Raw genomic sequence first — 140609 nt, 5'->3', positions numbered from 1 at the left:
ATCTTGGTCTTTAAAGTAAAGAAATACTAAGATATAGTGCATATAGCTCGGCATCAGCGTCATCATTTGATTCCACGCCCCTTGCGGCTATCACCTGAGGATGTGACACCACCCCAGCTAATTGCACAGCTTGAGGCAATGGGAATATAATAAGTGAACGTCAAAATATCATCCGTCTCTCTGGTTTTTGTCAACGGAAAGGACCCTTTGTGTACCAAAGATGGCAGTAATTTGATTTCGAATTTAGATGATAGAGACTCCAGTGTTATAACACGATTTATCAAAAATGGTGAAGCATCCTAATGCCGCGAAAATATATCCGTAGTTAAGCCAAGGCGACTTCGCAGAAAAGCGAGATGATGCAACACATTCCCCCCGTACGCCCGCCACTTATCTATGGATCCCACGAGCTTACCGGATGTTTTCAATTTATATACCTCATACTTTCTCCCTCGGGTTGGTAGTGCGCTGATGATGTGTCCAGATAGACCGCTTCATGTTTCTACAACTGCTTCGACTACAGACTTTACAGCTCTGACCCATAAAAGAGAAGCTTGCTTTGATTTACACACACAATTCATCAACGCCCGGCGGCCAAGCCGAAAGGGCAACTATCACTGATCTATCAATACATGTCCTATTGAATACCATGTCTCCTTGGAGCCCATATATGGTCAGTATATGTTATCTCAGCTGTCAATATCGTAGCGGGTCCTCGTGGGTTAGTAATTTTGTTAGTAGACTGGCTTGAAGGCGCTTCTTCAAGTGTTCAACATCCTATCCTCGGCAGTTGAAGCGCGTCTACCGTCTCTGGCACAAGGTGGTTGGTGTGGGTTGGTTCGGGGGAAGGGTGTCATTGTGTTGGTCGACATGGTTAAGCGGCGTCAAGTCGGCCGGCAACGGTAGGCCGACCAAGTTGGCCAGCAGTGGTATGAAGCAGCCGTCCGCAACCAGGCGCGAGTATTAAAGGTCTCCAGGATTGCCTCCCCATTAGTTGCTACACATGCGAGCCCGCGTCAGATATCGTCAGCCTCCAGACGACGCCTCGCGGGATCAAATAAGACTCGACGGTGCCCCTGTCAACTAGCTCCGAGCCGGTGCAGCCAATCAATCCCTTTGTCACTGCCGCAATGCTGCGAACGAACAGTGTCCCATGGCACGTTTCGCCGGCTCGACCAGCTATTCTGTCGTCGGTCACTAATATCCGGGCTGGTGTCCAAGACTTGACGCTCCAGAATCTCAGCTTGAGTGAAGAGGTCGACGACGTCCACTGTGTGTTTTGTCTGACCGAGGATGAAGATCATGCAAACGAGTGCGTGATCTTGCGTTGCAATCAGTACCGAGCGCTCGCCCATCTAGCCTGCGCGGAAGAGTAGTTGGAAAAGCGACGGCCAGACTTTGGCACATCATGCTGCGTTTGGTAAGTATGGATGATCTCGGTTCTGCAATATCGGGATGCTGATGAATATAGTCGAAATGAAGGAACTCTAGACGCCTTGATTTGCCCACTCCGAGTCGCCTCGTCGGATGCCGAGACATTTCGTCCACACGGCAAGCGAATCGTCTCCCGATAGAGAACTTATCACGGCCAGGAATTCACCACCAAACGATCCTCGTCAAAGTCAGCCGCGTCCGTAGTCAGCTAGAAGAGTGCGATCCCAAGGGGCATCAGTCGAGCAGAGTGAGGAACATAGCCCCCGTCGCTCAGCCAGAATAGCAGGAGCTCATCTGCCGCGGGACTCTTCTATCTCTATATCACTTCGCCTGTCGGCACCACTGAATTCCACCGAGCATAATTGATCACATTTTACAGCGGAGGTGTGGCAGAAATGGACTTGAGATTAGAGAAGCGACTGTCAATCACTCACCCGTGATGCTATGTGACCAGACAGTCGGCATTGGGATCAGCATCTCAGAGCATAGCCGTGATGTAGAGAACAAGTAGTGAGATAGAGAGTTTGGAGCAAGCTTAGCATCTAAACAAATGAAACCCTGATCAGTAAAACTCCACAGAGCACTACGCAACCGTTTCTTCTTTGTAAGTGCTAGATGTCATTGCACCTAGCCAAAAGCTATTGCTAGTGTCGCTTGAATTCAAAATGTGTCTAAGCATGAAACCGAGTCCCGGTAGTTAAAAGTGCTGGTAGCATCGTACCTAACGGCGGTGACCAAAGAAAATGTTGTGATATGTGGCTGATGCAGATCAGGAACCAAGCCGAACCATCGGAATTAATCCCGAGGTGTCTATACGAAGAATCAAGTTGATTTCCAATCAACTTGATCTTCTCGTTGTATATATAGCCTCATGTTTCCCTCTGAATAAATACAACAATTCATACCTATGAACTACAACACATTCGACTAAAATGCACGAGCGCAAGGATCACAGCTCTTTGCTGTCTCTTCGTCCCTGGTCCACCAGAACAGGTGAGTCCTGAGATGTCTCTCCGATCTACAAGCTAATGAACGACAGTGACCCTTGAGGATTAAGCATCCCAGTCAGTGCTCCGCGCAAAGCCATGGCTTACACACTATTCCTGGCCCCGTCGCTCCAAACTACGCAGCATACCGTAGGTGAGGTATATGAACCAAACGAGCGGCCAAATAAAGGTGCGAATATCCGATTGCGTGCTTCGCTGTATAGAAGCTTGAGAGGTCCATTCTTCCTGATAATGTGAGTGATTTATCGCCCCCGCTGCTGCGCTATATCAGTTATTTGCGCCAATTCATGTGCCCCAGAACACGAATACCATTACTAGATTCATGCCATTGTATATAGGAGCAGCCCGTCGCCACCCGTGAAACATCCTTGTGGGAAGTCCTTTTATCGTCGGATCCAGATAAGGCCAAGGCGTCACTACGACGCGTGCTCCATCGCGTCTTCCGCCCTCGACCTCACCGCCTTCACACTGAACGGCGGAGTGTATGAACCTATGGCCGTCCGCATCGCGAGGTCCTAACCCCATGACGACTGTACAATTTCCTATCGCAGGTGGTTCGTCACGCGCCTTTGGCTCTCAGAAGTTGCCCGGTGCACCCAGCGCGGCTTCTTCGAAGTGATAGCCGGAGAGTGCGACGAACTGGAGACAACATCATGTCAACATGGCATGGATGGTGACTGCATTGATGAAGACAATTGTAAGTGATCTCGTCGGTAAGATATGACCACGAAGCTAATTGATCGTCTCGTCTCAAGCGAACATTCTGCGAACATTATGAACAGGTAAGTCATAACAACTCGTCCAAGTGGTAAGCCTAGCTGACTCGGATCGTACAACAGGAGGTCCCTCAAATTCACTCATACTCGAGTAGAATGTGAAGCGAACAAGTCATGTGGAAGTGATAGACAGCATGCGATCGCATCGGTATAGGGGACCCGAGCAGACAAGATCATCGATGATGAGTCAATGTAAGGTTCAGATCGTCTCGGCCCTTCTCTCAGTCGACTCCGTGCATCAGTCATGTGCTGATGTGTCTGCCCGATACGAAGTCCAAGGCACAACGGGCTTATACCACAGTGTGTCTTGGCGTTCGAACACTGTGAAAGAATAGCCTCCTCGTGGATCGAATTCCTGGCGTCCAATGGGCGATCCTCATTGTTCTCGGTTGGCATCTCGCGTCCTTTTCAGTCCTGGAACTCCAAACGACCCGAGGAATGCTGGTGGTTTTGTCTTGCTTCATGGCAGGTGAGCCATACAGTCATTCTCGAAATTGCCTTGACCAGTACACACTGAGATTATCTTTCTCGGCCCCACCGCCAAGACCTGAGCGCGGATCAATCCATTGAGCAGCTCATATTCAATTGAGGGACGCAGTTAAATGCGCCTTGTATGGTACTGTATCTTCCGACGTAATATTACACATGCCCTCCTGAGAATTCGGTGGAATTCTATGGACCCTAACTGGTGGGTTTCTGCAAATCGTATGGACCGCTTGACGCCTGCTAACTTGATCTGCTCGGTGAGGTTGGTTTTCCTTCTCCGCCTGTGCGGCACATGCCAGTCATCATTTCTGAGAGCTGTCTCTGTCTATCATGACGAATGATAAACTGATTTCCGAAAGAAGTAACTGGCTATTACGTCGGGTAGAGTGGTGCTGAATTTAAGACTTGCCGCCTATTTATCTCTGAGGTCAGGAATAGAGTTAAACAATGCCAGGGAGGACAGCGCGAGCGCGAGAGATATTGAATTAAGATCATCATTTAAAGAAGCAAGTAGCAGTATTCCTCGTCTCCTTCCCTAGCCCCGCCCGCTGGTACATCTGCTCCGCCTGCTCCAGCTTACCTTGGTCCCGATACAGAACCCCGAGATTGTTGACAGTCTCGAGGGTCGACGTATGGTCCGGTCCAAGCGCTTTCTCCTTCCCAGCTAGTGCCCGCTGGTACATCTGCTCCCCCTGCTCCAGCTTACCTTGGTCCCGATACAGAACCCCGAGATTGTTGACAGTCTCGAAGGTCGACGTGTGGTCCGGTCCGAGCGCTTTCTCCCTCCCAGCTAGTGCCCGCTGGTACATCTGCTCCGCCTGCTCCAGCTTACCTTGGTCCCGATACAGAACCCCGAGATTGTTGACAGTCTCGAAGGTCGACGTGTGGTCCGGTCCGAGCGCTTTCTCCCTCCCAGCTAGTGCCCGCTGGTACATCTGCTCCGCCTGGTCCAGCTTACCTTGGTCCCGATATAGAATTCCAAGACAGGTGACAGTATCGAGGGTCGACGTGTGGTCCGGTCCAAGCGCTTTCTCGTACCCAGCTAGCGCCCGCTGGTATATCTGCTCCGCCTGGTCCAGCTTATCTTGGTCCCGATATAGAATCCCGAGGCTATGGACAGTGTCGAGGGTCGACGTGTGGTCCGGTCCGAGCGCTTTCTCCTTCCCAGCTAGCGCCTGCTGGTACATCTGCTCCGCCTGGTCCAGCTTGTCTTGGTCCCGATATAGAATCCCAAGATTATGGACAGTGTCGAGGGTCGACGTGTGGTCTGGTCCGAGTGCTTTCTCCTTCCCAGCTAGCGCCCGCTGGTACATCTGCTCCGCAGCAAGAAGAAGTACTTGGTTTCGAAGTAGCTTTGCAATCAGTGAAGCTTGGTCGAGTCGATGAGGCGTAAGATTAAATATAACGTCGTTCGTGCACAAGCGCTCTTGTACTAGTCGCGTGGCATGAGCAGCCAAGCGGGAGTAAGAGAGGTTTGCAAAGTCATCCGCGTTGTCATCTTTTACAGACGCAGAAATGCAGTCAAAAACATACCAGTAATGATTTGCATCAATGTCCTTGTTAAGTACTGCTAAAGTCCAGTCGTGCACGCAGTTATGCATGCTCCATGACCCAGACGTCTGTTGAGTATCCAGGAAATAGAATTCGGCCAGGATTCCCATCACTCCATTGAAATTCACATCATCTGTGATCACTTCATGAAGCCACTCAGGAGAACTATCGGTGAGTCCGGCATGAAAAAGCTCGTACCAAAAACTCTGGTTATCGAAGTAGGCCAGTAGCTTCAGTATTTTCGCCGCGTCCGGATCTTCCTTTTCTAGGCGAGCGTATGATATATCCCAGGTCGTGTAGAGTGTACGCTCCTCATACTCGTTGAGCTTGGTAGGCCGGCGGGGATCAATGTTCCAGCGTTTCTCGTACTGGTGAAGGTAACGTTCGAAAGTAAAGCCTTTTCTTCGCTGAAGATACGTCCCGGCCGTGGCTAAAGCGAGAGGAAGACCCGCAAGTCGCTTTGCGAGGTGCTTCGCATGAGGATCTAACGGTAGCGATTAGAAGATCCCAAATATATTTAGATATAGCATACCTGACTGAATGTTCTCTCGTTCTGATCGGGTCTGTAGGATTGCTAGGCTATCCTCAATATTCTGCAACGGCTTTATGTTAAGAGTGCTGCCAGCAACGAGATCTGGCCGTCGAGTAGTGACCACAATAGCTCCATGAGAAGCAGGAGGGTAAAAGTCGTTAATCCGAAACTGGTCGGGGTCGTCGTAGTTATCAAAGACTAACAACCATCCAGTATTATTTGGGGTAGATAGCCATTGGTGTACACGTCTCACGATCTCTTTGTCCTCTAGCACCCCGGGCTCCTGGACGTCGAAGATAAGGCTGGCTATCGATCGGAAACTGTCTTTCAATGCAGCCTCAGATACTGCATTAAGCCAGAATACTGAGCTATAAGATTCACGACCGGACTGTGCGTAGGCGATCGCAAGCTGAGTCTTGCCAATACCACCCATACCACCGAGGACTAGGCGCCGTTGCCTTTGAGCCTTGTGATCATGGTGTAGAATTCTTGAGATCTCATCAAGCTCGTAGCCACGACCGACGAAGAGTTCAGAGGCGATGTAAGGCGCTTGACCGAGATAGACGCCAACGGGTCTGCGAAAGCTAAAGTCTTCTTTCGACCTGAGGGTGACTATCCATAATAATGAGCCTGAAATCCGTAGTAGTTTCGAGTGGCAATATGGGGTTAAAAGAGGAAACCGAGACTTTGAAGGGATATTGGCATTCTTGTGTTGGAACTAAGAAATAGTAGTAAAGGATGATTTGGTGAGATGTAAGAAATCATTAAAGTAGAAACATCGTTGACTCCGTTCGCACTAGATCGCGCAAACTCTGCTTTGGGTATAGTGCTATTGATAAGATGTGCTTGATGGCACCTGCTCCTTACCGGACTGGATATACTGAGTTCCAACATGAGCATTGTTGTTGATTTGCTGACCAATGCCGCTATTCACGTTGTTGGTCTGGGGCCCTCCACTGCTGTTGAATGTCAAGGCTGAATGCTCCTCCCTGGTGGTCGGGCTTTTAACAGATTTCATCTCTTGTCTCTCACCATAGTCGGCTAGAGTGTCACGTGCTATCGGGGCACTCTGAACTTGATCGACTGGAACGACCAAGAGAAGCTCCTTCGTATAGGCCGCCGCTACGGTTGCCGCATATCCTTGCCACTCTTTATTCTTGTGGGAGTCGGCGTAGTCACAGATTCCTCGAATGATTAGACATGGAAAGTCATTCATGAGTCCAGCCGCTTCCATCTCCACACAATACAACCCTAGGTCCTGAGCCAGTTGATCTCGGCGCAAGCTATCTTTCACCACTTGATTTGCAGACCCGATGAGTCCGTAGTGGATAACTGGTTCTTGGTGCTCTCGTGGGGGTCGTATAAACTATTTAGATGGATCGCAATCGATGCACGTATCGTATGCGACATGATCATATTCTGCTTGGATAGACAGTCCTCTTGCGTCGGTCGTGTGAATTTGGTAGCTTTGTGGGGCGCCATTTTTGCTTGCAGGTTGGAAACAAATTCGACGATCCGACTATCTTCCGTGAGGTGATGTGCTTGGAGAGTCGCGAGAGCGGTCAACAGAACTTTAGGAGGTCGATTAAGCATTCCGGTTCGCTTGAAGTGGTCGCCGCTTAACGCTTTACCTAGATCGTACTGGATAACGCCTCCAGAAGTTTCCGTCGGCTGGCTCACTACAACATCCCCGAGTCGAATGTCTGCATGGCTGCTTGGTACTCCACCGCCGATACCAACCATAAACCCGAAGCGGATGGCGTGAAAACTAGACAGCAACTGCACCCCAACTGTTGCAGCTGATGTAGTGCCATATGCGCCAAGCGGTAAGCTAGCAATAATGATATTGTGCTCCCCGATGCTTCCAAAAATGTATGAATTCTGGTCCATCGGCAGGTGAGGCAAAGGGGGGTGTATTTTGTCCAACATCAGCTTCGCAGCCGCCGTCTCCATCGGCAAGGCACATATCCATCCGACCGTATAATCGTCGTGGGATCGGGTCCTGGCAGCCATAGTGGACTCGCTCTGCTAAAGATCGGATTGTGCCTTGTGATTTTTGACTTGTCAATTTGTGTGTCCCATAGGAGAAGAATAATATTGTAAAGCGGAGGTCGTGGGAATGATGACGGGAGCTTGTCAGGAGAAGGCGGGGTTGGGCTGAGGCGACATACCCGCGTTGTTACCTGAGCGCACGCACCCTTGTCATTATAATCATTAACTTCGGGGAATTCATACTTTCATCCCTGTAAGAATTATTTAGAAAAAAATCAGGAGGAGGCGTGGCTTCCGTCCGCCCACATGAGGCACGGTCCTGCTAGTATTAAATTTCAAGAATGGGTCATCTCAGGCCGGCTCGGTCCGCTCCCACCGTCGACCAATCCGCCTATACAGTATCAATGTGAAGGGAAGGGGGCGGGCAGATCATCAAAGAACCAGGCCTAGTCGGGATTCTCATAAAACCGGTGTATTATTACCTCGCTAGATACCGTATCATACCAGGTGCATTTTACGGTGGCCCTCAACAAGTATGGCCAGGGCAATCACTGATCCACGCCAAGGCCTTGGCGGTGGGGCCAGAAGAGAGAGTGTGAGTGTGTATCGGTCAAGGCGATTTCGAGAACAACTATACCTTCGCAGACAGCCAGATTGTTAGTCCAAGTCTGTGTGCAAGGAGAAGGTGAGGCAAAGGCCCCGTCATATCGAGCCCACAGATTAACATTGCCATATCAGCTACGAACTGAGAGAGGAGACGGTCTGGTCCCGAGTCACAGCCGAGCCAACCAAAGAGCCACGAGCTACGAATCACCGACCGATACTGTTCTATCTGATCCTACTCCGCGTTGCTGAGCCGTACGACATATTCGAGCGGGTGGAAACGAACGAGCGAAAACGAACCAATCGAACATACACGACGCTGCATCAAGGGCACTGTCACAAAAGTTGTGGTGTCTTTGGACATATGTTAGGTAGATTTGATGCCTACGCACGCTTTTTTCTATCCAAGCCCGAGCAACATGTGCAAAGGCCATCTACCTTGAATATCACCGCAGCGGCAGGTCAGTCAAGCCGAGGGCGTGTATCATTTTCTCACTAAAATCGTCTTCTAACATATCGCGCGCAAGCAGCTCTTGACAGGCAATGGCCGAGTTCTCTGCGTCCCCTATGTCGACTATCCTTGAGCATCAATTATTTGTTAGACACAACGCGCTCTGGACGACATATGGCACATCACTGTTCGGACAGATTCACTGTGAAGGTGGGTTTGATGTCTGTAAAAACACCACCCAGAGCCATCCGGCTGTGGTACCTCTTTGACCATCTGAAACTCTACTTCTAATCAGCGCTTATATGATTGCTTTCGGGGGAATGGGTTAGGTGTATGCGTGCTGCAATTCCAAGTCAACCAAAGTACCACTTGCGTGGATATATTCTCATGAAGGCCCGTCGTAAATGTTGGCGGAGTCGTCTTTACCAGATCTGCTTAGGATGGCGCTTACTAATCCCAATCGGCTTCAACAGTGTGCTCTCAGCAGCAGAGCATGCTTGATCGCATAAACTTAGGTATTACGCCCCAAAAAGTAATGACCATCGCTTTGAGTGCAGTGGTGGATGCTGATACATGGGAGATGGGCAGGCGATATAAATCGTAGTTGCTGACGGGATTATTCACAAGGTTGCGACGGCTCCTAGTTAGAGAAGGAGCCGATCAGATATTCTCAAGCCAAAGAAGCCTAAATTGGTTGTCTTTATTGCGAATCCACTTTGACTATCGCGACCGTTCTGGATATAGGCATTCTATAGTAGAATAGGGTTGAGTGACTTCAATCGCCGATTGAAGCAATAGCTTTGATTAGGCAAGGAACAGCCTATCGCTAAGTTGAGACAACAAATTGTATTTCGAGTGCTTCTCATCAAATGCTTCTACACCTGGTAGGCCTGACCTTGAGTGTATTGCCTGTTTTAGCTGAACCGAAGGAAATCCGGTGTTTGCATTCACCAGGTCAATTAAATTGGAGACTGTATGCGAACTTCACCGAGTGACCACCAGGGAACAAGAAATAACGCAGAATTGAAACAACAATGAAACTGATATCTCTGTCATGTGGGTGAGATGGCAAGAAAGAGCTCGCGCGAAGGCCGTGAGACGTTGACCACTCAACTTCACCGCCCGGCCGTGTACCACATCAACACCCTCGTCAACGATTAATGTTCATCAACGTTCATTAACGACCATCAACGATCATCAACATTCACCAATGTTCATCAACGATCATCGACGTTCATCAACGTTAATCAACGCTCATCAACACATCCGCGACGTACCCAAACACTCAAGTCTCTATTCGCTCTGCGCTCTGATCGCAGATGGATTTTATTGCGACGGATGAACTAGCATACCGCAAACTATCAAGGCAGGAGGGTGAGGAATACGGCACTCGATAGCGAAGAAGATTCAGTCGTGAATTTACGATTCTGGTGATTGATAGGCATCTATCTAGCGCTCACTCTATCTCTCCAAAGATGATACTTCGGAATACGAAGAAGATGAAGATGTTGTACAGGTCTTTGCTTCTTCGAATGCCCTTGGGCTACTCGAATACTAGTCCCCAGCACCACGGAGAGGTGCCTGCACATCGCTGGGGAGCGATGACAAGTCCTTGGCGAGCCAAGCCTTGCCATGACTGAGCACATTTTTACAGTCACAGGGCTCATTGGCTGTGAGGGAGCGCAAGTCTTACATCGCTGGGCTCGTGGCAGCGACAGCCGTGGTCATGGAAGCTCTCAAGCCCGTAGGCACGAGAGGGGCACCATGACACATCGGAGTGTGAGGACCGAAGTCCTGATTCTTTTGGGCTGGGAATCTGGCCCCTTTTATATTTTTTCGGCTACCTCTCGACCAAGGAACCAGTTGCGCAGTTGGTAGCGAGAATCACTGTCTCGTTATTGTCGTTGAAGACATTTGAACAACGTTGAAATGGTGTTAGGAGACTTGTGGCCTACAGACTCAAGTTTCAACCTGGATTCATTGCTTTCAAAACCTGCGTTGAGTATGGTGAACCACTTCATCAACTGTTGAAAAGACAGTGATACCGCAAGGATATGATTCTCACATATCATTGAATTTGCAATTAAATCGCTCAACGCGGTGGCAGACTACTCTGCCCGTTTTGACCATGGCCACTAGCCACGGTCACCGTCTCTTTCATGAGGGTTGAAGTGCTTCAACAGATGCCGCAATAATGGGTTGGAGATTTTGTGGCAGACAGTCACATTCGATTGTACCCGTGGTTGGCCATAAGACGTGCCTCCCATTGATCCCTCTACAATCCTCTTTGCCTAGCCTCGCGCTAACGGTACTTTTCTGTGTTGCTCGCAACCAACTGATCTTGCCTCTACTAATACTTCTCCTACCTGTCGGTACAGACACTATGAACATACTCCCAAATCCAGGGTATTGGTTGTATTCTTTGACGGAGAATCAAAAAGTGTAGACCTTGTTGGAAGCTCAGAATAGGAACCCGAGCCTAGTTTCCAGGACAACGAAGTGAGTTATTTCAGCTACCATGGCTCATGAGATGGTTCCTCGTCGATCGTCGCCCACCTCGCGATATTGCAACGCTACTGTCACATTGATGAGACCCTGGACACAAATAGCACCCAACGGACCAATCAAACACCATGCGCGAATGTAGACAGACGCAGGTACGGTTCCGCGATGCAGATCCCAGCGACGACCCACCGGACAGTAGATCAAGGAGGCTCTATTTGTGGCCCGGGGAAGAAATTGGAAGGATTTGCAAAGTTCCAGACGCAATCCACAAGCCTAGACTTGACGGGCGGTCAGCGTGCGGATGGACCAGGCCTTTGTTGCTTAGGAGGTCGGTTGGGGCAGGTGAGGTATTTAGAATATCACACATACTTTTGGCAACAGAGATCCGATCCGCGGTTTAGTTGCCCTCGCAAGAGAGTGATTGGTCCTCCGTCGCGTGGGAAGCTGCTGCTTTCTCTACCTGGTCTAACGCGTTCCAGAAGCAATGCATATTTTCCTGCATCAACCTTTCCCTTAATCAGTATCCTCTCTTCGAACCGGACACTTCCTCTCCCTATCTGCTCCGATTCGATCGCCAGTCTGCCAACTCTAGCAGATAGCTTTAAAAAATTAAATACCAATTTTGGCTAGACCACACGGGGTTACATGAATGGAGTAGCCGGGGTTTGCACTAAAAGCCGAGAAACCGATTGAGTGCCGGATATGCCAGGAGTCGGCGTAGTGAACCGACCCACAAAGTTTATTTCATGCACCCGGCGTAATCGTTGCCATGACTCTGGCGATCCAGAATATTTCCGAATCCAGTTGTTACAGAATACTAAATTTCAACAGCGCGAGATCTTGGACAGTGCGGCCCAACTATCTCTGAATTCTCTTAGCACTGCAGGGACAGATTTAATCAACACGAATCCAAAGAGTAAGTGGACCAGAAGCCTGAAGTTGGATAAGCTTTCGATTAAGTTCAAGCTTGAATCCTTAATGACAACCGCATTCTCTCACCGAGCGAGCGTTTCCATGGTTCAGCGAAACTCAGTTATCGAAATGATTGGGGTTCCGCTACTGATCGGCGGTCCCGCTCATGATTCCACGATCTTTGTGAAAGTAACTTTTTCCCATGACTTGGGTCGAAGCTGCCAGTCTTGGCCCTGACTCGGAAAACCTTTGTTTCTCGTCAAACATGACTAGGGCGTGTATCGAAGATGAATCGTTTGCCTCGGCTTCTACTCTATAGATCACTCTGCTTTCGATCCACCTTTCCAATCAAACGCATTCAGACCCCTAAAATCTAACCAGGCATATTCCCTAAACTGACAAGAATCCAGACACTTCAGAAATTTCCAGGCAGCCCCCTTGCTACCATGTCCTGATCTTGTTACGAGGACACTCATCCCGGTTCCGTAGGTCTTTATATACAGTCCGTACGTAGGATTTCGCAGGCCGCATGAGACCCCGATAAAATGCTCCTAAATTAGAGAGACAAGTATGAAGAATGTGAACTGTAGGCGGGCCTGTTCTGAGGGAACCCACAACAGTGCTCCATTTCACAACCTTTGACATTTGGGACTCCCTCGATGTTGTTGTGAGTCCAACAAAGGGTGGTTGATCATTTCTACAGCTATTTACAACACTTTTGTCACTTTTGTTCCTGGGATCGTACTTTCTTAGGAAACGTTTTCTTTTTCTTATTGGAAAGGTCAAAGGGATTATCAGTACGTTTGATCGCCCTTAACTTATTGTTACTGAAGCCATCTACATCTGCACCGGAGGTGTAAGGGTCTCACGTATACACAGAGGTGGATAGTGTCTCGAGATGAATAATTGATATTAAGAAGAACTATAGTTGACTCTAGATACAAGACGTAGCGCGAGGAAGCAAAAGGAACAGGCTTCCTCGCGTTCAGGGGAACCCATATGCACCATGTGGGTCCCGCAGATCCTATCTCCAGTTAGCCTGTATGCTTCATGTATATCCCTGACAGAATCGCACATAGATTACAGGAGTTAACAAAGCTGTAAACAGGAACGTGACTTTTGGCTTCCGAGGTGGCGAAAAGGGGTTAGAAGCTACGTCGGGTTTCCGGGGGGCTGCATGGCTCCTAAAGGCGGCATATGTGCTCCAAGAAGCCGTAACAAAGCTTTTAATTCTGGAACCTTTTATTCGGAGCATAGCGGACACGCAGATGGGCAAGAGCAGACGGTATTCCTGTTGGCGTATCTATATATGGCCTGAACCACCGGGGTCTTACCGAGCATTTGGGAGCATTGGCCTTGATTGAAGTGAAGGAACAGCTACTGGCATGGCCCATTTAACCATTGGGGTATTTTTTAAGACACTGTCTCTTGTCCGCTCTCTTTTAATCCCTTAATGACGAGGCCCACCTTGAAAAGTGCTTTTGTTTAAAGGCGAAGAAAGTGAGGGGCTGTGACTCATCTCTCGAGTCGGTCGTATGGAGCTAGGCTGACCACAGATGAAAGAATGATGATGGTAAGCTCCCCCCGTTTTGTGAAAACCATAGTAATAGAACCGCCGAATATGATAGCTTTTTGTGGACATCTTTGCAAGTATGTGCGCAGGGAATTTGCTTTCTTGGGCGATTAAAACAGACTTCCCATTTTCAGACCAGCGCATTACTTGCCAATTGTTTGGATCATTCAAGCATTCTTGAACATGTTAGTTCATAAAGTGATCACATTGATGTCCAAGTACATGCTTCACTTACTCGCTCAAATTTTGAATGAAGTCAGACGTGTGTAATCTGGACTCTGGCCTTGCGTCGCTCACAGGCCATAAATCATAACTTTGAGGAGAATCCCCCACAATGGCATCTTCTGACACAGTGTGGGTTGATGTGGTGAGTGTGGCTTGTAATCGTTGTGTGTTGGTGTGGTGACAGGCCGGGCGGTCAACGTTTCACTGATGTAGTGGAGGTTTTCTTGTCATTTCACCCACACGAGAGACCAAACGTGGGTTTGAGTTGGGTAATACGTTTTGAGGATGTCTGACAGTTACAAAAAGATATATATTTTCAAGTATAGAACTCAGGTGCGCGAAAAGAGAGCAATAACGTTCAAAATAGGGGGAATTTGGCGCAACGAATCACTTGCTGGCGTCTATCCAACGCATCCATATTCAGTCAGCCTGAAGGCTTAGACATTCGTGGCTGAAGATGCTTTCTTTCCTTGGTTCTGGGAGCTTGGCATTGTTGGCTTGGGGCTAGACCGCCCAGCAACGAGTCATTTTTGTAGGACATAATTTGATTAGCCAGGGAAGCTTATTCTCCAGGCCTGATCTCGCTGCGTGGCTCAAGTGAAGAAATTGATACGACTGGGGAAATTTCATAATCTGTTTTATTAGCAAGAAAGTGACCGAGGTGCAAACTGCTCTATTCGTAAAGTGACCATTCGCTGGCTTAAGTGCCGCAGTTTGTCTACGGCAAAAATAGATATGCCCGAAGGTTGGTAGAGTTAGTGGCTCAATCGTCCGGTTAGATAACCGCTTTGCTTGTTGGTAGGCCATTGTCGTGGGATTTAGGCATCCGTGGCTCGATACGGTTATCGCATCATCCATCAAATCTGCAGTGGCGGAATCAGGTGACGAGGGGCTTGACATAATTTATAAGTTCTCCACTTTAAGTTCCCTAATCACTTATTCTATTTTTTTGACTTGCACTTGTCCTCGGCGTCGAATTATGCCCTACGATAGTTGACACACAATGACCATTGAAGCGCCCCAATCCACATTAAATACCATCAATTTTGTTACACAATGTCTATGTATTCCCATCATTACCGTCTTTGTGGCGCTGCGGTTCGCAGTTCGCATTTATTTTAACCAATTTGTCCTGGTTGAAGATGGTATGTCGCAACCTGAACACCCGGAATCTCCACCGTGTTTACTTACCATTTTTCAGCTTTCTGTCTACTCGCATGGGCAAGTTCTCCGTCTTCTTGCTTAATACGTCCACTAACACCCCGCAGGCTCTGTTTATGGCATATTGTGGTATTGCAATTGTCCGTGAGTAATAATTCTTCTCCACTGTAATTCGACGCTGAAGTATAGGAAGTGGGCAATTATGGCGCAGGCTATCACTATACCGTAGTGTCGCCCGATCTTCAGGTTTCTTTTCGAAAAGTGAATAGTATTATCCCCTATAAGATTATTCATGCTAATTGGACCAGTGGTGTTATATTGCGACCGTCGTCTACTGTCCTATGATTCTCTTCGTGAAATACGCTCTACTTTCCATCCTGATCCGAATCTTTTCCCCTTACAGATCCAAGATTTTGTTTATCTATGCCCTTCTTGGCTGCCTTACCATCTACTATATCGTCGCCGAAATTGTCAAGATCCGCATGTGTGATCCCATTCCCTCGTACTGGACGGTCGACCCCAGTGGAAGTTGTCTCGATCAACGCGCCGCTCTTATCGCCGACTCAGTCATTAGTGTGGTCACTGATGGCATCATCCTCGTGTTACCACTTCCGTTGACCTGGTCGCTTCAGATGTCTCGGAACAAGAAGTTGCGCGTGGTCGGCATCTTGTCGGCAGGTGGCCTAGCAACAGCCTTCAGTATCTACAGACTGGTTTTAGTTCTAAGAGACGGGAGCTCTATGAACATGACGGTAGTGTTTACTTGTGTCATCCTTTCAGGGTAGAGTTCGCCCTCATCCTATGACCTTATATTTAGAAAGCCATCTTTTTAACAATTAAGCAGAAATGCCGAAGGCGGCATGGGTCTTATCTGCGCCTGTCTGCCCACCCTCAATATCCTTATAAGTAGACTGTGCAAAGCAGGCTACAGTTATGGTTCGAAGAAACATTATACGCATGATTCGTCCATGCAACTCAGCAAAATGAAAGGCAATGACAGCAGAAATATTTCGACCAACAAATCAAGGAGCTCAAAATCCGAGTTCGTTCCTGCTTCCGACCAAAGCCATCTGATTTCATACGCAGACATAGCCAACATTGGATCTTCAAACGACGGATACATCCATAAGACGATTGATGTATCGCAATATGTGGAGATTATTGATAGGCCTGAGAAAACATATCGCCCGGTTTAAGATGATCTAATTTATTCTGCTAGACCTGGGGAGTTGTCGATTCCACCTCTTGCAAGGGTACTACCGTGATATCAGCAAAGGTGTGATGACCATGAAACACCAGAAAGAAGAAGAGGTGGACATTGTGTTATTACAAAAAGTATCGCCCAGCTCTTCCACGTGCCAGGCAGTTCTGGTGCCCTGGTGGGCGTCTTTGGGTTGTTTGTTGGTGAAAGATGAGACGACACAGTGGGCTATTTCACTCACATTAACGAGCTGCTTCTATACATCCGCAAGATCACATTATCTCAACAGATCGGCTTGAGGAAGTTATAAGCCCTTGCACTAATATATGGTTGGCTTCTGGTGGTACAAGTTCACGAAGATGAAGTCCAGTCTGACGCAGAAAATGGCAAATTTTCGTTCTACGGGGTTCATAGGATGGGAAATGTCAACTCAGCGACTTTTTCCACTCCATCGGATACTAGGTTGGAAAAGGAATGATGCTTTGGGAAATTTACAAAAATCGCTACCACTGAGTGGATTTTATTTCGTCTACGTATCGAGTTTCTGGAAACGCTCAAGGAATCTCCTCTGCTTATCGTGTATGCGTCATGTATAACCTGTCACTCCTGAGGCTAGTGTTAATATTACCAATCCGATAGACCCATCAACGGTGTCATGTCTCGTAATCGTGAAAGTGGACTGTACTTCCTTGGAGATACCGAGATAGCTCTAGAAAACATGCCCGATTTCTTGGCAGCAAAGAAGCTCCTGGAACGTATTCAGAGTTCATTAAAAAGAAGAATGTGTACTTCGCGCCACGCGTCGGAATGAACCTGATCAGCGTGCCGAAGCTGTTACGAGACGGCTACTCGGTGGTGGCGCACCTGCAGAACGTCTTTGTGCAACGCCGAGGACGGACCGTGGGAACCGCCTGCCATGCGGAGGAGGATCTGTTGATCCTACGGTGCCATGTGAGCCAAAGATCCCGAGAGCGAGTCCAACTGGCGAGGGCGCCGGCGACCCATGGCCATGCAGATTCCCTGGAACCGCAGGCGGTGGTCATGGACGTCGACGACCCTCAGGAGTCAAGTGACGCAGAATGCGCAACGTCAACCTCTGAACTCGGTGGTGAAGCTGTGATACTCGAAGAAGATGCGTGCAAAGGAGTGGACCAGGCCTCCGAAGCGTTGTGGCACGCTCGGATGGGACATCTGAACCGGGGCGACTTGAGGGTGGTTCTCCGGCAGACCGGCACTCCGTACCGACCGCTGACGCAGGCGCAGCTGCTGGCAACGCCGCAGTGCCCGGCGTGCATGTCGGGTAAGCAGCATCAGAAGAGGAACTCCCGTGCAAGACGGCCACGTCTGCATTCAACGAGAATTTTCGAAATGATCCATTCGGACATCATGGAAATGCCAGTTGCCAAAGATGGTTCTAGGTACGTGATCACCTTTACTGACGATTATTCTCGCGGCTCGTGGGCATATGCCATGAGATGGAAACACGAAGCGCTGCAGAAGTTCCGACAATTCGAGGCATGGGTGTACCGACAGTTTGGCGCTCAGATAAAAACATTTCTCACCGACAACGGGAGAGAATACTTGCCCATCGGAACACACCTCGAGTCCCAGGGAGTCGAATTTGACACTTCGCCACCATACTGCAAAGGGCAGAATGGACTGGCCGAACGACCAAATCGCACTATCCGGGAGCGGATCAGCACGCTCCTGTCCGAAGCGAAACTTCCTCCTTCCTGGTGGACCGAGCTCCTGGACACGGTGGTATATCTGAAGCTGCGCGCGCCAGCATCAATACTACAGAAGAACACACCGTATTAAGTCCTTTACGGGAAGCCGCCATCGCTGTTGCACTTGCGACGGATCGGATCCCGCGAGTGCGGGGCTCGCTGTGGACCATCATTTATCTATCGAGTCACTACTACCAATCTCGAAAAGTGATCGTCCGTCGGATTCCTCCTCGGTCTGATCCTCCCACCGCTTGTCTGCTCTCAGTACTAGCGATAAACCTCAATATGGTAGTTCAGCCAGAACTGAAAACCAACCTAGCAGACGCAGTCAATCAAAAAGCGGGCAGGAGACGGAGCACACTTTTCAAAAAAGCCTCTGATAGTATAGCTTGGAATGCGATGCCGACATACATCCCGTTCTTCGCATGGATAAATCCGGGAAGATCTTCATTCTGAGCTCAAACTCAAAAGATTGGCCTCTTTCTCAAAATCAATTTGTAAGTTGCCCTGTTTATCCATTCCGTCGCCAGCAATTTATTAACTAGGTTCCAAGAGGTCTTGTCATCCTACACCAATTCGAAAGTCTCTAGATGACCCAGAGTCCAAGCCGTGAGACTCTATCATGTTGTCAACAAGTGTAACCCTCAATTTGATAATCGCAAGATGTGGAGAAGCTGGCCATTTTGCACGGTAGAAGGAGAAGAGGCCAGTGATAGCTCATACATCCACAGTCAGACACAAAGATGTCACACAGCCCCGATGAAGCTCATAGCGAATCTTCGTCATACAATCGAAAACATATCTATTACGTCACATTACTTACGATACACACTAGTAAGATATTATCAGAACAAGCTAAAAGTGTATAGGCTAGTATGCATTCGGGGCGAATGAGATCAAGCGGAACCAATTCAGGATGAAAATATTGATCGATTGAAGAGAATAAACATGCAATCCAGGGTAGGTTGAAATACCCCACTCTGAATAACTTCGCCAGACCAGGCAGATATATATAAGCCAGTATCCAACTAAAATACCTCTAGTTCAAATGTTGCCAAGATTATCTTTCATTCATTTGCGTATGCGAACCTCCACGCGCAGCAAACAATGTACTAGCTGCGCCTCATTTAGCCCAGAAAGTCTTGGTTTAACGTCGAACAATCTTGTGGCAAAGCCATACGCGATCCCAGTGTCATTAGAAAATATATTGAGAATATTGAGTAGTGTTAAAGCCAGTAATGTTCGCTTTCGACATGGCATTGCAAGATTTGGGACGAAAGCGTTCTCGGCGATATGTACATCATCATGGAACCATGATATAAATAGGATATTCAATAGGACACGGCAAAGCTTCTGAAGTGGGGCCGACCCTTAACAGACCGTTGTTCGGGCCTAACTCTATTTTTATCTGGCATAAAGCCAATCTCCATCTTGGAACGACAGATCGTCTCATTCCACCAATCGATAGTAGCGAGAGATCTACTTTGTGATCGATGTTAAAGTGAGTGAAACGAGTCCCAATTTTTAAACGCTTTCGTAAAGTTGATGTCATGACTACCACTGTGATTGGCCAGAATGCAACACAAATTGGACTAGAGTAAGTATTTGGTATATGAAGTATGCTGCTCGGATACTGGCTTCTGTGCGAAGTATCCATGCCAAGAACCTGGATCATTCCCGCAGTTGGCTTTCCCGTCAATGAATGACAATTTGGGACGGCCTAGACACCATGTTTTTGTCGGAAGCAGCAGCAGCAGTGACCCTTACTTTTTATCTTGATTCTTGGTTCTAGTATCGAGTAGCTAAGGTCTCATGGCCAGAGATATTCCTAAGCCACAGGTTTTGCCACTAGACCTTGTATAAGGCGAGTGAAGATTCATGACATTTGCGAATACGGCAGCAGACTCATTTCTCTGCTATCTTGAAATATCCATCTCGGTTACTTTCTATCTTTTTATCTACTTCCACCTTCTATTGTTAATTTATTTTCAATATGAAGTCACCATTTTATATTATTGCTGTGCTTCTTCCCCTAGCTACGGAGTTAGCCCTTGCAACGCCGGTTGCGGACCCGAATTCCGATTCCCTCGAGGAGAGAAACAAAGGTAATGACAAGGGCTACAAAAATCATCATGAATACGATGACCACCATGGATACGGTGACCAGAACGTTTGTGAGGTCAAATACCCTTACCCATACTACAAGTATCCTTGCAACTCAAGCCCCACCAACGGCACGTCTATCCTGGGTGCTACTTTCACCTCCTTTTGCAAGTATCAGTGAGTTTGATGTATCAGTCGATTTCTGTTAAGCTTACTGACAAAATCTATAGAAATGGCGATTCTGGAATCTGGTACAGTGCGCCAAGAGGCTGGGTTAAGGAAGGAGATAAGCCTCGAAGGTGCGGTATGTAATTTCCTGTTGGGATTTGAAAATCAAGGAAATAGACTAATTGATATATTAGCGGGCGCATCAAACCCATGCCCTGTGTGAGTTCACATTTGCGAGCTTCGCTCGTAAAGAGGGATAGCGAGGGAATCTCGTTGGCGATTATGAAAAAGTTTATGTTGACTACTATGCTTGCTTTCTTCTCACCTGTCGTTTCTTTTCTTCTCACTTGTTCTTTCTTTCTTCACTCTTGTTGCTTGTACTTCACCAATCATAAGGAAAAATATCAGAAAATCCTGATTACTTCAGGGGAAACGAAGTCCAACCAACCGATTAATTTAAAACGCCCGTTAGATGAATTCCTACTCGTGGGCAAATTCTCCTAGGGTATTCATAGCCCAAGAATACGGGTTCCGGGGAAAACCCGTCCTTAAGGAGCATATGGCCCTAGGGTGGGAAAAGTTAGCCTGCACAGCCACCCCTTCCTATGCCTTTAAGACACCTGTAATGACGTGAATGCTAAATGCCAAGTAGTGCCGGGAAATGCCCTAACTTGTCGTGCTTCTAGCACAACCGCTCAACGCCCAAGAAACGGCACTTAGAAGCGTCAATAGTTCCTCCCGAGGTCAAGTTGAGCCTTGCCTCGGTTTCTCTCTCGCTTTCGTTCTCGGTCCCGGTCTTGCTGTCCCCCTCTAGAGGGCAGGGCCACCAAGAAACAAACGTAGTTCTCCACTATTATTCTGCCAGTAATTTATTATTCATCACTGTATTGAATTGTTTTAATACTGTGTAGCCCGTCCATCTCTCTCAATCACTTCTTGCACCCGCCGCGGCATTGAACATACTAGGTTTTCTAGAATACTAGCCGGTGATACATCCCATCCTTCTTGTATAGTACATGCAAGATCATGATTTCGAGTATCAGAGGGGCATCGCTCCGATACATATTCTTTCAGCCAGTTCCAGAGGTTCTCCTGCGGATTCAGGTCTGGCGAGATAGGTGGATGATCGGTTTTAATAATATCCAAACCATCTAGTTCCTCTGTAGTTTCATAGGACCAATGGCAAGGGGCCCCATCTTGCATAAGAAGAGTATCAATCTGATGATTATCCCATAGCTCCATATTGAATTGATCAATCATTGGTACAATATGCTCAATAAAGGTACTCGATTTAAGAGTCCCCCAATTATTATCCCAGATAACAAGAGGACCTTTTTTATCGCCGGCAAAGCATGCCCAAATCATGATTCCTTTCCGCTGGCTTGATTGTCCAACAACCGCAGTTTCGTGATATCTTTCATCTTTAAATCGTAAGACATTAGGCATTCGATGCCATCCGGATCGGAATAAAGCCTCATCGCTAAAGATAACCCTTCTCCAATCATCTACCGACCAATTTTGACGGGCCCGGGCCCATATAAGACGTTTCGACCGGTGGGAAGTAAGGATCGGAGGCTTCTGTGTAGTAGGGTGTGAAGTCATCCCACGAGCTTTAAGAGATAGGCGAGGTGTCTCCCCGCATATACCAAGGTCTAAAATACCACAGATATTATGATAGTTTAGACAGCGATGCTCAAGAGATTGCTGAATCCATAGGATTACTTCGTCAAGGCGCTCAGGGGTAAGCTTTGGAAGTCGGCCTGTCTTCTTCTTCTGTGGTGTCGTTTGTATAGTATTACTACACGTATATTGAGCTTGCCGTATACTGCAATCTAAACGGGATGCAATATAGGGATATGTATAGCCTTCATCTCGAAAGACATGACAATGTAGGCGTTGATCGCGGGTAAGCTCTGTACGTCGAACCATGGTTGAAGAGGGAAGAATGGGGTTTCGTAACGTATAGTAATAATAGGGGGCGGTGGATAATTTAATTGATAGGCGGTGAAAAAGAACTACGTTTGTTTCTTGGTGGCCCTGTACCTTGCCTCCCTGCAGTCTCGCTTTCGCTCTCGCTCTCTACCCCAGACTTGGCCATCATTGCTGCAGCTAAAAGTCCGAGAACCTGATAAAGTTCTTCGCCATGCTAAGCTACGCCATTATATATCCCTTTAGGCATGACCAGCCTGGGTATAGTTCTCTAGCCACTCCGGCTTGATCCACTGGTCCATGTAGATGATATCGCGTGGAGGCCGGGTCTTCCTCTCTTCTCCGTCGGAGTTATTGTTGACATCCATCTGAGTCTCCCGTTAACACTTTCTCTCTCAATCTGGTATTCCATACATATCCCACGAACTGCGCACGCCAATGAACGGAATGTTCTTGGCGTTGACGATGTTGATGAGGACCGAGTTGAATGAGGAGCAGCGGGGATACGCGTCCATTCTGGAGGACTCAATCTCCATTCTACTGCAGGTTATCAACGATGTCCTCGATTACTCCAAATTGTCGTCTGGGTCTTTCTCGTTGAATGCCGACGTGCTCAACGTTCCCAATGTGATCAATGCCGTTGTGCGTAATTGCCAGCCCGCATTGAAGGCTGGGGTTGAGCTGAAGAGCACCGTCAGTCCAGGGTTCCCTCCCGAGGTGAAAGGAGACCCCTTGCGATTCCGCCAAGTCTTACAAAACCTGGTTGGTAACGCAGTCAAGTTCACCGAGAGGGGACGCGTTCAGATTGATGCCAAACACACCGTCGACGAGAATGATCCTGATATGTACATGATTACCACGAAAGTGTTAGACTCTGGTATCGGAGTCTCCGATACAGCCGTGAACACTCTGTTCACTCCCTTCACAAGATTTGCTGATACAGCCACAAAAGTATATCAGGGAACTGGCCTCGGTCTCTCAATTTGCAAGAGCCTTGCCGAACTCATGGACGGAGCGGTTGGATTCCACGCCAACCCGGTTGGACCGGGCAGTGCGTTTTGGATGACAGCCAAAATGGCAGGCATCTCACCAGTCGCCCAGGTGAAGCAGAGGCCCCCACTCGTCAAGGCACCACCACTTGATTATTGCGCAGCTCTCAAGAAAATTGCATCACAAAAGCACATACTCCTGTTGGAAGACAACAAAGTCAACCAAACCATCATGATCAAGCTCCTCAGCACACTCGGGTTCGAGTGCGTTGACGCAGCCTGGGATGGGTGCGTTACGAACCAAGCTTTGTAAGACTAAGTCCGTCTGGTAAAGCTGAGACCCCTTACCTACAGCATGGTCCTAATGGACATCAACATGCCCGTCATGGACGGCCTCACAGCCACAGAGCAAATTCGAAAGATGAAGCATGATGTGCCCATCATTGCATTAACAGGCAATGCTTTGAAGGGGGATGCGGAGACTTACGTGGCTGTGGGAATGAACGATTACATTGCCAAGCCAATTCACCGTCAGCAGCTGGTGGATATGTTGTGGAAGTGGTGTGGATCCCGAGAGACTGCTTTTTCTCGGGATTAGGGGATTACTCCCCCCCCCCCCCCCCCCGGCCCTAACTATCACATCAAACTTTACCTCCTTCGACCGCCCCTCGGGCGTGGCATGCCACTTGAACAGCGAACTTGGGGTCATGCCGCATGAAAGCACTCTATGGCCACCATCCCAAATCCAGATCCCGCCACACGGTTTGCCGTGTCCCTCCTTTCCAAATTGCATTCAGCAATGTGGACATAGCTCCTCCAGTGCACAATGTTGCACAAAGCGGCCTCACCGTCTCTTTGAGCTTTGAACAAACGTCCACTCAACAGACCGGGCTCTCCATTTTGAGTTCTGGAAATTACCCGAGTCACTAAATTTTTGGCCCACGCTACCCAGGTGCACGCATATGATATCAATATCAAAATTTGTCATTCGCCACAAAGTCCACTGATTACATTCACAAACAGCTCAGATTGTCTCCAGAATGCGACAGTCGGCAAGGATTGAGTCTCCAGCCTCTGTCGGCTTTGAGATAACGAATATCGACCCACGCTTGCTGGAGCCCCAAACTATCAACACGAACACCGAGCAGACAAGACATTTGCTCGCTTCGCATTCGACTCGAGTGACGGGAATATGAGGGGCTTCCTGTTGTACGATCCAAGTCAACAAGGCTTGGACCACTTGGACGAGTTGTTATGACTTACCTGTTCATAGAGTTTGCAGCATGTTCGCTTGAGACAAGACGATCAATTAGCTTCGTGGCCCTATCTTACCGACGAGATCACTTACAATTGTCTTCATCAATGCAGTCACCATTCATGCCATGTTGGCATGATGTTGTACCCAGTTCGTCGCAACCTCCGGCTGCCGCTTCGATGAAGCCGCGCTGGGTGCACCGGGCAAATTCTGAGATGCCAAAGGCGCTTGACGAGCCTACCTGTGACAGGAAATTGTACAGTCGTAATGGGATAAGACCTCGCGATGTGGACGGCCAGAGATGGTGTGAAGGCGGTGAGGTCGAGGGCGGAAGACGCGATGGAGCACGCGTCGTAGTACCAGCTTGGTCTTATCTCCGATCCGGCGATAGGACTCCCCACAAGTATGTTTAACGGGTGGCAATGGGCTGCTCCTCTGTACAATGGCATGAAAATCAGTATTGGTGTTCGCGTTTTGGACCACAAACATTTGCACAAATAACTGATATAACGCAGCAGAGGGCGCGATAAATCACTCACAATATCCGGAAGAATGGACGTCTCAAGCTTCCATGCAGCGAAGCTCGCAATCGGATGTCCGTATCTGTTATTGGCCCACTCCTTTGTTATATATACTTCACCTATGGTATGCTGCGTGGTTTGAAGCGGAGCCAGAAATAGTGTGTAAGCCATGTCTTTATGTAGAGCACAAACGGGGGCGCTGTAGCCCCGGTGCCACTCTTGCACGAATCGTGCGATGTCAACGGTTCACTGACATTCATTAGCTTGTAGATCGGCGAGATAATCCATGACTCACATGTTATGATGGCCAAGACTAGGGACGAAGAGACGGCAAAGAGCTATGGTCCTTGCGCTCGTGCATTTTAGTCAAATGTCCTCGGTTCTATTGAAATCGCATCGTCTTCCGGATCAGTAGAATTCAGACAGGTCAGGCTAAGATTAACATACCTGCGACGGGGATATTCGCGCTTTCTCTTGGGAATACACACAGAAGCTGTACAGTAGATCAGCTCAGTCGACTGCTGTGGCGGAGGCATCTTCGCATAGACACATTGACCAGCTAATCCAAAACTCGTATCTTTAATCGGCTGGTGTGAATGGCAGTGCATCTGGTGGGAATCATACCTGTATCTCTCACAGGCACTGTCTAGCTTGCTAATCCACGATGTATTCTATAAATGTCAGTACAGTGGGAATTTCAGTACTAGATCAATGGGGAAGAACTTATCAAGTGGCTCAGACACAAGCCCGCTCGATTTTGCAGAGTCAAGTGAATAAAATGTAGAGCAAATTGCCGGGGGTAGAGGACGTATTTATAGGCTTCTCGGCTCCTTCTGTTGCGTAAGTGCTCTGCTTATTAGAACGCGTTGAGGGACAACTCTCTTAATTGAGGCCTGTTGAAACCCCGTCTTCTTTTTACCGCAACTGTTTGCAGCGACATCTTTTGCCTTTGGGTGCTCAGCGAGAGAGACGAGCAATAGTGGTGTTGAAGAACAGGATGCTGAGTTGGTCAAGAAATGTTGGCTGACTGTTGAATCCTTCATGGCTCTCTAAAATTGAGGCACTGAGTGCTATTCAATCCGCAATGACAGGCTCATATTTCTTGTTCTGATACCTCATCTGTGAGCGATTCCACGTTGATTCACCGAAAAGCGCCTTCAATTTTATCCCTAGAAATCGTGGAATTTTTTCCTACCCTCGCTTTAGTGCTGTGTTGGTTGTGTTGAGCTGTGGATCTGTCCGTCCCAACTGCGGAAAGCGAGGTCACGGTCGGTCAACCCGTTGAAGCTTGGCCATAGTTGTCAACACTCAATTTCGAACTTGTGATCATGAACATAGATACATTGAACTTTTATTTTTCTAACTTTCTCTTCTGAACTTTTTTTACTTTACTGTAAGTTCTACAATGTTCCACTTGTCGGATTTCTGAGACTTTCAACGAAAGGGGACAAGGTGTCCGAGTGAAATATATATCTCAATGAGCGTTCATATCTGACCCTCAACGTTGTGAGACTTGATCATTTTATTCGACCGACTTGTTGATCACTATCCTTTGATAAAGTTTTGCACACGAAGGTGGCCATGCACTGGGTTTTACAACCACGACTACGGTGAATTGAAGCAGTCAAATTCTGACTAGAGTTGTTTTACTTTTCAGCGGGCAGTTGCCTGATCTTGATTTTCTCCTGTGGAAATAATGGATGCACAGAACAGCTCGACAGACCAGGAAATTGGAGATCAGCAGCACAGTGTATTGCCAATCCTTAGCGAGAAAGATGGATTACAGGAAAGTTCTGACCATGTCCCATTGGTAAAGTGAAACTATTCCGCTTCAAATGCTTTTGCTGACTATTGCAGCCCTCCCCTTCGCAACAAGAGAAGCAGATAGAAGACACACCCTGGCGACCGAGCCCTTTCAACCTATTCTGAAGGTGCTAGCAGACCTCGAGCGCGACGATCCCAAGTTCGCCTTTCCAGCAGCTCGACTTGTTGGATTCTATCGACGCCTATGGGAGTCATGCGTGTCCAAACACATCGATGACCAGAAGCTAGAGCAGAACAACCTTGTTTTGAAGGAAGCTGGTGCGCACCTGAGAAAAGAGAGGGACCGTCTTCAGCCTCACCACGACAAGCAGCTATCCCGGCTGCGCTTTTTTGAGCAGGCACTGATACCATCTTGGGAACGACTGACTAGCGTACTTGATGACTGAAACCACCCTTCAAGTCTCAATCTGGCAGGGTTACCGGACAATGCAAGAGGAAGGTGAGGAAGGTGAAGGACTGTCCCTCAGAGATGACGTGCCCTATTTTATCAGCATAAAAGACTACAGGTGACTGTGCAAATCAAGGAGAATTACCGCTTGGAAGCATCTTCTAACCTTTAATGAGAATGTACAAAAATACGGCATGGAATAGCCTCCACATCAATTTTTACTCACTGTAAAGTGTTGGCGAACAATGCCGCATTTTCTGGACAAGTCTCACTTGTAATCACCCAATATATTATGCACAATAAGCTCCGGATTCAGGGAAAGTGTCGTCGGTAGCGAACCTAGCGAAGAAAGTGTCAGGTGACTGGAATGTGTTGGAGGTTCCATACGAGGCCACAGGGACAGTCGGAAGCTAGTGCCTATTGCACCAAAATCATACCGGGAGATCGTGTCTAGCAACCGTCCGCGTACCCGACAGAGATTCCCCAGGGCCGTTTCAGCCCGGGGCAGGAAGAACAGATGCTCTCCTATACTCTCGCCAGATTTTCGGTCAAATCGCACAAGTCGAAACTCTATCCAGTGCACTTCTTTAGGGAAAGCGAACGCTGACACGTAGAGGAACATGTCGCTAGCCTGAGTAGACATGGACAGAGGATCTGGACCCGTCCACTTGAAGGCCGACAGCTTGTCGTAAGTGTGGTGGAAAAGGCATTCGATCAAGGAAGACCCTGAAGTCTCATATCCTGCAGGCTCACTCTCATTCGAGAGAATCTGCCGAGGATAATAGGAGTCGGTGGCGAGACAGGGAGGTGGTGTCGGTATGCCAGAGCACTCTTGCCAGAAGGCGTGAAGGTCAAGATCAAAGTCACAGTCTACCAATTTTAGCACAACACAACCATTGAAACAACGGGTACAGACCATTCTTGTTCGATTCGTGCATTTTTGTTCAAGACTCGCTGTCGGAGGCTGGTGGTAAATTACAGAAGTGTAGGAAATAGCGATTTGACGAGGGTTGGGAGGGAGAGAATGCCGCAGGCTGAGTAGGAATTTTATTTATCTTGACAACGCAAGTTCATGGCAAATTAGGAGGACTTGATGGCCAGATGCTAACTTCTCGAAAATCAAGCGTCGGATGTATCAGCATCCGTGAAACGTTGACACCCCGTCACCAAGGCCAACGGACCTTCACCGGCGGTTGTATGGGCCTCTAAGCACAATGACAACCCTCTTAATGACGATTGATGTTCTGGAGTACTTTGAAGGGAATGCGAAAACTCCCACCCCCCTCTACTTCTACAGATTTATCCCGTTCCTCAACGAATACCAGAACATGGCGCGATCAAATGTTATGCGGTTAGGTTAAGCAACCAATAAATTCATCAGACCAGCAAACTGGGAACAAGAAAGCATTTCAAGACCCAACCAGCATCATACAAAATTCCTGCAATGAACAAACGAATACGGATATGATGAGATACGCATACCGATATGATGAGATGGAAAACTGAAGCATCACAGGCCAGCTCAAACCCCACATGAAATTAGCCAACACAAGCCGTATAAATCAAAAGGACTTGTCAATAAAAGAAAACATCATTATCACAATCCCCTCATCTTACTTACTTTTTTCCCCTAATCCTAGACTATCGAACAACTTGTCAAGTCCCAATCCACCAAGAAGGCCATTCAACAAACCACCCAGCCCGAGACCACCGAGCAGGTTTCCGACCAAACCCAGAACACCGCTCAGCAGCAAGCCCACGGCGGCAATGATTTGAAAGAGTGGCTCAGAGAGGAGGGCCCAGAGCGGATTCAGCTTTTTCTTGGCGTGAGGCATGTCAGCTATGCGTTTGTGGCCGTTATCGATCGTCTTGGTCACTGTCTCGGCCAGCTCCTTGAGTAGGTCGGCGAGCTGGTACTCCTCCGGGGTAGCATCACGCGAGGAGGCGCGCGCCTTGGCGGTGGCCGCGATGCGGCCATCGGGGTCGAGGGCGCGGATGGAGCCGTTGCATTCTTGGAGGATGCGGCCGCCTTCTTCCAGAAGGGGTTTGACGGCTTGGACGAGCTTCTCTTCGTCGAGCTCCTCCTTGGGTGTGCGCTCGGCCTTTTCGATTTGCTGTAGAAATGTTATTACTAGGAAATGGAAAACTGAAATATAAGGGAAGGAACTTGAACTCGCCTCAGTGATCTGTTGGCAAACAGGCTTGACTCGGTCGAGGGTCTGGCTGAGGATGTAGATCATCTTCTCAGCTATCTGGCGGTCTTGCTCGGCCTTAGCCTGAGCCTCTAACTCTTCCGAGGTGAGACCCTCTTCTTCAGGCTCAGGCTCCGGAATATTCTCCAGTAAGGTACACTCGCCAATGTTGTTGTCATCGTTGTCAACGACATAGCCGTTGTCGTTGACGGTCTTGCCAACCAGCGTTGCCAGGTTACCGGAAGTCAGCTTGCCAATAAGGTTGCCATCGGGATCGCGCACCTCACCCTCCTTGGTGATCTTTCGGCCAGACATAGGGCTGACATCGCGCTGCTTCTCTTCCGGCTCCCAGCGTTCGGCCTTACCGATGGTATTTCCATTCTTATCAACGACATCGCCATCCTCATCGACCTTACGGCCGAAAAGATACTTCGCATCGCCTTCGATGAGGCGGCCGATGATCCGGCCTGCGTCCACAACCACGCCGTCCTTGCCGACCTCGGCTTTGTCAAAGCCGTAGAACTGTCCCTCCTTCTCTTCCTGCTCCGCGCCGGGTATCAGCCCCGCCCGGCCAACCACCTTGCCGTTGTCACCCCAGATTTGACCCTGGCCGTCGACCTTACAGCCAGCGAGGCGTTTGTCGCCTTCAATGACCCGCCCAAAGACAGCACCCGTGGCTGGGTCCACGATATTGCCCTGCTTGTTCACAACTTTGTCCTTAAGAATGGACAGGTCTTCTTCGGCGGGGTTTTCTTCCTCGGGCGGCTCGTAAGGCTCACCACGGCCCTTGACATTGCCATATTTGTCTGTTATCTCGCCATCTTCGTCGACCGCGTGGCCACGCAATTTTTTGGCATCCCCTTCGATGAGTTGACCTACGATAGAGCCGTTCTCGTCCTCGATAAACCCGTCCTTAGTAACGACCAGGCTCTCGAAGCCGGCGAACGGGCCATCGGGAATACCTTCGCGCTCGTCCTCAGGAATAAGCTCGGCGCGACCGACTATATTTTTGCCTTCGTAAATCTCGCCGCTCTCGAATATCTTTTTTCCCGTCAGCTCCTTAGGGTTGCCCTCAATAATACGACCGATCGGAAAGCCCTCCGGCCCGATCACATACCCGGCCTTGTTGCAGCTCAGCCCATCCATACTGGAAAGGTCAATAGGCTCTACCTCCGGCGCTTCAGGTTCCTCCCAGCGTTCCACACGCGCGATGACGTTGCCATATCGGTCGAGTACTTCACCGTCCTTGTCCACTGCTCGGTTGACCAGCTTCTTCGCGTCGCCTTCAATGAGCCGCCCGACCCTTGTCTGGTTCTCGTCTTCGACCCATCCGTCCTGGCCTACGACCAGGCCATCTAGGCCCGCAAATGGCCCTCCCTCTTCATCATCATAGACGGGTATTGGCTGGGCCTTGCCGATCACATTGCCGCGGTTATCCCAAAACTGGCCCATGGCGTCAAGTTCGGCGCCAAGCTTCGAGAGCTTCTTAGGATCACCTTCAATTATTTCTCCAACAGGCTTGCCGGTAGCTTCATCCATGATGTAGCCGCGCTTATTGCACTTCAAACCCTCGAGAGACTCGATCGACGGGATCATTTTATTATTCTCCTTGGTGGCGTCGTGAACAGTCTCTTCGGCGCTCTTCTGTTGCTGTTGCTGCTGCTCCTCCACGGGGATCAGCTCCGTGCGGCCTATGGCGTCGCCTTCATCATCGACGATCTCTCCCTCATCATTGACAGTATATCCGACGAGATCCTCCGGATCTCCCTCGACGATCTTGCCCACCGCCAGGCCAGAAGAATTCTTAATCATGCCACTCTCGGAGACAGGCAGCCCATCAAGTTCCCCCAGGGTGGTTACCACGTCCTTGGCCTGGTCCAGCTTCGACTGTTCCTCCCCGGGAAACTCCATAGTTTGATCAACCGTCTCATCCAATATATCAACGCGGCCGATCAAATCGCCATGCTCGTTGAAAATCTCGCCATTGTCCCCGACAGTCTGGCCAACCAAGTCCTCCGAGTCTCCCTCCACCACCTTCCCCATTGGGTTGCCGTTCTGATCGCAGATTTGGCCACCCTTGGCGACCTGGAGACCCTTAAGCGTAGAAAAATCAGGCGACACGGTGCTTGAGTGAGTGTTCTCGCCCTTCCGCGCTACGTTCTTCGCTTGACCCGATTGGCTCCGAACCTTATCGGACCGCTCGGACGCGGCGCGCCCGAGTGGGGCCGCGGAGCCAGAAGCTTGAGAGACATCGTCCTCGGGTGGGGAGATAGGACGGCGCTGCTCGGGTGCACCAGGCGACTTCTTTGTAGACTTTGGGGACGGGGTTGCAGGCACGGCTGTTTCTTCCCTGTCATCCGAGACGGGCTCGGATTGTTTGGTTTGGAGCTTGCGCGGACCGGTTTTTTTCTTGGAACTGAGGCTCATTTCGACCCGACGTGAGGGGGGGATTTGCTTTTCACCGTTTATATTTTGGGTGTACTCAGTATTTATTTTCCACAAAAATAGGCAGATGAGAATTGAGCTTTTGGGATATTTGGTAGTAAAGAATTCCAAGTGGTTATTTTGGCATTGATATTTATGATGTGGTGCTGTGATAAATCTTTTTTGCAATAGAAAGGTCCATTGTCTTGCATCATAGTGACACCAAACAATTGTCACCGTATGCTGTCCATGTTCCATGACAAGCGTCAACGGTCTAATGTAGCCAAAATCTACTTTATCACGGCCTGGTTTGGATCCAACACGCCGAACCAAGCAGGCTATCCGGCCCATTGAAGTCGAGACTTTGTATAACCAAGGGCTCTATATTTCGTTTTGAATTGAACGTCTTGGAATTAATACAATGACGAATTTGGTGAATATTCTAGCCAAACTTAAGCAAACTAGCGGCATGTCATCGACCTGCAGAGCCCCAGTGACGTCGGCGGCAACGCCAACCAATCTGACACTACCATCACTCCCCGGTGCAGCCATTCATTGGGAGTTTGCTCTTCGTTCACCTAAATCCTCAAATGAAATTTGAAAGGGCAGAAAAATCTTAATATTGCGTGACCGGGTCGTTTCGATTACAGAATGTATGGTCATGGTCGCCAACTCTCCGTAGCCTTCGGCCTACAGACTGGCTCCCTAGCGATGGGCAGACATATTTCAGTACTGTGCTGCTTCCGGAGGAATAGAATATCTACCCCCCGAGCCCTCGAAAAATAGTATGAGTAAAATAATGCACCCAGAAGCTCCCCAAGGTTCTGATGGAACAGCATCCCATCTTTGAAGACAGCTGGTAAATGCTATACATTACACGAAGCCTTGAATGAACGCGACCCAAAGAATGACTTCACACAGCATTGATTTGCCTTCAGTTTCAGCAGGCCATGGTTGCCTTATCATCCTTGCTCTTTTGACCGAAGCCGTAACTCGCTGTTCTGCCGCGTTATCGCTATTTAGGGTTCCAGAAGATATCTATCGGCTTGCAACTGGAACAGCAAAATGCTTTTGCTCAAGTTCCATGTTTAGATTGGCATTCTACCCTTGGCAAAGATCAGTTCGCGTCACGTTTTCAAAGGCGTTGTGCTTGGAAAATGCAGAAGCAGGCTTACAAGACAAATCTATCTGAGTGGGCTCTCGGTGTGCAAATACTTATTCTTTTGTCAAGGTTAAGGTCGAAAAAGGGCAAGTCTTTGCAACAAGTATATTCCATGTACTGCCAAAACCAGATCATATAGAATCATCAGATTATTGTCCAAACTTTTCCATCAGCCGTCCTCGCTACAGTATCTCGTCTGACAAGTGGTACCAAACACACATCCATCGACATGCACTCAACACAGAACCGGATCTCCCAGTTGAACCCTATGACTAGGCCACTTTGAACATCGGACGGTCGAGCGTTTCTCTTCCCTTTTGTCCACAGATATGTCTGCCTATTGCAATATACTTTTTTATCTGCCCCTCAACTAATCTAAAATGAAATATTCCAACCCCTGTTCATGGATCAGCGCCTTGTCGACCCCCAATTCCTCCAGCAGCGTCGCAATGTTCTCTAGCACAATCGTTTCGTGTCGCACAATGTACCTCTTTCCCTTGAATTGGTAGCTGTGTCGGGCCCCGTGTTCAAACAAACATCGTACCAATGGTACATATCCCCGCTGATGGGCCATATGCAAAGGTGCAATTCTTTTTGCAACGGTATTTGGGTTGGCACCCCATTTCAAAAGTAGCATTGCGATGTCTATCTCTCCATTTTCGATGGCTCGCTGCAGTGGAGTCTGTGAGATCTCAAGGCCACCATTTCCATTGGGATCCACACCGTGTTCCAGCAATAATTGAACCATTTTCAATCTTATCCAGGAGGGACAGTCGTGAAGTGCGATGAATAGCGGTGTTTTATGCCACGGAGAGGGCCATTTCGCGAGAGAAGACCCTTCGCGACGTAGAAGCCACCGCAACACATCTAACATCCCGCTCCTGATGGCCTCATTAAAACAATAAAACCAAAGCCACTGCACCTCCAGTCTCGATTTATCCAGGTATTTCTCCAACACTTCAACCATCTCCACTTTGCCTATTCGCAAAACTCATTGCACGGCCCTATACAATTCCGTGGAGATGTCACACCCAGCTTCGTGTAGCAGCGTAATCCACGCCTCTAGCCGGTCCTGATCCCCACACCTTGCAGCTACAGCTAACCCACACGAGTTATCGTGAGACCACCAAAAGCAACTCTGGTAATATGAAGGACAATGAGCCTTTACCAGCGTCCGGATGATCTCTCGCGTGCCCTCTTTATATGCCAGATCCACCGGCACCATACCAAGACTACGACTCCAACCCCCAACCCAAACATCTTGATCAAGTAACGCCTGCAGCTCCACATGATCCCCCCGGAGGATTGCGCTAGAGGCAAGCCCCATGGTAAGCGTCTTTTCTGAGGACTCGATCCGCCTACCGGAGTCGTCAGTGATATGACCAACATGTGCTCGATAGCGATGGGGGCTAAATAAAGTCTTGGGATCCTCGCGACTCCGCATCACAGCGTCGATCATTTTCTCAATGAGGATATGCTGGTTTTCATCGCTCATTAGTGAGACATGTGGTAGATCCAGGATGTCTCGAATCAACTCTGAGAAGAAACACGGTCGTTCCTTATGTTCTTCTATCAATTGCCAGATATATTTCCGCCTATAAGGAAACGTAGGCCACAACGTGTAAAGAGCTGTCTTATTTTCTAAATAGGCGCTCGGTGGCCACAGGGCTTCATTGAAGAAGCCTAAACAAAATTAGTATGCATGTCCTGTTGCAGTACATGAATCAAACAGAAGCCTACTATTGACGAGTCTAAACTGCAGAATGTCTCGATAGGACAGGACATCGACCGCTTCTTGTAGGATGAGCTGGATAATCTCGAGAGGGACTCGCATTGTTAAAGCAAAGTAGCTTATATCGCTATAATCCGGAGCAAGTTGTTTGTTCACCGATGTCAAAGATAATCTTAACCAAATGTGGGCGCAGAACAAAGAGTGGCAGAGAGAGGGGGAGGAAAAGCAACGAAGACGGGTCTTCTATGTTGGCGACATTGAAGGGAGGTTACGTGAAGGCGTATTGGGGCGCTAAACCGAAAATGGCAAAACTAACCAGATATAGTAATTCACAGGTCCGCCGTTTACACGTCAAATATGCACAGTGTGGTTGCCTTTCTGACCCACCAGCTCCAGAATCCTCCTCATCCGCATTGCAGTTGATGTAGCTATTTGGCACAGCGGTGAGAAGTTAGGAGCCTGCTTTTCAGTCTACCTATTACCCAACGAGAACTATTGGAAACCAGTCACGAAGTATGCACGATCTTGCATATGCATGCATGATTCTTCAACCCCGCACTCTAGTCGAACCTTAGAGGCTAGGAAATAATGATATGGATATAGACAATGGTGGAAAGAATCTGATGGCTTATTGCTTAATCTAACGGATTAAGCTCAATATCACCAACGTATTTATGAGATTATAGGGATATGAGCGCAATAGACAGTAGACTTTTTCTAGTATTTGAGTCTTTGTTTTTAGGAAACGGAGTATTGAGATCTACATTGAGTGTCGTAAGAGGATCAACATCATGCAGACTTGTGGCTAGCTGAGAAGCGAACAGTGGGCTGCGGTGTGTGTGTAACTTGCCTTTCCATTTCCTTTCGCCAAATGTGTAGATCTACTCCTGCTAAAAAAAACTTGTAAATATACACATACAAGATCCCATAAAGAGCTTTGTGGAGCAAATTGACCAGTACTCCGCCATCGGATATCCAAGCTACTTAAACTATCACCCCCGCCAGAATTTTCCCTGGTATTCGACAGATTTCTTCCATAAAGTCAAGCATTCCAAATAAGTGTCGATGGATAACAGCCTCAACTTAGCCACGATGATGGGTGACAGCATTGCGACTCCGGAGAACGCCACCAACGCGGAGGGAGCCACCAAGTCAGAGAAGAAAGGTAGTAAACTATTGACAAACTACACCACCTTAGCCCTTCTCTGATAACGGTTCGGCTGACATATAAAATAGCTCATCTGACCATCCTACAGTATGACAAGCTGTCAAAGACTTCTACTCCTAAATCAACCGTCCCTCTCCCGGCCGAGTACAAAACTTCGGCTTTGCAGCATCTACGATGGTACCTGATTAAAAATGGTCACCTACCAAAGGAGTAGTATGTCCACACCAAGTTGCGGATCAAACTATCTACGCACTTAACTAAATCCGTCTAGTGTTAACAATGCCTTTTGCAAAGACAACGGCGCTGTTGTTACCGACGACACCACGTTTGATATTTACACAAAGATGAACGGTGATTCGGGTGGCGAGAAAGAAGGCTTAGTGTGTTGTTCATATGACTCTTACTCGGGTGCTCTTGCTCATACAGCTTAGGAGGAGTTCAGTCTATACTACAAGATAGTGAAGACTATGTCAGGTATGGACGAGACAACAAAGGAGTTTCTGGCCCAAAAGTTGGATCTCAGCCTGGTATGGATCACAATGCCCAAGATATTACGCCAGTTAGACTGAGACCCGAATAGAGAGATCCGATGCCATTCTTGAACTCAAACCTCACGAAGTTGGAGTCGAAGTTTAAGTCGGACGACTGGAAGGCCGCTACGAGTTCAGCCTCATATACGTAAGTTTCCAATATGGTCATTGTCGCGAGAGAATTGGCCTAACTCAGTTTAGTCACGTGGCGGATATGGATGAGCGACAATGGGGTGTCGTGATGCGAAATAACGACTTGCTCAGTGGCAAGTTCTTTGCAGGAGGAAATACCAATGACAAACTAGCGGTACCCACAAGTATTAGTCGAGCTCGACACACTGGTATGTCACATCAGGACACTATGGCGTCACACCGAGATGGAAGGGTTACAGCCAAGCTAATTAAAAAAACCCTTGATTAATTAGCGTTTGCCCTTAAGGAAAGGGAAATTCCCGAGTATAACGTCACTTTCCAGGTGTCGGCAAAACTCCCACAAGGACTCGACAAACCCGAGGTGAGCATATTCATAACGATACACTCATTAATCAATCACTGGTCTCCAGCTAACCATCTCTAGGTCAAGTTTCGCATTCCCCGCTATCAGATCTGTGACCGCTCGAAAGTTGAGGTTTTCGAAACACAAAGTTCAGTTTCTGCCTCAATGGCAGAGAATGCATTCAGCCAGACGACAGTGGAAGCATCTGCGTGAGTACAAGAACCTACCACTTATATTTCATTATATACAGCACTAACTTAGGTCCAGAGGGGGCGGCTTTGTTGGTGTGAGCGTGGGGGTGAAGGCCGGTGCTACCACGAGTGACTCGAGTAGTTATGCCCATTCATCAGTCAGAGATGAAAGCCTCATGCATATATCTTACATGGTAAATCTCTGTCGAAGAAAGATTATGATTGGCACAAAAACTAATTTTGCCCTCAAGTTTCCCCGAACCGACATTTTCCTGGAAGCCGAAGACCTCGAATTGACAGAGGAGTGTAAGACTGAGTTGGATAAACTGAAGGAAAATACAAGGACTAAAGAAGATGCCGACAATTTCTTCCGCAAGTTCGGTTCGTTGTCGTTGCATCGCTTTTTACTCCGCTGTAAACCCCGATTCACTAACCGACATTAAATCCCAGGTCATGTCTTTGTCCCTCATGTCCAGCTTGGTGGTCGACTTTACTCGGTTGAAAAAAGTGACAACATTGCTGGGGCCACTAGTAAAGAGAAGGCATCTGCGCTGAAGGCAGCCGCAAGTGCTTCCATATCTGGTTATGGATTCCAAGCCCAGGTCAGTGCCAGTCACGAAGAAACCAAAAATTCGAAGTCGGAATCAGCAAGCAGTAAGTCAACGCACTCGATTACATGGCATGCGGATGGTGGAGACACGCTGCTTTGCAACAAGTGAGTTTTCATCATACTGTCACAGCCAATTGGAAACCCACTAACCAACAAATTTTCCACAGCCCTCCTGCCTGGTGTCCCACGGTCCAATCATACTACAATTGGAGAGTGATGAATGTCAGTAAAATGTATTCCATTGCCACACCGCGAAGCAGACTCTAATGCTCAACAGCAAATCGGGATGATCGACATTGTTGAACTGATTGGTAGAATGAAGGACTACACGGACGCTCCCAAATGGTTTAAATGGGTCTACTATGCGGACGTCCAATTCAAGATCTGCCTGTGGGACTCCACGGGATCCAACCCGAAACCATATTTGTTAATGGATAAAAATGGTAGTGGCAGAGCTCTATCGCCCTGACGGATGCAGAAATTGAAGCTTACAAATTGCAGAACATCTCATAGAGTCTTCGGAGGGTGCCGGTGGGAATTACACCCGTCGCACCCACAGACATGCACTCAGAAAGTCCACGTCGGGTAAGGAGCACATCAAAGATGCTACCATTGAAATTAGTGCACTGAAGCATCTGTTGATATGGGAGGGTGAAAAAGGCCAAACAGCCCGCGTAAGCAGCAAATAATCTTCATTATGTGGTATGGGGAGATGATCGCTTACATCTGACTAGTTCAAGTACGGTGTTCATTACCCATTGCGATTTTTCGAGCGGGACTCCAAAAACCCCGATAACTCGAAATTTTGGGGCGTTCGGCGCACCACCGAAGAGGAGCTCTACCAAAAAGCAAATTTCCTCTATGCAGGACTTAACGAAGAGTCGAATGTCTTGGTGGTGTTCCGGAACGTGGAGGACAGCGATGCTGCAGAGCGGGCCGATCAAATCTACGACCATGCTATAGTCCGAATGGACTTCTATGACTCCCACACGAGACATGACTATGGGTGGTTACAGAACGATCCGCAGCTCGCCCAGATACAGGGGCACAAGAGTACCTACATCGAGCAGGAGCGGAAGTTCAAATTTCGCTATATTTGATTTGAAGTTTCCCCACCATTGTTCATGCAAAATCTTCATCAACTGAAGATCGGGGTGACTATGCATTCAAACGCAGGATACTTCATCAACTGAAGATGCCAGCTCTCGGGTAGTTTAATAGAATAATTTGTTGTCTGATATTTTTGAACTGCACTGATGTCGAAGTGGAAAGACATTTAAATCTAGAATTACTCATTGGATGCAATATCCATGGATTTACCTTATACAATGCAATTCTCCGTAGTACTCCAATAAGTGGAATAAGAATGTGGTTAGCGGCAGGGCCCACATTCCGGGGAGATAATGCGCTGATCCGTCGGAAGCAACCGAATCTAATCGATCATGACCGTGGTCTCCACCCATCATTTATTAGGCAATGGGTCTGAACGCTAGCAAGGTCTTTGACTACGCGAGATTCATGAAGAGATTTACAGTTTTCTTGGCGCTTCGTTCGTCCATGAATTTTCTTGCCACTTGGCGGATAATAGAATCCCAAACGACAGACTAGGATGTTGGCATGAACTATGGTATTTTTCTGGTCCACCCACAGATCGAAACTCAATTGAGCGGGCTATCCGCGGGTCATAAGATTTGGAATACTCTACCAAGAGTACGACGGCCAATCTATGCATCTCAAATTGATCCACCATTGGGACGTGAGGATCCAGTGGGCCAGCTAGCGGGTAGTCGCTAAAATGATCGCCAAGCGCTCAAACTCCCCGAAAAACCTTAATAGCATGTCTTATCGTATCAGTTTGCGACTATCAGCGGGGAGGCCAGGGAATTCATCTCGTTACAACGAATTTATAGTGACCTTTTTTGTACTGTTCCGCAGCCCTACGGTTATATACAGCTTCAAGTCAGAGTCTGTTCCGGTGAGATATGGTTGGTCGCGAAGCACAATGCGATGGTGATACCTCAGCTGACAAGGGCTGACAACAGGCTCTGAAATATATTCTTCAACCTCATCATATTTTGATCCAGATCACTGCTGCGACCGAAGGGTTCGCCTAGTTGCATTATCCTCTGTAGTATTGTTCTCCCCCTCTTTGGCCATCATCTCCATCGCTGTCTCCACAACCGCCAACCGACTGCGGATGTCCTTCAGGTCACTGCCAATAGTTGCAATCCAGCTGTTTTGATTATCCAATGACTTTTGCATGGACTTAGAAAAAATCAGCATTTGCTCTTTCTCTGGTGGGTCGCACGACAGACTTGGTTCGGACATCTAGTCTTAATGTTGTAAGCAAACGTACCACAAAATATTACTTCAGGAGGATTATGGCACTCACTCTGCGACACATTGGAAGGCGACCATGTTGCAGTCTCCAGAGAGATTAGCCTGTCGGGGTAGTTCCAGTTCCTCTTCAGGTCTGGGGTCCATACTCCGGTTTTGTTGAGAATCTTCCTGGCCTCCATCCGCTGAGTTGCCGTTGCGGTGGTTGCAAAATAAGTCGTTCTCCTGAAAATAGGTCTCTTCATCTGTGGTATTGGTATCTCCCGCCGCAGACATTGACGGACTCCGGATGTCCTCAGACTCGGAGGATGACAGTGATAGCGCGCGTTGCAATCGGCTCCGAAAGCTTTGTCGTTGATCAAGTTTTCGAATTCCACCCATAATTGTGAGCCACGCTGGGATAACGAGTGTCCCCAATTCTGGTCCAATATCAAAGGAGACGTCGCACAGCCTTTTATAGAGAGCTGGTTCGCCAAACCAGAGCTTGCGATCGGGATTTGCGAGGTCCATTATCTTCCATCCATACTTTCCGCACTTGTCGCTCAATTTGGAATACATTTTGACCAATCAGTGACGAAAGACATTCAACTCTAGGGTAAAGAACTTCGGAAGACAAAGTATTTGCCACCAAAGTCTGTTTGATGTTACATTATTCAATAGCCGGTGGGACTCGGTCTGAGAATTCATTGCTGTTTCCTTTCAACGTACAGTAATTAGACGAGTAAGGTTGGGCTGGTAAGACGGCTATATAAAGACCCATGGCACCGGGATGAGTGTCCTCGTAACAAGATCAGGAAACGGTAACAAGGAGGCTGCCTGGAAATTTCTGAAGTGTCTGGATTCTTATCAACCTAGGAAATATGCCTGGTTGGATTTACAGAGGTCTGATTGTGTTTGATTGGAAAGGTGGGTCGAAAGTAGAGTGATACGTAGTGTAGAGGCTGAGGCCTACGATTTGATTTCGATCCACACCCTAGTCATGTTTGACGAGAAGCAAAGTTTTTCCGAGTCAGCCCAAGACTAGCAGCTTCGATTCAAGTTATAGGAGAAAGTTAGCTTCACAGAGACCATGGAATCATGAGCGGGACCACCGATCAGTAGCGGAAACCCCAAATCATTTCGATAACTGAGTTTCGAGGAACCATGGAAACGCTCGCTCGGTGAGATATTGCGGTTGTTATAAATGATCTTCATGGAAAGCTTAATTACAAGCTTTTGCTCCATTGACTTTTTGGAATGGCGTTGGTTAAACCTGTTGACAGAAATCTGTCGGTACGACAACGTATGGTCAAAAACAGATATATTGGAATCTCTAACTAACTAAAATGACAAAACCCGCGTTTTCAACAATCTGTGCGGACATAGATGACTAACTGTAATATGCACTTTTGTATGGTATGGCTGGTACCATGTGTCACATGATATTCAGGGTAAGATACCCTGTTTCCACCATGTATTCAATCTTAGTATTCGACACCTGTGCCTAAAATTTCAAGAGCATTGAAGGAAAATATTGAGGCACACTGACCACGATAAAGACCTATTCAAATATCAGTATTGTGAAGGACCAGAATCGTGTTAGAAATTGTAAATTTCTCTATCGCTGGAGCCATAGTAAAGATGCGCTGGGTGCTTGAAGATAGACTTTTCGGGACCGCAGATGGACCGGCCCACAATGCCAGCTTCTGTCATTTTTGTGAGCCAATCGGTTTCTCGGCTTTCAGTGCAAAAGGCGGGGGCCCGGTTACGTAAGCCATTGTGTCGAAGATTAGCATAGATTTTCATACGCTGTATACTAGGTCAGACTGGCGATAGAATTGGAGCAGATAGGGAGAGGAAGTGTCAAGTTCGGAAGAGTTTACTCATTAGGGGGAGGTTCTTGCAGAAGATACATAGCTTCTAGAACGCTCTAGACCAGATAGAGAAAGCAGCAGCTTCCCACTCGACGGAGGACCTATCAGGCTCTTGCGAGGGCAACTAGTAGAACACGACCACGGATCAGATCTCTGTTGCCAAAACTCTGTGTGATATTCCAAATACCTCACCTGCCCAACCGTACCTCCTAAGCAACACAGACCTGTTCCCTCCGTAATCTGACGGCCCGTCAAGTCTAGGCTTGCACATCGAGTCTGGTCCTTTGCAAATCCTTCCAATTTCTTCTCCGGGCCCCAAATAGAACCTCCTTAATCTACTGTCCCGTGGGTCGTCGCTGGGATCTGCATCGCAGAACCGTACCTGCGTCTGTCTAAATTCGCGCATCGTGTTTGATTAGTCCGTCGGGCGCTATTTGTATCCAGGGTCTCATCAGTGTGATAGTAGCGTTGCAATCTTGCGAGGGGGTGGCGATCACGAGAACCTAGCTCGTGAGCCTTGGTTGCAACAGTGCACATGGCTGTCCTGGAAACTAAGCTCGGTTTCCCATGGAAGGCTTTCCAATAAGGTCTGGACTTTGATTATGCCCTCCCAAAGAAAGTCAATCCTCATCCTGAGTTGAGAGTATGTCAGTGTCTGTGCGGCTAGGGAGTAGAGGTTCTAGTAAAGGCAACATTAGCTGGCTGCGAGTAGACAGCAAAGAAACAACATTCAGCGGCGCGGGGCCAAGGATGAACAGGATGGATTCTAGCGAGACCAAAGGGTCCTCCAGCCAACTGCAGGTACAGCTTAGCGTTTTTGTCGGCCACAAAGTCTCTAACCCTTTAGTTCGGCATCTGTTGAAGCACTTCAACCCTCATGAAAGAGACGGTGACCGTGGCTAGAACGGGCAGATGTAGAGTGCCACCGCGTTGAGCGATTTAATTGCAAATTCAATGATATGTAGGGATCATATTTTTACGGCGTTACTGTCTGTTCAACAGTTGATGAAAGTGGTTCACCACACTCAACGCAGGGTTTTGAAAGCAATGAATCCAGGACGAAACTTGAGTCTGCAGGCCACAAAGTCTCCAAACACCATTTCAACGTCGTTTAACCGCTTCAACGCCTATCAACGAGACAGTGGTTCTCGCCTACCATCTGCGCAACTGGTTCCTTGGTAGAAACGTAGCCGAAAAATATAAAAGGAGCCGGATTTCCAGCCCAAAAAAATCAGGACTTCGGTCCTCACACTTTGATGCATCATAGTGTCCCTCTTTTGCCTGCGGGCTTGAGAGCTTCCGTAACCACGGCTGACGCTGCCACGAGCCCAGCGAAGTAAGACTTGCGCTCCCTCACAGCCAATGAGCCCTGTGTATGTAAAAATGTGCTTCGCGGGATGGGCTCCGCGTCAAAAAGTGTGCTTCGCAGGATAGGCTCTGCGTCAACAAGTGTGCTTCGCAGGATGGGCTCTGCGTTATCAAGTGTGCTTCGCGGGATGGGCTCCGCGTCAACAAGTGTGCTTCGCAGGATAGGTCTGCGTCAACAATTTTCCTTGCAGGGGGGTGCTGCGAAACCAAGGACTTCAGAGCTTCCGTGACCACGGCTGTCGCTGCTCCGAGCCCAGCGATGTAAGACATGTGCTCCCTCGCTGCCCTGAGCCCCGCGAGTGTAAAAGGTGCTTCGCAGGACGAGCTCTGCGTCAACAAATGTGCTTCGTAGGGGATTGCTGCGTTAACAAGGCCTCTAGCGATGTGCAGGCACCTCTTCGCGGTGCTAGGGACCAGTATTCGAGTATTCAAGAGTACTCGAAGAAGCAAAGATCTGCGCAACATCTTGATGATGTATTTCGTATTTCGAATGATCATCATTGGAGAAATAAAATGAGCCCTAGATAGATGCAAACCAATCATCAGAATCGTAAATTCAAGATTCAACCTTCGTTATCGAGCGCCGTGTCCCCAACCCTCCTGTCTTCATGGTTTGCGGTCTGCTAGTCCATCCGCCGCAATAGAATGCATCTGCCATTAGAGCGTAGAGCGAATAGAGACTTGAGTGTTTGGGTGCGTCGCGGATGTGTTGATGAGCGTTGATGGTCGTTGATGAACGTTAATGAACGTTGACGAGGGTGTGTGTTGATGAGCGTTGATGAACGTTGATGGTCGTTGATGCACGTTAATGAGCATTGACGAGGGTGTGTGCTGATGAGCGTTGATGGTCGTTGATGGTCGTCGATGAACATTGATGAACGTTGACGAGGGTTGATGTGGTGGTATATGCCCGGGCGGTGAAGGTGAGTGGTCAACGTCTCACGGCCTTAGCGCGAGCCCTTTCTTGCCATCTCACCCGCATGACAGCAGATGTATCAATTTTGTTGTTGTTTCAATTCTGCGTTATTTCTTGTTCCCTGGTGGTCACTCAGTGAAGTTCGCATACAGCCTTCAATTCGATTGAGCTGGTCGAACGCACACGCCAGATTTCCCTCGATGCGATAGACTGTTCCTTGCGCAGTCAAATTTATCGCTTCGGGCAGCTTGCAAGTCACTCAATCCTACTCTACCCTAGAATGCCTACATCCTAGAACGGTCGCGATAGTCAAATTGGATTCCCAACAAAGACAACCAAGTAATTGAGGGCTTTGGCTCAAGAACATCCAATCGGCTCCTTCTACATATGGGAGCCGTCGTACCCTTGTGAGTAATCCCTGCCAGGAACTACGATTTATATTGCGAGCCCATATCCCGTGAAGTAACCACACTGCACTCAAATTGGCGATCACTGCTTCTTGGGCGTAGTACCCGAGTCCATGCGATCAAGCATGCTCTACTGCCGAGGGAACACGGTTGCAGCCGGATCGGGGTCTAGCAAGCGCCATCTTGACCAGATCTAGTAAAGACGACTCCGCCAATATTTACGACGAACTTTCGTGAGGAGAGATCATCGAAATTGGTACTTTACTTGACTTGTAATCGCAGCAGACATGCGTTTAAACCATTCCGCCAAAGGCAAACATGGCATGAACGCCGATTAGGGGTAGGGATTTCAGTGAAGTTTGCACGAGATAGTCAAAGAGGTCGCATAGCAGGATGGCTCTGGGTGGTGTTACGGACATCATTGCCACCTTCACAAAGGATCTGTTTGGATAGTGATATGCCGAATGTCGTCCAGGACGCGGTGAGTTTGGAAAGAACATACTTGATGCTCAAGGACAGTCGACGTGGGGACGTAGAGAGCTCGGCTATCTCCCGGCAAGATCTGCTTGCGCGCGATATGTTAGAATACGATTTCAGTGAGAAAATGATACACGCGCTCGGCTTGACTAACCTGCAGATGCAGTGACATCCAGGGTAACTGGCCTTTGCACATGTTACTCGGGCTTGGATAGAAAAAGCGTGCTGAGGCATCAAATCTACCAACATGTGTCCAAAGACACCACAACATTTCTGACAGCGCCCTTAATGCAGCGTCTTGTATGTCCGATTGGTTCGTTTTCGCTCGTTCCTTTCCACCTGCTCGAATACGTCGAACAGCTGAGCAACGCGGAGTAGGATAAGGTAGGACAGTATCAGTCGGAGATCCTTAGCTCGTAGCTCTTTAGTTAGCTCGGCTGAGAGTCGGGACCAGCCCGTCTCTTTTTCTCGGTCCGTAGCTGATATGGCCAATGTTACTCTGTAGGCTCGGAATGACGGGGCCTTTGCCTCACCTTCTCCTTGCACGCAGACTTGGACTAAAGATCTGGCCGTCTGCGAGGTTCTAGCATTCTTCGGTATCTGTCGGATTTCCAGGCTTGGAAAGACGCCAGATGCCATCCGAGGACAACGTGGGGTCAGCCATGAAACGCCGGGAGCCCAAGCCACAAGCAGTCTATCCTTTGGGATGTTCGAATGCCGAGAGACGCAGTGGTATGCGCTCATCGGAGTTCGGGTCTTGTATCGGGTAGACACATCAACGCATGGCCTGATGTACAGAATCAGCGAGGAGAGAAATGGCAAGGTTGACGATGTGAAATATGAGGGGACCTTCTGTTGTACGATCTGAGTTAGCAAGGCTTGAACCAGTTGGAAGAGTTGTTATAGCTTACCTGTTCATAAGGTTCGCAAAGTGTACACTTGAGACGAGACGGTCAATTAGCTTCGTGATCATATCAGCTTACCGACAAGATTACTTACAATTCTCTTCAACAATGCAGTCACCATTTATGCCGTGTTGAATTCAGGTTCGTCGCACTCTCTCTGGCTGCCGCTTCAAAAAGGCCGCGCTGGGTTCACCGAGCAATTTCCTGAGACGGCGAAGGCGCGTGGCAAACCACCTGTGACAGGAAATTGTACAGCCGTAATGGGAGAAGACCCCGCGATGCGGACGGCCAGAGGTTCATACACTCTGCCGGTTCATGGTGTGAAGGCGGGGAGGTCGAGGGCGGAAGACGCGTTGGAGCACGCGTCGTAGTACCAGCTTGCTCTTATCTCCGATCCGGCGATAGGAGTCCCCACAAGTATGTTTCACGGGTGGCGATGGGCTGCTCCTCTGTAAAATGGCATGAAACTCAGTAATGATGTTCGCGCTTGCACAAATAACTGGATATAGCGCAGCAGAAGGCGCGATAAAATCACTCACATTACCAAGAAGAATGGACGTCTCAAGCTTCTATGCAGCGAAGCTCGCAATCGGATGTCCGTACCTGTTTTAGCCCGCTCCTTTCATTTATATACCTCACCTAAGGTATGCTGTGTGGTTTGAAACGACGGGGCCAGGAATAGTGTGTAAGCCATGGCTTTGCGCGGAGCACTGACTCGGATGCTTAATCCTCAAGGGTCACTGTCGTTCATTAGCTTGTAGATCGGAGAGACATTTCAGGACTCACCTGTTCTGGTGGACCAGGGACGAAGAGACAGCAAAGAGCTGTGATCCTTGCGCTCGTGCATTTTAGTCAAATGTCCTCGGTTCTATTGAAATCGCATCGTCTTCCGGATCAGTAGAATTCAGACAGGTCAGGCTAAGATTAACATACCTACGACGGGGATATTCGCGCTTTCTCTTGGGAATACACACAGAAGCTGTACAGTAGATCAGCTCAGTCGACTGCTGTGGCGGAGGCATCTTCGCATAGACACATTGACCAGCTAATCCAAAACTCGTATCTTTAATCGGCTGGTGTGAATGGCAGTGCATCTAGTGGGAATCATACCTGTATCTCTCACAGGCACTGTCTAGCTTGCTAATCCACGATGTATTCTATAAATGTCAGTACAGTGGGAATTTCAGTACTAGATCAATGGGGAAGAACTTATCAAGTGGCTCAGACACAAGCCCGCTCGATTTTGCAGAGTCAAGTGAATAAAATGTAGAGCAAATTGCCGGGGGTAGAGGACGTATTTATAGGCTTCTCGGCTCCTTCTATTGCGTAAGTGCTCTGCTTATTAGAACGCGTTGAGGGACAACTCTCTTAATTGAGGCCTGTTGAAACCCATTTCTTCTTTTACCGCAATTATTTGCAGCGACATACAGCGACAATTTTTATGCCTTTAGCTCAGCGAGAGAGACGAGTAAGAATGGTGTTAAGAAAAAGGGATGCTGAGTAGGCCAAGAAACGTTGGCTCACTGCTGAATCCTTCACGGCCCTCTTAAATTGAGGTTTTGTGGGAGATATTCCATCCGCAATGACAGGCTCATATTTCTTGTTCTGATACCTCACCTGTGAGCGATTCAACGTTATATCACCGAAAAGCGCCTACAATTTCATCCCGAGAGGTCATGGATTTTTTTTCCCTAGCCTCGCGTTAGTGTGGTGTTGGTTGTGTTGAGCTGTAGGTCTGTCCGTCTAAGACTGCAGAAAGTGAGGTCGTGCTCGACCCGTCAACCCGTTGAAGCTTGGCCACACGTTGTCAACACTCAATTTCCGAACTTGCACCATGAAGATACACCAAGTTTTTTTTTTTGTTTTCTTTTTGAACTTCTTTTTTTGATGACTATAAGTTCTACAATATTCCATTTGTCGGATTTTTGAGGCGTCCAACGAAAGGGAAAGAGGTGTCTGATTGAAATATATATCGTCAACAAGCGTTCATCTCTGGCCCTCAACATCGTGAGGCTTGACCAGTTTCCCCGACCGACTATCCCTATTGTTGAATACACTATCAGCAGCCCGCTGAAAAGTAAAACAGCTCCAGTCAAAATTTGACTGTTTCAACAGACCGTAGTGGTGATTGTAAAACCCAGTCCGTAGCCACATGCGTGTGCATAGTCTATAAGAGACACCAAGGATCGATAGAAATGGTATTATCCAGATCTTGACTTTCTCCTACAAACAAAATGGATACCCCGGGCATCTCGCCAAACCAGGAAAAAGAAGAAGAACAGCAGCCCAGTGAATTACCCATCCTTGGTGAGAAAGACAAATCACAGGAAAGTTCTGACCATATCCCATTGGTAAGTGAAACGATTCGGCTTCAAATGCTTTTGCTAACCATTGCAGCCCTCCCTTCGCAACAGGAAGCAGATATAAGACACACGCTGGCGGCTGAGCCCTTTCAACCCATCTTGAAGGTGCTAGCAGACATCGAACGCGACGATCCCAAGTTCGCCTTTCCCGCAGCTTGACTTGTCGGACTCTATCGACGCCTATAGGAGTCATGCGTATCCAAGCACATTGATGGCGAGAAACTAGAGCAGGGCAACTTTGTTTTAAAGGAAGCTGGTGCGCACCTGAGAAAAGAGAGGGACCGTCTTCACCTTCGCCACGACAAGCAGCTATCCCAGCTGCGCTTTTTTGAACAGGCATTGGAATTATCCCGGGAGAGGCTGGTTAGCGTACTTGATGACTGGAACCACCCTTCGAGACTCAATCTGGCAGGGTTGCCGGACAATGCAAGAGGAGAGTGAGAGATCGGCTATTGGGAGTTATCATTCATATTGTTAGAAGTAGAAACACTACAATGACGTTGTAATTGAAGGAGAACTACAGCATGAACAGCAGCTTATATTCCTTGTGTCTGTGAACAATCCCCCATGTTCTGGACCGGTCTCACTTGTAACCACCCAATATATTATGCACAAAAAACTCCGGATCCAGGAACAGTGTCGTGGGTAGCGTACCTAGCGGAGAAAGTGTTGATTGACTCGAGTATTGTAGAAGTTCCATGCGAGGGCACAGGGACAGTCGGAAGCTAGTGCCTATTGAACCAAAATCATGCCGGAAGATCTTGTCTAGCAACTGTCCGCGTACCCGACAGAGATTACACGTGGCCCTCTCAACCCGGAGCAGGAAGAACCGATGCTCTCCTGTACTCGCGCCAGATGTCCAATCCAACCGTGCTAGCCGAAACTCTATGCACAGCACTTCTTCAGGGAGAACGGACCCTGACATATGGAGGAAAATGTCGCTAGCCTGAGTAGACATGGACAGAGGATCTGGACTCGTCCACTTGAAGGCCGACAGCTTGTCGTAAGTGGGGTGGAAAAGGAATTCGATCAAGGAAGACCCTGAAGTCTCATATCCTGTAGGCTCACCCTCAACCGAGAGAATCTGCCGAGGATTATCGGAGTCGGTGGTGAGACAGGGAGGTGGTGTCGGTATGCTAGAGGACTCTTGCCAGATGATGTGAAGGTCGAGATCCAAATCACAGTCTACCAATTTTAGCACAAAGCAACCATTAAAACAACGGGTACAGACCATTCTTGTTCGATTCGTGCATTTTTGTTCAAGACTCGCCGTCGAGGGCTGGTGGTGAAATACAGAAGTGTAGAAAGTAGCAATTTGACGAAGGTTGGGAGGAACAGAATGCCGCAAACTGAGCAGGAATTTTATTTATCTTGATAACGTAAGTTCATGGCAAATTAGGACTTGATGGCCAGATGCTAACTTCTCGAAAACCAAGCGTCGGATGTATCAACAGCCGTGAAACGTTGACACCCCGTCACCAACCCCAACGGAACTTCATCGGCGGTTATATGGGCCTCTAAAAAGAGGGATGATATTTGGGACAGAAGGCAGTAGATAGCAGAACTATTCAGGTGTCGTTATCGCCCACGAGCGCTCGACAACGCCGAGACCTCATCACGGCCCATTAACATGGAAGGCTTTGGGATCGCTTGCTTACAAGGCTGAAACGACGCCGTTACAAAGTGCTTGAACTGCTCGCTTTCGATCCCACATTATCAATGCCTGCTCATCGCAGAGCTGTAGAAGGATGTTGCTGTCGCTTGCTAGCCACTCATTTAACCTTTAAAGCTGTCGCTGCTCATCCTCAATTCGTATCTTCTCGGCAGACTTGACGACGTAGCATTCCCACAGGCAAAAGTACAAGTCAAGCAGTTTGAGGGCTGGTGTAGCCAGGATGTGATTGTGGTGTAGAAGCTTCATGAATTCCGCCGCAAGGGAACTGGGTGTGCGCACTGGAACCTATGCAATGTTAGTGATTTCGTTCGTTTGCTACCGAATGGGCCTGACTAACCTCAGCTTCGACGGTTGTATCATCTGAAGATTGCTTTGGGCGGCTTTGCAACTTGTTCACATCTTCTGGGTCGTGGGAAACCTGGCACTGTCTCTTAGCTGGCCGGTCAATTGGGGAAGGCGAAGTGGGATGGTCCATCGTGGCCTTTGAAATGAAACGAATGAGACATTGTACTGAAGAGTCTTTTATAGCCCGGCAAAGCCACACTGAGGCTGCTGTCATTGCCACCCTAGCTTTTAGAGCTTCTAGCTCTAAGAGCTGCTAATTCCTTTAAATCTGGCCTTTTTTAAAACAGCCTCTGTTTTTCTAGATTATGTGCACCCTTCTCACGCCCGGTCGCGCGACGCTAACCCATCTCTCACCCAGGCGACACCCACCGAACTATTGACCGCATATAAGCCACACGCCGGTGAATTAGTAGTTGGGTGGGTGACCACCAGCGGATTCTCACTGTTGTATGTTTTTTTGCTTTTTTGCTTTTGATATTCTCTATAAAAACAAGATTTCTATAGGAACGGAGCAGAAAAAAAGGATCCTAGTTGTAAAATCTTGTGCTCCAAAACACGAACACCATTCCTGATTTCATGCCATTGTACATAGGAGCAGCCCCATCGCCACCGTGAAACATCCCTGTTGGGAGTCCTATCGCCGGATCGGAGATAAGACCAGGGTGGCACTACGACGCGTGCTCCATCGCGTCTTCCGCCCTCGACCTCACCGCCTTCACCCCATGAACGGCGGGGTGTATGAACCTCTCGCCGTCCCCATCGCGAGGTCTTATCTCGTTACGACTGTACGAGTTCTCGTCACAAGTGGGTTCGTCACGCGCCTTTGGCTTTCAGAAGTTGCCCGGTGCACTCAGCGCAGCTTCTTCGAAGCGACAGCCGGAGAGTGCGACGAACTGGATACAACATCATGTCCACATGGCATGAATGGTGACTGCATTGATGAAGACAATTGTAAGTGATCTCGTCGGTAAGATATGACCACGAAGCTAATTGATCGTCTCGTCCCAAGCGAACATTCTGCAAACTTTATGAACAGGTAAGTCATAACAACTCGTCCAAGTGGTTCAAGCCTTGTTGACTTGGATCGTACAACAGGACGCCCCTCATATTCGCGTCACTCGAGTCGAATGCGAAGCAAGCAAGTGTCTTGTCTGCTCGGGTCGCCTATACCGATGCGATCGCATGCTGTCTATCACTTCCACAGGACTACTGGTGGCATTGACGATGAGTCACCGAAAGGTTCATATCGTCTACCTTGGCCCTTCTCTCAATCGACTCTGTGCATCAGGCCATGTGCTGATGTGTCTACCCGATACAAAGCCCAAGCCACAATGGGCTTGTACCACCGTGTGTCTCGGCATTCGAACACCGCGAAAGAATAGCCTCCTTGTGGATTGGGTTCCTGGCGTCCAATGGGTGATCCTCATCGTCCTCGGTTGGCATCTCGCGTCTTTTCAACCTCCGAATTCTACAACTAAATACAATGAAATCGAGGGCGGGCATGGAAGCTCTCGTCAACGACCATCAAAGCCAGAAACTGGACGTGCTCCTTATCCAGGAACCGTCGATCACTGCCTACCGAACACACGTGAACCACAGCGCATGGCGACTATATCAACCTACAGTGGAGAGCGATTCGGTTCGATTCCGAAGCCTGATCTATGTCAATCGCAAGCTCTCAACCTCCTCTCACCGACAAGTGAGATGCAACCACCCGGATCTGACGGCGATCAAGATCTGGACGGCCGACTCCCAGATCCTGATCTTCTCAGTCTATATTCCGCCCGTACCGATGCACACGCCTGATGGAACATCCGCGGAAGCCACCTTATCGGCAATCCACGACACGATTCAAAACACCAAACGAGACGACGGCAGAGCCTTTAGCCTTATTTTGGCCGGAGACTTCAACCGCCACCACCCAGCATGGGGGAGCAACCACATTCAACCTCGATTCATCGAGGACGCCGGCGAACTGATCAATTTCTTTCATGATCATGACCTTCAAAGCTGCCTCCCTCGGGGAACCGCGACCTTCTGGTCGTTAAGCCACCCAGGGAGAAATTCCACGATCGACCAGACGGTGACGAACAGACCAGACCTACTCATCAAATGCCACCTCTACCACGACAACTATGGTTCAGATCACCGAGGCACTTATTCAGAATGGTACCTCCAAGCGCGGCGCAACCCCATCACCAAGACGAGAAAGGCGTACGACCGAGCGGACTGGGAGAAGATTGGAATGGAGATCCAGGAACTCTTCGAGCAACCCGGGGAGCTAGACTCAGCCGAGGCGCTAGACACAGTCATAGAGAGACTTACAAGCACGACCGCGAATGCAGTCGACAAGCATACATCCGATCTGAGACCTTCCCCGTACTCCAAACGGTGGTTCACTGCCGACCTTAAAGCCCAACAGAAAGATGTGAACCGCCTATGACGCAAGTGGCAAGAGAGCTGCGCTGAAGTCGGACGAGCCGACTACCGCACCATGGCTATGTTCGAGGGCATGCGCCAGTCACGGCGGGCATGGACTCGGACCATTGAGAAGGCTAAGGCATCCCATTGGAAGCAGTTCCTAGATGAAGCAGGTGAAGAGAAATTATGGAAAGCAGCGACGTACATGAAACCATGAGACTCCTGGGGTTGCATTCCGGCCCTCAAGGTCGGCGACAGGGAGCTAGTTGACAACGCGGAGAAAGCTCAAGCGTTCATGGGCTCGTTCTTCCCGTCGATGGCGCCTGCGCAAGAGGCGCCTGCTCACGCCCCCACCGAGATCCGATGGCATCCAATCTCCGAGATTGAAATCTATCGATCGCTCAAGGCTGCCAAAGGCACAACAGCACCAGGCGAGGACGGTCTGCCCACGTTGATCTGGAAACGTCTCTGGAAATATCTTGGAAACATAATCACTCGGATTTTCATGTCGTCGATTGAACTAGGATACCACCCACAGCGATGGAGAAGCGCGCGAATTGTAGTCCTGCGGAAGCCCGGGAAGCCAGACTACTCGCTACCGGGAGCGTACCGCCCGATCTCGCTACTTAACACACTCGGAAAACTATTGGAAGCGGTGATGGCCCGGCGGCTGTCCTTCTTCGCGGAGCAGTACGGTCTTCTACCGGATACTCAGTTCGGAGGGCGCCCGGGACGAACAACCGAGCAAGCCCTCCTGATGCTTGCTAACGCAATCGACCGGGCGTGGTACAGACAGAAGGTCGTCACACTGGTGGCCTTTGACCTGAAGGGAGCTTTTAATGGGGTGAACAAGACAAGCTTGGATATTCGCCTCCAGTGCAAGGGTATCCCCTCGGTGGCGCGAGCATGGATTGCGAGCTTCATGAGCGGGCGCCAGGCTAGCATTGGGTTCGACGATTACCAAACCGAGGTGGTGCCGCTAGACAATGCCGGGCTCGCGCAAGGCTCTCCACTGTCACCTATCCTCTTTGCATTCTTCAACTGCGATCTGGTCGACCAGCCGGTCGATTTTCACGGTGGGGCATCCGCCTTTATCGATGACTACTTCCGCTGGCGAGTTGGCTGGAGCGCTGAAGAGAACCTGGCCAAAATCCAGTCCGAAGACATCCCCCGGATCGAAACCTGGGCCCGGCGAACTGGGTCCTGCTTCGCTGCGGAAAAGACCAAGCTTATTCACATTACCCGGAAGAGGAAAGAACAGAGCCAGGACCAGCTTATCATGAATGATAATGCTATCAAGCCATCTACGACCGCCAAACTCTTGGGGGTAATCTTCGATCATGAGCTTCGGTGGAAAGAACACGTACAGCAAGCCGTCAAACGAGCCACCAAGGTCAATATCGCGCTTGGGGGGTTGCGACAGCTCCGCCCAGAGCAAATGCGACAGCTCTACGAAGCGTGCGTCACACCGGTTGTCGACTACGCCTCGACCGTCTGGCATGATCCACTTCGAGACAAGACCCATCTACGACACCTCCGTACTGTGCAACGGGCGGCTCTCATCCGCGTCCTATCTGCCTTTCGAACGGTTGCAACAGCCACTCTTGACGTAGAAGCACATGTACTGCCAACTCACCTTCGTCTGCGCTACCGCGCACAAAATACCATCACTAGACTGCACACCCTACCCCAAAAACATCCCATATGGAGCGCCCTACGTCGGGCCCAGAGAAGACGCAACAATCGTGGATCGTTCGCTCGGTTCCCGCTATCAGAAGCCTTGAAAACCATGAACCTGGAGAGACTGCAGGAAATCGAAATGATTGACCCAACCCCGCTACCACCATGGCGAAAAGAAGCCTTCTCGGAAATCGAGATTGAATCAGACAGGGAGGTCGCGATAGAAAGAGCCGAGGCTGCACGTTCAACCGCGGACATCGTGGTGTACTCGGATGCCTCGGGACGAGAAGGTCATCTGGCTGCCGCAGCGGCCGTGCTGAATGACTCGCTAATAACAACCGACAGCATACAAGTTCAGGTTGGACCCATGGATCGATGGTCCGTCCACGCTACCGAGCTCATTGGGATCCTGTATGCCATCAACGTCATCAACAAGGTCGCCCTCCGACACTGGAGAACATCCCATACGCGGGTGAGATCTGCCACTATCCTCAGTGACAGCAAGTCGGCCCTGCAAGCAGTCCAGATTCCAGGAACAAGTCGGGACAACAGATCATCCATGCCATTCTGCAAGCAGCCAGGAACACCAAGACACACGGCACATCGATTCAACTACAGTGGATACCTGGACATTGCGAAATGCCCGGGAACGACACCGCCGATCTGCTGGCCAAAGAGGCAGCCATACCGGGGAAAACACACCCATTTTGCTTTCTGCTATCACGCGAGAGAGCACACATCAGACAAGGGATCCACGCCCAGTGGAAGGAAGAATGGAACGAGTCGAGCACCGGCGCCCATCTGCGTCAGATCGACGACTCACTACCGGCCAAGTACACCAGACGGCTCTACGGCTCTCTGCCTAGAAATCGAGCGTACTTATTAACGCAGTTGCGAACCGGACACTGCTGGTTGTCAACATACGCAAAGGCTTTCCGATTCCGAGACGACGATCTGTGCATCTGTGGCGAACGGGAAAGATTTCACCACGTGTTGTTAGATTGCCCAAGATTGGGAATGTTAAGGAGAGAGCTCCGAGGAAAGTTTGGCGACGCTTTCAACAGCATATCAACACTGTTGGGGGGACCAGGAGATGAAGGAAGAGGTAAGATTGACAGCGCTTCACGGACCAAGACAGTGGAGGCTGGCTTGGATTCTGCTGAAGCATCGCAACGGTTTCAAAGTCGCGCTCCATAAGGGCAGCACATAACAACGGCACAGAAGCCACGGCAGGCCTCGGCGAGGCTCTAAGTTCGCTTAGGAAGTGGTACACGATACATGTACATAGGAAGATATATATAGTAGTGGTAGGCTGCATATCGTTTCGACGAGAGGACAGCGTAAATGAATCACACACACACATATTGTAAAGCCTGAACAACCCTTTCTAAGCTCTATCAATATATCTCTTGAAAATTGGGGCAACTAAGTGAAAGAGGGCACAAGTAAGGCTTCGCGAACAGATTGCGTTATCTCCGGCAATATAGTTGTTGCCATAGAGGATAAGCGCGAGGAGCACCCTTATGCGAAGGCGGAGAACAATGGTTCTTGACCGTCGCAGTTCCAAATGCATTCAAATCCCCCGAGTCCAAACTTGCATATCACCGCCACTTTCTATCAAAAGCCGGGCCGCAGTTTCATGGCCGTTGCGTAGCGCAAGATGCAGTGGGGTGCGGCCATATGAATCTTTAGATCCTAGGTCAGCCCCTTTTGCTATTAATTGCATGATTATTGCCTCATAGCCTCCCTGTGCTGCATAATGCAGTGGTGTGCAACCCAGTAAATCTTTAGAATTCATTGATTGTAGATCAACGCCCTTTTCAAGCAGAATATTGGTTACTGCTTCGTGGCCACCGCATGCTGCGGCATGCAAAGGGGCTCGACCATCTGAATCTGTAGGTTCCAGATCAACCCCTTGCGTGATCAAGAGCTTGGCCACTGCTTTATGGCCACTGCGTGCTGCCTCATGCAGCGGGGTACGTCCAAACAAGCCTTTTTTCTCGGGATCAGCCCCATGTGCCAGCAAAAGTGAGGTTATGTCCGCTTGCCCATGAAAGGCTGCAAGATGAAGAGGAATAAAACCAAGATTGGTATGGGATTGCACATTAAACCCTTCCCAGATCAGATTACGGGCTGTTTGTAATTGTCCGTGCTCTGCAGCCCAAACCATAGCTGAACCGTTCTTATGTCGAATATTTGAGAAATAAAGGTAGGAATTAAAGAAAAGGTAAAATTGGCGGTTCGTTTGGGCTAGAGCGTTGATATCTCTTTGTGACTCCAAGTTTTGGGCGATAACTTGTAGAAGTTCGTTTGCGAAATTGAGCAAAGACAGTTTCATATCCTTATACAGGATTATTTGGATTAGTTTTAAGACAGAGTGGGTGGGACAGCAGACATCTGACTTGAGTGTTAGCACAAAATGGCCTTGGTTTAGACCAAATCGGGGATTTTAGAAGCACTGATCTAGCCAATTATATACATAATGTTGAGGCGATCAGATCACCGATCTGGCTGGTCAACATGAGGTGCAGATAATCTGGTGAAGCTAATTTCGATCCATTCTGTACATGACACAACATGGAAGGCGATATCGGGCGCTACTGTAATTAATAGAACGCTGCGACAGAGAGGATAAATTCTCAGCTTCCAGGCCCTGGGGCGGGCAAGAAGCCTTTCCCAACCCACCCTCGCCCATCTTCTATCTCGAAAGCTGCGAACACCGCAACTCCACCCGAACGAGTTTCCCCACATCGAAACATTCAGGAGGAATTCCTCATTTCGAGTACCTACTCCACCATCGCCACCAGAGCTCTTTCGTTCCAAAGAGAAGTCCTCACTGGTGTCACTGCATTTCTGTCATTTATTCCTTTACCTCTCACTCGCCAATAATGATCATAGTGTACCCAATATGTATTGCCTACGTTCTTCTGTGATATCCAAAAAAATAACAACCCGCCCTCCCCTCTAAATAGGCGCTTTACGGTAATCGGGAAGTAGAAGACGGCGGTTTGCTTTATTTGCAGCGAATTTTCTCGAAGGAGAGATATTGTCAGTGGTAGATTACCACTAGTGCCCGTTTCGGAGAGGATCCACAGAAAAGTAGCTTACTAAGAAGCAAGCCCCTGAGTTCTAGGATGGATGAAGAACCGACAGACGGAGAGACTAAGGAGGGACAGCTGTTTAGTGATAATTCATTGCTACATACGAGACCTTACCGATTCATCGATCGTCGACAGATAACCGTGCCAAGCGCCCCACCACCCATACTGGGGGTTGGTGCGCCCCACCAGATACCCATTTCTCACCAGATCCCCAATTTTTTACATTTTATCAACTTCCCATACATTTTTCTACCACGCCACGATGTCAAATTCAATCAAAAAAACCGAGGATCGAATCCAGGAAGCCGTCAAAGCCTTCCATGAATCTACCAAGTCCAACGTCGCTAAATGAGCGCGGGATTTTGGGGTTTCTCGTGATCAACTACGTGGCCGAATCCAGGGCCGACAGTCCAATTCCGACCGCGCTAAAACAACCAAAGCATTAAATGAAATGCAGGAAAAAGCATTGGTTAGCTGGGTTCAAACCCTAGATAACTTCTATATATCTCAACCCCCAGAAGAGATTGAAAAGGCTGCCAATCGGCTTTTAAAAAATGCTGGTTCCGATCGGGTGGTTAGCCACAACTGGGTATATCGCTTCCTCACAAGACTGCCCCCTACGCTCAATTATATCAACCAAAAACCCAACGAAAAATCGAGGGTTGATAGCGAGGATTACGGTGCTTTGCTTCTCTGGTTTAACCAGCTCTCTACGGTAGTGAAACGGCATAAACTCCTACCGCATGAGATTTACAATTGGGATGAAACTGGCTACCGAATTGGCCAAGGCTAGACCTCCGCAAAGCCCATAAATGGGCCCGACCTCCGGGCCCAACCAAGCCCACAGCCCATTAGTGGGGGCCCATAAGGCCCCCAAGAAAGCCCATTTCTGTGCATAACTACAGCCTTGGCGCTCATAAACCTGATGATTAATGCCTGTTTTTACGTATGTTCCAGTCTGTAAGCCCATACCTCGGGCCGACGTTTTACCAAGCCCAATCCGGGGGTTCAACTACTCCAATGATCAAGATATCAAGATTCAACGGCGACGACCTGGTAATCAAGATCATAGATAAAACTAGCTACACAAGGCACTACACTTTACCAAGATTACCCAAAAAAAGTCCAATTTCACTAAGATTTTCTGGCACTTAGAGAATTACTAAGTGTCAACATGTAGAGATATATATCTCATGTATGTAGAAGTAAGTGCATCTTTCTGTTGAACTATAAATTCAAGGGTCAAATTCGTAAATTGTAGGTTTATAGGATTATATTTTATATCAAAAGATAGCCAGTCTTCTACTCTCGACGTCTGCTTTTGGAAAAACGTGATATTCTAGCTATGCCGGAGGTGAGAGAGGGTTTAAGATATCTCATGAGCTATGGGGTGAAATGTTTTGGGTGAACAAATTGTAAAATGGGCGGGGAGATGGGTTATCTATAGGCTTTCTTGGGCTTTAGATGGGTCGAATCCACTGAATATGCATGATCTAGCCAATGAAATGCTAGTATTACGACCCTTCGTTTTAATGTCAACTGGCACTACGGAGTATAATCCTCTATTTACATCCTCTGTTTGCCTACCGCGTCGACAGTTCTCTCGTTGAGAAGGTAGGTCATGTCGAATTCTTCCCCCTAACCCTGATTCCCCTGGAGCCATTCCCCTAAAAGCCCTTCATCTAATTCTGAACCTATTGACCGTCACTAATCATGTCGCAAAGCCAGCAAACTGAGTTTGGATCCTCTCAGTTGAGCCTGTTCGACTCTGAGCCTTTAGACTTATCGTTTATTACCCCTTCGAATTGCCCAGCTACCCCGTCTACCTCTCGGCAGGTTGATAGCTTCGCGTTCGTTCAGCCGTCTGTTCCATCGTCTATCGCCCTAGATCCCCTCGAACGCTTCCAACGTGTCGGCCCTGGCAGGAGAGGCCAGTATTTTCTGTACGACGGGATGAATCATAGCGACTGGGTCCATTGGTGGTTGGAGACTGACTATGGATCTAAAAACAAGATCGCTTGGGAGTCGCAGCATGGTTCCGCTTCGGAGACCTGGGAACAGTTTGAGCAAGTGGCGCATACGGGCACTGGGAGCCCAAAGGTTATGTGTAAGCGTTGCAATGTAATTCTTGAGCACCCTTATACTACCAAGAAGGATGCCAATGGGAGGGTTGGTCGTCATGGAACGACGACTATTACCCGTCATCTTCAGACGTCAGCCTGCCAAAAGGCCACGAGTGGACGCCGACAGAGGGATGGAATAACAAGATTTCTTCAAACAGCGGTATGTTAAGGTGTATCATATTATAGCACTACTAACCAGTGATTTCTACCTAGGATAACGGTCAACCATTCTCGCAAGATGCCTGGAACGACGACCTCTTACAGTTCATCACTATTAACCGGCTCCCCTTCCAACTCGTCGAAAATGCAGCCTTTCGTCGCCTTATTTTACGATCGGCGTCAGCTCTAAGCCTTCTGACCATACCATCCGCTGATACAATCCGACGTCAGCTATCTGCTCGGGTCAAAGAGCGACAGCAGGATACACTCAGGATGCTACCAGAGCATACGAAGATCTCGGTTGCGTTGGACTGTTGGACATCTCCATTTGGGCAGGCGTTTATGGCTATCACTGGCTATTTTATCGACGTCGACTGGATCTACCGCGAGGTGCTGCTCGGGTTCAAACCCCTTCATGGTACGCATTCAGGTGCAAACCTAAATGCTGTGCTTATAAAGACGCTCACTGAGCATAGAATTCAGGACCGAATCTTTGGATTGACGACTGACAATGCCTCAAACAACAAAACTCTGGTTGCTTCGCTACAGCAGTCTTTACTGCAACAGTCTTTAGCCAGTGGTGTCAACGTTATCCGTATCCCCTGTCTTGCCCATGTTATCCAATTGAGTTTGAATCAACTGCTTGATCGTTTAAAAGCAGTCCCAAAGAATGAACATGCTGAGACTCAATGGACAGATCGTCAAATGACCCTCGCCAAGGTGAACGCACAGAACCGGGGCATATCCCATACCTTACAAAGGATGCGAGACCTCACAGTCTTTATCCGGGCCAGTCCTTAACGTCGGGAGTCATTCCTAAAGCTTCAACTTCCAGCCCTAGGGCTGATGCTAGTCCAGGATGTCAAGACTCGATGGAATTCAACGTTTCTAATGCTTCGTCGGGCAAGAAGACTCCGTTCTTTCATTGTCACGTTTTGTGACCACTATGACTATCCAGAGTTCGCACTTAATGATGATCAGTGGCGCCAGGTTGACTATCTTCTTTGATTATACCCTTGCCCTTTCGAAGACTCGAGACGTGACATCGCATCTTGTCTTCCAGATCTACAACTTGCTATTTGAGCACATTGAACGATCAAAGATACAGTTACAACGGAAGCGTGTCGTTTGGAAGAAAGAGATGCTTACCTCCCTCGAAGCAAGCCATTCAAAGCTGTCTGAGTACTATGAGCAGACGGATCATATGCGGGGGCATATCTATGCGGTTTGTACGATGCTATCGCCGGATAGTAGGTTCCAGTTCTTCCGCGGATACCAAAGAACTCCGTGATCAGTATCGGGTGGCCTTCCGAGAGGCACTTGTTCCCATCCAGGAACGTCTTACCAGTGGTAGTGCTAGTGCCCAAGGCCCTTACGGGCCTATCTCTGGATCGACACCAAGATCATACCTTCATAACCTTGTTCGAACCCAGAAGTCTCACTCCAAAGTGACACCGGGCCTAGTTGTGGATGAGCTGACGCAGTATCTTGACGGCAGTAAGTTCATCCTTATGTTCATCCCTATGTTCATCCCCATGTTCATGATACTAATTTCATACAGATGTGACTGATTCGGAGCCGCTATCCTTTTGGAGAGAGAATCAGTTCCGTTTCCCGGCCATTGCCGCACTTGCAAGAGATGTCCTTGCAATCCCAGCGACGGGCGCTGGGGTGGAACGTCTATTCAACACTGCACGCGATGTCTGCCACTATCGCCGTGGCTCTTTGAAGTCGCATACTATCGAAGAGTTGATGCTGTACCTCTGTACATCAAGGTTCAACCTTGAAGTACAGGAAGCGAAGGAATTTGAACAGTTCTTTACTTCTGATGAGATCCAGGCATTAGCGGAGGAGAAAGATGAGCAGCCAGATGATATCGACGTTGAAGAGATCAGTGATACTGAAGAGCAGGGTGATGGATCTGGATCTAGAGATCTGATAGATGTTGACGATGACGATGGCGTTGATGATGACGATGCTACTATCACTGCTGCACCATCTCAGCTTCGTACATCGGGGAGGAAGAGGAAGCATGTTGAGGATAATTTGTATGAACGTTATTAGATTAGCATGTAGATAGGTTAACCTCACCTAATATCTAATCAGTTGATCTCATCAGTCAATCTCATCAGTCAATCTCATCAGTTAATCTTATCAATCTCATTAATCAGTGAATTCTCAATCAATTGGGGGTCTCAGACAGTAATTTGAATACTCAAAAATACTAGGAAATTCTGCATTACTATGCAAATGCCAAGAATTGGCAAGTTTGTAGTGTTTGGGGCATATTGGGCCCCCATAAAACCCCAGTGGGCTCTTACCTTAGGCCCACGGCCCATCGATGGGCCTCATGAACGGGCCCAAAACCCGGCCCATTAGTGGGTTGGAGTGGGTTGGGCTTTGGGCTTTATGGGCTCTGCGGAGGAGGTCTAGCCAAGGCTTCTTTTAATGGATAACCATAGTTCTCATACAACCTTCGAATTCATCGATTTTTGCACACAAAAAAACATTATCCCATACTACTTTTTACCCCATACAACCCCTCTCTGCCAGCCGCTAGATGGTCAAGCTTTTCAAAGCTTGAAGCATCATTTTCGTACGATGAATAATGAAGTTGTTATGTGGGGTGGAAGTGCAAGTAAAAAGCGGGATTTTTTTCGAATTATTCAAGGTGTTAGAGAGCAAGCTCTTTCACAAAGAACCATCCGATCTTCATTTGAATCTAGGGGTATTACCCGCTAGATCCAGAAGTGGTTCTTAGTCCTTTACGCCAAAAATATCTCGAAGCTGAAGGGTCCCCCCTTAGGATTTTCACGCCATCTCCCCCCCCTGACTTTACAACCTCAGTCACCAATTCGCCACCAGATACAATTGAGCGGGTTAAGAAGCTTAATACTAAGCTTCTTCATGACATTAAGCAAATCGAGCACCTTTCCCAGAAGGTAAAAAGGCATATTCAACGAAGTATGCAAGCAAATACGCTTTTATCCCAGGAGCTTGATCTGGTTAAAGAGAGTTTAAAGAAGTCTCACTCCCACAAATCAGATGCAAATAAGCCAAAAAATGGGAGATCGCTTCTTGGGACTAAAGGCAATGTCCTATCACCTATATGTGCAAATAGGATGATAATGAAAAGACAGGATGCCGATTCTAGGAAGTTGAAGCGGTTACAGGCAAGGCATGCAAAGGAATTGGAAGCTCAGCAGCGAGATCAGGAGGTTAGGGATTTAGCTGAGGCTGAGCATGAAGCTTCAATAGCGGCAAGAGATAGTCATGGTGGTTACTTTTTTCATAGTTGGACAAATTGAAAATTGGGGATCTGGTGAGAAATGGGTATCTGGTGGGGCGCACCAATACACGGTAGGTGTATTGGGCGCTTGGCACGGTTATTTATAGAACAGATTCTATACGGTGTTATGGTACAATCCCGTCACATACGACTGGTAAAATACTAAAGTAATGAGCTAAGCTCATAGTGGAGTAGTTAGTTCCCGAAAGTGGCGCTGAGAAAGAGCGAAAGAGTAGTGCAAATGGAAGCACGAGACGAAAACCTGTCTCTTCCATATCATAATCTCCTCGACGTACAGGTTCACTGTAGAGTCCAGTGGGGACAGGATCGTTGTCGTTCATGCTCACATTCTCATGTGCGATGGAGAACAAGCGACGAATCTCGAGGTTGAGATCCACTAACCGGTCTGGAGCTGCAAAAAGTAGGACGCCTGGGATGCTATCCTTTTCATGAGGTATGTTGGTAAACCTCTGGCGCCTCACAAACGCCTCCTTATCATGCGGGACCTCTAGCCCAGGGGCGATAAGTTTGAAACCTGGGGTCTTAACTCGTGTTAAGAGCGAGCGATTGAAGCAGTCCTGTGGCACGGCCGCTGCGTCCAGTTCTGCACTGGTAAAGAGCGGTGCAGAGATGGGCAGAAGTGAGTCAGGAGGCATTCGAGATTAGACTGCAGCTGAGTAGCGCTCTATCGCAGCTATAGTGCTATCAATCTGGGCATCGCAATAAGGGAGCCACGACCACAGATAGAATTGCGATCTATTCGTCGGGGGATCACCAGAAGGGAGTTTTTCAGGAAGCCCAGGAACAGCCTTACCAATCCGAGTCATATAGATCCATTGGGTGAGAATAGTCTCCAGCGGGAACCACATTTCCTCGTGCTCGTCAATAGGCTCCACACTTTCCATACTATCCGTAGTCATTGGGAACGAGGTTCAATTGAGCTGCTGGTCATAGACAACGCCGAGATTATGCCCGCCCAGATCTGCCATAGTGCGATAAGTCAAAACAAATCGCTCTTTGTCCTTCTCCATCTCGTTATCGTCAATGAAAAACTCGTCGCTGAGCATCATCAGAAGACCGTCAACCCAGTAGAAGAAGGGGCCTAGGGTCGTAGATTAAATCCAGAAACTTGTTAAGCGGTGCATCAAGACGCTCCCGAATAGCTTCGACCCCCTCGTTTGCTTCATGGAAAAATCACTTTTCGCTGGCTAGCGCATCAAGGTCGGGCGTAGACCTCTGCATAGCCCACAAATGGGCCTAGACCCCCAGCCCATAGCCCAACCCGCAGTGGGCTATGGGCTCAATCTTCAGAGCCCAACCCAACCCACAGCCCATCGATGGTTGGGCTGTGGGCCCCCATCAAAGCCCATATCTATGCACAAATACAGTCTTGGCATGTATAATGTAGCTGATTAATGACTGTATTTTACACCTGTTCCAGCCTGTATATTTAGTATTATTATATTATCACTATAACAAGTAGGAATTGAGTGGATATTATACTAAATTCGACATCATGATGCCAGATTTCATACAAATTACACAAAAAAGCTTCAATTTGACTAGGAATTTATACTATTATAGCGCCTGGGAAGATTACTGAGTATCAACATGAAGATATATATATTTTATATAGACTGAAACAGGTGCATCTTTCTGTTGAAGTATAAATTCAAGTAACAAATTCATATTTTATAGGCTTACATGATTGAATTTTATACCAACAGATAGCCCATCTCTCCTTCTTTATTTCTGCTTCTATAGATAAGTGATATTACATCTAATCTCGATGTAATGGAGGTTTCAAAATATATTATAAGCTATTAGGTGAAATATTTTGAATGATAATATTGATAAATGGACCGGGAAATGGGCTGGGAATGGGCTATCTATAGGCTTTGGATGGGCTGAACCCACTTAATATGTATGATATAGCTAATAATATACGAGTATTATAATCATCTGTTTTAATTCAGACCAGCACTGTGATGAATTCTCTGTTTGTTGTATCAATTTGCTGTTTCCTATTATCAAGAAGGTGGCCTTTTGTAATGTATGACCTTGAACCTATCCCCCTAAAACCCTATACCCTTCCTACTATACATTTCATACTACACAATCTTGAATTTATTATTAAATCGTCAACTGATCATATCGCAAAGCCAGCAAACCGAGATTGGATCATCTCAGTTCGACCCATTCGAACCTAACCTCGATACTATATCATTCACTACTTCCTAGCAGGCATTTAGTAACTACGGTGGTTCATCGTTTCTTCAGCTATCTGTTCCTTCGTCAATCGCTCTAGAAGCAGACTTTAAGTGCTTTCAACGAGTCGGTCCTAGTAAAAGACGGGATTTCTTTCTCTTCGACGCGATGAATTATAGTAATTGGGTCGATTGGTGGTTACAGACCGACTATAGATCCAATAACAAGACGCTTCTATGGGACTCCTAGCATGGTTCCGCTTCGGAGACCTAGAAATAGTTTGAACAAGTAGCGCATTCGGTTTCGGGGAGCCTAAAGGTGATGTGCAAGCGTTGCGGTCTTATCCTTAAGCATCTATATGGCATTAAGCAAGAAACTAGTGCCAATACCAATGGTGCTAGTAGAAAGGTTAGCCGTTATGGCATAACGACTATCACTCGTCATCTAGAAACTAAAGGGTGCCGAAATGCTATAATGATGTAGAAGCAAAAGGGTATAATAAGGGGATTTGTTCAATTAGTATGTAAATGCCTATCCTTTAATATTACTTACTAACAAGGGTTAATTAGGGTTATACAGCCGAAGCACCTTTCTCGTAAGAGGCCTGGAACGATCAACTCCTACAGTTTATTACTATAAACCGACTCCCGTTCCGACTTATCGAAAGCCTATCCTTCCGTCGCTTAATTGCACAATCACAGTTAGCCCTAGGCCCATTGACCATACCCTACGCTACTATAGTTCAACGTCGGCTGTCTCTTAGTGTTAAAGAACGGCAACAGAATATACTTAGGCTACTACTAAAGCACGCGAGGATCTCAGTTACATTAGATTGTTGGACTTCTCCATTTGGGCAGGCATTTATGGCTATCACTGGCTATTTTATCGATACTGACTAGGTCTATTATAAGGTGCTACTTGGTTTCAAACCCCTCTATAGAACACATTCCGGTGTGAACCTAAGTGCTATCCTCCTAGAAACGGTCACTAAGCATGAAATTCGGGACCGGATCTTTGGATTGACCACCGATAATGCGTCGAATAATAAGGCTCTGGTTGATGCCCTATAGCAATCTTTGCTACAACAATCTTCAATTAATACCAAGAACACTAACATTATCCGCATCCCCTGTCTTACACATGTGATCTAATTGAGCTTGAACCAGCTACTTGACCGTCTAAAAGCAGTCCCTTAGAATGAGACTACGGAGACCAAATGGACTGAGCAACAAGGTACCCTCGTGAGAGCGAATACAAAAGAAAGGGATATCTCGCATACTTTGAAAAGAATACGAGCACTTGCTATTTACATCCGCGCTAGTCCTTAGCGCCGGGATTCATTCATTACACTTCAACCTGAAGGGCAAGGGCTTATACTTGTCTAGGATGTGAAGACTCGGTGGAATTCAACATTCCTTATACTCCGGCGAGCTAAGAGACTCCGTATCTTTATCATACAGTTTTATAATCAGTTCAACGAGAAAGACTTCGCCCTTAATGATAATCAATGGCGCTAGATTGACTATCTTCTTTATATTATAAAGCCATTCTTTGATTATACACTTGCCCTCTCAAAGACACGAGATGTAACATCACATCTTGTCTTTCAGATCTATAATCTGCTATTCGAGCATATTGAACGATCAAAGAGACAATTAGAACGAAAGCGTGTTATATAGAAACAGCAGATGCTTACCTCTCTCGATACTAGTTGGTCAAAGCTACGCGATTACTACAAAGAGACTGATTAAATGCGAGGGCATATCTATGCAGTTTGCACAATGCTATCGCCAGATAGTAGATTTCAATTCTTTCTTTCTAATGACTGGTCCGACTCAAAAGAACTACGGGATCAGTATCGAGCAGCATTCCAAGATGCACTTATTCCGATCTAGCAACGTCTTGCTAGTACTTAGGGTCTATAAGAGTCTTCTACATCGACAACAAGATCAGTTCTTCACAATCTTGTTCGAAGCTAGAAATCCAACACCAAGTCAAAGCCAGTTGTTGATAAAATGACGCAGTATCTTGACGGTAGTATGTTCAATCCCAATCCTTCTGATCAAATGATTTACTAGATACTAATTTTAATATAGATGTAACTGATTCCGAGCCACTCGCATTCTGGAGAGAGAATGAATCCCGTTTTCCGGCCGTCGCTACACTTACAAGGGATGTTCTCGCAATCCCAGCAACAGGTGCTAGAGTAGAGCGTCTGTTTAATACTACACGCGACGTCTGTCATTATCGCCGCGGCTCCTTAAAGCCGCATACCATCGAAGAGCTGATGCTCTATCTCTGTGCATCAAGGTTTGACCTTAAGGTACATGAATCGGAGGAATTTAGAAAATTTTTTACTACTAATGAGACCGATGTATTAGTAGAAGAGAAGGATGAGACGCCAGATGATGTCGATATTGATGAGATTAGTGATACTGAAGAGCAGGATGATATATCTGGGGATTTGATAGATGTTGATAGCGACAGTCTTGACGGAGATGATGATGATGCTGCTGCTACTGCTGCACCGCAATTACCGAGTATTCATACTCAGCAGCGTACATCAGGGAGGAAGAGGTTGCGAGTTGAGGATGATATGTATGAGCGTTATTAGTATGTATATCATGATCAGGATGTAAATATACTATTCAATCACCTAGCATCTTACTTGATATCTTATCAATCAGTCCCATAACTTAATTTATAAGCTTATAAGATGGTTCATGTACAGCTTAAATGGTAATTTGAATACCTAAAATAACCAGGGAAATATGCATTACTTATGCAGCTGCGATAAATTGGAATGTTTGCATTGTTTGGGGCCCATTATGGGCCGAAATAACCCTGGTGGGCTTTCACCTTGGGCCCATAGCCCACCAATGGGCCCGAAGGCAGGGCCCAAAGCCCAGCCCATTTGTGGGTTGGGTTGGGTTGGGCTATGGGCTTTGTGGGCTATGCAGAGGTCTAGTCGGGCGTGTCTCTTCCGTTGCGGGCCATCCAGCCATATGCGACCAGGTAATTGTGTAGTCTGGCGCAGCGCCCCGTAATGTATTTTACGAGCATCTTACCAATATTGCAATTTACACAGAAGATCGTCAACCATCACTTGTCTTTTATATCAAGCCACTCAGAACACCGCTCCAATATCGGCCAGTATCGACCGGCTAGTCCGATCAAGCGATGAACATGCTTTGATTCCAATCAGGAAATTCAATATCTAATCATCTCCGCAACTCTGCAGTAAAGTCCATTCCTTTGCATGACCCTATCCGTCGCACCTCTCTAATGTTTATGGACTCCACCTCCCTCATTCTTCGAAAATCATCATAAATTTTTGCGATTGTTCTTATTCGTAATACCTGCTGACTCGTTCTTCAAAACCCGAGTCTAGTAGGCAGTTGGAACCGCCACTTTGTATGTGTTGTAGGCTCGGTGCACGTACTCTTCTAGTGACCGCGTAAGGCACGTACGACAAAACACACGAAAGATACGATGACCACTAAAGATCCGAAAGAGGCCAGGCCAACGGCTCCATAATACATAATATTGTAATATGGAATGTGGTCCTCGCTGCTAAAAAATTCGAAGGATGTCTGAAAGCCGTGGACGCGGCTGGCAATCCAACCCCCTAAGGAGAGCACGATCATGCTCACGATGATTTGAATGCAACCGTAGTAAAACCGAGCGGCGTAGTTCTCTTATAGCCACTTCGGGTAGATCACAAGGATTAACCCGAAGATGGAAAACAGGGCTGAAACTAGGGCCGCAATCACCATGCCGTCGACGACGTTATCCATGAGATTTTGGAATGTGATGTCTAATATAGAGTCGGTCGGGGTGACGAGGTCGGATTTTGCACGGTCTCGCAGGACGACCGCAAAGTGTATAATGGCCGAACTGAGACTAGTAAGGGCCAGCCAATTGATGGTAAGGGAAATAATGACAAGACGCATTCGTATCATGGCGGCGGCAGTCCTCGGAGACATTTTGTGTCCGCAAGAGCAGATTTAGTGGGCGTGAAAAGGTGAGGCAGGTGTCGCTCAAGGGAACAGTTAAGCAGAGTAAAGAGTGGAAGGCAGAAAGATGAAGTAGGTCATTATCTCCGGGTACTGTAAAGGTTATATGTGCTAGGTGATCTTCACGCAAATGCTGCCTCTATAAAGAATGACTCAGCTGATACTGAGCGGCGCCGTATACCATTTAATTAGGTGTCTTAGTGGCATTCCACGGAGGCTTTTACTAGATAAGTATGTTTCAAATTGAAGCACTATTCCTATGCTCAAGGCCGATGGCCTCTAAAGAAGTGTCTGATCACTCAGTACGGATCCCTGGAAATCACCCGTTTATTCCCAGGATTTACTTTCCTGCTACTATATTATTATCCTCCTTAATATGTGTCGTGATTGCGCATAAATCTTCTCAAGTTTGGACGAACGCCGACGGAAGATTTCTGATACCGACGTAGTTTGCCTTAGTCTGTTTACGATACATCACTCCGCTGTACTCGAGGAAACTGCGGTTTGCTGTTGATTGAAAATCTACCCAACAGTCCCCAGAAAGATGTAGTCACCTCTTTTCTATCTCTTTTGTTGAGGTTTTGTTTAACGGCCAGTGTAGGATGCGTCTCTAAGCCATGACAAAACCGTCACTGTTAGGTGAACCAACGCGGCCGATTAGGAAATGAGTTTCGAGTGGGAAATTTAACCAAGTCCCACTATTAGCAACTAAACAACATGGCTCAGATAGATATCTTCTATGGGCGGAAAACAGACATACTGCTGGTATTCAATGGTGTTTTATGTTCAACGTTCTCACACCATTCACCACCCGTACATCGTCAAAGGTGCTGGAATGAGAACACTCAAAAGATACTATCATATCGGCACAGTACCAGCGGATTATGATCAAAGAACCTAAAAGCTCCAGAGCTCCTGGAAGCACAAAACAGACTCTCGGCCAGTCGGATCTTTATCGTGGCTGCGCGGCGCGGCTGAATCATCGCCCTCTAACAACCCCCAAGGCGTGATAGATGGAACTCCCTTCCACACGTTCCTATTCATGAGCAACAATGATTTGGCAGCCATGTTGCTCCTGGGAATATGCTTCAAACCAATTGGTGGCTCGAGCACCATGTGGATACGGCAACTGGATTAAAACATCCTTGATTCGATCTTTGGTGTACGTACCACTATTGTGGCCACATATTGACATCTATAGTCCTCCTAGGAGCCGGCGCTGATAATGGTAACCCGTAAAAACCTGACTGTGGATATGGTGGGCATGACCGCTTCAGCCCCAAACATTTAAAAGGTCATGATTGTCCTCACGGTCGATGCTCTCGTGTCCTTCTTTTGCTCCAATATCTTGCCAGTACAGCACCATCGCTAGCGAAGCTAATCAACCATGGATCGCAACCTGTTACAGGTATCAAAGTGCTCCAATACCCCAGACACGGAACGTCACAATGGACGTACACGGCGAACTGGTATCGTTATTTCAGATCCCCTTCTCAGAATCAAGTCCGCCGGGGTGTGTGTAGAGGCCTTTCCACTGCTCAGGTAGTGGGCCTAAGCATTCAACCATACCACTCACAACTCCACCCTCGAGAGATGTGGGAAACGGAGGAATGTAAGGTAGAGCATAGAGAAAATAGCCATGTAGCTCCATATTGCAAGCAAAACTTGGCTCTTGACCATGAAGTCGATCTGGAGAGCAATAATGCATAGGTGGGTAGCCGCGCTGAGTGGTGAGGTCGCCAATTTTCTTTGCTAAACCAAAATCACACAGATAGAATCCTTCTGTGCGAAGGTCTGTAGGAATTTTGACAGGGCTCACAAGCTCGCCCTTTTTCCAGAGATCGACAAATGGTATTGTCTGCTTCAAAGGCCGGCCGAGTAACTCATACTTGGCGCTTCTGCTGAGACCATCGATAGGAGCCATTCCCCACAGATCTCCATTGATCAAAACTATCCCACACATTTCTATAAGCTCGTCACCTTACTTCATGTATTCACAGCATCCTGTCGAATGAAACAAGAAATCTCCTCAATAGGCAATCCAACAAAAGATTGTAAAGAAGAAGAAAAGGGATGTGAATGTCTCTACTGGACACGAATGATGTTGGCCCACGTCTCTGCGGGCTGGCCGAACGGCATACGTATAGAACATGACCCACCGAGCCCCCGGCTTATTACCGTAGTGCGCGATGACTTGGCCTTGGAGTGATCCGAAGTCATCAGAGAAATGAAAATTGAAAGTCTCATCCCCAGCCCGATTCTCTGCCGTTCTTTCAAGAATGATTTCATGAATTTGGATTGCCCATGGAGAACGGAGTAGAGGGCGACGTGACCGCATTTCACATTCGAGTGTAAGTTAAATGTCATGGAAACATCTAGCCACTTATTTGATGGGGAAAAAAGCAATTATGGACTTGCATTCAATAGTTCGGGGAGCTGCAAGAAATTAGTCATGAGAGTGGCTGGAAGCTAACGCTACGTGTACAAAAGACTTCAATTAGCTCTCCATGAACTCCACAGCTTCCCGTAAGACTCTAGGCGTGCATATGCATTGCATATGATTGATTCGATTGCCAAGTAAGGGCAGCTCAGGACGTCGTACAATAATTTCCCAATGAGGTAGGAATCGACACACAAGTCAAGCTTATCGACCTCCCATTGGCCTTCGCTTCGATCTACCGATCTGCATACATATCCTCAGCTAGCCAGCTTTCTGTACCTGAGATGTGCTGAGGTGCTGAGTTGGGATCTCTTGCATTCCTCATCAGTTCACCGTAATTCATGCCACCAAATAGGATAGCAGTTTACATAGCTGGAGCACGATGGTTGCTGTATGATTCGCACCCCTTGCCATAGCAAGTGGTATAAGAAAGGCTTCCTGACTCCACATCGAATGACTATTATCCTCATCTTATCCACAATGAAGTTCTCAGCCCCCACCGCTCTTGCTCTGTTCGCCTTTGCCGCTCCGGCTTTGGCCAAGTCTATTGGTGAGGTATGGGAAGATTCCAGACCCGATTCACTACAGAGCTGATCCAACTGCTCTTCGTTTAGGTATACATCGAAAGCGACCTCAGGTCCGATAGATATGACCCCGAAGAGTCTGTATGCGAAAACACCGAAGCCCCGTGGGTATCCTTTCCCTGAGTGTATGTCTCGCGTTAACCAGTGAAATAGAGAGAAAAAGGTCGTCGGTATCGAAATCTACACGAAGAAGAAAGATCCCGAAATCTCATGCGTCTTTTTCAAGTATGTCGCCTCTTGCTAATGATCGAGTCAATGCTAAGATAACTAGGGACGCGGACTGCAAGGGAGCTACGTGGACTCTTGAGACTAAGGACTCGGAGAAGATCCAGAAGTTCAGCAAGCCGTTCTATGTTGCCAGCTTGAAATGTACCCAGACCAATGAAGCGGAATAGGGACTTAAGGTCTACTATTGGGCATAGAATTGGACCAAATCCACTACGCTAGAAATTCAATTGAAACGAGAAATCACATCGATAGCAAGAAAATTGCAGTACAAACAAAGACAAAGCATGGAAATGAAAGCGGGACAAACTAGTGTGAATTATCGAGTTTAGGTCTTTTCTACTCCACACGGAACACACCTGGGCACGTATGTGTAGTTCGGTAAACCTCATTTTAAGGCACGGAGTAGCGGTCAAGGCAGCTGGAGCCCGACGATCCGCTGTATAATTTATGCCCCTTGCTGGAGCTTAGGGTATATCTATCAAGATATCCCGACCCTCAGGGCTGAATTCAACCAGTTCCATCTCAGCCAAAATGAAATTCTCTGTCCCCTCTCTCGCTCTGGTTGCCTTTGTTGCCCCGGCTTTGGCCCAGGTGGTGCCAGGGTCGCTATGTGAAACCTTCTCAATCCATTCAGGACAGAGTTAATCGATTCATATAGGTCGATATCAAGTACCACTCCGGCTATGATAGATATCAGGGTCGCGGTGGCGAATGTACGATTTCCAAAGCTCCGTATACATTGTTTCCTTTGTTTGCCGACTTTATACTAACCAGTACAATAGAGAGAAAGATGTCACCAGTATCAACATCTCTGCATTCGCACCAGGCCTCGTCACTTGCGACTTCTACACGTATGTTGCTTTCTGCCCAAGGCTTAGATCAAGGCTAATTCAACCAGGGGAGCGCACTGCGATTGAGCCAAGTACAGTCTCACAACTAAGGGAGGAATCAAGGGGCAGCAATTCAGCAAGCCATTCAAAGTTGGTAGTCTGACCTGTTCCGCGTAGTGGCTTGGCCTCACTATTGAACATAGAATTGACACATTGCACCAATGCTACTTCGAAAAATATGACAGGATTTCTCAGACAAGTGACCGTAAACAGCTTTGAGGCTAGAGTGATGGTATCGAGAATGCGAAAGTTTTGGCAGTATGGGAACTGAGATTGAGCACACCAATGAAAGGCGAACGGTAAGCTTGAAGCTTTTGGACAAATGTCCTCCGAGATGCCCAGCAAGCGCTTCGCTGCAGGATTCGATAATAGCTTGCTGCGCTTTGATCCATTCAACAGTCCAGATCTTCAATCGTGGAATGGCATCCACATCATCCAGGGAACCCGGGTCTTCAAGGTTGCTCAGACCCCTGGACTGCTTTGCTCTGAGTGAGCCAGTCCAAGATACCCTTCGAGTCAGCCGGCCCCGGGAGCTCTTTGCTAACATTGAGCCGATAATATTTCTTCGTCTGAGCGTGGGGCGCAAAAGCATCAATCAGTGCTCGGAAAAGAATATTGGTGTTTTCAGTGTCGGTTGCTATGTCCGCAAAGCTCTGCATTGCATATTTGAAGTCAAGCCCCAGCTGTGCGACTGCAACGTTGGCTCTTATTCCTATGCCAATGCTAAGAAAACAATATGTTTCCCGTGTGGGTCCATATAAGGTGAGAATCTCGGTCCATAGACCGGGAAAAGACACAAGTCAACCAAAGGCTCAGGACGATGTAGGGGATTGTTTTTACCATCCAAGAGGATTGTTGGCAAGTAGCCCACCGTCCACTAATTTCACCCGGCCGACTTCGATTGGCTTGAAATATCCCGGAGCCGCAGATGTGGCCCGGGCCGCCTCCCACAATTTGATGTTGGCGAGATCCACATCGGGCGGATCGAGATCGTTAGTGTATGAACGAAGGAAGACAGTTCCTCGATTGCTAGCGGATTCTTCACGCGTTGCCATCAAAAGGCTGTGTGGTGGTCAGCTGAAAAACAGCATTCACAGAGAAACACCGCGAGCTCACATTTTGCACGGGTTGCTTTCATCCCAAAGCAGGGTTTTGTCTGCATTTTGCCCAACGGGGAGCTTCTTGCTAAGCAGACCTTTGATGAATTTTTCTAACTGTCCCGCGGAGTAAATTCACCCTTGGTCAGATAGTCCAAAGACTTCCCAATATGCTTGTGAAGCCACCCAGACCCAAAAACATCTTTCATCACTGAGTCGTACGTATCCAAACATTCCTGGGCGCTCATCTTCAATCGACCAAGCATGATTGCGATCAATCTAAATTAGTTAGATCCAAAGTATCCAGAGCTCTTGTAACCAAGCTTACCCGCCTGTGCTTGTACCGCCAATTAAGTCAAACACTTCATGAGGCTTCTTGTTGGGAGCAGCCCAGTCCATGACCTCTTTCAGAAGCATCAAAGGAGAGTATCCGCAGATGCCTCCTCCATCTGTTGACCTAGTCAGTAGCCGAGGTATGCAATCCATTCACGCACCATTCATGCCATGTTGACATGATGTTTTATCCAGTTCGTCGCACTCTCCAGCTGTCGCTTCGAAGAAGCTGCGCTGAGTGCACCGGGCTACTTCTGAGCCCCAAGGGCGCGTGACGAACCCACCTGTGACAAGAAATTGTACAGTCGTAATGGGATAAGAGCTCGCGATGCGGACGGCGAACACCCCACCACCATGGTGTGTTGGCCAGCAGTGGTATGAAACAGCCGTCCGCAACCAGGCGCGAGTGCCACATGACTCTAGAGTTTCCTCTCCATCCATTGTGCATCCAGGCCAGCGTCAGGTGTCGTCAGCCTCCAGGAGACGCCTAGCGGGATCAAGCAACACAGACCGCTCACCTCCTCACAGGCTCAGGCAAGACCCGCCGGTGCCTCTGTCAACCAGCCCCAGGCCAGTGCAATCAATCCATCCATTTGTCACTGCCGCAATGCTGCGGACCAACAGTGTTCGAAGGCACGTTTCGCCGGCTCGACCAGCTATCCTGACATCGGTCACTAATGTCTGGGCGGGTGAACAAGACTTGACGCTGCAGAATCTCAGCTTGAGTGAAGAGGTCGACGACATTGACTGTGTATTTTGTCTGACCGAGGACGAGGAAGCAGCAAACGAATGCGTGATCCTGCGTTGCCTTGAATGCCGAGCGCTTTCCGATCTATCCTGCGCGGAAGAATGGTTGGACAAGCGACGTACAGGTACTGGCACGTCATGTTGTGTGTGGTAAGTATGGATAATCTCCGTTCTGTGATATCGGGATGCTGATGAATGCAGTCGAAACGAAGGAGCTCTAGACGCTTTGATTCGTCCACTCCAAGTGCCCTCGGCAGATGCCGAGACAAACTCCGTCGACTCGGCAAGCGAATCATCGACCGATAGCGAAGCTGTCACCGTCAGGAGTCCCGCACCAAACGAACCTCATCAGAGTCAGCCGCGCCAGCGGTCAATGGGATCCCCAGGGGTATCAGTCGTGTTGCGATATGAGGCTGGTGCAGGCCAGGAATCAAGCCGCACCATCGGAATTAATTCCCGCATTGTCTATACGAAGAACCAAGTTGATTGAAAATCAACTTGATCTTCTCATTGTATATATAGCCCCAGTTATTCCCTCTGGTACAATGACAATCAATCTTCTTTTAAACTACAACAGGTTATGAGCCCGGGAGCAATCTCCCAGGTGCCGTCTCTACTCATCTGAGAATCAACTTGACCCTCTTGGTTATATATCTACCCCACTTTCCGAAGCAACAACATGTCTACTCTGGTTCACGACTCGCCCGATCGAGTCGTCACAGCCATCGAGCCCTTGACAGGAAGCGACAACTTCGCAACCTGGAAACGTCTCATGACCTCGTACCTGAAAGCTAGACAGGTCTGGGATGTTGTGTCGGGCGACCTTCAGCGTCCAGAATGCCTGTTCAAGTATGCCAAACCAATTTCGGCAGACATCCACCCCTTGGTGGAGCCTCACCTCAACGGGGCGGTGAGGCAGCGAGCCATTGAAGCGCGCCTAGAAGTGGAGGTCCAGGCATTCGAGCGTCACCGTGAATGGTCACGCCGCGAAGCCGAGGCCTAACACACAATCTTTCCGTACCTGTCCCCCCATATCAGCATTCATGTCGCGGGACTCGAGACGTCTCGCGACCTCTGGAATGAACTCGAAGAACGATACCGGCGGATGGAACTCGCCACGTTCTGCGAGCTGTCCGCCCAGCTTCGCGAAACCACTGGCGAGCGCTGCGGCAGCGCGCGCGAATTCGTTGATCGTGTACGGTTGCTCGTACATCGATTGAATGCCATCGCGCCCGGATCGATTGGCGATCGAGCACACATCGCGATCTTGCTGACGCAGATAGGACCGGAATATGTCCTGATTGTGGATGCCATTCAGAATGACAAGGATCCAGTGAATCCGACCACGATCGGAAACCGTCTGTCTAATGCCGAGCAGACGGTTCGGAGGAAAGGATCTCCAACACCCTTGCAGGCAGCGTCTGGCCCGTCCGTCAATACGGTGCAGCAGACTGCCAAGAAATGCAGGACACGGCGGGCAATCCAGTGGAAGTCGAAGGGATTGGTACGGTGAAGCTCACGCTCCGGGGGAAGTTCAACGAACCCCTTAAAGAATGTGTACTTCGCGCCACGCGTCGGGATGAACCTGATCAGCGTGCCGAAGTTGCTGCGAGACCGCTACTCGGTGGTGGCGCACCCGCAGAACGTCTTTGTGCAACGCCGAGGACGGACGGTGGGGACCGCCTACCACGCGGAGGAGGATCAACTGATCCTGCGGTGCCATGTGAGCAAGAGAACTCGAGAGCGTGTCCAACTGGCGAGGGTGCCGGCGACCCATGACCATGCAGATTCCCTGGAACCGCAGGCGGTGGCCATGGACGTCGACGACCCTCAGGAGTCAAGTGGCGCAGAATGCGCAGCGTCAACCTCTGGACTCGGTGGTGAAGCTGTGATACTCGAAGAAGATGTGTGCAAAGGAGTGGACCAGGCCTCTGAAGCGTTGTGGCGCGCTCGGATGGGACATCTGAACCGGGGAGACTTGAGGGTGGTCCTCCGGCAGACCGGCACTCCGTACCGACCACTGACACAGGCGCAACTGCTGGCAACGCCGCAGTGCCCGGCATGCATGTCGGGTAAGCAGCATCAGAAGAGGAACTCCCGTGCAAGACGGCCACGTCTGCACTCATCGAGAATATTCGAAACGATCCATTCGGACATTATGGAAATGCCGATTGCCAAAGATGGCTCCAGGTACGTGATCACCTTTACTGACGGTTATTCTCGTGGCTCGTGGGCATATGCCATGAGATGGAAGCTTGAAGCGCTCCAGAAGTTCCGACAATTTGAAGGGTAGATCGACCGCCGTCTGGCGAGAGCATCACTCTCCAAGGCGTTGAAGTTAGGCCCACCTCGTCACTCAAATACCTCGGCGTCATGCTAGACGAGCACCTCACAGGAGAAAGTCAAATCGCGCAGTGTCGCAAGAAGGCCGCACAATTAATTGCCGCGTTACGGTCAATCGCGGGAATGACATGAGGCGTCTCAACCCTACATCTCCGCCGCATGTGGACAGCAGTCCTACTCCCTCAGATCTCATTTGGGTGCTCCGCGTGGTATACACAAGGAGCATACGGTTCTAAAACGGTCGAGGATCGTGCGAATAGCACCTTCAGGTCGATGCAACGGCAAGTTCTCCAGTATATCGCAGGTGCTTTCAGGACGACTGCCGGGCCAGCCCTGGAGATATGTCTGTTCGTTCCACCTGCACGAATCGCCATACAACGCCTTGCGGAAGAGGCCTGTCTTCGCATACATGCATCACCTCTTAGGTCCACACTCGCTAGACGAAGCGACGAAGAACGACGATACGGACTAGTATCGCCACTCAAACGACTGGAGACACATCTTAAGTTTAAGGGAATCGAAGTCAATAGGATGGAGCTGATCCGGCCGTTCGCGGTCCCCCCTTGGTGGCAACCGCCAGCGACCCGGATCGCACCGGACAAGGATACTGCCATCAAGGAACATGATCTGATTCTCCGGGCGACGCCTCTCTACGGACCGAACTCGGCGATCGCCTACACAGATGGGAGCAAAACAGAGGGCGAGGGCGTCGGTGCTTCAGCGGTCACATCCAAAGGGAACGCAACCGCCAGGCTCGACGACCAGGATACGGTATACGCGGCTGAACTCAAAGGTATCCTACTCGCACTCAGCCAGATTAAAGATGACCTAGTGAGAGAGCTCGTCGCTACTTCAAGAGCCCCCGCCCGCACGATGACCATCTTCACGGACAACGAGGCCGCCATCCAGGCATGTGCCCACCCGCGACGCAGCTCCGGGCAGCAGATTCTCCGCAACATCGCCATCCAGATAGAAAACCTACGACTGGCGGCCTGGCGCATCCGTATCCACTGGATCCCCGGTCACATGGGAGTCCATGGAAACGAGCGCGTTGACGTCCTAGCAAAGCTCGCGGCAAATACATACGATATACTGGATGATATGGGTAAATGTTATCAGTCTTCAAATGTTGGAAGAGCAGGAGATAGAGATCAATTTATTTTGTGGACTCAGGTGTTCCCATAGTGACATCTACCGTATCTAGCCATGAATCAATACTCTAATCAGTTTGGATACGTCTTACTTTTCAGTTTGTTTTCTTCACTCAAAAAGTGGGGGCAATCTACCCCGAAGGCCCTGCAGCCCGTCTCAAAAAACACGTACAGATTGGCCGGATCTGTCCATTGCCGGGAACCTTGATCATGGTACGGGGAACGGGGAACATCTACGGGGTAGGGTCCTATAGTAGGATCTCTTGCCAGCCACGAACACGTGTGACGCCATGGCGCACTCCACACCAAGCCACCAAGACGAGGGACCCTGCGATACACCTCTCAACCCAGATTAAAACAACCCACGTCCATACGCGCCACACTTTTACACCGTATGTTTCAGTCTTCATACTTGATTGGTAAATAATGAAATAATACCAGGGATAACATGAAATACGTAGTAAAGTGTCATTGCAGAGACGATCCTTGCACGATCGCCCCACAAGAGGTTCGGAAATATTTTGCCACGAACGTGAAACATTTTTCAGATCCCTGTCGATCCACCTGATTTACCTGATCGTCTCCTTCACCTGCCGCTCCCGAGTCCAGCCACCGATTCTGCAAGCCGGGCCCTGGGGTCCACCCCGATGACGATCCCATCGCCGATGTCTTGGCGACCATCGGTGTCCAAGTTCATCTTGGGGAAAATACAGCCCACTTATCGCAGCACACAATCCTTGCTTATTTTTCGTTGCCTGGAGACGAAAATATCTTCAAATTAGTACACGAACATGGCTTTCAAGATCCACATGCTTGCCCCGCTACTTACAAGCCATTTGATACACGCAACGCAACATACGGAGTATACAATCTAATACCAGTGCTGACAAAAGGGAAGATGTATTATTTGGATTTTAGAATGGGTTGCAAATTTTTTGGGACCCAAATAAAAGGCTAAGAATCAAAACAAGATGAGGAACTTGGGAAGGCATCACAAAAGACAATTGCAATTGTGCCTGTGCTCAGAGTGATAGCCCTGGGAGTTTCTGCAAAACTAAAGCCCCTTATCTGCGAGAGCAGCCTTAAGAATCTTCGTAAATCCGGGCAGATTTTTCGGAGTCAACATCTCGAAATGCTTGCCTGGGCACTCGTAGTAAAGAATCTGCTCCTTGATTAGAGGTTGCCATTTCTGGACCTCCTTCAACCAGTGGGCTCGAGACGGCTCTGTGCCTTCGACTGGATCACACCAAAGGGCACTCATGTTCTCGGCGGATCCGGTGATAGTGTGTGCAATGGCAGTTTTCTGAAGCGCAACAACGAGGTCTGTTCCGTGCTCCAGCTTCTGGGCATCCATATTGAGCGCAGCCACACGCTTAGCATCAGAGGCCTCAATAACACGCGAGGCGATATCCGAATTAGAGAGTCCTCGGACTTCAGGCTCAATCGCAGCGAGAACCTCCTTGGAATAGAGGTCAGAGCCATACGCAACGTGGATACAGACGTCCTTGAAATTGACATTGTTAAAGGCGTGGAAGTGCTCAGGCGCACGGTTGAAGGTTCCCAAAAACTGAATTTTGTCGCCCTGGCTTTCTAAAAGCTTCGCAACCTCAAAAGCAATCACTCCGCCAACCTCGTATCCCGCGATAGCGTAAGGCCCGGAAGGCTGCTGCTTCTTCATCGCGGCGTGATAGGTGAGGACACACTCATCCATGCTAGTAAAGAAAGGCTCATCGGGGTGAAGGCCGCGATACTTGAAAGCGTAGAGTGGTCGATCCATAATACCTTGCGCCAAATGCATGAAAGCGAGGGGATCGCCGGATCCGTGATGAACGAGCCACAAAGGTGTCTTCTCTCCTTCTGCCCGCAATACAGCGACCGGGTTGTAGACATGCGGTCCCTTTTCCTCTTCCAATGCTTGTGCGAGGGCACGAGGGGTAGTATGTGACAGCATCATAGTAAGTGTGATGTCGCTTTGAGCCCCGAAGCGCTTCTTGAGAGCATGCTGGAGCTTGATGAAGCTGACGGATGTAAGGCCGAGTTCAACCATGTTGCTTTCCGCTCCGATAGTCTGGGGGGAATCAAGGATGTCCTTCAACTCATCAATAATGCCTTGCTCAACATCGTTTTTGGCGGGTGAGAATATGGATTCTTGGTGTTTCTTGATCATTTCGGCATTTTCGTCTTGCTGAGACTTATATTGACCTCTTGCGAGGCTGCTCTTCATGCGCGATCGGGACAGCTTGCCTAGAGTGGTTCGCTCCAAGCTCTTGACGGGTAAGATTATTGGACGAGCATTGATGAGGCCGAAAATGAGCTTGGAAATAGCGTTCATGGTCTCAAAGCGAGATTTAATATCATTCCACGGATAGGAAGGAACATAGAAGATGGCAGGAAGTTCCCCCTTCTCAACAGACGGCCGGAAAGCAAAGACGGAAATATGACCCGCAGATATACCGTCGATTTCGGCATTCTCTAGAGCATCCTCCAGGAGAAGAACGGGGTAGTTCATACCGTTGATGCAAATTGCCTGTTGAGTGCGTCCCGCGAAGTTTAATTTTCCACTGGCGTCGATGAATGCCGAGTCTCCAGTCTTGAACCAACCATCGCTGGTGAATGCCTCAGCTGTAGCTTTGGCATTATTGTAGTACGATTTGAAAACGATAGGGCCCCGAACCTCCAAACTGCCGGCTCCCTCTGTTTCAGGATTGCTCTCTTCAATTTCTAATGAAGGACTGATACGCATCTCGATTCCGGGAACACAATCGCCGAGTGAGGCAAAGTTGTATTGATTTGCCACATCGTGCGAAGGGCAGGAAGTATGGTAAATCGAACCGGCGCAGGTTTCTGTCATTCCAAATCCTGGCACAATGAGTTTGTCAGGGGCGCCGAACTCTTGAAGGAGTTCTGTGAGACGCATACACAAATTGGTAGGGTTTGATTCACCACCAGAGATGATGTAAGACAAGTTGGTGAGATCGAAGTCGAAAGTGCCTGCCGGCTTGGATTCTAATAGCTTCAAAATCTCCCCCAGGTAGAAGTTCGGCGCGAAAGCCCTCTCCACGCGATGGTCTTGTATAAGTTTAAGGAAAGCGAGTGGACTGGGAACAATGTCCTGGGGTTGGGCGTGGACTTGATCATTGCCGAGGTACATCGACAACAGATGGATCTCGACCAAGCTGCCCACATGATCCAAGCGGATCCAATTCATGCATGTACCAGTTTTGTTCATGGTGATAGACGCCTTTCCCACCAAAGAGGCGATGGTCTGGGAATGTTCAATACAGACAGCTTTTGAGAAGCCAGTACTTCCTGAAGTCAACATCATGAAGGCCAGATCTCTGGACTTTCCGCGAGGCGCAATAGTGGTATCTCTGGCAGCCAGAATCTTTTCGCAATTTCCGAGATCTTCAATGTCCAGGACATCCAAAGACACATCCTCAGGAAACTCGGATACCACTGCTTTCCTTGTTAAACAAATCGGCTGGTCTAGCAAGGTGATCAAGTGGTTCAGATGACCTTTGCGACGCTCGGCGATATTGGGCAAAGGAGTCGACATTGCCGGGATGCATCCCGCCAAGATGGTTGACCAGAACCAGGTAATAAGATCGAGGTGATCATCGAAATGAAGTAGCACAATTGAGCCTTCAGGGAAGTATTTTGTTTGACGCAGAACATTGCTATTCGCAATTGCCAAGTCGTAGAGCTCCTTGTAGGTCAAGGACCTGGGCGCGCTCTCGAGATCTCCCGCATTATAGGCTTTGATACCCCGATCCGGATGGACTTTGGCGGCACGGATCAGGAGGTCCCGAATATGTTGAACAGTCATCTTGGAATGCGATAGAACGAAGCGATTTGACCTTTGAAGTGACCAGGGAATGTTTTGGATGTTAATAAGGGATAAAGTTAGGTTGGAATAAAAAGATCTTCTCGATAAAATGCAGAGAAAAATTGGCTCACTTCACCCTCAGAGCTGGGACTTTATAAAACAAAAAAGAGGGGCATAGGCCGCTCTCCTTGGAAAAAGGTACTAGACCAGCTACTCATTTCTCATTTGGGCAGCAACCAGTATTCCCCATCTAGCTGCGTATCTAATATGTGAACTCATGCAGACTGAAGTCGGTCAATTCCATGAGCTATTGTCCTTTTCTCCCGTTTCTTAGAGCGTGGATATACCTTGCAGATTCTGTCAATAATGATATCAAACTTTCATGCATACACTGAAATACCACTAGAGGCTGTCAGGAACCCGTATTATATACATGTAAATTACTGAGATCAGTGCCGTACTGTACTACTAACCCAATTTAATATTCATCCACACTTCATCCCGCGGTGGAGTGTAGGTTTTCGGGCTTCGAGTTTCTCAAGCATATGGATCCGATGTCAAGCATCCAGGGACTGTAGATCGGGATCTTAGACCGCTTGTCCAGGTTTTTCGAGTTCAGCTGAGATCCTGTTTTGAGGCGTTTCATCCAGTGTTCTATGATACTGCACTCAGTACGAGTATGTACTTGGGATTTCCGGTTTTTGAATATTTGACTACTCGGCCCAACGCACGGCCCAACACCCAGGAGCGGGTGTTGGGCCGCACTGGTCTAATGCAAAAACTAGTCTAATGCAAAAACTAGTCTAATGCAAAACTTCATCTACCCACCATTTTAAACATCTCTCTACTACCCCAAAAATGCCTTTTTCTTCTCAAAATTTGGAGGATCGCCTTAGTAGTGCTATTGAAGCCTACCATGCAAGCAAGAAGCCTGTTCTCTCAGTATTGGCGCGGGAATTCGACGTTCCATACTATACCCTGAGGGGTCGAATCCTCGGTCGCACTTCTCGAAGCAGTCGTACTGGTCCCAACAAAGCCCTAGAACCAGATCAAGAGAAGGCATTAATGCTTTGGATTGACACTTTAAATGCTGCAAATACACCACCAACCTCAAATATGATCTATAAGTGCGCAATTGACATTCTTCGGCGCCATGATCCAGATCGGCAGCTCGGTAAAAATTGGGCGTATCGCTTTATTAAACAACTACCTGAGAAATACACCTATATCAAGCAAAAACCCATGGAAAAAGACCGGTTAGGAGCAGTTACCCCTGGCCATCTTACTACCTGGTATACTCGCCTATGTGATACTATTCAGCGGTTAAAAATCGGATCGAAGAATATCTATAACTTTGACGAAAGCGGCTTCACAATTGGCGAAGGAAAACCCCGAAAAGTCGTTTCAACTAAGGCTGGTCAATCTGCTAGTATTGGAACTGGCGGGCCTAGTGAATCGCTTACTTCAATTGAATGTATTGCTGCCGATGGCTGGGTAATGCCACCTTGGTTTTTGGTTAAGGGTGAATTCCATATGGAGAATTGGTATAGGACTACCAACCTCCCTGACGACTATTGGATTACTCCTACACCTAATGGTTGGACCGACGATACTATAGCCTTTCAATGGCTTCAATCATTCGAAGAAAGCACTAAAAATCGCTGTACAAAGACGGGTTTTCGGCTGCTTCTTATGGATAATCATGGCTCCCATCTCACCTATGAATTTATCAAATTCTGCGAGAATAATCTGATTATTCCATACTGTTTTATCCCACATACAACGCATATATGTCAGCCGCTTGACGATGTGCCGTTTCAGGTGCTAAAACATTATTTTCGTAAGAATAATAATGATATAGTACAGTGGGGTGGTTCGGTAAAGCAAAAATCGGACTTTTTTTCTAGCATCCATGGGGTTCGGAACCAAGCTTTTAAAAGCCGTACAATACGCTCTTGCTTTGAAAGGTGCGGTATCTATCCTTTAAATGCAGATGCTGCTTTAGAGAAGCTAGGTTGGAATGACGATCCTAATCTTCCAGAGTCAGTTTTAGAGATATGGGATGGGGATGGTGATACCCCTCCGGCGTCAAGCTCTATACCAAATTCACCGGTAAAAGACGTTAAAGACTTCCGGAAATACGCTAAAAAAATCAAGAGAAACTTGACGATATTGGAGATGAGCTTGACTCTATTTCTCCTAAGCTACGCCGTCAAATAGCTCCATTTTTAGCTGGTGGGCTTGCTTTAGTGGAAGCGGGCGCTCAGTATGCGCAGGACAACATCAACATTTTGGACCTAAAGCGCCGGAAGGATGCCAATAAAACCAAGCGAAGGGTTAATATGGGGGGCCCTCTAAGCTCTTTAAATGCAAAAAAGGCATATAAAAGTGAGAGATGACGCAGAGAGGAAGAGATTAATCCAGCAAGCTAAAAAGAAGTGGATTGCGGCTTCTACTTCAGAAGCCGCTCTCTCAATGGAGAAGTCAAAACCAGGGGATATTAATACGGGAGAAGAAAGTGCGGAAGCAGACGATTCTGTAAATATTAAATTCACCATAGATACTATAGGGGAAGGGTGCTAAATGTCATGTTTAAGATGGTGGGTAGATGAAGTTTTGCATTAGACTAGTTTTTGCATTAGACCAGTGCGGTCCAATTCCCACCGGGAATTGGACCGTGCGTTGGGTCGAGTACTTTAAGCTACAGGAACGATCTACAATAGCCAAAAAAATACACCAGACCACAGCGGTAATCGCGTTGCTGCAAAGCCAGGCAAGTATTGAGAGTCCACTGAATTCTGTTAGATAGAGCTTTGTCGTACTTCTATTGTTGACTACACCATATTTAGACCTCCGCAGAGCCCACAAAGCCCAAAGCCCAACCCGGGCCCAACCCGCAAATGGGCCGGGTTTTGGGCCCGGTCTCGGGCCCACCGATGGGCTATGGGCCTAAGGTAGAAGCCCACTGGGCTTTTGTGGGGCCCAATGGGCCCCAAACAATGCAAATATGCCGAGAAATCGAGATGCCAAGTAAAGTTGAACCCCTTTTTTGGTTTTCTTTAATTACCCTATGTTTAGCACCGTTTCTCACTATTATACCTAAGGTAATATTCTATTAATTTAAATGATTTAGAATTAGTTACTAGTTATATTTATATATTACGTTTAAAAACGTGAAAAACTCGTTGATTTAGATGATTTTAAAATTATAGAAATTCACCTAGAAAGTAGTAGTACACCTATACAAATCCCAAATATATATCTAGTATTAGAATATCAACTTTTACATTTCCCGTAATATCTTAACTTTCGCCGGTTAGATTTCGTTTAAAATTGAAATGCATACTTATATAGCTACTATAATTTGATATTCTAAGTTTAAACTTCATACGATCAGTGGAAGGTCGTAATACAGCAATTACAGGGGCCGATTTGTCAGCGCTGAGATGGGCTTTGCGGAGGTCTAACCATATTAGAACGAACGGAATGCCCAATTTCACGTACAAAAGCAAAAGGAGAGATGTAAATAACCCCCATTTCGATAAACAATAGTTCTGGAGTCAGATCCGCCACACATTGCCTCACGACTCCTTCACATGGACCACGACCTTGCCTCTCGCTCTACCCGTTTTCAGCCTCTCAAATGCTTTCGGCGCGGAATTGAAATCGAAAGTCGAGTCAATGACGGCACGTATCTTTCCTTCCTTCATCCACGACGCGAGCTGATCGAAGTCGGTGCCGTTAGCCTTTGCCATGACAAATATGTACTTTCTTTTTCCGCCTCCTAAAAAGCTGGGGAGCATCACATTGCCGATGAGCTGTTTCATGGCGCTCAAACTCATTCCCATACCGACTTGGATGAACTTGCCGCCCGGTACAATGAATGCGTGCGACACTCTGTACAAATTGGACGGAGATCCTACATTGTCGAGGATCAGATCGAAAATTTGCCCCTTTCCATTCAATTGCTCTATTATTCCGGCCGATCGGTAGTCCAAAACCTCATCCGCGCCCAGACTCTTGCAAAGTTTAACATTGGCTGTGGAACAAGACGTCGTGACGTGACATCCAAGCGCCTTCGCAATTTGTATCGACACAACACCGGTGCCTCCAGATCCACCATTGATGAATACTTTGTCGCCCGCTTTAACATGTGGTTTTAAGCCTTGGTATGTTGTCATCCCAACAGTAGCGATGGAGGCCATGTCGTCGGCTTTGAACCCATCCGGTACCAACGCAAGTGCATCTGTTGAGACAGGGACAAATTGGGCAAGGGCTCCGTGCCCGAAAACCCCATTGCAAGAGCCGTATACGATATCGCCAACACGAAAGGAGTCCACTTGACTACCGATCTCAACAACGCGACCGCACACATCCAAGCCAGGCGTAACAGGTGACCGGAAAATCATTTTCGTAAGGAGACCAACTTCAAGAATCTTGTAGTCAATTGGATTGAGCGCCGTGCTGTAGACCTCAACAAGTGCCTCGTTGGCTGTGGTTTTCGGTTTGGGAATCCCTGAATCGGGCTGAAAAAGGTTCTTCTCGATTGGGCCGCCTGAAGACCGAAATTGCCATGCTTTCATTGTCGCCATTGTAGATAGCAAGGAAGTTCAAAAAGCAATAAGTAAAAAGAAGATCCAGAATGCGAAGATTTGATTGCATTAGTGATTTCGCAGATCCATCGTCGCGACATATATACCCACGGTAACTTAGCACTACTCGGAGCGTCGGGGCGAGCGCACCCCACTGATCCCGAGATTGGTCATCTTATGTAAAGGGGTTACGCGGTTTGGTGATGTGGTCGCTAGAATAATACTCCAATATTTATAAGCAGATTGATAAGAACCAGAGGTGCCAAGATTCTCCAGTGTTTATCAAATATGCCAAGAGCACCAAATGATTGGCTTACGTATAAGGAATACGTTCCCATATGGACGGCCTAGATAGACCTCGCACCCGCCCGCGAGCGGCCCTCCGAGGGTAGCTCGCGGACCCACAATTTTGAGGGCGGAGGGCGGGGATCGCCCGCCCGCGGGTCGGGCGGGTCTTTTTCCGCCCTCACCAAGCGGCCCTCTAAACATTTTGAGGGCCGACAAACAAGACAAACAGGCAAAAAACGTGATTTTTTTAATTACGCTATGTATGAACGCTGTTTATAGACCTTTTACATACGTAATATTTAATTTTCTTTCAATAGGTAGAATACATTAATAGTTAAATTTATAAATTACTTTCAAATATATTATAGAACGCGTTATTTAGATAGTTTATAAATTACAGAGTTTCACTCAGAAAGTGGTGGTGCTGCCGCATATCTCAAAAATATATATCCAATATCAAGATATGAGTTCTACATTTTTACACGATTTCTCTATTTTCACGTATCGCATTTAGTTCAAAATTCAAAAATACACTTATAAAGTTTACTTGAATCTATGGTCTAATTTTGAACTTCATACGATGCGTGGAAGATCATATTACAGCAATTACAAGAGGCTGGTTATGCGGGCGGATGAGGGCTGAGGGCCGGGCGAGGGCGGGCACCTACACGCCCTCCGCCCTCGCGGGTCGGGCGGAGGGCAGGCAATGCCCGCCCTCTAAATGTTTTTGGCGAGGTCTAGGCCTAGAAACGAAGGCTACAAGCTGAACAAGATCTCCCGAAAACTTAGTATCCCTGGCTCTACAGACACTAGTTGCCTTAACACAATATAGATGCCAACAAAGCCACGAGGCTGCGGCCCATTAACGTGTACATTTCTTCGAATCTTATTCGTACGCCACGCCACCCCACAGAGTACGCAGAGAAGAGGCGAAATATCCGCGAGCTGGCTGTAGAGGTGCCAGATCCAATATGCGTCTATTAGAGTAAAGATCCACAAGGCAAAGCAACAATTATTTGCCACGATCAGCGCGCTCTTTGCAAGTCATAGATGATCTAATTTCGTTCTCACATGGTAGTGAGCATCGTAATTTTGCGATCTATGCTATAGCCAGCGTCCACATTTATCGAAATTACAAGGCTTCCCTAGTGGCTAGTCACACTGTCCGTCATTAAATTAATCAGCATTACTTGATTGATCACTTTCACTATAATGGCTGTCGTAGCGAAAGATATAGGCTTTGAGCTAGCTACGCCATATTCAACCCGTGTAAATCCCAGTAATCCCACACTGGAAGCCAATCAGGAATTCGATCAAGAAGAACAACGCGATGTGGTACTATTTGAAATATTCCTTCCTTTTTAGATCCAGCTTGCTACCTGGGTATGAATACCCTCAGTTTGATACATTGGCAAATTTTTCGAACATCATCTCTGTCTGCTGCAGGCAACAGGAAAGTAAAATGAAACAGAATAGGGCAAGCGTTGGAATGCGGTCCACGTGTACTGGCTGCTTGAAGGACTATACGTATATTGATGGCAGCTGGTTCTGCTTGGCAGCAGTAGTAGCCGCCACTCAGAAAGTAGTGTTAGAGCCGAATGTGCTTGGCACATCGGAGGCCGAACCGCAGTGAAGAAAAAGCGCCACGGTACGTCCTTTTTCTGGCCCAATTTTTTCACTCAGCGAACTATGTAATATTGGATTTTGGACGGGTTTAAGCGGATTCTGGTACTGCTTACTCCCACGCAGCTTAGCTACATTTTTAAGTTTGCCTTGTATCCTATTCGGCTAGATTATATGTCTACTGGTAGGTTGCAAGACCCGGCGCAAGATGAACGACCCCGTACATCGGCCGTTCGGCCGTTCGGTCTACCTCCGGCCCGTGGTGTTTCTGTTAGATGGCCGGTTGGGGAGATCCTCAAAATTTACCCTCACACCAACAAATACAGTGACTCGGATGCACCGCCAAGAGAGTTATGTCTGAAAGGAATATAAAAGCGGAAATTAGGTCCTGAAATCTACGGCATACTCTCGCACCATCCATTCCTCCTTGACGTTCGCCTGTATTCGACCTTTCAGCCAAGATGTCCATCGCAGACCTCGTTGTAGTCGTTGCCGGAGCCTCCAAAGGAATTGGCAAAGCCATTGCACTATGTGCTGCAAGGGACGGTGCGTCCGTGGTGATCAACTATTTGACCGATGCTTCGGCGGCAGAGGATCTTGTGACACAAATCGGCAATGAACGTGCACTTGCAGTGCAGGCAGATATTTCCAAGCCATCAGAAATAATTCGTCTGGTCAAGGAAACCGTGGCACGATTTGGGAGTATCGACGTGCTTATTCCAAACGCGGCCTTCGTACCCGTAGGCGGCCTGCGAGATATCACAGATGAAAGCTTCGATCGGGCGTTTGCCGTGAACGTCAAGGGACCCTGTTTTGTTGCGAAGGTGGATATACTTCTCTGCCCTTTACTCTGGAGTAGATTCTAATTGCTTTTAACAGGAAGCTGTCCCGTACATGAAACCGGGCAGCGCTATCATCTTCATCTCTACCGACCTTGCAGACTCTGGTTCGGCGCCTCCAGAGCTTCTACTTTACGTGTCCACGAAAGCTGCGTTGAACCAGATGACACGAATAATGGCCAAGGAACTTGCCACGCAGGGCATTCGGGTCAATGCTATTTCTCCTGGAGCAACGAGGACCGAGCTCTTCAACAAGACCAATAGTGTCGACACCATACAAAAGATTGCAAGTCGGAACCCCTTCAATCGGATTGCGGACCCAGATGAGATCGCTGAAGCGGTAAGTCTGTTGTGGAAGAATGAAAGCAGGTGGATTACTGGGCAGGTGGTGAAGGTGAATGGCGGTTCGCCATGATAGCCCCGCCCCCAATTGTCAGACTTAAGCTATTTGAGTCACTTAGTGAGAAACTAACAATGTTAGATTGCGTATTATCGCTAGAGAAAATGTATCCTGAGAATCACTTTTAACCAATGTGGTGACTAGGGACGATATTATTCTTATTTTTGTCCTCTTCGTACGTTGTCCGTGACCGATAGTTCATAATCCATCAACCTATGTGTTATTATCAGCCAACCAGAGCCGAGGAGTCTCAATCAATAGCAGTAAATCAGCAGCAGTTCCCCGTGTTAGCATATCAGTACGGCAAGCAATCAAGCATTTATTCCAACGACTGGGGACACCACAACATCCTGTTTGTTTGGTCTGCATGCTGCAATAATTCGGGAACGATGCAGCAGATCAGTTGACCACCAAATTTGTGGGCTTGTGAGGCAGACTAGAAGGGAGGGTTTGGGGAGTCGGTGGTCGGTACTCGGCGCTCCGAAATCCCGATATGCCGCACTATCAAGTTAGCCACGGAAGCTTGAAACGGGTGTGGGGCTTGTAATATATGATCTTCAAGAACATGTCTTGGCGTCATGGAAATATGCTGAGGTGGGGGTACAGCCGATAGGGGTGCAATCGGCGCGGAGTCTGCTTATACGCTCATTATTTCAAATCTTTTGCAGTTGGTAATCGCTGATATTGCCATTTTATCTCCGCCCGGACTTAGCTAAAGGCTGGATTGCTCAGTCTCCGTACTCAACGAATATTCTCGTTTGTAGCTCCTACAAATACTCCACTACACCTCATTTGTGCATTATAATAATCGCGTGTCTGTTCCTGCAAAGGACAACATGGCCTTTCCGTACAAGAAAATCATCATCCTGGGGGCCACGTCTGGTGAGTGGAGGTTTTTATTGCCTAAACCGGTGCTTAGCTCTCTGGAGAGCAAGCTCATCAGACACTTCATTGGCTAACTTATTCTGAAGGGATCGGACACACGCTGGCGGAACGATTAATCCAGAAGGGTAGCTTTGTTATCGCGGTTGGTCGTCGCAAGGAAAATCTTGATTTGTTTGTGCAGAAGCATGGCCCCGCGAGGGCCGCGGGTATCCAGTTTGATGTACGCAATCTGGATGAAGTCCAGCAGTTCGTGGCCGAGTAAGTCGATTTGATCTGTGGACTTTTGAGTAGTATCATGAGTTGTTTTGCATTAGATGCTGACCAGAGGAAATTCGAACCTGCCAGTGTCACCGCTTCTCACCCGGACTTGGACTGCGTCTTCCTAAACTCGGGCATTCAGCGACGATCTATCTTTAGCGAGCCTGAAACGATCGACATCGATCGCATTCAGGAGGAACTTACGGTGAGCAGACAAATAGCTCTATATCTCTGCCGTCGTCTACCACGGACTGATATAAATTCGGGTCGCCTAGGTCAACTACACCGCCTATCTTGCTCTGACGAAAGGATTTCTCCCTTTCTTTCAAGCAAAATCGGATATGCCTACATCGTTTATCTTGTAAGTGCGCGCGTGAGGCTAAGAAAGAGAACCATTCTCGCGCAGCATATCTTATACTTGTTTCACTACTGACAGATTGGTGCCTCATCTTGCAGTACATCATCAAACCTCGCCCTGGTCCCGATACTTCGGTGCTCTAACTATTGTGCTAGCAAGGCAGCCCTTCACCACTGGATTCTTTGTTTAAGGGAGCAGCTGAAGGAAACTAAGGTCAAAGTGGTTGAGATATTTCCTCCTTTGGTGAAAAGTAAGGCCTCCTTCATACCTTTCTTATTTACTATCATAGCTATTATATTCCCTTTACACTACCCACAAATATGCTAAGACTGTATTTTATAGCCGAGCTTCATGACGCTAACCACCAACCCGACATGACCAAAAACCGAACGGAGGGGATTCCTGTGGACGAGTTCGCAGATGAGGTAAGCAAGCCCCTTGATTTCCTTCGTCTAAATTCAAGCGAGACTCCTATTTTACCTGGAAACTTTGATTTCCATGCTATCGGTATATTGTTTACTGATCAATCCTATTCGTTGCGTATAGACGATGCAGAAGCTCATCGCCGGCGACGACCAGATCCCAGTCGGTTTTTCGAAAATTGCATTCAATGGCTGGGAGCAGCAGCGGCAACAGGCATTTAGGGGGGTTGTGGAGATGATGAGGAATAGCGGTAATTAATGATAGACAGTTGCACTAGTATGTGAGTCTTGACTCTGCTTTGCTAAGCAAAGGTACTGCTCCGTGTTATCTTTAAAATCACAATGTAAGACTTCATATTCTTTGAGATTTACAGATCCTTCGATCTCACAAAAGCGCTTTCTACGGTGTTAAAATTCGGGTGGGTCAGTAAAGTTCTCTGTCCCTTTGGTCATACAGTAGATTTCGAAAACGGCTTCCCCGTAGAACACTCACGGCTTGTTTCTCGGCCCGTACCCGAAACCACACTAGTTTGAATTTGGATTTGGTATTGACCATGCTTGGCTCACAATATATGTTAGCTTACCACTAGTCCGAATTTGGCCTAGTGTGGTTTCGGGTACGGGCCGAGAAACAAGCCGTGAGTGTTCTACGGGGAAGCCGTTTTCGAAATCTACTGTACTGCAAATTACGATCAACCAATTCCCCGCATATGTTTGATTTTAAATCTGGCTCTCCCCATTCCATCAAGATAAATAATGACACCCACCCTCTAAATATTCAAGGCGGTCTGTAGTCCGTCAAATTACTCCACGGATGATTCCAGTCAAAAGCCTCTTTTTTGGTTTAGTTCAACGCGTTTTGAAATCTCTTCACCACGTTCTTGCACTGAGATTCAACTTCCGCCAGGCAACAGAGCTTTACTACTGCTATGGTACTAGGCATAGTTAGCAAATATCGCAGCTTCAACAACCTCTTGCGCTTTACTCCACAATATCGGAATGAAAAGCTGGCCGCTGATCCCTTCGGGCTTTTCCTGCGCCATGCCTCACCCGGGTGGGATTTGATTTGATGTCGCGGAGGACAGATTAAAAGTGGAATTAACCAAGCTAGCGCCGATGTATCGCACTTGGCCGCTGTCCACAACGTCATTGAGTGCCTTCATTATCTCCTCCCTTGGATCTGTAGCACGTCAACGTAGGTCCCTAGCCGACGGACACTGGATTCAACTGCGGCAAGAAATGCTTCTAAGACGGTCCCACTCAATTGACCCAGTCTTTTCCGTCATCATGAATTGTTGCTCGATTAAGTGGCTGGCGGCCTTTGTCATCCACACCAAAATAGCACTTGGGCAAGGTGACCTCACGGTCGCGCGGAATCTGCTTTTTGTTTGATGAACATCTCGATTATATCCTCGGAACTATCGTGACAGTAGACATCGGCTTGTTTTTAAGGGCTTATCAGAAAGAATGGACCCAAATGGAAACCAATGGCTATACCATATCCCAGGTACTTATGCCTCAGGTATAAGCGTGGTCCAGCAGAAAAAGCGCCACTTTGGGATTATCAGTACGTTTGATCGCCCTTCAATTCTTGTTACTGAAGCCATCTACATTTGCACCGGAAGAACCCATACTCCAAGGTCGGTCAGCTATGGGTCGACGGATGGTTCAAAGCTGAATTTGTGGTATTCTTTGGAAGCAAATGAGCCCTCAATTGAGTCTGTAACTTCATGGCCTGGTACACAGAGCACAAAATTCGGGGCTACTCTTCTATTCTAACCGAACCAAGTCATGGATTTCTTACAAATGCACCAATGTCGTAGACTCTCAATTCAAGCAGCCCCATAAATACCATGTATCCTATTGGTCTCTATAGAACCAGGCAACAATCCTAGAAGCCCAGACAGAGCTCCCAGGATCACTAGCCGGTTGCTACGTCAGTAGATAGGAGGAAACTGATGCTTGGCCGAGACAAAGAGTGTTATTTAAGCTTCTCCTTTCCCTCGTCATCTCGCCTTTGCTGGGATTCTCAATTCAAAAAAGCCCAAGAATTTAATTGCATTAACTTCATCACTCTTCATTGCCATCGTCCGTCATCTTTGAACCAACAAAGGTCTTCTAAGCAGCAGTTTTTGTCACCGTTTGCGATCCTGAACTTCAGCGCCCCAAATCATGGTATGAACAGTTGAAATAAGAGGAGTCTTCCAAATACTGACTATTTCATGCAGGTTTCTATTCTCGACTGCCCAACAGAGATCCTTTGGATTATAGCTAGCATCTTGCAGGGAGGCGATATTTCTGCTCTTGCTCGAACACACCCAACACTTTATCCCAAGCTACGCCTCACCCTGATAAAATATAATATCAGGCACCAAAACAGCTCTGCGCTTCACTGGGCCGCTAAAACCAACAATCGCGCCTTTGCAAAGACCTTGCTTTCCTACCGAGCCGACGTAGATGCGATGGTCAATGACTTTTCTCCTCTCATGACCGCCGCTAAACATGGCTCAGAGCGGGTTACCAATCTCTTACTGCGCAAGAGAAAGTCGCGTGTGAATATGAGAAATGCGAACGGCATGTGTGCTCTGTGGTACGGCGTGGAAAAAGGGTCTTCTGCGGTCGTGAACCAGCTACTTCAACACTCTTGTATTAAGATCGATCTTCCAAATCGTGAGGGCCAAACAGCGCTCTGGCTTGCCGTGTTCAGGGCTAACAGAGACTTGGTGAGCCTGCTACTCTCAAGAGGCGCTAATCCCGATACCATTGACCGGTATGGGATATCGCCATGGATCCAGGCATGCATCAGGGACAGGAACTCCATCAAATATCTACTTCTAGATCACATGAAAGCTGAGTCCCCTAAGCTACTCTCGAAGGATAGTGTCTTTTCCGGGAATGGAAGGACGATATGCGAGGGCAGCCGTCTTTACGGAGAAAGCCAAAGTCGGCTACGAACCAAGCGTGTGAGATTTGCCCATGTATGATCAGCCTACCAGAACAGCTGATTGGATGTATTTGATTTTATCTAATTCAATAGATTCAGGAATAATAACACAAGACTATTCGCATTTTGACTAGCCATCACCTTTTGCCTCCATTTGATCAAATAATCTCGACGAGCTGCCTACCTTCACACATGAATATCTGAAAAATAAATCACAAAGTGTGCAGCACGCACTGAGGGCGTAACAGGGTAAACGCAGTGGTAGTGACAAGTCTAGTCAAGTTAAGGGTGGACTTAAATATTGGTGATGTCTGGCGGCAATTGTAGTGAGTATCTTTCTAGGTATTGTAATGTGGAGGATGGATAATGTTTGGCTGTATCTAGAAGGACTTCGCGAGTGATCTCCTCAGATGGAGTCCCAAATATCTTCCAAGTTCTGCACCATCTGCCGCAATACAAAACACTCCCAATACTATGATACCGCTTGCCAGGTGATGAGAGAGATGACGTGCTCCGCAATACCGCATATAATTTGAATCTCCAGTTGACCATTTACCAATGCCAATAGAGAAGCGTGTGATGAGATATGACGCAACACTCATTGGCTGCCTCTTCAATATGCAGCAGCGAAGATACTCGTGCCCCAGGACGACAGATATTTGGAGTCATTGCCCCTCTCAGACAAGGAACTAAAAGACGTCATCAAGTGTCTGTTGCGACAGGTCACTCGATAGGCATCTTTCAAATGTGGGCTCATAGCCAAGTCTGCTGGAATGGACATGATTGATTCTAGTGAAACCAAGGGGTGCTGCTTGGAAAAGCTAGCCAGCCACGGGTACATAGAGCAATGGGAGTCATGCCTACAGAAAATAACGACTGGGTCGCAACATACCACCTCCAGGACGCTATTTTCACGCCCCGCCCCCACCATCAAAATACGCGTCTAGGTACACACGTCTATTGGTGTCTTCGTCATTCCATACGTGACACGCCATTCCGTTCTTCGGCATCGATGTAGAGGTTTAAGCTGCTACCCTGGCGTTTTGACACGGCACCTACTTATAAGAACCGGGCCCACCTCAGCTCGTAGGAGAGACATAGGGGTCGGACTGGATATCTGACAGGAATTCAAGCATCCACATTACGTTTATGTGAAACTCAGTTATTCATAACTGAATACAGGCTGACAATGAAATTTATTGCACCAGAAATATTGCATTGTTCAAATTTGACATCAGATACTTCATTCTGTGAAACTGGAACTAGGTCTGCCTGCAGTGCCTGCACGCTCATAACAGTTTAGGAGCAGGTGATGACTCTGAGCTGGTCAGGGAGCAGGCTTCAGCACGTCATCATCGACTAAATCTCGAATTTCTTCCACAAAGAGCACGAGAAAGCCCTGGCTGTGCTCCGCTCGCATGGTCTGGTCCCCGGCGACAGTGAGTGGCGCAAAATGTTGTGGGATGACTTGGGTGGCCGTTTGATTGCCAATGATTCGGAGGACGTGAAATGGTCGAAGCGCCCTCGGGCCCTTGAACCAACCTCTTGCCACTCCGCTACGCCGAAGAGAGATGAGCTACTGCGACTACAAGTAGCTGGATAATTTCTCAGAGATTGAATTGGATTATCCCACTTGTACCTCAATTCAGGGTTTCAACTCGACGAGGAGTCAGGGTACATTGATTACACACACACACACACACACACACACACACATATACTGTACCGCTAGTATATCTTCAGTGTATATTGATGGCAATCTGTAGTGCTATTTTGACTAGATTGAAGTTCCTTTCAACAAATACGTTAGTGGAGAACAGGAGAATAAATTGTACAAATTACTGTGCGATGCTTTGTGTACTCTCCGGCAAGCGAGGCCAACATCCGGTTCGCTTACAAGCCATTTAGGTTGAGTATGTCTACCTAGGAGAAACCCGATATCCGAGTTCTGTGATTTTATTACCCTAGTGATCGTTAGTAAAATTATCTCGCAGGATAATTTAGCAGAAGAACCTACATCATGTGATGCCACAATTTCACTGCTTCTAGAATCCCATTCAAAAGTGGTGTAAGCACTATATTCTGGACGTTCCCTATGCCATTTATCCTGCCAACTGAGATTATCCTTTATTTGGATGCCAATAAAATGGTTCTCGACATTTGCAATCCTGAGCCCTATCAAAAATGTCACTCGAATAAACCGCTATATAGGGCCCTCATGACCAATTGTTCGGCCATTGATAGCGATTCTATAAAGAACTTGAATATCCTGAATCTCACTGAACATGAAGACGATGTAGTGAGCCCCACGAATCCCAATCGCGTAATATATAGAGTTGTGGTAATCATCGAGTTTTATACCATACGCCACTAAGGCATCTGTTAGCACATTTGTTATCACTAACGGGGTATCTATAACGGTCCACAAAATCTCAACATTGGTCTAAATGATTCGATAATTAGTGGTCTTTAGGAAGCGACTTTCTAGCTGCTCTTATAGGTTGCGAATAAGAGTTTTGATATTTTCTCTTGGGTCGAGATCATCTGCCAACATATATTTGAACCCAAGCTCCCTCCATTATTTAGGACAAGGGCCAACGGATAAGGCGTCATCAAGGTTGATAATATCTTCTTCTCGGTCGAGGAAGCAATAAATTCGTTAAATGGCCTTGGGGGGCAAAGGTATATAGAGCTGACGTTACGTTTTCTCCTTACGGCTAGCTATCTTGAAAGTCATAAACACATCGAGATCCAGGGTATGGGATTCGTCGCAAAAAGGGGCTTCTTACATAAAAGGAAAGAGGAGATGACTATAGCTCTTAAATTGATTAATCCAAGCCTGGTCGAAATTGACTTTCCTAAAGATACGCTTGACGACCAGCCAACAGTAGTCGTGCATAGTTGTTTCTTACGATCGCTCCTCTTCCGTCCAGCGAATCATCTTCATGAAATGACGGTGTATCGGTTGTCCCGTTCTACTGCCATCCTCCTCCGTCCCTTCCTCGAGCAGGTAATACCACGTTTGAGCCGTATCCAGATCACATTGGCACAATGGATAGTAAATTGACGGATCTGTAAGAGGCATTGATAAATATTCAGCCTGATAAAATGTTGCAATGCTAGTGGTTCCGCTCCTCCAACGAGTTGTCAGCCACTCACGTATCTTAATTGAAACGGGAGAAATAGAGCAATCTCGGTTAATCGTAAATGCGACCGGATCCACACAACCACCTAGCGAATAAATCCTCGCGGATTGCATTTACCTTTAAAATCGGATTCACGGTTAGTTAACAAACTTATTCCGCGTTACTCTTCATTATACAAACAAATTGCTAAGGGTCCTTCAGATTACGTACGCCAACATCATTGTAGAGTCACGTGTATCGTCCCATTTTGGAATGGGGCGAGACACGATTGCATTAGAGCTTAGCGTGCGTTCGCCGTCACTTACTCCCACACACGCCGTTACTTATATAAAAACCTTACTTACGATATAATTACTATTCTTCCGGGAACAAAACTGAGCATTCCAATATCCGATTAGTCCTCGATCTGGCCTACTCTCATTTGCCTAGGCAATCTTCAGCTTTAAGTCCGGGGGCTCCTTTTCTCATTTGTATTTATATGCCACTTCTTCCTACGTAGCTGTCCTTACATCTGCAGCCCGTAAAGACCCTAGCTTTCTCCCTTTGTATTCTCGAACAGCCTTTCCCTTCGTCGCCCACTATGACACTGTTGTAGCCGAGTTCGGCTGAGAAGACCTTTTGCGAAACCCACATCGCTTAGGTAAGAATCGAGCGGAAGAAAAGAATCTATACTATTCGGGGATTTTTGGAATGTAGTAGTGAATCTGGACCTCACAAGCCTCTAGTGTAGCCTATATCTCGCCCACTAAGGGCTCCTTATGAATAAGCCTAGCTAAATTTGTTCTGCGCCAGGTATCCTTAAATCTACGGTATCGACTAGGCCTAGCCAAACTCAAATACCAACATGGTCCGCTTCACGGCCTATACTCAAGCCAGCCCTTGGACGGCCACAAGCCCCTCGACATCTCGGCGGAGTTTCTACGCAGTAGTTGCGGAACCCTATTGACTTCTCCGCCTCTCCGAGCCTCGACCTACTAGGCACCACCTCAATCAGCCCGTAACAAGCATACATTCTCCCTTAACTCTCCATTGATGTAGCCGATGAGTTTTGCCAGCCGTAAGCGTCTTTAGTCGGATCTAGCCTTAGTGCGCCCTAAAAAGGCACCCCGAGTCTCGCGGAAGAGCTCTTATAGGCTGGCAAAATCATCTCCTAGCATATAGGGGCATCTTACAGCCTTTATAGCTGCGGTTTTAATTCTAGAAACACCGTCTGTCTTTTATCAACCGTCTGACGAAGAAACCGATTCTAAGCTGCCGCTGCCTAGTCACCAGAATACGAGCTCGAAGATAGGCTCCTCTCTACCACTCATTTCTCCCCGAAAGCACTTATGACTAGCACGAACCGGCCGGTATATCGAAGAAGCGAATAGGTCAGACTTATCACCGTATATGGTCGACTCCCCCACCCCCGCCTAGATACTTAGAAGCAATCAGGTCTTCCCCCTTCCATTACTCTAAGTTAGCATATAGTCTTACCATCAAAGTCTCCTATACTAGATGGCGGTATGTTTGCGACCCTAGGGACTTCGAGCCCACAGTTCAATTTCGCCGATTTCGTGAATCTGACTCCCAGCCCGACACAGGCATCTTGGGACACCCGCACGCCTGACAATCCTCTTCGCACCTAGCCACTACTAAGTAGACCCGAAAAGCATTGAGTATGAGCTTCGAGACTCTTTATCTGTGGCGGGGAGTCTAAAAGGGCTCTACAGCTTGTTGTCAAAGTGCGGCCTCGAAACTCCACCTTCAACCTCCCCTGGCTCTTCATTGGTGCCTTAACTTCACTCTGATTTACTCAGTATGCAGCTTCGGAGAGATAGTGCGATTCTCTACCCTAGACGGTGCTGCTACTGCTTATACCACGAGCTATTGGTCGCTCCGTTTCCGCTGCAACATGAAGCAGACCCTGGTATTGTGGTGGAACACACAAAGGCTCGCCACACGCGTCGAAGTGCCAGCTGGGCGGTCTTTCGCTGGTCCCGCCGTTTGGTGCTAGGTCCATCTTGTCTTTTAAGCCTAGACTAGGTCTCAACGAACTAGACCACTCCCTGTAATGCTCCTTACCAGGACCCTTTTCTTTTGTCTGAACACAGTCATCGTTTACATTACACGATGAATGCATCCAAAATGTACCCGATGCGGCGTTTATACTGCCCTAGTACAGTGAGTGTTGGTATGGTGTCGCGCTCTGACGAAGAAGTAATGAAAACGGTAAAGGTTCGCTCTACAATTTGTTTTATTTGAGAAGCTCTGGTAGTCAAGTACAACTTACATGCGCACTCAGACTGCGAGGATACCGTCCCGTTCATATATCACATCAATATTCGAGACTTTGGGTCTTTTCCTAAACCTGGCTACCAAACGAAATGCAGCCATACTTTCGCGAATGTGTATGCCGCGGCTCGAATGAACTAGGTCCCTATGACTCTCCTGCAGATGTCTTCGCAGCCCTACGTGTTGTAGTCTAGACATGGAATAATTGTTATTTCTCAGGGAGTACGTGGGACTAAATATAGGATATGAGGCTCAAAATGAATTTTGGTCTATTTCGTTCTTCGTGAAGGTTGTGAAGATGTTGTTTCCGATGATGCGGCTTCATTCCTGATCTGCACCAGCCTCATATTGCAACACGAATCATCAGCCGGCATCATTGATTTCATCAAAACGCTTTCTATGGACTCTGAGGAACAGACCGGGTCGAGTTCTCATGCGATCAGGCGCTCAAGTCTGTCAGATACAAACTGAAGAAACCAAAACCGAAGCGTGAAATATGGATGCAATTAGGGAGCAAAGGTGCATCAAGGCATGCCCCGACACAGTATAGCACTTCTGTGAACGTTGATTCAGGACTTGAATAGACCCACGGGAGTAGAACCACCCTCCGATGCCATTAACCAGAGCCAAGAAGATATAAGATGCCGTCAGTCGAGACATGCTCGAGAAAACAGCGTTGTAGAGTGAGACGCTGCATAAAGCCAATGCTCCAAACACTCCAATGACCAGCACTCGTTGTCTCTTCTTCCTTGGCCAGGTTATCAAATAGGTGGCACAGACCATCCCGGCCAGTGCGATTCCCAGAATGACTGAAGTGATTTTCCCACTACCAGAATTCTCTAAGAGCAAGACCGATACGGACGTCCCCCATATGTGCAGAATAATTCCGATGTGGTCCAACAGGAAGAAGAAAGAAGAGAGCTGCTTCCTCGAGTCAAGCAAGTGATGGCAAAAAGCAGAAGTGCCAAAACAAAAGAGATTGGATAAGAGAGAAACCAATGCTGTGATCGCATTGCTTGTTGATGAAGAGCACCGAATTGTATGGTAAATAAAGCAAAGCAGAATTCCGCTGCCGCAGAAATGCATTTTTGGGTTGACAGAGCCATTAGTGTGGACTAGCTTATATTGTAATGCAGGTCGGGGCTTCGAATCGCAACGGCTGGCTTCCATTTCGACAAAACAAATGGGCATTGAGGATTTTATGGCACCCTGGACAGGCGGTATTTTGAAATAGACGGGACAGGAGTTCTTTAAACAGGTCGTAGAGCTTGGGCAAAGAAAGTCTTCCTTGGGTGACAGGTCTTCATTACTTGATCATCCAAAAATATTGAGGTCCTCAACTTTGGCACCCGTTAAGAAAGGGAAACTGTATATAAAAACCGAGGCGAGCAAACACGAAAATGGGAACGTATTCATGGTCGGTGTGGCGTGTTGAAGAAACATGCCCATAACATTTCGTGAGACAGGAGACATATTATAGGTATGTGGTTAATGAAGGTGGCGTTAGCGGACAATGACATTGATGTTGATGGTGTGTTGATGAAGGGGAGTGTTCAACGTCTCGTGGACGAAGGGCACAGGTTTCCTTGCAATCTTACCCAAACGATAGATGTATCAAATACATTATCCATAGTTCGTGAGCTATTTCTTTTTCTTAACCTGGTAACTCGGTGGAATTGGCATACAGTCTCCGATTCGATAGAATTAGTCAGATCAATGAGAAAACATTTTGAGATTGGCAAGTGTATCACTAGGATTCTGAGAACACCGTTTCTTTCCTACTGAATATCCGAGTAGTGGCTTAAGGCTTTGAATTGATGCCTCAGAAATTGTGAGGCTTGTGCAAACTGAAACCAGACATTATGCTGTGATAAGTGTACCCACCCTTGTATCACGATCACACGGGCATTCAACGGCCGTTGATGGCTGGCCACATTCTCTCGGGTCCACAAGTTCATAGACCTCAACACCTGGGAATGAGTCTCTCACCAGGAGGCTTGATCAAACGTCCCTCCACCAACGTGTTGACCAATATCGGAATTATCAAAGGGGGAAAAAGCTGCCAACAGCTCACTGAAAACAAAAATGTTATAGTCAATTTGATGATTGTACCATCTGGAGATTGTTGTGGAAAATTGTGCAACTTCAGCTTGTCTTTGGACCCTGGACTACCTGACTGTCTCTTGGCAGTTCGATCAATAATACAGATTGGGTGAGATATCATGCTCGAGGGTATATTATAGAATGAGCCATACCGAGGTTGTTATTTTAAACAATATCCCACCAGGCCTGGTTTCAACTGCGCGTTAGTTAGTTAAACCACACCCATGCTGAGATATCAACTTATCATCGAGCTATACACGTGATTCATTGTCGTATCTTACCACCACATGACTATAGAACGGGTTTCTGGGATAACCTCGAAACAAAACGAATCCCCCTCAGTACGATAATGTCGCCGGAAGAGAAAGAGCGCGGAAATCACGACTCCTCCGCCGAGACTCCTCCGCCGATTCAAGCACCATGGGCGCGGCTGACCGAATCCCTCGAGCCTAACCCTACGCAGTCCCAGCCCGCGGATGAACTCGACACGGAAATCAGCGAGGCCCAGGCGCAGCTCGCAAACCTCATACAGCAGCGACGGCTCATTGAGCTCCAGCAGCAGGTCTCTGATGAGCAGGTAGCGCTTGAGGTGGCCCGGAAACGGCTCGCGGCCACCTCCAGCAAAGATCGCTCGCCCACTGTCAGTCCTGCTGTGAACGACTCCGTCAATAGACAAGACAGGGTACTTGTTACGCCGATGCAAAACGGGTATAGCAAAGCTGGTATTATCCAAGCTCCAAACACTGCTCTTATTGCACCATCTGAGCAGACTGTCAGTCCCGATCTCCGTACGCCCCAGCCTAATCCTTCACCCGTTGAACCTGAGAATACCGCCTTGAGTGGCCCCACGAATCCAAATTTGAAAATATTAGGGGAATCTGCTACAGCTAAAAAATCGGCCCCCGCCAATTCAAACAACCAAACTTTACCAGTCCCGAACATACCAGTGTACCATGGGCACTCTCTCGGGGAATTCAAAAATTACGCCAGGCGCCTGGAACATCACTTTGACAGATATTCAAGCTGGTACATTACCGACGAGCGCAAAGTCACCCGGACCCTAAAACACGTTGCCTTTGATCTACAGAATGAGTGGAAGCGACAGATACGCAACATGCCCAGTGAGCAGGTTACATTTGGTAGTCTTTGCACTTTTCTTATTTACCAGCTCCAAAATGGAGTCTATCCGGAGGTGGCCGAGGCGCGCTACATGGATAGCTACCAACGCCCATTCCAGTCTGTTACTGATTTCTCCAATTGGATACAGCAGTGGGAGCCACATTTCCACAATAATTTGTCAGAGTGTGACCGCATGCGCCATCTTTTCGAGCATCTGTCGAATAAGGTCCGCGAAGAGGCTGACAAAATCTACCTGGACTTCACCCATTATTATGATTTCGTCGTCTACCTGCAAAGGATCGAGGACTCTATTGATAAACGTGCCGGACCACTGCGCAAGAAGTTTAGCAACCCCAGGAAGCGGCCTCACACCGGCAACTGAGTCAACCCCATCGACCGGATGGGGATTTCGGCGGCTTTTATTGATATATTATTGAACTTCGCAGTGTCTCCAGTTGCAATATATATACCAAAGCTACGATGCAACATCTCATCTCTATATTCTGCTAATAAACGCATTGCCTCAAAGTACTTGAAGTATTCGCAAAACCCCGAACCAGAATGCCGTATCAAGGATATAATGCGGTGGAATATATGTCGCTTAATGATCCGGTACCTGACTCGCCACCGATGCTGAACCACAAACCCTGAGGAGGGAAAAAAAACGCGCGTAGAGAAATACCCGTTTTAGATAATGCTAGCCATCGACATGCACGAAGGCGCGGAACTCGTCCGCCTGTTAGTATCAGAGGCCGCTTGTGGGGCAGGAGTAGAAGAGACATCCTGTTTCGGCTGTGTTATGAGAATATCCGACTGTCCACAATTTGTCTGGCGATGCTGCTCATTATGTAGACCCTGAACAGTCTTCTCAATTCACTCCCACCCCTCCCACTCGACATCCGTCTCTATCTCCGGCTGGCCAGCGCAATTTGGCGTGGTCCGACTGGCGTAACCTATACCTTCAAGCTGTGATCTAGTCTTAGAGCCGTGCCAGACCTAACTGCCGTCGCTGGTCCCTTGCATATCGCCCGCGACGTAGGAAATCGTTTCTTCGTTGCGATCGAGATCGGGAACGCAACCTTTGGCGCGGATTCGGGCGAGGAGAATAGAGAAAGATGCTTGCCAACAAAGCGGCCCGAGCTCGATCCAGGTTAAAGTTGTCACGCCAGACATTGATAATTCCACAAGATGTGCGAACGTATTTCTTGCCTTCCTCTTCGCTATTCGGCTCCATCGTGTGAATAGCACCGCAGGCGAACACGCCAAATAGAACAGCCGCCCATTCAAAGGAAACTCCCAACAACGAGCCCGACCGATAAACCTTCTCATACTCCGAGATGAAAATAGGCCAGTGAAGCACCGGCAGCACCGAGTGGACACAATTAAAGTACTGCGCCAAGAGACGGTCTGCCAGGTGCTTCTGCGGCAGATCCACCGCAGCACCCGTTACCAGTGACTCTGCACCCCGCGCGCGGTAAGGGGTCGGCACATTCAAGATGTCACGGCCATGATAGCGGAGATTGGAACGCACGTCGGAGAAATCCCGAGGAAAAGGCGCATTTGACCGACGCATGGGGCGGTGCTCGATTTCGGGCAACTTGATTATCGTCTGCGGAACGCCTCCATCCATATCGGCCATGCAATCCGGCCGCATCATTCTAGTCTGCAGGTGATGTAACTGCTGTTTGGAATTTTGCAGCTGCTTCTCAAGATCTTGGACCTGTTTGATATACAACATGCGACGGTTCGTCTCCTTGGTGAATTGACAGCGGACCCTGCGCTCGCGACAAGCGTCGCAACTAGGATCCTTCCTACGCTGGCGATGTGCGCGCTTCCACTGTAGTTGCGTGGTTGTCGGTTGGCTATGGCCGACAAAGATTGATTTGGTAGAGCCTGCCCGGGGCTGGCCCCAATGGCGGCGCATCTGAGACTGGGCCACCCTCGGCGGGTGAGCCTGAGGCGGAGTCGTAGAATCGCTGGTATGGCGATGTCGCTGGCGCAGCTGATGAATGTTGTGGCAAGGGCTGTAATAAAAGAGCCTGTTGCATGCCACTCCTTGGTCTGCTCAGCGGAGCCGGGAATGCGCACGACGTCACCGACTGCACGGGTGGGAGTTCGCAGTTCGGGCTGTTTCCCGCGCGATAGTGAGGCTGCACCGTGGGAAACCAGGGCGCTGGCAGCATCATTCCCACTAACCTGGTGTCAATTAATGCGTTGGTCTTAAGGCATTTTCAAAAATGCTGTGCAAGACAAGGCAGGGAAAGAGGAGGGAAAAGCAGACAGTCTCAGCCGCTCCCCCCTCATTGATGGCTAGTTTCCCGTCAATCGGCAATGATGCCCGGAACTCCTCCGGTCGGATCCCCAAGCGAAGGTTGATGCAATTTTGCAAATCAATTTTTTTGGAATGTAACATGGCAGCGGACGGCGCTCAATAATCCTAGTCAATGTTTGATACATTTTCGCGGCATTACTTCCTGCCGTTATGACACTATGTCGGGTGCCGCATGTTGTAGGAGCTTCTCAATTCCGATTGGCTAAGTTTCTACGATTCCTGAAATTTTGGTACTGAGTCTAAATATGATCGTGCTCCGGCAGATCCCGACCGTTTTGATCACCAACAGCGCCGAAGACTGGCGAGGATTAACTAGGCCACCTCCTTTCCTTGTTGGTCCTCAGACCCACTTTGGAACCATGGATGGTTTGTCGAACTACGGAGATTGGTGAATCAAGAGCTGCCCCCCTCACCAGACCTCATACTCGTTCAAAGTCTCCTCATGCCTCACATTCTTGGTCTGCCCACCGGAATCTTTATTTGGTCATTCAGGTTACTCAGCGATACTTTGCAATTTGTGCGGTATTGCCATCATCACATCCCTAGCCCAAGAAGTGTGCGATGGCACGACAGAGGGGAAGGACCTAATCTCAGGGGTAAACATCGGGGGTTCCACCGCGCGCGGACCGTGCCCGGGTCCCGTAGCGTCTGAGCACACGCTAGACTTCAAATGGTCAAACCGTATTTTCCGGGCTGGGGGCTAAAAAATCAAAGCAAGAAGCCCCTTTAAAATCGCGTCGGCTTGACTGCCAGTCAATTATTTGAAAAGTTTGTTCTTCCGAAGGCATCCCTCCTGTCGCGGCCATTGCAACCTCAAGAACTAGTCGGGAGGTAGCCAATTTACTTGTCTTCTTGCCTCATTCTCCATATTCTATCTGGCTTGACATAATGCCAAATGCAACCATGTCCAGTCGAAACTTGACTGATTTGCGACCAGTTAAGAGACGACGTCTCCAACGTGAAATCGACACCATTCTTTCGGTGAGTCAGGCACTTCACCCTTAGTCCCCTCCTAGAAGACAAACCAACCCTGCTAGGAGTCCGATGGAACAATCGAGGACCACCAGCTTTGCAACCATTTGATCGACACCACTACAGATTCAAATAAAAGACTCAGATCCGAACTCGCAGAAACTCGGGGGAAATTGGCAAGAGTTCAAAGAGACTACGATGAACTGGAATCTGATCACTCACAATGTCCCTACTGGATTCAGAGGAACGAGTCTCTTGCTACGACTTTGGATAATCGTTGCGAGAAGCTCGAGAAAGAGAATGAAAGACTCCAAAATACTTGCGATGAGTTGACATCTTCGTACTCAAAACTGCGATGAAGTCGACAATACGGATAGGGGGGCAGGATAATATTCAGTAATAATTTCATGAATGGAAGTCGAGTGATATTCGCAATTGGTTATTTTTTCTTGGTCCGAGCTGCTTACCGGCTGAAGCTAAAATTGAAAACTATGAGAGGTCAGATCGACCACAGAGGGGACGAGTATGTTGTGAAAAGACTTCGTGCTCACTACAAGGATTATTAAGATTCTGTCCAATCATCACCCCTTCTTCGCGTGACCAAGCGTCTGGCAGTAACGGAGAATTCTGATATGGAGATGGCTATCACCAATCGCAGGACATCTTAGCTGACCAGCAAAGCCTTAGGATGGAAAGATGAGTGAAAGCCATGGCACACAATCACTTGCCGATCATATCGTACACACAGATGGAAGCATTTCATGAGTATGGCCGAGTAGCTTGACTACCCAAATGTATTTAGGTGGGAAATCAAGAACGTGAGGCACTTTGAAGAGGTTTTCAACGAGCATAGAGAGCTGGTCAAGGGAATGGGCAGGGAGCACTTTATTTTCCAATCTCCGTAGTATGATCGACGATCCATGGCTCCAGCGTGGGGGCCAAAGTTAGAGAGGCCTGGCCAATTTTTAGGCGCTGACGGTGATCGAAACGGTCGGGATCTGCCGCAGCATGGCAATATTCGGTACAACAATTTCAGAATTTGTGGAAACTAGCCGAAGGCATTGAGAAGCTCCTACTATCCGCACTACCCGATACGCCATACCGGCAGGAAGTAAAAGCGAATGCGTTGGGTTTGTCCATCGTTTGGTTGTACCCTGAGAAAGATACTTGGTCGCTAGTGCGTAGCCGGGTCAAATTCTGATATCCCCGATACGCTAAACCATCAACGGGGCCGCGTGCCCGGAGACTGACTGGAATTATCTTTACCCTCTGGAGACTGTAATGGTTTCCGAGGCCTACATCCCCCACTGCGATGGTTACATAGACCCTAGCGGTTTCCCAAGGATGTGATCTTGCGCATTAGTGCACTGCATGGAGGCAGGTTAAATAGATTGAGCTGAGCAAATTCCCAGTTAAAAATTGATCGTTGGCGTCGCCTTTTTTGACCATCAGCATTCCTATAATTGACTTGCGTTTCTATAAGCAATATATACTTGCAAGCCTAGGTATTCTATCTCACTTCAAGGACAATCCTCGCATAACATATTGGGTTATTGACTCTTCCAATTCAATCCTAGTTCATGAAGTGGGTTGGATGTGGACTGAGAATTGATCAGATAAGAGCCATTTACAGGTCCATTGCCTAGTTTGGAAATTTTCTCCGAATATTCCAGAGCAAGTGACTTTTGATCGGATCTTATGACTGAAGAAGCACTAACAAATCTGCTAGACATGTGTTTCTACAATCAGAAACAATTCTCATGCGGAGACTGGAGCTGGACTAGCTTTGCTCACCAGTGCACCTATGAGTACCGTATCGGTGAGACATGCGGCATCAAACTAGTCAACAAGACCGAAACAAAGAGTAAAAAGTGCTGCCTTTGCGACCGGATTGAGACCAAATATCGACGGCGAGAGGCCGAGGAAGCTCGCCTGGCGCGGTGGATGCGCGAAGGAGCCATTTTGGTCGCTTCTATGGACCGATCTCGCAGCATTATTAAAGAGATAGACAGAGAAATATTCAGTTTGCGGCGGGAACGCGAGTACCGGAGAAAGTCCCTTTCTGGAATCAGAAATTCCCATTCAAACTGCTCCACAGCCAGAGGATCACCGTCAAAGCTCACATAATACAAGCCGTCGGGACAATCTTCTGAAAACCTGGCGTGAAATGGCACGATTGTTGGTTCTTGTTTTCGTCTCCGCAATATCCGTAGCGCAGTACGTGCTTCCTAAGTTGCGGGATAGAAAAAGCTCATGCCGAACAGAATAACTTCATTGGGCTGGCATTGGCCAGTGGAACCAGGGGTATGTTGGGATGGATATGGACTCACATCGAAATAATAGCAGACCATTTCGACAAAATATCTCATTTTATGCTGATAGCACTACCTTATACGCGCACGGTGATATACAGCCACGGTAGCGGTCAAACCTCTCTAATGATTGGGCATAGCAGATAATCCCAACCAAAAGTTTTTGTCCGAAAAACCTGCCACGAAACGTAAAACTTCCATTTACGTGAGTCAAAACCGCAGCGGAATGTACAATAGCTGGGTCAACTGACGCATTGGGCTTGGAGGCTAGGACCGTCAAGTGTAGACAGCGGTCCAACTGGATGAGAGCTTTGCCTGTTCTTCCCGAACTCGATGAGTCCCGCTGTTGCGTCTTATGTGCGAGTTCCTGGACGTCATACTTTGGCTTTAAGCTCAATGAACATCTGCTGGTATCCCAGAGTAGTGGTCTAATTGATTTGAGCACGGATTCATTCATCCCTTTGAAACTCCGAGACTCTTTGCCATTTGGTTGTTCCCTGATATGGAGCTGGATCCACTTGAAATGGGATTAGGTTGGTCTGCAACTCCAAAGTCCTATGTTCGTGTTGGCGATCAACGAAAGGCGATCAATGCAGATTGCACGTTATGTGGTCGGGCCCACCCATGCTTGTGCCACGAGGTGACACCAGCTCAGATGGAAGGCTATAGATCGCCAACCGTTCATTAAGAGAGATCATCGCATAATACCTGGTGGAGTGATCTAAAGCGGCAAAGACGCACCACCGGCGCGTTTGAACGACGAATTGCTGACGGCACCCACACGACGCGAATTCCATTCCACTCGGTACTGTGGCACTTCAGCTTTCAATTCCTTTCACGGGTCGGGGTGGTAAACTGGAGAACTTACCTACGCCCAAGTGGAGAAATTCCGACCTGGTGATGAAACACTCCTCTGCATGGAGAACGACTCGGTACTCTGTTCTACCACCACCAAGCTTTCGAAACGATTCTGCCTCATTGTCTTCCCAGGTGACCATCAGGCCTCCAGAGTAGGGTGCGAGTTTGATACTGTGTGGCAGAAGTCGAAGCAGACGTCTAGCCTGACGCATGTATCTCATCTCAGCCATCCGCAGCGTCGAGGATGCTTTGAAAATCGAAGAAATGGACAGATACAAAAGCTCCTCTACAGCGTGATTGCAGAGAAACGGCGCATTCTTTTCGGTTATGGTATCAGGAAACCATTCCCGACAAGATGCTTCCTGGCGCATCGCATCAAAGTCCAACCATCGACGATGAATTTTCAACGTACCGTGTCCGGCGTCGTATGACACATCAAGCTTCCCTACCGGTCCTTTGACATAGAGCACTTGAATATTTCTCGTCGCCTTTGAAAGTGCCAGACAAGCTTTCAAAGCCCAGTCTGTTGTTTTTGCAAAGGCAGATTCGGGCGAAGCACAGACCTCAGCATCCTTAAAAAGCTCTACCTGCTCCTCCTCGACAGTCCGTATCGGTGAACCTGAGCGCAACAGGTTCCAAAGGGCCTCAGAGAGTCTCGTTGGCCTCTTTCCGGTGGTTTCTCGTATCATACACACACTCTGTTCGAGGTTAGTATATTGCATACTCAGCTTGAATATTTCACCGTGAACTGACCTCGACGCTTGATGTCTCGCTATGAAAGAATCTCTGTCTTCCTGTCACCCGAAGCAAGTATTTCCAGATACGGGCCTTGGTAGACGGCTCCAAAAGTCTATCGGCTTGTTCAATATCACCCACCTGGGGGAAATTCTGGAGGAGATTGACATAAATTGGAAGTAGAGTTTGCTCGTGCATATGCAGAGCATACTGCCATATTTGCCGCACCTTGTCTGCCACCTCACATTTGGCGATCAGTCCTTGACGATCACGGCTGAACTTGCCCAGAGCAAAGTTGTAACCAAACTTGAAGTGCTTGACCCCTGAAGTAGACATTGGTAGCAGGATCCCATGCAGGAAGAGCTTTCCATGAAACTGCGAATCGAGAAGGAAGTCTCCTTGAGGTGTCTCTACAATTGAGGAGGGATAAGAGAGCCCGCGGATATTGAGAGTGACCTGCAGCCACTCGAAGAACGTATCAGATGATACCGGTCGACTTTGACTGGCACGTCCAGCCCCAATCACCACCGTGATGTCTCTTTCAACGTGGAAGCGCAGTTTTTCCATATCATCAGCTGGCTCTCGTTGAATGGCGGGACTCATCTTTCGGGAAGGAGTGATGACGCAACGGAAAAACTGATACTTCCCATGCAGACCAAAACTCCACTTACAGTGGCTTGCAGCCAAGCTCACTTTGTATCCGTCTCGACTCATTATTAACGCAGCCAGCTTGAGCCCCTCGCCATGGGAGCCTACCAGCTGCTCGTCGTCGTCCTTGGATGTGAACCCCATCACGAGAGACTCGAGGGGAAGTTGCATGCAGGAGTTGGTTAAGATGACTCGGCCGGTCTTTTTCTCATATTTGATGAACCCCAGAGCTCGCTGATTGCCATTGTCGTTCGAGGTAGCCGTGACTATGATGCAGAAATGATCTTTCTTGTCTGCAAAGAATGGCTTGAAATCCTGTCGGTTTAACTGAAATCTTCCCAGAATAGCATCTTTCCTATTCTGTCTCAGCGTTTATCCAATAGAAATAAATGTCACATACCAATTTTGATACAGCTCGCGAAATGCATCTGTAGTGTCCCAACCTTTTGCATAGGCAGGTGAAATCCCAACTGGGATAGTTTGCTGTGAAGGCTCAGTCGTTGTGCGAGTAACTTCTCCGCTCTGTCGTAATTCACGATCCAACTGGAGATTCGCTTCGTCGCTCGTTCTCGTGCAACTATCTTGATCCATGGGATCCTCGTCAGTATAATTACTCATTGTTGGGTAGGCTTTTGGAGCACTGCAGCAGAATGAAATAATGGCTTTTTGTGTCTCTGGGTCGTGCGCCTGCTATTTATACGGCGCCCTGAGATTTCCTCTGAGACATTCTCCCTGAAATCGTTGACCGTGGTGAACAAAGATAGTGACATCCTCATTGATGATTTCATGAGGGAAATATTAATCTTGATATATCGAAAATATGACAATAATCTGGTTTGCATCCACGACTCACCAGTCCTTGACGAATGACCATTTGGTGATGTTGAAGATCTTTATGGTTGACTAACTGGGTCATATCCGGTAAACTCAACATTCAACGTTGAATAGCTCATATGAGCCATGAAGGGCCTCCATGGCTCCGCATTTATATTAGCGTGCCAACTGTTGATTAAGTTCAGGCAGAATGTTGAGGTCGGCGTGTCCAAAGATGAGATATGCGATCCGTTGAACCTTGAGAAACCTGCCTGTGGTTTAAGCAAGCATTCGTGAATGGTAGTCAACGGTGGATTGAGATCATCAATCCATTGGAAAAATCTTGAGGCATATGATGAGAAGCTTGTCAGCGCGATTTTTTCTTTTTTAGGTTGACGGATCCCGAGAAAGCTGAAGAGATGGGCTTTTCTTCTAGAAAAGACATACAGTACATTTATGGTCTTTAACAATATCCTACTTATATTTCCACAAGCCCCCTACAATGGTTATATGAGTAGTACTTAGGAACTATATCAAAGATGACTGAGCGTGATGACACCAGTCACGGCATGTAAAAACGGATCAAGGAACGTTTCGTTTCCGCCCAAGGGCCATCAGGAACCATATCATGAGGGAACTTACCATCATCAGCCATGGCGTATCGATCAGCCCCGGCCTTTAACAACTCGCCCGCTGCTTCCCACGTCTCTTCTCTGGCGACAATCCTATGCAATGGCGTGAATCCAAGCATATCCCGAGAGTTCATATCGGCCCCGTATTGAATGAGAAGTTCGACAATCTTGTGGACATTCCGTGCTTCGGCAGCATAATGCAGGGGGGATTTGCCATTCTTGTCTCTCGAATTGGCACAGCTCCCATGTTCGAGTAGAATCTTTGTTGACTCAATAGACCCCATGCGCACAGCCAGGGAAAGAGGCGTCAGCCCATCCATGTTTCGAAATTGAACATCGGCTCCAAGCGACAGGAGGGTTTGAATACATTCGATGCCTTGTCGGGTATAAAAGTTCCTGATAGCACTGAAAATTGGAGTTTCACTATGTTTGCTGCCGGCCCAATTTACATCCGCGCCATTTTCGACAAGCCAGCCCAACATACTAGGACACCAGCTCAATGACGAAACAGCTAAATGGAGGACTGTTTCTCCATTGGCATCTCTAGCCATAATACTGGGACCACATTCAACAAGAGCTTGCGCCTGTTTAATGGCGCTCTGGCAGATGGCATGGAGTAGAGGCGTCTTCTGAGCGTGGTTCCTAGCATCGATCTCAGCCCCATGTAGAAATAGTGTTCGAATGATGCTTTTTCTGCCATTCCCGGGGATGCTGGGATTTGTTGCAGCGTAGAAAAGTGCGCTCCACCCTTTCCAGTACTGATGCATGTTTTTGAAGTTCGGATTGGCGCCAAGGTGTAATAGCAGGCGCACAGCACGTGTGCATGAATGGCCAGCTGCTGCTTGAAGTGGCGTTCTTCCCATGTTGTCTTGGGACTCCATTTGAATACCAGAGTCTATGAGAATCTTTATAATTCCGGGCGTGGCGTTCTTAGAAGCCGCAATGTGCACGAGGGTCATTCCAGTCCGACGGTCCAAGATGTGTATATCAGCCCCATGCTTCAAAAGCAATACCACTTTGGACTCCTGGTTTGACCGGACAGCCTCCAGTAATGGAGCATGCTTGTCAAACACAACGGCATCGGCCATGGCACCGTGTTCCAAGAGCAACTTGGTGATCGCCACGTCGCTACGACCCTTTGTCGCCAAAACCAAGGGTCTTCTAGATCGGGCATCGGCCACATCTGGTAAAGCCCCACTCTCTAACAGGATTTGTACAACACTGATATGCTTGTTATTGATAGCCTCCAGGAGAGCTGTCGACTGTGCTCGATTCGGTGATCGAAGATTTACATTCGCACCTGCACGCAGCATATTCTGCACGCCCAGTTCGTCCCCACGGCTGGCGTACCACAAAAGGGCTGATCCACCATCAGAGCGGATATTATTTTGGTAGAGCTCATTGGTCAGGAGATGGTAGAACTTTTGGCTAGTCCGGAGGAAGCCGAGAAGGTCTTTTGGCGAAGTCAAATGGCTTGAAATGAGCAAAGCCAGTTCCGGTGGTAGAGAGAGAAGAGACATCGCGAGATGTTTGGACAAATGGCAGAGCTGTCACTCAATAGAATGAGGGAAGGATTTTTCAAATCTTGCTTGAGCTAAGCGGATCAAAAGCGGTTAGCCATTGTGTACCAAGAGATAGGAAAACTAAGCAGAATAAAAAGCAGATTAGAATTCAGTCGATGCTTATTATATATGTGATAAAGGCAATTAGGTCGCCGCCTGTGGTCCGATCAGGTGGTGTTGAGGTGTTGAAAAGGTGGCCGTAATAATCGTTATCCCAATTGAACACTTCCAATAGCCCCTTCCATGAAAGTCGGGACTTGATCTCCTATATGAAATTAATGTCATCAAGCCTGGTCAGCACCTTTGTTTTTCATACAATGCCGATATACAACAGAATATTTTTGGATGTCTTTGGGTATTTGCGGGCAAAAGCAATCCTTTTCCCGTTTGTGAGGTTGCCCGAAGACAAAGAATAATGGCTGTTTTACCCGATATGATGGCCTTTGATGTGAGTAACGGCTGGGCGTCTTGGGTGATGGCGTTGAACTGTTAATAAGATTAACGTTTGTTGCAAAGTCAACGATAGGAACCCGAGCCCAGTTCTCAGGACAACCATGTGAACCAGTTGAAAACCAAGGCCAGGATCTGGTTCCTCGTCGATCGCCACCCACCTCGCGAGATTGCAACGCTACTATCACATTCTGCTGGTACCCTGGTCGCACGCAGACAATGATTCCATGGATTCCGTGATTTATAACCATTAATTCGCTCCGGCACATGGAAATTTGTTTGTAAAACTCCAGTCCGATTAATTTTCCAGTTGCTCTCCCACCCAAGAGACCCATCGTCTTCTCAATTTTTCCAAGATGGCACGTCCAAGGCGTCAAAGTCGGCGCCAGCGACAAGGAACATTCCATGTACAGGTGCCAAAGCTGCCGGAAGACCAAGCTTTGACAGCCAAGGATTTTCCGCGCCGTGGCCAATCGTGTGAAGTGCGATCGCATCCAAGTGCCTCTATGCAGTGGAATCAGAATGATACAGTGACCATCAAACAAGGCCAGCCCGAGACTAGCACTGTTTCTCTCACAGTAAGTCGTTATATGGCCGGAGGCACTTCGACCAGATCTTCTCGGCTATCTCAGCCTGTGAGTAAGCGGTAAGAACTCACGACCAGTCTTCCCAATCTGGAGGTTGTCACTAACGCACTGCTCTCAGATTGGTAAAACAATTGATTGAATGTTGCCGAGGGAAGATCGATACCATTTTCAGTAAGTTTAAGCTACAGATTGAGGAGCGCGCCGACTAATCTACGGGCTTGAACAACAGTCCTACAAGGTCTATACTCACTTCTCGGAGTTCCAATGACAAGCATCCCTTTCCGCGCACAAAATCTTATTCTCCAAGCCATACAGCGACATCTCGAATTCGATGCATTTCAATTCGTTCAAAAATGGCTCTTGGAGGAGTCTCTCATGGTTGGGTGGACATGCCCAGAGGAACTAGAGCTACACAGGCTTTTCAAATTCCTGGTGGAACATCGGGACAAGATACGGTGTAGCTCTTGCCGTCAAGCCGCTATTACTATACAAAAATGGCAAAGATTGGTTTCTGGCATCCGCCACGCTGCTGTCCACCGTCTTTCACAGGATCGTGAATCTCTTCTCCACATGACCCGTGTCGCCATTGAATATTCTCTCTGTATCGGTGGACTTTCGAGCGTACAGAAGCTTAGCCGTCTATTGAAGTTCCTGGAAGATAGACTCCCAAAGTCAGAGCGCCGTCGAACGCAGTCAAGACGGAACTTCAAACACCAAGCTTCCTTGCCAAGACTGCGCCTTGAAGATCTGAAAGACCGATTTCTGTTGCTGCCGAAACACACCCAGAAAGTTCTTCGCCGGATTGAAGCAATGTATAACTTGGAAGTGGAATGGTTCCTGCAAGCTGAATTCAGATGACATCTACTCACTCATTTCAATCTCTTGATGTCGAAATACGACGTGTTGTTGACGTGTATCTAGCAATACAGATGTGAAATAATTCGCTAAGTGGTCGAAAATACTGCGCTTGAATGTGGATCGACCATTGGAATCCTACCGGCGGCTCAAGGGACAGCGGATCAAGGAGATTTGGATTTGTAGCCCCGGGAGGAAATTAGAATGATCTGTTAGGGTCCAACACAAACCGCGTGACACCAGCACCGCTTCCGTACCGGCCTAAAAGATCACGGTCGTCATCCTGGAGGTGGGACTATGTGCATCGTGTCTGTGCCGCCAGGAAGCTGAGATATAGGCGAACAGAGCGTGCACTTTAGCAGCATTTGGTAGGCTGGAGCGCTACACTGTGATGTCGAAGGAACAGTGGCCAACTATCTTGATATACTAGTCCTGGTTCATATTACTAAAATGAAGTCTGTGATCAGCAATGAACCCTCAGCATGAGAAATATAACCAAGGTTTTATATCATTTCATGTATCTGTATAGATAGGAGCAATTGCCCTTTTTAGAATGAAAACAATAAAGAGAAAGTCCCAAAGTCAAAGGTAAGGATTCGAGCATGATGGTGGTTCCCTTGGAACAGGTCCTCACTCTCCGATGTGTCATGATATCCCTCTCTTGCCTGCGGGCTTGAGTGTCTCCGTGGCCGCGGCTGTCGCTGCTCCGAGCCCAGCGATGTAAGATATGTGCTCCCGCGCTGCCCTGAGCCCCGCGAGTGTAAAAAAGTGCTTCGCAGGATAGGTCTGCGTGAACAACAATCCTCGCAGGGAAGAGCGGCGCAATCAAGGACTTCAGAGCTTCCGTGATCACGGCTGTCGCTGCCACGAGCCCAGCGATGTAAGACTTGCGCTCCCCCACAGTCAATGAGCCCTGTGACTGTAAAAATTTGCTTCGCAGGATAGGCTCTGCATAAACAAGTGTGCTTCGCAGGATGGGCTCTGCGTTGCCAAGTGTGCTTCGCAGGGGATCGCTGCGTTAACAAGGTCCCTAGCGACGTGCAGGCACTTCTTCGTGGTGTAAGAGACTAGTATTCGAGTATTCCAGGAGTATTCGAAGAAGCAAAGACCTGCGCAACATCTTCTTAATCTGTCCTGTATTCCGAATGATCATTATTGGATAGATAGAATGAGTCCTAGATAGATCATCCCAAATCCAATGGTCAAAATCATAAGATCACAATTGAAGTGTCATTTTTATCAAAGGACGTATTCCCAATTGTTCTGCATTGATAATTTGCGGAATTTTAGTCTCTTCGCCGTAATGGAAATTGGCATCCTTGATTCAGGCGTAGAGTAAACAGAACTGTGAGGGTTGTGCTGGGGTGCTTGTTTTGACGGAATGTTTGTTGTGATAAGCCGTGGTAAGCCGTGATGAGCCCTGAGTGTTGATGTGTTGATGTGTTGATGTGTTGACTCCTGATAGCAGCTCCGTGTATGTCCGAATACTGCCCTCTTTTTGGTTCGGCCGTCCTCGGTCTGAAGGTAGTTTTGTATACGGAATGGGGCTTGTACTTAGTTTCGATTGGTATCAAAAGCAAGGAATGGAAGAATCAGCTGAAAATATCGTATGTTGATGATGTGCACGAGGGAAAGCCCCCCAAATAAATCTATGCGCTTAAATAGTGTTCCGTGCTGCTGGCCAGACCTTGAAACTTGAAAAATCAAGGGACCCTCCACTTCACAGCTCATTTCTCTATTTCACTCTCAAACTCCCAAGTACAAACCACAGCAGATACCACCTACACCTTTCAATCCCAAAATGAAGCTCCTCGCATTTCTTTTATTGCTAGTTGCCTTTGCCATCGCCGCACCCGTCGCCGGTTCTTCCGCCAAGCACTTTAGTCTCTTGGTGCAGCAAGACGAGCACCTGAAAATCAACGAAAATACGATCGCGGCGCACGACACGGTGCTTTACACTGTCACAGAAGATACTGGTTTGGAGATGGTCCGGGTTCTGCTCTGCCATGGGCATATTGATGTCAATCTCAAAAACCATAGGCCCGAGGATCCTTTGATATGGGCAGCCAAGGGTGAACATCCTCCTATCGCTTACGCGCTCGTGGTGGATAGCAGACGGAAAGTTGGCAGTTTGAAGAGATCGCTGTATTTCGCAAGGAATCACTGTATCTGGAGGGCCATTCAGAGCACGATAGACCACAATACTCGTCAACCCTTTTTGGCGCGGTCGCCGAGGAAAAGGATTGGTGATCTCTAAGAGGCAACGGCATCCAATTCAGGTAGCTCTCGTGACATGCGAGGTTGACTGTGCTCGACCTCAGTTGACATCAATACTCGGAATCAAATTTTGTGCATGCCCCTCTCCGAAAACCTTGTAGCCACAATAACATCACGGTAAAACTTTAACGATTTCTACTTGATGTAGAGCATCCACGTATCAGAGATACACTTGCAGACTACCGTTATGAGATAGTTTTTGCAATGCTTTGTTTCAATGCTTTATCTGGGACTGAGCAATCCGCGGTGAGCAGCAGGTGATATCGAGCGTCAACAGTTGGTATAATTTGGATCTCGACCCTCACGCCATCTGGCAAGAGTGCTCGGAGATACCGACATCGCCTCCCTGTCTCGCCAACGATCTCACTGATCCGCGACATATTCTCTCGAATGAAGGCGCGCATGGAGGAGGATATGAGTTTCGCGGGTATTCCTTGATCGAACGCTTTTCCCACCCCAATCATGACAATCTGTCGGGCTTCAAGTGGACGGGTCTAGATCCTCTGTCCATCTCTTCTCAGACTAGCCACAATTTCCTCTACGTGTCAGCGTTTATTTTTTCTGAAGAGGTACACTGTATAGACTTTCGACTACCGCGGTTTGATCGGACATCTGGCGAGAATATAGGAGAGGATCTGTTCTTCCTGCTCCGGTTTGAAACGGCATTGGGGATCTACTACAACGCCACAATAATTAACTGAAGGGAGTTTGGACCAGCCAAAAATACCTGCGTGCAGGCGGTGTTGTTGTTCAGAGGTATTAATTGATTGTTTTCTCAGAGGGAGACTCGAGGCTACATATATACACAGTGAAGGCATCTACTTGCATCATGTATTTCTTCCACGCAGAAAGAACTGGAAGCTTCTTGATCTGCAACAGCCTCATATCACAACAGGCGGAACATTGACGAAGGCTGTGAGCATGGGCGGCTTTGTGACATCGTTTCATAATGTCATATATGCTTATGAGGTAACTTTGGCGAATTCCCAACCTTATCTGCCCCAGACATTACCGTGAATCGATCCCAATCCTGACCGTGACAGTGACGAGGCGAGGATTGTTCTGGAAGGCCTGAGCCCGTTTGCATTATCTCAAGGACGGATTGTCATGCAATGAAATTCCTTCTGGCAGCAACAGGCCTGGACAAGTTCCCGCGAAGGCGGTAGGCGAATATTTTCCTTCGTTCGCGGGGTGATCTTGCGCTTGGCTGGGAACACGGACTCGAAGAGAGTCCCGTGTCGAGACCTGACTTGTCTTGCTGTGGTCTCGAAGATCAATGTTTGATTATATGTGAGTTTCATTAGTTTCTCTTGTCTCCTCCCCTCTTTGCGTCTCCCTCATTCCTCCCACCATCTGTCCCACCTGCGTCACTCTAATTTTCTCGGCTCTCGTTTTCTTGATACGATCAAGTCCAGAATAGACGCATGTGGCTATACCGGTTGACTGGAACAAGTGATGAGCCCATCATTGTAATAAAAGGTTCTCACATTGCCTAAAGTGAAGTGGAGGTCCCCGTTCAACTGAGTTGCGACGATTCACCAGTTCTTGTATGATCTGCCATGGGTTCAACGATGGATTTTATGCTCTGGCTTTCTCCAACAATGCCAACGCTACCCACCTACTGCCATTGTGTTGAGTTCCCTTTGTCACAAAAGTGCAGGGCTCGCTATGGACTACCATTTATCTATCAAGTCACTACTACCAATCTCGAAAATTAGTTTTCCGTCCGATTCCTCCTTAATTTGATCCTCCTACTGCTTATCCGCTCTCGGTCAGAACCAGCGAAGAATCTCAATATGGTCGTTCAGCCAAAGCTGAAAACCAACCTAGCCGAAGCAGTCAATCAAAAAGCGCGCAGGAGAAGAAGCACCCTTTTTAAAAAAGCCTCTGAGTATTGCTCTGAATGCGATGCCGACATCCATATCATTCTTCGGATGAAGAAATCCGGGAAGATCTTCGTTCTGACTTCAAACTCAAAAGATTGGCCTCTTTCCCAAAACCAATTAGTAAGTTCCTCTGGATTGTCCATTTCGCCGCAAGAAAGGTATTAACTTGATTCCAAGAGGTCTTATCATCCTACACCAATCCAAATGTCTCTGGATGACCCAGAACTCAAGCCGTAGAACTCTACCATGCTGTCAACAGGTGTCACCCTCAATTGGATGATTCTACGTACAAGGCGCCTCCTGAAAGTTTTCGTCGACAACCTTGCAACCTCGACGGCTTCCAAAGCTGTTTTTCTATTATCTCTCCGAGGAAAGGCTTAAACTCTCACGGACTTCTGTCGTGCTCTAGCTTCACTTGGGAAGTGACTGAAAGCCGGGATGGGTCTCAAAATAGCGCATATTTCTCTAGACACCTCAGCTAATTGTTTTATATGAAAATCATGTTGACTAAAGGGACATGCAATGGGTTTGCCGTCTCAAAGCAAAAAGGCTGTAGGAATCAGTGGTATGTACTCCTCGGATTTTGGTATTCGCTACGCCTAACCAGATAAAACTGTCTTTATTTAACCTATTTGTATCCATTCTCATATCCCAGGGTACCCGTAGTAGACAGAATTGCAGGGCCGTGGCCTGGCTGCTTGACCAGGATACCTCCAGTAGGCTGAAACAGGAAGGGATTGTGCCAAACATCGTTTGACGGCAAATATTGGTGCTAATAGTAGAAGACTTGTTTAATGACATGTTCCTTGTACCTTTCTGACTGTCCTTTGTAATTACCTTTTATTCTATCCCAGTCTCCGAGTCTTTCATTGACCTATCGCGCCGACATATCGATGTCGACCATATTCAGTTAGAAAGCGCAGAGCCGCATTGCCTCCAAGAATATTCACCAATTACACCATCTAGACTATTGCCAACTCAAGCGTCGTGGCCGAGCAGTCGCTAGCTAGCCCAGCGGTACCCGATCATAGCTGCCCGCCATGAAGCCGCAAGCCCGCTGCTCCGCTGCCGAGCAGCTCTTCCTTGGCGCGTTACTCAGACATCGAACTTTAGCGAGAATCTCGATAGACTCAGGTCTAGCGTAGGCAGGGAATCGGAGGATTCAGTTGAAGAGGTGCTTGGGTGACCCTCGGAGAGTGATCGCGTAGGAGAAGCGTCTCCAGGCGATTTGATGTTTTCGCTTGACGACTCGCGTAGCGGTCCGTGGTATCCGTGGGTGCAGCTTGGCCGCAAGGAAAGATGTGGTATCTCCGTTTGGGCAACTACAGGTTGCACTGTCACCTCCGGTGCAACAACTGAACTTGGAAAACTGATGTCCACGAGATTCTTATCGCTTGACTGACGCTGCTCCTCGGTTCCATACCGACGGAGGGAGAGGGGACCGTTCACCAGCGACTGGAAGCGGTTGAGCACGGAGACCTCCAATTTCAGCTTTATGCTGTACACCACCGTCTTGAAGCTCACTTGAATGTAGTGCAGCTTGTACTCCGTGAGGAGGAGTAGAACGTTCAGGATGACGACAATGGTGTTGATACAAAGTAGATGGACGATCGCGTTGCGGCCGTCGCGACCGCGAACTTCAATGATAGACTTCAATGTACGCACTGCTTCGTATATGTAAATGCTGCAGATGACGAAATCTTGTATGCAGAAGCCCGTCAATTGGATTCGGTCGAATATCGCTGCAGGGCGAGCGAAACGTGTATCGCCGTTGTTGAGACCGAAGAAGAGGACGGTCATAGGAATATGTAGAATGCAGACGTTGATGACGATCATCCATAGAACCCAACGCATCTTTCTCATATCGGAGACGAGGAGGTGCAGACGCGAGTAGAGTACGACGGCTTGGCCGGTGACCATCGCGTACCATCCGATCATGAAGGGGATTGACGTCGCGAGATTGGATGCTTGAGAAACGAAGCGAGCCATGGTAGGAAGGGCGTGCACGAGAATCCCCTAGGATGCAACCTGTATACTCCAGAAATATAGGCTGCGGTAGTGTTTGAAGGTATCGAATGCGACAATTGCTGTTTCTAGAGCATTGTATGCGCCAATCGAGAACATGGACACAATCTGAATGATTGAGACGTTCTCTATAAGGATGGCTCCCACTTGTGGAGGTAGGCTGGTCATGACTGTATCCATGATCACATAGGGATTACCACGAGTACAAAGAAGTTGGAACTTTGGAAGATGAACGGGGTCAGGAGCTAAATTTATTTCAACCTCATGGAACCAAGAAATAAGTGTCCTGGTAATGAGCTCATGACATGGAAGCTAGGGAAGGTTACTTCAGAAGCCATGAAGGTGTCTGGACCCTTATCGACTCGAAGGAGTAAGCTTGGTTGGAGTCTAGAGGTCTGAATGTATTTGATTAGTTGGGTGGCTCGAAAGCAGGGTGATCTAAACTCTAGAGCTGCGAAGCATTCGATTGATTTTCATTCACGCCCTTTTATGTTTGATGCAAAGCAAATGTTTCTATAGCGACTGAACAATGACATGTTCTAGTGCACCTAGAACTCAATTCATAGGAGAAAGTTAATCTCACAACGAGGGTGGAACCAAGAGTAGGACCGTCGATCATTAAAATCATATGGACAAATCGTTTTTAGTGAACCACGGAAATGCTCGGTCGGGGGAAAACGTGATTGTTCATGAATGATTGGGATTTAAGCTTCAATTTAGTCAGATAGCTTACTTATGGACTTCGGCTCCACTGACCTTCTAGATTGATCATGGGTAATCTGTCTCTGTAGTAGTAAAACTTAGGGGAGTTGAAGTATAATGGCCATAGCCTCGCCGACCTATTAAGGTATAGAATATTATAAAAACCACATTGTATATTCATGATCAACTACCAGAGTCATGTTAACAATGAGCCAGGTGCTTGCAAAAATAGACTTTCGGGATCTATATATACTTGGCCCCATAACGTCGACTCCGGCCATTTCCGCAAGCCAATCGGTTTCTCGGCTTTTAGTATACGAACCGGAGAGTTTACTTACATAATCCCCGAGGTCGGCCTGAAGTTAGCCTAGATTTTTATAAGCTGTCTGCTAGAGTTACTAGGCTAGTATCGAATTGGAGCAGATCGAGAGAGGGAGTGTTGGGCTCGAGGAGAGTATAGTCGTGGGGATAAAGGCTGATACATGAGAAGATACACACCTTCTAGAACGTTCTATTGGCCAAATAAACAAAACTCGACAGAGGACCAAGGTATTTTCCTATGAGAATAACCAGGAGAACACGATCACATATCGCTGTTAGTGTACCAGTCTTTTGCCGGAAGTCTACATGATATTCCAAATCCCGCACCTACCCAACCGTACCTATAAGGGTGGCCCCTTTAGCAAGTCAAAGGAACAAAACTCGGTTCCATCTGCACGTAGACGGCCCGTCAAGTCTGGGATTGTGGATCGTGCTTACACCTATACAAGTCCTTATAATTTCTTCTCCGGGCCATATATAGAACCTCCTTAGTCTACTATCCCATAGATCATCGCTAAGCCTTTCATCGCAGAACCGTATATACCATCCTCGTTCCACATTCACGGTGGTTTTTTATCGGTGCTACTAGTGCTTCTTGTGGTCTAGGGCCTTATAGAGTATGATAGTAGCGTTGCAATCTTGCGAGGTGGAGTGGCTATTAACGGAAACCCAGCTTATAAGCCTTAGTAGCTAAAATAGCTCATATGGTTGTCCTAGAAACCAGGCTCTGGTTTAGGCGACGGCGGAGCTGCTAAGAATCTAGATCCTAACTCTGCTATAACAAAGTACTACGCGTATCTTGACTTAGGGTTTAGATATTCACTATTCAACAAGAAGCCAATTATACGTAATTTTTAATACAAATTTTGTCAGCGTTTATCAATAAGGAGGCGTAAAGTGTGAGGATCACTGTTATTAATCAATAACGACTCCATTCATATAGAACAATGCAAGACGCGATACCTATATTATACCTAAGTGCGAAACAGCCTAAAGAATCCGAGCCGGTATTGAGACACCACTGATTATATGAATGTAGTTCTCTATGTGGGCCGGCCGATCAATTCCTCCATAATAGATAGGGAGGTTCTTCTCTTTCTTTTCTTCTGTTTTCGTTTTATTTTTATTTTTAATTTTTATTTCGCGCTAACACCCCATAGGGTCCGGTGTGCAGGTGGTCACTCGATATTCTTCTACTCACAATCCGGATGCCAGTAACATAGTTCTTAGCAAGGGCTAACTACGCTTTCACCTCGTTTTAGGTCTTTTACTTTAGTCCCCACCTAAACCTTTAAAGTCGCTACTCCCTAGGAGGCAACTGCGGTCAAATCTTCTTTAGTTTGCCCGGTGTCTTACATAAACCAACAATTATCCCTCAAACGGAAGGAATCAGTATGGCAAATGACCATAAGCCCTCTCGGAATGGCGCAGGCCGCGGTGTTACCAAAGCAAAGTCCCGTGCTCGCAGATCTTATACCGGTTCGCCATATTCTACTCGGTCGATGGTCTCTACGTCTAAGGCGGACCGTAACCCTCTTAACCCGGTAGCGAAGCTACAACAAGCGCTGGTATATCACTCTCTATCTATGATGTACTCTTAGCTGACGATCGTTCCCAGGGACATTCTATAACAAAAAGCGCCCGGAAGAAAGGTCACGAGGCGACCCATCGAAAATGTTTAGATATGATAGACTAGGTTCAATAAGAGTTCGAACTAGCACTTAGGGAGATAGCTAAAGAGAGGGCCCATGATTCCCAGTCGATATAGCGTTTACATGCTGAAAAGGCCCAGGAGGCTTCGAAACTATAGCAGGCTATCACGGCAAAAGAAAAAGCCTTAGTTAAGAACGAGAGGCTTATAAAAGAGCTCTCCTAGATATAACAGCAGCAAGAGTCGGCGAATGCCGCCATAGAGGATCAGATCTCATGGCACGATATTTAGCCGGTATTACATCAAACGTATGGCGAGCTGGTATCAGCGACCACTAGGTTCTAGAACACGATCGACGCCATTTAGAACCGTAGACTAGTACCCTATTTTCCTGGCTCTAGGGTGATCCACGGAAGTTGGCCCGAGTAGGATGGCCCGCTTAGAACTCTAGGTCATAATACCCTACCCGGGTTTTCCGCTTCGAGTGATTATCCGGTTATAACTTAGGAGGCGCCAGCTACAATGAACCAATATGAATCACCTATATGAAGCATGACAGATTTAGGGTTTGGGAAGGTCTCGACTTTACTGTGGAGGAAATGCCTAGTCGATTTCATATAACCACCACGCAGATAGATAGCTCATCAAATAACCTTCGGCGACACCACCGCTATCTTACGACAATAGTAAAAATAGAAAGAAAAGGTTGGCGTCGATCGCTATTCCGCTATAGAAGAATATTGACGTAAATCTTTTAATGGTTAGTCTTTCGCTCCGCCAAGCGCAACTTAGGAGGCAGAGAGAATATTACATGGCCGCTGAATGTAGTGAGCGGCAGGGCCCACATTCCGGGGAGATAATGCGCTGATCCGATAACGTGGTCTCCACCAATCATTTAATAGGCGATATGACCTAAACGCTACCAAGGTCTTTGACACTACGAGATTCATGAATAAATTTATAGTTTTCTTCGCGCTTCGTTCGTCCACGAATTTTCTTGCCACTTAGTAGATACTAGAATCCCATAACGATAGACTAGGATGCTAGGATCAATATGGTAATTTTCTAGTCCACCCGGAGATCGAAACTCAATTGAGCGGGCTATCCGCGGGTCATATGATTTAGAATACTCTACCAAGAGTACGATAGCCAATCTATATATCTCAAATTGATCCACCACTAGAACGTGAGGATCCAGTGGGCCAGGGAGCGGGTAGTCGCTAAAATGATCCCCTAGCGCTTAAACTCCCGAAAAGTCTTAATGGCATTTCTTATCGTATCAGGTTTCGACCATCACTAGCGAGGCCAGGGAATTCACCTCGATACACCCTAATTATAGTGACAATTTGTCTATAGTTCCGCAGCCTTACGGTTATATATAGCTTCAAGTCGGAGTCTGCCCCAGTGAAATATAACTAGTTATAAAGCATAATAGCATGACTTGGCCTAGGCTCTGGAATATAAACTTTAACTTGATCATATTTTGGTCTGAATCACTACTATGACCGAAGCGTGCGCGTAGTTATATTATCCTATGTAGTATTGTTCTCCCCCTCTTTGGCTATCATCTCTATAGCTGTCTCCACAACTGCCAACCTACTATAGATGTCCTCCAGATCACTGCAAATAGTTGCAATCCAGTTGCTCTGATTATCCAATAACTTTTTCATGGACCTAGAAAAAATCAGTATTTGCTCTTTCTCTGGTGGGTCGCTCGACAGACTTCGTTCGGACATCTAGTCTTTATGTTATAAGCAAACGTACTATAAAATACTAGAATTATAGCACTCACTCTACGACACATTGTAAGGCGATCATGTTGCAGTCTCTAGGGAGATTAGCCTATCGGGGTAGTTCTAGTTCCTCTTCAGGTCTAGGGCCCATACTCTGGTTCTATAGAGAATATTCCTGCCCGCCATCCGCTGAGTTGCCATTACGGTAGTTGCTAAAGGAGTCGTTCTCCTGACTAGAGGTCTCGTCCTCTGTGGTATCACCCGCTGTAGACCTTGATGGACTTCGGATGTCCTTAGACTCGGAAGATGATAGGGATAGTGCACGTTATAATCGGCTCCGAAAGCTTTATCGTTGATTATTATACGGAAATTTTCGAATTCCACCCATAATTACGGACGACGCTGGGATACTAAGCGTCCCCAACTATGGTTGAATGTTAAAGGAGAAGTCGTATAGTTTTTATAGAGAGCTGGTTCGCCAAACCGGTGCTTACGATCGGGATTTGCGAGGTCCATTATCTTCCATCCATACTTCCCGTACTTATCGCTTAATTTAGAATATACTTTGACCAATCAGTCACGAAAGACATTTAACTCTAGGGTAAGGACCTCTACCGGAAGACAAAATATTCGCCACCCAAGCCTATTTGATATTACATTATTCAATAGCCGGTGGGACTCGGCCTGAAAACTCATTTCTGTTTTCTTTTAACGTATAGTAGTAACATTCAAGAACACTTTTTTGAAATTACGAAAGTTACGGTTGCTCTTTCTTAAAACTAGGGATATACTCGAACGGTGGGATTCTGAGGGATGCTGAACTACGGAGTCGATATTTCTCAACTCAGACTCGCCAAACCGACTGACCAGAACGGTCCATGGGTCATTCTGATAAACCAACGGTACTATCTTAGCTCTTACATAGGACCACAGAAAGGGGGGGTCCTTAAGGCCCACCTTGCCCATCGATGCGGGATTCAAATTGTGCCATTGTCTTAAAGGTCTCTTCTTGCTACTGCTACTTCATATAAGCGCCATATCCCCACGGAGCGAAGTAGTTTGGTCAGAATGGGAGGAAAAGAACCTTCTCTCCTAGCTCTATACACATCGGGAGCTGTCGTGGAAAGCCCGCTCCGACGCATATTATGAACAATACCGGGTGGTCCGAAGCGTTGACTCTCTCCGAGGGAAAATGTACCATATTCTGCGGAAGCAACGTCGCGCTGGTGCCAAATTGCCTAAACATCCAGGGAATCAAAACTGCGCAGGAGCCGCTCGTCGCGCGCTGGGAGGTAGGAATTCATTGGAGACTCCTCCAAAGAAAAGGCCTGCCCAAAGTAAAATTGGAAAATGGTATCAAACAATTCGAACCACCGAGCCTAGTCATACCGACAGCATTGAGTCGACCAAGACAAAGGGCTCGAGACCAGGTATAAATTCATCTTCGTTCACTGTTTGTTACAAGCTGATCGTTCATATCAGGCTGCGCGACGCCACTACTGAGCCATTTACGGCGTGAAGAAACACCATCGTCATCTTGGATTTGGGACTATGTATATCGTGTCTGTGCAGCCAGGAAGCTGAGATACCGATGAGCGGAACGTCCAAGCTACCAGCAGTTCGTTGGTATGTGCGCTACATCATGATCTCGAAGCAGCAATGGCAACTATCTCGATGAATTAGTGTTGTTGGATGTTGCTACGACCGGAGGATGTGGCAGGTGAGCAATCAAGCTGCAGCATGATGAATATCGATATTATTGTACGTATGAATTCACGTATTATCAAAATATAAACAAGCATCATTCCTTGGAATTCCAACAATAGCGAAAAGTATGGTTCGATGAGTCATGGAATCGCTCGCTCGATGAGAGAATGCGGCTGTCACGAATGATCCTCGTGGAAAGCTTATCTACAAGCTTCTGCTCCACTTGCTTTCTAGGTTGCTCGTAATTAAGCCCTGCAGCCCAAAAGAAAAGAGAACCGGAGGAGAGTTAACAAAGTCTCGGTCTGCTCATATATAGGATATTGGGAAAGGCCAATATTTTATTAGGGAGATACTCTATATCAAGCCGTCATGATCGAGATGCGCAGGGTGCTTGGAATATAGTTTAGGTGCCGCAGGTGGGCCGGCCCACAGCATCGACTCATGTCCTGGAGGCAATCGGATTCTCGGTTTTAAGTGCAAAAACCGGACATTTTACGTAAGCTCATGTGGTCTGTCCATAATTGGCATTTGTTTCTACAAGTTATCTGCTAGAGTTATCAGACTGGCGATCGAATTGGGCATATGGAGAGGACGTGTCGGGCTTAACGAGAGTGTAATCATCAGGGGAAAGCTTGGTGCAGGAGAAGATACATAGCTTCTAGAACGTTCTACAGACCAGATAGACAAAGGGCAGCTTGCCACTTGACAGGGGAACTTGCTCTCTTGTGACTGCAACCAGGATAACACAACCACGGATCGGGTTGTCGCCTACCATTCTGTCGCCAAAGTCAGTGTGATATTCCAAATACTCACCTGCCCCAGCAGTACCTCCTAAGCAACAAAGCCCCGTTCCATCGGACACTGACGGCCGCCAGGTTTGGGCTTGTGGATCGTGTCTGGACCTTTGCAAATCCTTCCGATTTCTTTTCAGTGCCACAAATAGAACCTCCTTGATCTACTGTCCCGTGGGTCCTCGCTGGGATCTGCTTCGCAGAACCGTACCTGCGTCTGTCTAAATTTGCGTGTGGTGTTTGATTGGTCCGTCGGGTGCTATTCGTCTCCAGGGTCTCATCAGTGTGATGGTAGCGTTGCAATCTTGCGAGGGGGTGGCGATCACGAGAACCTAGCTCGTGAGTCTTGGTTGCAACGGTTCACGTGGCTGTCCTGGAAACTAGACCCAGTTTCCTATTGTATGCTTTCCAACAGGGTCTAGACTTTTTGGTTATTCTCCCCCAAAGAAAGACAATCGCCATCCTGGGTTTGAGAGTATGTCTGTGTCTGTCTCCGTGTGCAAGTGGTGAAACTGATTTCGATTGGGTGGCGCCTGAATTGGGGGGGGTGGGGAGGAGGAGAAGTCGGTCTGGGCCTGGAGACAGAAAAAACAACAAAGAAAAAAAAGCAGATTCCCGGTCGACGCCACATGGTGTGATCGTAATTTACACATGTTTTCCCCTAAGTAGAAAGCGCCTATTCATCCCTGGAGGATGATCGGCGATCTTTGCCCGATGAGTGGAATCCACAGACATTCGCTTATCTGGGCCGGAGATAGTTCCGCGGGTGGACCTCGGGATCCTGTGGGTGATGACTCACTGATAGAGTTGTTCCAAGAGTACATACTCGGCCCAGCACGGCCCAACCCGCTGCTGGGTGTTGGGCCGTGCGTTGGGCCGAGTACTATGTTACTGTTTTTATCCGGTCGGTCACTGACAGGAACGATTTTACCAGGATAAAATAAAATAAAAAGACCAGTTAGAGATGAAAAAAAAAACTTTGAGAACAGACCCCAAAACTCGTAAAATCGTAAAATCTACTTTGACTCTCTAGTCTACTCCATTCTAGGTGCCAAGATGAGAGACAAAGAAGGTGAAAAGAGACAGAGCTCGAGGATCCCATGGTAGGGGGAAGAGTGGTACTTTGACTTTCGAGATCGTTCCTAACCTAATGAATGTCTAGAAAACCACCAACTCTATGCTCTCTTCTCATTTGTCTGCTCAAAAATATGGACCAAATGGTGGCGGTCCGAGGCCCGGCTATGCTATTATTTCTTTGTTCCTTTCTCACCACTCAACTTAGCCTGTTTCTTTATCGAGTCAACGCACATGCCTGACCACGAATGTGCTCCACGGGAGAGCAGGGCTTTAGAGCAACACTGGGATCTAAGATAGCATAAATAGCCAGCCTCTTCTTCTACTTTCGATTTCCATTTATCAAACAAAGACCCTTTTACCTCCACCAACATGTCGCAAACCTCAACACTGACCCAAGCGCAAAATCCTTCTGCTCCGGAAGGTCAGCTCAGTTCGCAACGCAGGGCGCATAGAACCACCAAGTTAACCGATATTCCAAATAGTGTATGAGCTACTACGCCAAACCGAGGCTTTAAATCAAGAGCTCAACAAGAGTCAGTTCGCAATACAGGACGCATAAAACCACAAAGCTAACCAAATTTTCTTTTGGTTAGCACGAGCTTTGTTGGACCAGAGCATCTCAGTTAATAAAATAGCTATGGAACAACTGGTTCCTTATTGGGCCTTGTTTTGTACAACGAAGACATTCATTGAGGAATTCATGGCCAATCAAGGTAAGTCTCTCTGAAAGCACCAAAGGAAGCCCGTCCACTCATTGCTCTACTTTACGCCAGAAGCCTTAAACAAGTCTGCTTTCGTTCGGCCGAACTGGCCGTGCGAACAATTACCGCAATGCCTTCTCGATGCCGATAATTATTTACAGGACATCGAATATGAGGTGGCGGAAGAGGCTCAGGGAGCCGCGGGAGGGAGCGATGTTCTTACCCACACGGTAGTTCGGTATCTTGAGAAAATTCAGAGCTTCTTAGACCAGAACGTGGATGATGCTGCGGAAATGGATATTATAGACCGGGCATCACAAAAGTGAAGCCTGGTGAAGAATTTCGCGTCAGGTTTCCTGGCCCAGTGTCGGCGATTTGTGGATATTGACTTTTTGATACGCAAACGTTTTCTTTATGTTCGACTCCGTGAGGACATAGTTATCATTGATCCATCCGTAATGTATGTAGTCCTCATAGCGTGTATATCCGAACGAGATGTGCATTGGACAAGAGCAATAAGATCGGAAAAATTGGTGAACCTTACGGGATGCCGGTCAGTGTCGTGAATGCCTCGCTCAGAGAGCGGTTTGACATTTTAATTCGGGTGAAACGAGCGCACCTACGAAACAAGGGCTCCGAGGCCCATGCTGCATATTGGAAAGCACCCTCTTGTGGAAGACCAGACTATGCCCATACTAACTAGCTCCCTTGCTCTCCCCTCCAAACAGTGGGTACAAATGGCCCATGATAAAGTGAATATCATGATCGACGAAGATGCCCCCCCTCCCTCAGAGCTGCGTGTCTGGTAGCATTTTGTGTTCGGCATGAAGTGAGGCAAAGGGTTAAATTAACCGATTGGTTATTTGGAATTTCGATGAAAAAGAGTTAGCTGCCCCGAATAAAGAGGTAATGGGACTGGGTGCCGAAGAAGCCCGCGTGTTTTGAAATATTGCTTCGTGCCACCGCAGAATTCGGGTAATTGCTCGAATTGTTGGAAGAGACTATGGTGTAAATGACAGCAGGCGCGATGTGGCTTATCGACTATAAATGACTCTCGAGCACAGTGTCTCATCCAATATCTTACGACCAACATGTAAGTTAGTCCGGGATGATCAAGGAACATAGGGACTGCTATTCTTAATCCCTGTCTTGATATTCTGCCAGCTGGTTGAGTACCTTTTAGAGTGGGTGTTGATGTGGGTGTTGATGTGAGTGTTAATGTGAGTGTTGATGTGAGTGTTGATGTGAGTGTTGTGTTGTGGTAAAACGTCACTGCTGTGGTGAATAGTCGGGCGGTGAAGGAGAATATCAACGTCTAGACTTCGCCAGGCCCATCATCAGATTATGTAAGTTTCTTAAATAGGGGGTTCAACTTCAACCCTCTGGAAATTCATCCAGTTATTTACGTCTGTCATTGTCACCTACCGCCATAACCAGTAGTATAGTAGGTAATTGATTATAATAAACGTGTATCCTATTTTTAGTATATTGAATATGTCGTGTTTATAATAAGTTTATTGATGCGACTGGTAAACATTATATTGTGAGTGGATTTGTGTTCAACATATTTTGTAGTCATATATATATTTACTCCCATTATAGTCGCATCACTATTTCAATGTCTTTGGATCACAATTTCAATTTCATTCAGACTCGATAGTTCACTGCTTTTACTAAGCTTGGTTTAACTGAACTCATTCATTATATAGCGCCTTAGGTTCGATTTTAGTAAGTTCACTCGCAAGTGTTGGCGAACTATTCCGCACGTTTCGGACCAATCTCATTTGTAATTATCCAATATATCATGCACAAAAATCCTTGGATCCAGGGATAGCGTCGGGGGCAGCGTAGTCAGCGGAGAATATGTCGAAAGACTCGAAGATGGTAGAGATTCCATACGAGGCCAAAGGGATAGTCGGAAGCTAGTGCCTGTTGCACTAACAGCATGCCAAGTGATTGTGTCTAGCAACTGTCTGCGTACCCGACAGAGATTCCCTAGGGCCGTTTCAACCCGCGGTAGGAAGAAGAGATCTTCTCCTATAGTCTCACTAGATATCCGGTCAAATCGCGCAAATCGAAATTCTATCTAGTGCACCTCTTTAGGGAAAAGGAGCGCTGATATGTAGAGGAAAATGTCTCGAGCCTGAGTAGAGATGGACAGAGGATCTGGACCTGTCCACTTGAAGCCGTGTAGACTGTCGAGATTGGGGTAGAAAAGGCATTCGATCAAGGAAGACCCTTGAGTTTCATATCCTATAGGATCGACTTTGTTAAGAAGGACCTGCCGCGGATCATTGGGATCAGTGGCGAGATAGGGAGGCGGTGTCGGTATGCCAGAAGATTCATGCCAGATAGCGTGAAGGTCGAGATCCAAATCGTAGTCTACTAATGTTAGCACAAATAATCATGAAAGCAACGGGTACAGACCATTGTTGTTCAATTCGTTCATTTCTGTTCTAAGATTGGCCGTCGAAGGCTGTAGGGAAATATAGAAGTGTATAAAATAACAATTTAACGAGGGTTGGAGGAATAGATGCCGTAGGGTGAGCAGGGATTGTATTTATCTTCGATAACGGAAGGTCAACGCTGATTAGGATGGTTTTATGGCCAGATGCTAAGTTCTTGAAACTAAGCGATGAATGTATCAACGGCCGTGGAGCGTTGATAACCCGTGACCAAACCCAACGAGACTTCACCGGCGGTTGCATCGGCCTCCTCTAAGATCAGCGATAATATTTAGTAGAGAACGCAAATAGATGGCAGAGCTATCCAAATGTTATTGTCGCCCACGAGCGCTCAACAACACTAAGACCTCATTAAGGCCTATCAATATGATAGGGTTGGGGATCGCTCGCTTGTAAGGCTGAAACCACACCGTTATAAAGGGCCTGAACCGCAAGCTTTCGATCACGCAACACCACTGCCTATTCATCGCAGAGCTACAGAAGGATGTTGCTGTCGCTTGCTAGCCACTCATATGATTCAAGAAGCTGTCGCTGCTCATCCTCAAGTCGCATTTTCTCGGCAGATTTGATGACGTAGCATTCCCATAGGGAAAAGTACAAGTCAAGCAGCTTGAGAGCTGGTGTAGCAAGAGTGTCATTGTAGTGTAAAAGTTTCGTAAACTCCACCGTAAGGACACGGGGTATCACTGGACTCTGCGCAGTATTAGTACTTTTGTTCGTTTCCTGCCGAAGAGGATATGACCGACCTTGGCTTCGATAGTTGTGCCGTTTGAAGATTGCTGTGGATGGGTTTCTAACTTGGACAGATATTCTGCATCCCGCGATACCCGACGCTGTCTCTTGGCTGGCCGGTCAATTGGGGAAGGCAACGTGGGATAGTCCATTTTGGTCAGTTTGGTCATAACATGTTGATTAGGATATCGTGCTGGAGAGGAATTTATAGACTGGCAAACGCTGCACCGAGTCTATTGGTATCCACCATTGTCCTCCCGGCCTGGGAATAGACCGCACATTGAAAGTGTCAGTGGAAAATTCATTCAACTGTTGACACTCGATCTCACCTGCTGCTCACCGCAAGCTACTCAATATATGCGAGAATGAGCAACAGATGAAGCCTTGAAGCGAGGTATTGCAGAAACCACCTCCTAATGGTAGTTCTTATAGACAATGCGGGAATTAATTCCGATGATGCGGCTTGATTCCTGGTCTGCACCGGCCTCATATCACAACAAAAACAAGTTCGGTATATTATGTTTCTGTGAGTTATCGAGAAAGATAACTCCCTTCAAGGACGCGGGCCACCTCCATTTGCACTTCACTGATTGACGGTGCCGACTGTACGACATCAATTATATGTTGGACATCATTATCAGTAGAAGTCCTTATTGCCTCAAAAAACTTGTCCAAAAACTCCCGATAGTACTTAAGATCTTCTTCCATTCTCATTAAGTAGCTTTTGCGCCGTTTGTCTGAACTCTCATCGATTACGCAAACCGAACCACGCTTGTTGCATTCCAAGCACGGATTTCCGCCTGTGCACTATCATTTGAAACATCAAGAAGTAAGCGGCTAAGTCGGGCGACCTGTTCTAAGATTGCCTTACCTTGGTCCGCCGTCGCTGACAATCTTTGCAGGCAATTGACACTCTCCTCACTGTACCGATGTGTCTTTCAGTGAGGTTTGAGTCTTTCAGTTCGTCAGCGGCTGGCAGTTGAATAGTTGGCAAACGAGGTTGAATGGGCCTGAAATCCAACGCAGACATGAAGCGGCTATATGCAGTCTTTAGCCAGGCAAGGAAGAATGAAAAGGAGAACGTAGGAGATAGTGGAAAGTGAATGACGACTTCATTTTGTATTTTTCTCCAGGTCAGCTGATAGCAGTGAGGCAGGGGGATAGTTTGGAAGAATGGAGGTCAGATGCAAGGAGGCGTTTTCGTACCGTGGGCCGTTGTTGGACGTATGCTCTGAGATTGGCAAGTTTAGTTACAATCAACCATTTGTCTACAGTGTCGATACAGCTGTGGCTTTTATCTTTTGATCACTGGCGACGTCGAATGGAGAATGGATCGACCAATTTCCGAATGACAATATCCATACGCGTTCAGATTCTAGGATTCTAATTTAAACTTTGAGCTCCTGTACCTTTCCTATCCGTATTGCTGGATTGTAATATTACTAGTATTTACAAAAACTGCTAAATTATGGAATCATGTGATTAGGGTTTGAAAGAAGATCTCTATGTTTCCAGTATGGAAGGCGAAGTCGGGCGCCACAATAGCACGGATTAGTCTACCTTCATCAATAGCTTCTTTGATCTTATCACTAGCTCAATTTGGAACACATTGTGGAGATAGTGATTAGTTTATCCACTGAAGAAAAGAATGAATAGCTCCTCAGAAAAAGGAGAGCAGCTTAACAGGCCTGATATCGAAGCACCAGCCATCAAAGTCAATGAGAACATACGCAAGGTACATGCAAGGGGCAGAGAAAGGGGGACATCAGAGTTCAAACATCCCGATTTCAGTCTCTCATTCCTCGTCTGCATTGCAATTGCTAGTCACATTCTTGCAAATTCGGTTGGATTTATTGATGCGCTTGAATGTTTTGGATGACTGGAGACTGAGGTTACTCTGTGGCTGAGAACAGTCGAAAACAGGAGTATAAATTGGCTAAGAGCCCCGAAGAAGAATGAACCAAAGCTGATTGTTATTAGACTGAACCCATGCAAATGACCGTGAGCGATCTGAACTCTTCAAAAATGGCTGTTTTGCCTCCCGACAAACGACCTATTCCGTGTGACTCTTCTCAACCACAGAAGAACCTCAGTCTCCAGTCATCCAAAACCTCCAAGCGCCTCAATCAAATCGACCGAATCCGCGCGAATGGAGTTGGCGACCACATCGCACTACCACAGTTGGTAGTTTGTGGGGACCAGTCCGCTGGGAACAGTTCTGTCCTTGAAGGCATTAGCGGCATACCATTTCCTCGACAGGATGGCCTGTGCACTCGATTTGCAACAGAGATCATCCTTCGACACGAGCCCACGGATATCAGAACCACAGCTACTATCATACCTCACTCATCGAGGAGTGAGGAAGACAAACGTCATTTGAATGCTTATCGCCACGTTCTTCACAGCTTTGAGGAGCTGCCAAGCATCATCGAGCAGGCGGCGAAGCTCATGGGGGTGCGTGGTGTTGATACGCAGGCGGAGGGCACAGCGTTTGCAGCGGACGTTCTCAGGCTTGAGCTAGTTGGGAATACAGGTCTCCACCTGACCATTGTCGACCTTCCTGGGCTAATCTCAGTCGCGGAGTGTGAAGAGGACGTGAGAGATAGTTGAGAATTTAGTGGACTCCTATCTGCAACATTCTCGGACCATCATCCTTGCAGTCATACCGGCCACCAGCGACATTGACACCCAGGGTATCATCCAGCGTGCACGACGTTTTGACGCGGATGGTCTCCGAACCGTCGGAATAATTACCAAGCCAGATCTCATCAACGCTGGTACAGAGGCACGCATCACTCGGCTTGCCAACAACTGCGACCGCACCAAACTCACTCTTGGATTTTTTGTCCTGAAGAACCCCAGCCCGACGGAGCTCAAGGCGGGTATGACCACGGAAGAGCGACGCAGAATGGAACTGGCCTATTTTTCCACTGAGCCTTGGAAGAAGCAGGGACTGGACCCTTCACGTGTTGGAGTTGACAAATTGCGATATTTTTTGGAAGAAATCTTGGATAGACACATCGAACGTGAGCTTCCCAAAGTTCGCGAAGATATACGTCGCCTTCTCCGGGAGAAAAATGAAGAGCTTGATGAACTTGGAGCGGAACGAGATTCTCCAAACCAGATACGCATGTTCCTGACAAAGATCGGCACCAATTACTACAATGTCATCCAAGCCGGCGTTGATGGATTATACGGAGGTCGTGACGCGAGCTTCTTCGAAATACGAGACGGACAATTCTCAGTTCGTCTCCGTGCTACTATCCATATGGAGAACGAAAAGTTCTCTGACTATAGCAGACAGTATGGTGAAAAAAGAAAGATCGTCTCGATGGACCCCTCAGATGGCGGTGAAGAGAAAGCGGTGGACAACTTATTGTGACGAAAGAGGGAATGCTTGACTGGATTCGACAGGTATGACTTCCCTCTAGCGAGAGAAATTACCGTGATACTCAATCACCGCAGATTTATGATCAAACGAGGGGCCAAGAGCTACCAGGCAACTACAACCAAGCTCTTCTTGCCGAGCTGTTTCATGTGCAATTATTGCGATGGGCCCAAATTGCTCGAGAACATATCGTGGTGGTCGCGAAGATTGTTTCTCGGTTCGTGAATGCCGCATTGACGTACGCTATCAAAGATGGGAAGGTTCGCGAAAACATTAGTCTCCTAGTCAGCACCACGCTGGAGGCAAATACCCACATGTTCTGAAGCAAAAACCGACTTGACCGCTTATTACAAGCTCTGTTTTATACGAAAATTAATAAAATATCCTCTGATCATGAAACTAGGTTGCTCGGAAGACGTTCGTTGATAATGTCTGCCGTCAAGTCATTGAACGACATATTCTTGCCAAGTTGGCCGATGCGTTTAGTCCCATGACGGTCAGCTTCTATTCGGAGGAGGAGCTTATCAACTTAGCGGTTGAGTCAACACAGATTGGCCACCTACGTTCTGAGGCCCGCCGGCTTCAAGCCGCTCTAGAGCAAAGCCTCCGTGACCTAGCAGGATAAAGTGACGTTGGACTGCTCCGACGTGGTTTTTTACCTACTGGGTTTTCCCACGTTCATTACGCGAATGCGGGAGCAAATGTACATAAATGGCTGCTATATGTTGCATGCGTTTGATAGAAAAATCACTGTAGCATTATATGCTGAATGAATATGAGAGAAAAAACTAGACTGCGGAGAGGTAAGATTACCGTAATTTCAACGAGCTCATCGGAGGTACATCGACTAATGCAAAGGCTGGCGGATAGATATCCTAACACGGACTATTACACTTTAGGTGGGGCCCGGGAACTAAAGAGAAAGATGATCTCGAATATTACTGTACAACCGCCGGTGAAGTTCTGTTGGGTCTGGTGACGGGGTGTCAACGTTCAACGGCCGTTGATACACCAAACGCGTGGTTTTCGAGAACTTAGCATCTGGCCATAAATTTCTCTTAATTTATCCTGACCTTTTGCAATTGAAAATAAATAAAACCTCTGCTCAGCCTGTGGCATTCCGTCCTTCACAACCCCCGTTACATCGCTAGTTTATAAACTTTCATATTCTCCCTACAGGCTTCCACGGCGAGTCTTGAAGAAATATGCAGGAATCGAACAAGGATGGTCTGTACCCGTTGTTTTAATGGTTGCTTTGTGCTAAAATTGGTAGACTGTGATTTGGATCTCGACCTTCACGCCGTCTGGCAAGAGTCCTCTGGCATACCGACAACGCCCCCTGTCTCGCCACCGACCCCGGTAATCCTCGGCAGATTCTCTCGGAGGGGGTGAGCCTGCACGATATGATATTTCAGGGTCTTCCTTGATCGAATGCCTTTTCCACCCCACTTACGACAAGCTGTCGGCCTTCAAGTGGACGGGTCCAGATCCTCTGTCCATGTCTACTCAGGCTAGCGACATGTTCCTCTACATGTCAGCTTTCGCTTTCCCTAAAGAAGTGCACTGGGTAGAGATTCGACTAGTCCTATTTGATCGGAAAGCTGGCGAGAGTATAGGAGAGCATCTGTTCTTCCTACCCCGGGTTGAAACGGCCCTGGGAAATCTCTGTCGGGTACGCGGACAGTTGATAGACACGATCCATGATTTTGGTGCAATAGGCAATAGCTTCCGACTGTCCCTGCGGCCTCGCATGGAACTTCTACAATACTCGAGTCAATCGACACTTTCTCCGCTAGGTACGCTACCGACGACACTCTCCCTGGATCCGGAGTTTTTTATGCATAAAATATTGGGTGGTTACAAGTGAGACCGGTCCAGAACATGGGGGATTGTTCGCAGACACAAGGAATATAATCTGCTGTTCATGCTGTAGTTCTCCTTTAATTACAACGTCATTGTAGTGTTTCTGCTTCTAACAATAGGAAGGATAACTCCGAATAGCCGATCCCTCACTCTCCTCTTACATTGTCCGGCAACCCTGCCAGA

At 47.8% G+C, this 140609-nt stretch overlaps 27 protein-coding genes across 27 annotated transcripts in view; 15 read left to right on the top strand and 12 right to left on the bottom strand.

Moving 5' to 3' along the window:
* Positions 1 to 14, top strand: part of N7471_013603 (uncharacterized protein) — a gene marked incomplete at both ends in the record, with an annotated part of 576 nt that extends 562 nt beyond the window's left edge. Inside the window, one exon of the mRNA XM_057286322.1 lies at positions 1 to 14. This exon is cut by the window's left edge and continues 562 nt beyond it. Within this exon, the coding sequence (XP_057129647.1) occupies positions 1 to 14 (14 nt within the window).
* Positions 15 to 4197: 4183 nt separating this feature from the next.
* Positions 4198 to 6804, bottom strand: N7471_013602 (uncharacterized protein; the record flags this gene model as incomplete). The annotated part of the gene is made up of 3 exons (XM_057286321.1): positions 4198 to 5738; positions 5787 to 6416; positions 6654 to 6804. The coding sequence occupies 3 exons, from the start codon at positions 6802 to 6804 to the stop codon at positions 4198 to 4200; spliced, it is 2322 nt and encodes a 773-aa protein (XP_057129646.1).
* Positions 6805 to 15050: 8246 nt separating this feature from the next.
* On the top strand, positions 15051 to 16404 carry N7471_013601 (uncharacterized protein; the record flags this gene model as incomplete). The annotated part of the gene is made up of 5 exons (XM_057286320.1): positions 15051 to 15226; positions 15249 to 15348; positions 15398 to 15469; positions 15517 to 15989; positions 16053 to 16404. 5 exons carry the CDS (start codon positions 15051 to 15053, stop codon positions 16402 to 16404), a joined length of 1173 nt encoding a protein of 390 aa, XP_057129645.1.
* Positions 16405 to 20129: 3725 nt separating this feature from the next.
* Positions 20130 to 20911, top strand: N7471_013600 (uncharacterized protein; the record flags this gene model as incomplete). Its single annotated transcript, XM_057286319.1, has 3 exons — positions 20130 to 20416; positions 20470 to 20538; positions 20602 to 20911. 3 exons carry the CDS (start codon positions 20130 to 20132, stop codon positions 20909 to 20911), a joined length of 666 nt encoding a protein of 221 aa, XP_057129644.1.
* Positions 20912 to 22783: 1872 nt separating this feature from the next.
* Positions 22784 to 23923, top strand: N7471_013599 (uncharacterized protein; the record flags this gene model as incomplete). The annotated part of the gene is made up of 2 exons (XM_057286318.1): positions 22784 to 23634; positions 23680 to 23923. The coding sequence occupies 2 exons, from the start codon at positions 22784 to 22786 to the stop codon at positions 23921 to 23923; spliced, it is 1095 nt and encodes a 364-aa protein (XP_057129643.1).
* A 5003-nt stretch (positions 23924 to 28926) lies between these two features.
* On the bottom strand, positions 28927 to 31932 carry N7471_013598 (DUF3659 domain-containing protein; the record flags this gene model as incomplete). The annotated part of the gene is made up of 1 exon (XM_057286317.1): positions 28927 to 31932. The coding sequence occupies one exon, from the start codon at positions 31930 to 31932 to the stop codon at positions 28927 to 28929; it is 3006 nt and encodes a 1001-aa protein (XP_057129642.1).
* Positions 31933 to 33461: 1529 nt separating this feature from the next.
* N7471_013597 (ankyrin repeat domain-containing protein) lies at positions 33462 to 34925 on the bottom strand (the record flags this gene model as incomplete). The annotated part of the gene is made up of 3 exons (XM_057286316.1): positions 33462 to 34069; positions 34199 to 34774; positions 34832 to 34925. 3 exons carry the CDS (start codon positions 34923 to 34925, stop codon positions 33462 to 33464), a joined length of 1278 nt encoding a protein of 425 aa, XP_057129641.1.
* A 963-nt stretch (positions 34926 to 35888) lies between these two features.
* Positions 35889 to 38918, top strand: N7471_013596 (uncharacterized protein; the record flags this gene model as incomplete). Its single annotated transcript, XM_057286315.1, has 15 exons — positions 35889 to 35988; positions 36060 to 36204; positions 36263 to 36371; positions 36423 to 36518; positions 36572 to 36669; positions 36723 to 36862; positions 36947 to 37035; positions 37099 to 37226; positions 37285 to 37402; positions 37460 to 37589; positions 37659 to 37923; positions 37986 to 38040; positions 38096 to 38261; positions 38320 to 38492; positions 38553 to 38918. The coding sequence occupies 15 exons, from the start codon at positions 35889 to 35891 to the stop codon at positions 38916 to 38918; spliced, it is 2178 nt and encodes a 725-aa protein (XP_057129640.1).
* Positions 38919 to 56138: 17220 nt separating this feature from the next.
* N7471_013595 (ankyrin repeat domain-containing protein) lies at positions 56139 to 56735 on the bottom strand (the record flags this gene model as incomplete). The annotated part of the gene is made up of 1 exon (XM_057286314.1): positions 56139 to 56735. One exon carries the CDS (start codon positions 56733 to 56735, stop codon positions 56139 to 56141), a length of 597 nt encoding a protein of 198 aa, XP_057129639.1.
* Positions 56736 to 63418: 6683 nt separating this feature from the next.
* N7471_013594 (uncharacterized protein) lies at positions 63419 to 63893 on the bottom strand (the record flags this gene model as incomplete). The annotated part of the gene is made up of 2 exons (XM_057286313.1): positions 63419 to 63451; positions 63534 to 63893. The coding sequence occupies 2 exons, from the start codon at positions 63891 to 63893 to the stop codon at positions 63419 to 63421; spliced, it is 393 nt and encodes a 130-aa protein (XP_057129638.1).
* Positions 63894 to 63899: 6 nt separating this feature from the next.
* N7471_013593 (uncharacterized protein) lies at positions 63900 to 64157 on the bottom strand (the record flags this gene model as incomplete). The annotated part of the gene is made up of 1 exon (XM_057286312.1): positions 63900 to 64157. One exon carries the CDS (start codon positions 64155 to 64157, stop codon positions 63900 to 63902), a length of 258 nt encoding a protein of 85 aa, XP_057129637.1.
* Positions 64158 to 72381: 8224 nt separating this feature from the next.
* On the top strand, positions 72382 to 72880 carry N7471_013592 (uncharacterized protein; the record flags this gene model as incomplete). Its single annotated transcript, XM_057286311.1, has 4 exons — positions 72382 to 72456; positions 72516 to 72589; positions 72639 to 72710; positions 72757 to 72880. 4 exons carry the CDS (start codon positions 72382 to 72384, stop codon positions 72878 to 72880), a joined length of 345 nt encoding a protein of 114 aa, XP_057129636.1.
* A 1175-nt stretch (positions 72881 to 74055) lies between these two features.
* Positions 74056 to 75117, bottom strand: N7471_013591 (uncharacterized protein; the record flags this gene model as incomplete). The annotated part of the gene is made up of 5 exons (XM_057286310.1): positions 74056 to 74294; positions 74475 to 74665; positions 74720 to 74759; positions 74840 to 74979; positions 75029 to 75117. The coding sequence occupies 5 exons, from the start codon at positions 75115 to 75117 to the stop codon at positions 74056 to 74058; spliced, it is 699 nt and encodes a 232-aa protein (XP_057129635.1).
* A 3165-nt stretch (positions 75118 to 78282) lies between these two features.
* On the top strand, positions 78283 to 79308 carry N7471_013590 (ribonuclease H family protein; the record flags this gene model as incomplete). The annotated part of the gene is made up of 1 exon (XM_057286309.1): positions 78283 to 79308. One exon carries the CDS (start codon positions 78283 to 78285, stop codon positions 79306 to 79308), a length of 1026 nt encoding a protein of 341 aa, XP_057129634.1.
* A 1020-nt stretch (positions 79309 to 80328) lies between these two features.
* Positions 80329 to 83100, bottom strand: N7471_013589 (non-ribosomal peptide synthetase; the record flags this gene model as incomplete). Its single annotated transcript, XM_057286308.1, has 1 exon — positions 80329 to 83100. The coding sequence occupies one exon, from the start codon at positions 83098 to 83100 to the stop codon at positions 80329 to 80331; it is 2772 nt and encodes a 923-aa protein (XP_057129633.1).
* Positions 83101 to 86681: 3581 nt separating this feature from the next.
* N7471_013588 (NAD(P)-dependent alcohol dehydrogenase) lies at positions 86682 to 87692 on the bottom strand (the record flags this gene model as incomplete). Its single annotated transcript, XM_057286307.1, has 1 exon — positions 86682 to 87692. The coding sequence occupies one exon, from the start codon at positions 87690 to 87692 to the stop codon at positions 86682 to 86684; it is 1011 nt and encodes a 336-aa protein (XP_057129632.1).
* A 2372-nt stretch (positions 87693 to 90064) lies between these two features.
* On the top strand, positions 90065 to 90857 carry N7471_013587 (putative oxidoreductase, short-chain dehydrogenase/reductase family; the record flags this gene model as incomplete). Its single annotated transcript, XM_057286306.1, has 2 exons — positions 90065 to 90427; positions 90483 to 90857. 2 exons carry the CDS (start codon positions 90065 to 90067, stop codon positions 90855 to 90857), a joined length of 738 nt encoding a protein of 245 aa, XP_057129631.1.
* Positions 90858 to 91678: 821 nt separating this feature from the next.
* On the top strand, positions 91679 to 93024 carry N7471_013586 (NADP(+)-dependent dehydrogenase; the record flags this gene model as incomplete). Its single annotated transcript, XM_057286305.1, has 7 exons — positions 91679 to 91724; positions 91814 to 91985; positions 92073 to 92190; positions 92261 to 92346; positions 92442 to 92593; positions 92686 to 92768; positions 92890 to 93024. The coding sequence occupies 7 exons, from the start codon at positions 91679 to 91681 to the stop codon at positions 93022 to 93024; spliced, it is 792 nt and encodes a 263-aa protein (XP_057129630.1).
* Positions 93025 to 94987: 1963 nt separating this feature from the next.
* Positions 94988 to 95814, top strand: N7471_013585 (ankyrin repeat domain-containing protein; the record flags this gene model as incomplete). The annotated part of the gene is made up of 2 exons (XM_057286304.1): positions 94988 to 95743; positions 95803 to 95814. The coding sequence occupies 2 exons, from the start codon at positions 94988 to 94990 to the stop codon at positions 95812 to 95814; spliced, it is 768 nt and encodes a 255-aa protein (XP_057129629.1).
* A 7767-nt stretch (positions 95815 to 103581) lies between these two features.
* Positions 103582 to 104733, top strand: N7471_013584 (uncharacterized protein; the record flags this gene model as incomplete). The annotated part of the gene is made up of 1 exon (XM_057286303.1): positions 103582 to 104733. The coding sequence occupies one exon, from the start codon at positions 103582 to 103584 to the stop codon at positions 104731 to 104733; it is 1152 nt and encodes a 383-aa protein (XP_057129628.1).
* Positions 104734 to 105330: 597 nt separating this feature from the next.
* On the bottom strand, positions 105331 to 106534 carry N7471_013583 (fungal specific transcription factor domain-containing protein; the record flags this gene model as incomplete). The annotated part of the gene is made up of 2 exons (XM_057286302.1): positions 105331 to 106375; positions 106440 to 106534. The coding sequence occupies 2 exons, from the start codon at positions 106532 to 106534 to the stop codon at positions 105331 to 105333; spliced, it is 1140 nt and encodes a 379-aa protein (XP_057129627.1).
* Positions 106535 to 107461: 927 nt separating this feature from the next.
* Positions 107462 to 108078, top strand: N7471_013582 (uncharacterized protein). The gene is made up of 2 exons (XM_057286301.1): positions 107462 to 107664; positions 107721 to 108078. The coding sequence occupies exons 1-2, from the start codon at positions 107572 to 107574 to the stop codon at positions 108012 to 108014; spliced, it is 387 nt and encodes a 128-aa protein (XP_057129626.1). The 5' UTR covers positions 107462 to 107571; the 3' UTR covers positions 108015 to 108078.
* A 2610-nt stretch (positions 108079 to 110688) lies between these two features.
* N7471_013581 (uncharacterized protein) lies at positions 110689 to 112826 on the bottom strand (the record flags this gene model as incomplete). Its single annotated transcript, XM_057286300.1, has 4 exons — positions 110689 to 110775; positions 110840 to 111523; positions 111579 to 112563; positions 112609 to 112826. 4 exons carry the CDS (start codon positions 112824 to 112826, stop codon positions 110689 to 110691), a joined length of 1974 nt encoding a protein of 657 aa, XP_057129625.1.
* Positions 112827 to 113583: 757 nt separating this feature from the next.
* On the bottom strand, positions 113584 to 115173 carry N7471_013580 (uncharacterized protein; the record flags this gene model as incomplete). The annotated part of the gene is made up of 1 exon (XM_057286299.1): positions 113584 to 115173. The coding sequence occupies one exon, from the start codon at positions 115171 to 115173 to the stop codon at positions 113584 to 113586; it is 1590 nt and encodes a 529-aa protein (XP_057129624.1).
* Positions 115174 to 116021: 848 nt separating this feature from the next.
* On the top strand, positions 116022 to 117110 carry N7471_013579 (uncharacterized protein; the record flags this gene model as incomplete). The annotated part of the gene is made up of 3 exons (XM_057286298.1): positions 116022 to 116311; positions 116371 to 116423; positions 116482 to 117110. The coding sequence occupies 3 exons, from the start codon at positions 116022 to 116024 to the stop codon at positions 117108 to 117110; spliced, it is 972 nt and encodes a 323-aa protein (XP_057129623.1).
* A 14804-nt stretch (positions 117111 to 131914) lies between these two features.
* N7471_013578 (uncharacterized protein) lies at positions 131915 to 132304 on the top strand (the record flags this gene model as incomplete). Its single annotated transcript, XM_057286297.1, has 2 exons — positions 131915 to 131990; positions 132051 to 132304. 2 exons carry the CDS (start codon positions 131915 to 131917, stop codon positions 132302 to 132304), a joined length of 330 nt encoding a protein of 109 aa, XP_057129622.1.
* A 4896-nt stretch (positions 132305 to 137200) lies between these two features.
* Positions 137201 to 139188, top strand: N7471_013577 (dynamin family protein; the record flags this gene model as incomplete). Its single annotated transcript, XM_057286296.1, has 4 exons — positions 137201 to 137780; positions 137836 to 138478; positions 138607 to 138823; positions 138967 to 139188. 4 exons carry the CDS (start codon positions 137201 to 137203, stop codon positions 139186 to 139188), a joined length of 1662 nt encoding a protein of 553 aa, XP_057129621.1.
* Positions 139189 to 140609: the final 1421 nt, after the last annotated feature.

This window comes from Penicillium samsonianum, assembly GCF_028829775.1.
Source record: "Penicillium samsonianum strain IBT 33392 chromosome Unknown utg000009l_segment0_segment0, whole genome shotgun sequence".
Taxonomy (NCBI): Eukaryota; Fungi; Ascomycota; class Eurotiomycetes; order Eurotiales; family Aspergillaceae; genus Penicillium; species Penicillium samsonianum.
The sequence above is the reverse complement of the archived record's forward strand: the minus strand, read 5'-3'. Positions and strand labels throughout refer to the sequence as shown.

What these genes read in the sequence shown, in the direction of transcription:
- N7471_013582 (XM_057286301.1), top strand. Translation starts at nt 107,572, where the DNA reads ATGCCAAATGCAACCATGTCCAGTCGAAACTTGACTGATTTGCGACCA. An exon ending in AAATCGACACCATTCTTTCG is followed by an intron (nt 107,665 to 107,720) that starts GTGAGTCAGGCA and finishes CAACCCTGCTAG; the next exon opens with GAGTCCGATGGAACAATCGA.